The 144179-nt window shown below is 44.6% G+C and overlaps 3 protein-coding genes and 1 long non-coding RNA gene across 4 annotated transcripts; 3 read left to right on the forward strand and 1 right to left on the reverse strand.

Annotated features, from left to right (window-relative positions):
- The first annotated feature begins 47700 nt into the window (after positions 1-47700).
- On the forward strand, positions 47701-88837 carry ppm1ba (protein phosphatase, Mg2+/Mn2+ dependent, 1Ba). Its single transcript, XM_084141982.1, has 6 exons — positions 47701-48060; positions 77094-77951; positions 78167-78284; positions 82938-83049; positions 83268-83325; positions 88553-88837. Exons 2-6 carry the CDS (start codon positions 77109-77111, stop codon positions 88580-88582), a joined length of 1161 nt encoding a protein of 386 aa, XP_083998108.1. The 5' UTR covers positions 47701-48060; positions 77094-77108; the 3' UTR covers positions 88583-88837.
- A 3144-nt stretch (positions 88838-91981) lies between these two features.
- slc3a1 (solute carrier family 3 member 1) lies at positions 91982-103042 on the forward strand (the record flags this gene model as incomplete). The annotated part of the gene is made up of 10 exons (XM_084142080.1): positions 91982-92462; positions 94436-94615; positions 94724-94866; positions 94998-95123; positions 99354-99473; positions 100116-100240; positions 100477-100678; positions 100855-101037; positions 101322-101444; positions 102454-103042. The coding sequence occupies 10 exons, from the start codon at positions 91982-91984 to the stop codon at positions 102880-102882; spliced, it is 2112 nt and encodes a 703-aa protein (XP_083998206.1). The 3' UTR covers positions 102883-103042.
- Positions 103043-104890: 1848 nt separating this feature from the next.
- On the reverse strand, positions 104891-117629 carry prepl (prolyl endopeptidase like). The gene is made up of 14 exons (XM_084142079.1): positions 117251-117629; positions 116792-116917; positions 116630-116696; positions 116283-116504; positions 116015-116141; positions 115630-115846; positions 115250-115441; positions 114633-114839; positions 114193-114368; positions 113769-113985; positions 113368-113517; positions 113011-113137; positions 105654-105742; positions 104891-105267 (listed from the first exon to the last, which is right to left on the reverse strand). Exons 1-14 carry the CDS (start codon positions 117389-117391, stop codon positions 105193-105195), a joined length of 2133 nt encoding a protein of 710 aa, XP_083998205.1. The 5' UTR covers positions 117392-117629; the 3' UTR covers positions 104891-105192.
- Positions 117630-117799: 170 nt separating this feature from the next.
- On the forward strand, positions 117800-119152 carry LOC311101073. The gene is made up of 3 exons (XR_014609873.1): positions 117800-118109; positions 118796-118980; positions 119085-119152. It is a non-coding gene; the product is annotated as an uncharacterized lncRNA (long non-coding RNA).
- The last annotated feature ends 25027 nt before the right edge of the window (positions 119153-144179 follow it).

Here is a 144179-nt window from a genome sequence, read left to right on the forward strand (position 1 = left end):
CATTACTTTGCTGCGCTGTGAGGAGACGCCGCGTGCCATCGCGCTCCGCTGAAGACGCCCCTGACAGAATCAGTCCCCCCGCTCTGTGGCACTTATCAGTTAGAGTCTGTGTTCCCGGGGGGAGGGAGATTACTGTCGCGCTGCTTCTGCATTCTGCTGCGCTGTGAAAACAGGGCCCTGGGGGCATTTAGCGGCGGGCGTAGGGAGGATTGTGTTTTTAGGAGCTCACGGAGAGATACCTTTCTTTTTTGGAGGCCGAGGAGGCGAGGATGAAACCCATTGTTCTGTGATCTGGCTCATACATATCACCACATCTACATCTCCCGCTTCGCTATGATCAACAAATTGGCCCCAGAATAACCCTCATCATCACTGCACCCATCTCTCATGTACGTATAATCTTGGTTAACCCAGAAGTAAAATATCTAGGAATCACGCATGATCTGTCCTCGAGAGATGAATGTACGTATATTCCCATTTCTTTCTCTCTCTGTCAGATTGTTGCCCTTACTTTATACAATGTCCATCCCCTCTCAATTTCTTTGTCCATATTTATTTTTCAACATCTGTCAAATAGTTCCTCTGCCCTTGTTTTCTCCCCTCTCCGTTTCTCCCATCCACCTTCTCTTCCTCTATCTCTTCCTCTCAGACTTTGGAGTGTTCGCTGAATATCATTAGCTAGAGATTGAACCCTACTCATGTCGTCTGTCTCGTCTGTCAGAGTAGAGCACTCACTCCCTCACTCAGCCTCTCCTGAGGGACGTCTCAAACATAATCAGCACGCCTCTCGTCCTATTCTTCTCTTCCTCTTCCTGTGTTTCTCTTACAACTCTGAGCTGATTTACATTTGACCCTACAGCACAACACAGCAGACCTGTCCAAAATGGCCGCCGCCATCTACCCCATCCACCTGACCTTTGGTGCCTTGTCCAACCCTGTATCTGTCTGGCCTGTAGCCTCAAGTCAATCTCTCTGTCCCTCGCTCCTTTCATCCATCCATCCATCCATCCACCCATCCATCTATTCCTCCATCCCTCCATCCATGGGCCCAGTTGCCATGCAGATGTGTGAGGCCCCTGACAGGATGGCTTTCACTCAGGGTGTGGTGGGGGTGTGAAGGGAGCCGTCACGCTCTTTCAGGATCATATGCTGGGTGTCAGCCACATCGCAAGGAGACCCACACCCCCCTCTCATGACCCCTGCAGCATCATGTCCCCTATGCATACACACACACACGTGCGCACGCACGCACACACACACACACACACACACACACACACACACACACACACACACACACAAACACACACACAGGCTATACAACCCCTGACACATTCACACCGCCACACACACCCAGAGAAACCCTCACACCCCAGCGCCCTGAAGAAGAACTTTCACACTGATACTCCCCCGGTGGAGAAGCTGGGACAGTGGTTCACTCCATTACAGTGTGGGGGTGTGAATGATGGAACAGCGGTACACTCCATTACGGAGAGGGAGTGGGTCTGTGAATGATGGAACAGTGGTACACTCCACTACAGAGGGTAAGTGGATCTTGTTTTTGTCTCCAGTCTGTGAGGTCTCTCTCTAGAGACGGTCAATGTCCCTGGTCTCAGAAGTCTGGGTAAAGAATGCCAGAACGGATTCACACACCAGTGATCATGGCATCGATCCCTCTCCCTCATCAACACACGCCCACCTCCCCTGCCAACCAGCCAAACCGTACATCCCACGGGGGCTGTGTGTTTTATGACTGCACATCGACATTGAAGATATTGGAGGGTGGAGAGGGTTTAGTGTGTGTGCGTAGAGTTTTTTATAGATTGTTTTGTGTAGGGCGGGGGGGTGGGTTTAGTCCAGGGAGACAGACGAGATGGAGAGGTCCTCGTCAGACGGCCAGCTGTCGTTTCGGGTTAGCCTGGGTGAGAGGCGGACAGAGCAGAGGACAGAGCAGAGGATGAATAAGTAAAGAAGCAGCAGACTTGGCTCATGTTAAATGTAGAAGGGGTAACAGATCAGACTGCTGCCCAGGCTGGTGAGCCTGTCTCTGGGTGAGTATTAGAGAGTCAGGGGGCAGGTTGTGGTAGCGGTGGCCGGGGCCTGCTCTAGGAGCTCAGCGGGAGCAGTTCTGGCATAACGCAGCACAGAGTGCTCCAGCCTCCGCCCTCCGCACTGGGCCAGGACCCCAGAGAGTGCCCTCAAACCTGCCTGTCAGCTGCTGTTAGATCACAGCTATGATCGCAGCTATGCATCACCGCCGCCACACACACACACACACACACACACACACACACACACACACACACACACACACACACACACACACACACACACACACACACACACACACACACACATACACACACACACACACAGGTTAATTTAGACACATGGAAAACTCTATACCATTTGCATAACCCTCTGCTGAAATACCTGAACATGTTCACTCACCCATAAATGCACATATACATGTTGGCAAACTCACTAAGAGACATTACTCCCTCACAGAAACTCACTCATAGACATCCTTCCCTCACAGAAACTCACTCATAGACATCCTTCCCTCACAGAAACTCACTCATAGACATACTTCCCTCACAGAAACTCACTCATAGACTTCACTTCCTCACATAAACTCCCTCATAGACATCACTCCCTCAAAGAAACTCACTCATAGACATCATTCCCTTACAGAAACTCACTCATAGACTTCACTCCCTCACAGAAACTCGCTCATAGACATCACTCCCTCACAGAAACTCCCTCAGATCAACAAGTGTACAGTGACACAACCTGACTGCACCTTAAACAAACAAAGAACTACCGTATGTGAACAGTAATAACTTACAGTAATTCACAATGTTTTGTCAATTATAGAGTAATTATCATTGTGTTGGAGCAGAATTTATAAGAAGAAGTTTCAGTGTCTCTCATCCTCTCCTATTTCAGTTCTCACCTTTTTGGGAATGAGAAGGGAAGGAGTGCTAGTGACACAGCGGGTGAAACATGCTCTGCCGCCTTGCCTGTTTTGTCCTTGTGCATATTTAAATGACATCATCAATAATGGACAGGCCCTATCAGTGGCAGTGCAGGCTGAGATCAGAATGGGAAGGGTTCATCTCAGAACCCGCTCTATGTAGGTCAGACTGCAATCTGAATCTTTAATTAAATATACAGCTCATTAGGCCTTGTCTGCCTCACCAGCCATGGACCTCAGAGTAGTGCTCCAACTCACTCACTACTCTGGATTTAAGGGAGTTGTGACGCATGACAAGATGCCAACTCTTTGCATGTTTTATGCAATCATGAAGAATGCACAAAGAGAGCATGTGTGCATTTGCAATTCTGTCTGTATCTCTATCTCAAAAAAGACAGCACATATCTTATAACGTTAACTGAGATTACCTAAGGGATTACTATGAGAATAAATAGTGTGAATATTTTCTTCAGTTTTGCGCAAATATTTTACTACTTTCAACATTTCAAGAGCATAATTCAGCTTCACATAGTTTAATATACATTGTAAACTGTCCCTTTCCACCCACTGCTCCCCATTCCACCGAAGGGTCAATGTTACTGCTGCTCATTGCTATGAGGTGGATGAGAGAAGACAGACTCTGTAATAGTAGCTATTCCTTGGAGATCACTCTCTGTATCAGTCTTTGCCACCCCATTACTCCTGGTCCTCCCTGGATCTTTACTCCTCTCTCTGTCATCCCCCTCTCCGTCTCCAACGGCTCTCCTGAACTCTCCCCGGTTCTCCATCCCCATGCAGACAAACAAATCTGCCGTGTTTTCCTGTCCAGATCAATACACAGTGAAATGTCACAGTGAGACAGACAGAGGTGGCCCTGTGCATGCTTAGGGAAAAAGGCTGCCCTTGCTTTGTTAAATGATTTCTTCCGGCTGAACCATTCTCAGTCGGAGAGGCCTAGAGAGGTACAGGTTAGAGTCGTGGAGACCCTGAGTTCCCCAGGTCACCTTGGCATCCTACTCCTGCTCATCCCTTCACCTCCCTGTCCTTCCTGTCCTAGTCATCTCCTTCCATCAACCCTGTTCTGATAATACTCTTAAAACATCATTAGAACCGTTAAGTAACCGTTACACTACTGTACTTGCAGACATGGCAGTACTGCCTTGTGCCACTAGATGGTGCTGCCATGCTGCTGATAGATACTGTAAAACAGATTCTATTACAGCAGGTCAGACCAACGTTCAGCATGCCATTGCTGACTTATTGAGCACGCTTATGGACACAAATGTCCCACACTTTAGATAAATGTCTCCTTGTGTGAGTTATGTCTAGTAAGATTTACAATAAGTAAATACAGATACACTTTCCCATTTGGGTTTGTCTTTCAGGGTCTGGTTGGTTTAATTGAAATATCCACAACTGGATCAGTGGGAGTCACCATGACAATGACATTCAGTCAGATCATAGTGACACCATGACAGTGATTAGTGACATCCTCATTTTGTAAAGTTATTTTGATAGCTGTGGTGCTTATAGGAAAAACAGAGCTTATGGCACACTGATTGTGCAACATATATAGTCTATAGGTCACTCAATCTTTATCAACATTTCCCAGTTTATAACACACACATGTTATGAGAGTGGGTGTGTCAGAACATATGTCGGTGAATGTGATTTTTTGTGGGGAGCCCGTCCTTTCGGAGTAATCCTCTGGCGTTGGGCAGCTGTGCCCCTTCATATTCACCCCCATGGAACTTACCCAGGCCTGCTGATTATGGATCAAAAAGGTCCGGAAAGATCCTGGGAATGACACAGAGAGAGGTCCACTGCCATTTAACAAACAGCTGTTTAATGAGTGTAATCCCATTATGGAGGGGAAGCAGCTTGCTTTGATGTTATGGGGCTATTTTGCTTCCACTGTTCCTTGTGAAGGTCAACGGCATCATGAACTTTATCAAGTACCAGGGCATTTTAGCCAAAAACCTGGTTCCCTCTGCCAGAAGGCTGACACTTGGCTGCAAGTGGCTCTTCCAGCAAGACAATAACCCCAAGCACTAATCAAAATCCACAAAGAAATTGTTAATTGACCACAAAATCAACAAACAGCCTCTAGATTTGAACCCCATTGAAAACCTGTAGACAAAGAGCAGGCGAAGGATATCAAGGATCTGGAAAGATTCTGTATGCAGGAATGGTCTAAGATCCTTCCCGACGTGTTCTCCAATCTTATAAAACATTTTAGAAAAAGGCTGAGTGTCCTTATCCTTGGAAAGGGAGGGTGCTAGAGTATTGAAAACAAGGGCGCCAATAATGTTGAACCCTATCTTTTATAGGTTTTTTAAAATTAGTTTTTAAACAAAATCTCTTACTCTGAGCTATTGTATTAGTGTAAAATAATATAATAAATAAAAAAATTCTGCACACAATATAGCTCAGTATTTGTATACTTTATTTTAAACAGTGTTTTTTGTTCATCTTTATCAAGGGTGCCAATAATTATGCACCTGACTGTACATACATGTAAATAGTCTTCACCCTATATAGCTAATAAGAAACATTAAGCCTCAATTCGTCGGGGCATGGACTCTACAAGGTGTTGAAACCGTTCCACAGGGATGCTGGCCAATGCTGGCTCCAATGCTTCCCACAGTTGTGTCAAATTTGATGGATGTCCATTGGGTGGTGGACCATTCTTGATACACATGCGAAACTGTTGAGCGTGAAAAACCCAGCAGCGTTGTAGTTCTTGACACACTCAAACCAGTGCACCTGGCACTTACTACCATATCCCGTTCAAAGGCACTTAAGTCTTTTGTCTTGCCCATTTACCCTCTGAATGGCACACATACACAAAAAATCCTTCTTTAACCTGTCTTCTCCCCTTCATCTACACTGATTGAAGTGGATTTAACTGGTGACATCAATAAGGGATCATAGCTTTCACCTGGATTCACCTGGTCAGTCTATGCCATGGAAAGAGCAGGTGTTCTTAATGTTTTGTACACTCAGTGTAAAGCGTTTATATATAGTCTTGTGAGTGTGCATAGAGTCAGTACGAGATAGGGTCAATGCAGATAGTCCAGGCAATCATTTAATTAACTATTTAGCAGACTTATTAAGCAATCTTATGGCTTGGGGGTAGAAGCTTCCTTGCAGCCTGTTGGTCCGAGAGCCGATGCTCCGGTACCGTTTGCAGGACAGTAGCAGAGTGAACAGTCTTGGGTCGCTGAAGTCTTTCAGCCCTTTCTCTGATACCACCTGATATATAGGTCCTGGATGGCAGGAAGCTTGGCCCAGTGATGTATTGGGCCGTCCGCACCACTCTCTGTAGCGCTTTGCGGTCGAGAGTGGTGCATTTGCTATACCAAGTGGTGATGTAGCCAGTCAAGATGCTCTCTATGGTGCAGCTGTAGAACTTCTAGAGGATCCGAGGCCCTATGCCAAATATTTTCACCCTCCTGAGGGGGAAGAGGAGCTGTCGTGTCCTCTTCACGACTGTGTGGGTGTGTGTGGACCATGTTAAGTCTTTAGTGATGTGGACGCCAAGGAACCTGAAGCTCTCGACCTGCTCCACTACAGCCCTGTTGATGTGGATGATGGGGGTGTAACCTCCCCTTTTTCTCCTGTAGTCCACGATCAGCTCTGTGGTCTTACTGATGTTGAGGGAGAGGTTGTTGTCCTGGCACCACACTGCCAAGTTTCTGACCTCCACCCTGTAGGTAATCGATAATCGGGCCTACCACCGTCGTGTCATCAGCAAACTTGATGATGGTTTTGGAGTCGTGTGTGGCCACGCAGTCGTGAATGAGCAGAGAGTACAGGAGGGGACTAAGCATGCACCCCTGAGGGGCTGCCGTGTTGAGGGTCAGTGTGGCGGAGGTGTTGTTGCCTACCTTCACCACCTGGCGCCAGCCCGTCAGGATGTCCAGGATGCAATTGCAGAGAGAGGTGTTCAGTGCTTCTATAATGTAAATAGCAGTCATTCAATGTTTGTAATCAATTTAACATAATTATGCTTGTATGACAAAAACGTGAATCTCCAAAGGCATTCACATTAATCTGAATCTCTGGCAATAGAATGACAATGAAATAACTCAAACAGACTTTTGAAACATCCTCCCAACCTGAAGCAAAATCAGGTCTCTCAAGTGCTCTTATGTTTTGGAGTGTTGTGCATGATTGCTTTTGTATTGTAGTTTCAAAATGGATTTCCTTGGGCATTGAATTGGCTATGCCTCCTCCCTGTAAGTAGGCTGTGTATATCCCCAACCCCAGCATTGGTTCCAAGGCAACTTGTCAATTGTCAAGCTCTTGATTGTGCATGTATTGTATGGCTAAGTGAAGGAGCAGGTATGAAGGGGAAGGGACAGATAATGTGGATTGAACCCTTACGCTCTCATTCCATAGGAAAATAGGTCTCAATATAGTATGTATGCCTGTCTCTCTTGTATGGTGCTCTCCACTTTCCTCCTTCTACAGCTAGATGGACAGCGTACACTGTGGGGTCCATTAGCAACTGCCATTAAACAGACATTGCTATGGAGACCATGGAGTGAGAGCCTTTCATTACCATGGAAACTGTGAAATTCTGTCTCTAGATCTTTATTTTTCACAAAACCCTCTACTCTCCACTGCGTCCTAAGGTCTGTAGCTCTGACTGCCTGTCCCTCCTCATGCATACTATTCTTTCAGATAGAAGTTCTTATTTCTCAGAATTTTGCAGGAAATCAGTGCATGAAAATGTGAACACAGTAGGGAGAGTGGGGTAAGTTGGTCATAAAGTCAGTCTCATCTAAAACTGAGTTTGGAGCCTCACTCCGTCACAAAGAGTGAATAAAGATTGGGTTTGAATTACAATTACAGTATGTCAACAAATCCTGCCCCCTTTTTCCAAGCTCCACGTGCAAATCGCCCCTCCGCCCACTTCGCTTCCCAGCATTGAGTGGGGGTCGGTTGTTTCATCGCCCCCAAGCAGTGCGTTCAAAGGATAAGGCCATTTGAGCCTGAAAAGCCCTATACGGATTGACCATGCAATCCATGCATCCAACAGGTTGCACGGCCAACAACTATAGTTTGCATGCCCTGCCGAAGGACCCTACTATAGGTGGTTGGAACCTGTTGGTCCCCAGTAGTAGTGAGTATACCGGTAGCTAGACCATAGACTGCTGGTTATGTATCTGGTTATGTATATTTTGATCATCATTATCACTATCATCGCTAGCATAGCTGACATTAGCTAGCTAGCTACCAACTAGCCAGCTAGCTAGCTGTCAACCAAACTAGCTAGCTACCTTGCTAGCTAGCTGGCTAACGTTAGCCTACCTCAATATAATTTGGATTTGGCTTGGAAACACGACAACATTTCAAAAGAAAGCAAATAACAACAGTGTACTGACTAGCAGCAACAAACTCAAACAAACCCAGGGCCATAGCGAAACATGTCACAGTTGATTGATTGTGTAACGGCGTCACCGGCCTGAATTTAATCAAATCTGGAGCTACAATGCCTTGCAAAAGTATTCAACCCCCTTGCCGTTTTTCCTATTTTGTTGCATTACAACCTGTAATTTAATTCTATTTGGATTTCATGTAATGGACATACACAAAATAGTCCAAATTGGTGAAGTGAAATGAAAAAAATAACTTCTTTCAAAAAATTCAAAAAAATAAATAATGGAAAAGTGGTGAATGCACATGTATTCACCCCCTTTGCTATGAAGCCCCTAAATAAGATCTGGTGCAACCAATTACCTTCAGAAGTCACATAATTAGTTAAATAAAGTCCACCTGTGTGCAATCTAAGTGTGACATGATCTGTCACATGATCAAATCAAATCAAATTTTATTGGTCACATGCGCCGAATACAACAGGTGCAGACATTACAGTGAAATGCTTACTTACAGCCCTTAACCAACAGTGCATTTATTTTAAACAAAAAAAGTAAGAATAAAACAACAACAAAAAAAGTGTTGAGAAAAAAAGAGCAGAAGTAAAATAAAGTGACAGTAGGGAGGCTATATATACAGGGGGGTACCGTTGCAGAGTCAATGTGCGGGGGCACCGGCTAGTTGAGGTAGTTGAGGTAATATGTACATGTGGGTAGAGTTAAAGTGACTATGCATAAATACTTAACAGAGTAGCAGCAGCGTAAAAAGGATGGGGTGGGGGGGCAGTGCAAATAGTCCGGGTAGCCATGATTAGCTGTTCAGGAGTCTTATGGCTTGGGGGTAGAAGCTGTTGAGAAGTCTTTTGGACCTAGACTTGGCACTCCGGTACCGCTTGCCGTGCGGTAGCAGAGAGAACAGTCTATGACTAGGGTGGCTGGAGTCTTTGACAATTTTGAGGGCCTTCCTCTGACACCGCCTGGTATAGAGGTCCTGGATGGCAGGAAGCTTTGCCCCAGTGATGTACTGGGCCGTACATGATCACATGATACACCTGTTCTGAAAGGCCCCAGAGTCTGCAACACCACTAAGCAAGGGGCACCACCAAGCAAGCAGCACCATGAAGACCAAGGAGCTCTCCAAACAAGTCAGGGACAAAGTTGTGGAGATGTACAGATCAGGGTTGGGTTCTAAAAAAATATCAGAAACTTTGAACATCTCACAGAGCACCATTAAATCCATTATTAAAAAATGGAAAGAATATGGCACCACAACAAACCTGCCAAGAGAGGGCCGCTCACCAAAACTCACGGATCAGGCAAGGAGGCCATTAATCAGAGAGGCAACAAAGAGACCAAAGATAACACTGAAGGAGCTGCAAAGCTCCACAGCGGAGATTGGAGTATCTGTCCATAGGACCAGAAAAAGAGTGGCCAGAAAAAAGCCATTGCTTAAAGAAAAAAATTACCAAACACGTTTGATGTTCGCCAAAAGGCATGTGGGAGACTCCCCAAACATATGGAAGAAGGTACTCTGGTCAGATGAGACTAAAATTGAGCTTTTTGGCCATCAAGGAAAACACTATGTCTGGCGCAAACCCAACACCTCTCATCACCCTGAGAACACCATCCCCACAGTGAAGCATGGTGGTGGCAGCATCATGTTGTGGGGATGTTTTTCATCGGCAGGGACTGGGAAACTGGTTAGAATTGAAGGAATGATGGATGGCGCTAAATACAGGGAAATTCTTGAGGGAAACCTATTTCAGTCTTCCAGAGATTTGAGACTGGGACGGAGGTTCACCTTCCAGCAGGACAATGACCCTAAGCATACTGCTAAAGCAACACTCAAGTGGTTTAAGGGGAAACATTTAAATGTCTTGGAATGGCCTAGTCAAAGCCCAGACCTCAATCCAATTGAGAATCAGTGGTATGACTTAAAGATTGCTGTACACCAGCGGAACCCATCCAACTTGAAGGAACTGGAGCAGTTTTGCCTTGAAGAATGGGCAAAAATCCCAGTGGCTAGATGTGCCAAGCTTATAGAGACAAACCCCAAGAGACTTGCAGCCTTAATTGCTGCAAAAGGTGGCTCTACAAAGTATTGACTTTAGGGGGGGTGAATAGTTATGTACGCTCAAGTTTTCAGTTTTTTTGTCATATTTCTGGTTTGTTTCACAAGAAAAAATATTTTGCATCTTCAAAATGGTAGGCATGTTGTGTAAATCAAATGATACAAACCCCCCAAAAATCAATTTTAATTCCAGGTTGTAAGGCAACAAAATAGGAAAAATGCCAAGGGGAGTGAATACTTTCGCAAGCCACAGTATTCAGTCTGTAAAGCATAGAATTAGTTTCCAAACGATTACATTATTGCTTGAGCTATGTTTATAATTGAGGGATGATGACAATCGTTGACCCTGTTTTTCTTTTAGACAAAGTGCACAGTTTGGTGCCAGACTGATCCCCTGGTCATGAACGGATGCCGGGATCTACCAGAAGGAGCAAAGGTGGGTATCATAACATGTTCAGCAATGTGATTGTTCAGTGACCTCCAAAAATATTTTAATTTCACAGCTTGTCAGGCAAGACCTCAGAATAAAAGTGTGTCTTAAGACACAAGTACCCTTGTGACACCTCCTCCGTTGTTGCCAAAGTCTCCCTCGACTCCTATGAAAAGGACACGCCATCATGAGGCCTTGTGATAGTGACCAGAGTTACTGCCCTGATGACATAGATAGCTTCATCAACAACGAAAGGTTATGCGTGTTATTTGAAAAGTTGTTTAAAAAATACCAGGCTTGATAAAATAGTAGGCTAATTCCCCAGACAGATACAGATACAACACTAGAGTCATTAGCAAAAAGCTTTGTCCTTTCTTTAGAACAAAATGCAATTTACCACTTTGCTCTGTAACAGTGGTTCCCAAACTTTTTTGGGTACTGTACCCCTAAAACACTTTGACCTGGCTAAAGTTCCCCCTCTTGCTCGTGTGACTGGCGAGATTCCTAGATTAGGTGTAAATTGGACTAAATTAGGTTTAATATCAATATTATTTGTCTGTCATTTAACTGTGAATAATGATAATGTATTACTATAATAATACTAATGTACTCTTAACATCAGTTTAATATTTATTATAGGATTTTTTCACATCTTCAAGTGTCCAGACAAATTATACAAAAACAAAAATATCAAATTTTACACACATACTCCCAATACATGTAACCCATATTTCTAGACCTGTGTATGACACATGAGGACTCACCAATCAATGAGAAACTTGACCCTGTCTTTCACTCATAAGATTTGTCAATCTTGGGAGCAGTGTGGCAACAGCAGTGATCAGGCTTTTCTCCAAGTCAAGTATGTTCCTGTGCTTGGTCTTGATTAAGGTCATGGATGAAAATGTAGATCCAAAGGGCAGCAGTTAATTCAGTGCATGTTTCCCCAGGATATGTATCCTCAGGATATTCCTTCTCCACATCACACCAGAACAGTGACAGTCTTGTTTCTGAGTACCTCATCTTCAGGCAACACATCCAGAAGATTTTCATGCAGTCCGGTAGGAATGTTGTTGTTGGTACTGTCAGTCATGAAAGGATTACACACCCAGTCAAGTTTGGCAGACTTGTTTTCAATGTCAGGGAAGTAGGAGTTAAACTCACTATTGAGTTTGGATAAATATGAGCTCACTATTTGCACCATAGGAGCTCTGTGAACATCACCTGTAGAAAGGTAGGTGTCAAGTTGCTGGAAACAACTTACAGTGCCTTCGGAAAGTATTCAGACCCTTTGACTTTTTCCACATTTTGTTGCTTTACAGCCTTATTCTAAAATGTATGAAATCAAAAATGTTCCTCAGCAATCTACACACAATACCCCATAATGTCAAAGTGAAAACAGGTTTGTAGAACATTTTGCAAATGTATTAAAAATAAAAAACAGAAATACCTTATTTACATAAGTATTCAGACCCTTTGCTATGCGACTCGAAATTGAGCTCAGGTGCATCCTGTTTCCATTTATCATCCTTCAGATGTTTCTACAACTTGATTGCAGTCCACCTGTGCTACATTCAATTGATTGGACATGATTTGGAAAGGCACACACCTGTCTATATAAGGTCCCAAGGTTGACAGTGCATGTCAAAGCAAATACCAAACCATGAGGTCGAAGGAATTGTCCGTAGAGCTCCGTTACAGAATTGTGTCAAGGTACAGATCTGTGGAAGGGTACCAAAAAAGGTCTGCAGCATTGAAGGTCCCCAAGAACACAGTGGACTCTTCCTAGAGCTGGCCACCTGGCCAAACTGAGCAATCGGGGAAGAAGGGGCCTTGGTCAGGGAGGTGACCAAGAACCCGATGGTCACTCTGACAGAGCTCCAGGGTTCCTCTGGAGACGGGAGAACCTCCCAGAAGGCCAACCATCTCTGCAGCACTCCATCAATCAGGCCTTTATGGTAGAGTGGCCTGACGGAAGCCACTCCTCAGTAAAAGGCACATGACAGCCCACTTGGAGTTTGCCAAAAGGCACCTAAAGACTCTCAGACTGTGAGAAACAAGATTCTCTGGTCTGATGAAACCAAGATTGAACTCTTTGGCCTGAATGCCAAGCGTCACGTCTGGAGGAAACCTGGCACCATCCCTGTGGTGAAGCTCGGTGGTGGCAGCATCATGCTGTGGGGACGTCTTTCAGCGGCAGGGACTGGGAGACTAGTCAGGATCGAGGGAAAGATGAACGGTGCAAAGAACATAGAGTTCCTTGATGAAAACTTGCTCCAGAGCACTCAGGACCTCAGAGTGGGGTGAAGGTTCACCTTCCAACAGGACAACGACCCTAAGCACACAGCCAAGACAATGCAGGAGTGGCTTCGGGACAAGTCTCTGAATGTTCTTGAGTGGCCCAGCCAGAGCCCGGACTTGAACCCGATCGAACATCTCTGGAGACACCTGAAAATAGCTGTGCAGCAACGCTCCCCATCCAACCTGACAGAGCTTGAGAGGATCTGCAGAGAAGAATGGGAGGAACTCCCCAAATACAGGTGTGCCAAGCTTGTAGCGTCATACCCAAGAAGACTCAAGGCTGTAATCGCTGCCAAAGGTGCTTCAACATACTGAGTAAAGGGTCTGAATACTTATGTAGATGTGATACCTCCGTTTAATTTTTTTAATAAATTAGCTAAAATTTCTTTAACATTTTTGTTGCTTTGTCATTATGGGGTATTGTGTGTAGATTGATGGGGGGGGGGGAATCAATTTAATCAATTTTAGAATAAGGCTGTAACGTAACAAAATGTGCAAAAAGTCAAGAAGTCTGAATACTTTCCGAATGCATTGTATATCCCCATCTTCACATCCTCTCCCACAGTTTGATCTTCTTCATGAATCCACACACTTTGTCATACATGTTTAGAATGTGTGTGTCTTTACCTTGCAGAGTTAGATTCAGGTTGTTCAGCTTACTGAACACATCAGCAAGATAGGCAAGGCGGGCTCCCCAGTCTGTGTCCTCCAACACAGCCACAAGGGGGTGAGAGTGCTCAGCAGTGGCGACGCGTCATTCAGGGCAGGTTGTCTCTTTTTTGCTTTCTTGAGTAAGGCAGCTCCAAAATGCAAGTGTTTCAGCCTAGCTCAGTGCTTTCTGTGGTTTTGGGGCAGCCAGCGGAAAATACAGAGCATAGGGGTTGGTAATGTTGTCTAGTTGCGCCTTGATTGGCTCAGTGTTCTGTTACTCATGGGGACACTACATCACTGCAAAATCTAAGTGTAGAGCTTGAAAATTCAAGCCCCTTGGGTGCTGCCATAGACTTACATTAGAAGTGCCCATCCAAGAAGGCTCAAGGTCATTGCCCACAGATAAAATGACGTCAAATCACGTTATATCTACAGTAGCTTTGATTGGACTGATCATGTCAACGTCATACTTTCAAAATCTTAGCTAGTAAGCTAGACAGGCAGTCATCATCATGAATCAAGTCGACAATCTACTGGCAAATCCTTTTCAATCCTTGTCATATAAAGATAAATTATAGATAAAACGTGTCAGTGCTCATTGGACATAAACATTACACAACAAGTTGGAAATCGCAAATTCAATAATGAGTGCTGAGGCGCCACTACAGCCTCGGGTTCGATCCCAGGCTGTGTCACAGCTGGCCGTGACCGGGAGACCAATGGGACGGCGCACAATTGGCCCAGGATCGTCCGGGTGAGGGGAGGGTTTGTCCGGCCGTGATTTCTTTGTCTCATCGTGCTCTAGCGACTCCTTGTTCGACGGTATTTCCTCCGTCACATTGGTGCGGCTGGCTTCCGGGTTAAGCGAGCAGTGTGTCAAGAAGCAGTGCGGCTTGGCTCTCGACCTTCGCCAAGTCCATAGGGGAGTTGCAACTTCTGGCCCATGGCGTTGCATTTGAATGTTTCATCCAATATAGTTTCTCTCCCCAATTTCGTGATATCCAATTGGTAAAGTTTGAATACATTGGCCATGCTGTCAATCCAGCATGACTTCTGCCGCATTCAGAACAACTGGAAACTCGTAGCTCGGAAATCTCAGACTTCAGTGAGTTCAAGACAACTAGCTCCGACTGGGAAAATAGTGAAAATAATTTTGAACGGTCATCCAACTCTGAATTCCAAGTCGGGAACTCTGGCCTCTTTCTAGAGCCCACAAGAAGGATCGCCGCGCCACCTTCCTGTTCAAGTGAGCACAGCACAACAAGGTGAGTCCAAATACAGTGGGGGAAAAAGTATTTAGTCAGCCACCAATTGTGCAAGTTCTCCCACTTAAAAAGATGAGAGAGGCCTGTAATTTTCATCATAGGTACACGTCAATGTCACGATCGTCGGGAACAGAGGAGGACCAAGGCGCAGCGTTGAAGACGAACATACTCTTTATTTAGTGAATACACGACCAAAACGATAACGTGACAGTCCACGGTCTAACACAAACCAACTGGAACAAGATCCCACAACCACTGTGGGAAAACAGCTTGTCTAAATATGGTTCCCAATCAGAGACAACCAGCAACAGCTGACACTCGTTGCCTCTGATTGGGAACCACTCTGGCCAACATAGAACTACAACTACTAGACAAACAAATGAAACGCACACCCTGGCTCAACATACAAGTGTCCCCAGAGCCAGGGCGTGACAGTCAACTATGACAGACAAAATGAGAATTTTTTTCTCCAGAAAATCCCATTGTAGGATTTTTTATGAATTTATTTGCAAATTATGGTGGAAAATAAGTATTTGGTCACCTACAAACAAGCAAGATTTCTGGCTCTCACAGACCTGTAACTTCTTCTTTAAGAGAATCCTCTGTCCTCCACTCGTTACCTGTATTAATGGCACCTGTTTGAACTTGTTATCAGTATAAAATACACCTGTCCACAACCTCAAACAGTCACACTCCAAACTCCACTATGGCCAAGACCAAAGAGCTGTCAAAGGACACCAGAAACAAAATTGTAGACCTGCACCAGGCTGGGAAGACTGAATCTGCAATAGGTAAGCAGCTTGGTTTGAAGAAATCAACTGTGGGAGCAATTATTAGGAAATGGAAGACATACAAGACCACTGATAATCTCCCTCGATCTGGGGCTCCACGCAAGATCTCACCCCGTGGGGTCAAAATGATCACAAGAACGGTGAGCAAAAATCCCAGAACCACACGGGGGGACCTAGTGAATGACCTGCAGAGAGCTGGGACCAAAGTAACAAAGCCTACCATCAGTAACACACTACGCCGCCAGGGACTCAAATCCTGCAGTGCCAGACGTGTCCCCCTGCTTAAGCCAGTACATGTCCAGGCCCGTCTGAAGTTTGCTAGAGTGCATTTGGATGATCCAGAAGAGGATTGGGAGAATGTCATATGGTCAGATGAAACCAAAATAGAACTTTTTGGTAAAAACTCAACTTGTCGTGTTTGGAGGACAAAGAATGCTGAGTTGCATCCAAAGAACACCATACCTACTGTGAAGCATGGGGGTGGAAACATCATGCTTTGGGGCTGTTTTTCTGCAAAGGGACCAGGACGACTGATCCGTGTAAAGGAAAGAAAGAATGGGGCCATGTATCGTGAGATTTTGAGTGAAAACCTCCTTCCATCAGCAAGGGCATTGAAGATGAAACGTGGCTGGGTCTTTCAGCATGACAATGATCCCAAACACACCGCCCGGGCAACGAAGGAGTGGCTTCGTAAGAAGCATTTCAAGGTCCTGGAGTGGCCTAGCCAGTCTCCAGATCTCAACCCCCATAGAAAATCTTTGGAGGGAGTTGAAAGTCCGTGTTGCCCAGCGACAGCCCCAAAACATCACTGCTCTAGAGGAGATCTGCATGGAGGAATGGGCCAAAATACCAGCAACAGTGTGTGAAAACCTTGTGAAGACTTACAGAAAACGTTTGACCTGTGTCATTGCCAACAAAGGGTATATAACAAAGTATTGAGAAACTTTTGTTATTGACCAAATACTTATTTTCCACCATCATTTGCAAATAAATTCATAGAAAATCCTACAATGTGATTTTCTGGATTTTTATTTCTCATTTTGTCTGTCATAGTTGACGTGTACCTATGATGAAAATTACAGGCCTCTCTCATCTTTTTAAGTGGGAGAACTTGCACAATTGGTGGCTGACTAAATACTTTTTTTCCCCACTGTATGTCTTGTATGCTGCTGCATAAATGATGAAATATGCCAAGGAGATATGTATACTGTAGCCAAGAAATTAATACTAAGTGTATGTTGTGTAGTAAGCTATTAGTTGCCAATGTGCCTCACCCTAATAATTTGGTCCCTTTCCCCCCTCATAATTTTCCCTACTGTTCTGACTTGGTGGTGCACATGTAGCCTATAGCCTCTTTTAGAGAAATGTCATCATTGAATATTGTAAGAGCTTTCATTGTCTGCTTTATTTATCCTATGGTTCTGACTTGGTGTACAAGGAGAACTGTAAGAACGGCCCATGTTCTGAATTCTGTCGCTGTACATGTCAAAAGTGCTGAACAAATAGTTATATTGACTACGTCTGTCCTAGCTTGCTCATTAATGTCTTAATCGAAATTACAGATTGCCTCTTATCTGCTTGTAGATCCCAGCACTGCTGTTGGGACAGCTTTATGTAGGCCCTAACAGTTTGTGGACACCGTTTGTCACCGTTATAGTGAAATGAATGTATTGCTTAGTGTTATGTTGTGTAGTGGCTTTGCTGGCATGCATCAAAAAAATAAAATAATGGTTTGCCCCACCATGATTTACATGCTAATATCATCACTGGTGCTCAGACAGAAAATCACTTACTTCGGCATTCAGCTCAAAAAGCCTCTGTAGTGTTTTCCCTCCGGATAGCCAACGGATGTCGGTGTGAAGCAGTAGCTGACTGGTGCTCAGTCCCACTGTCATGACAGAGCCTTTCAAACAGTCGGAGATTCAGAGGCCGGGACTGGATAAAGTTAATCACTTTCACTGCGTCATTCAAAACATAATGTAACTCGGGACTCATTCTCTTGCTGGCCAATGTGTCTCTGTGAATGATACAGTGATTCCATTCAATGTTGGGATTTACCTTCTTTATGTGGACAATTAATCCTTTCACTCTCCCAGTCATGGATGCCACACCATCCGTGCACAAATGAACACAGGACTTCCAATCCAGATTGTGCTCTGAAAAAAAGCTGTCAATAACGTAAAACACATCCTCACCTGTAGTTCTCCCCGTTAGCTTTTTGCAGAACAGAATGTGCTCATTAATTTCCAACATGTCTCTGTATCGCACAAACGCAATCAACTGGGCTTCCCCACTGACATCAGTCAATTTGTCCAACTGCAGAGTAAATGGACCAGATTTTTTTTACTTTTCCACCAACAATATCAACGCCCATGTCATCGATCTTATGGCACACCATGTTATTTGACAATGGTACAGTCTTCAGTGCATCAGCTGCTGTCTTATCAATCATAGTTTCTGCTAAGATAATAGCAGCAGGCAAAATTAGCTCCTCAATTATAGTGAATGTCTTTTTTGACATAGCCACAAGTAGCGACACAGCATGTGAAGCCTCCAATGCTTTGGTTGACACTGCAGTCGCTTTCTTTAATTTCTCTTGACTTCCCTTAAATTCTGACAGCTTTCTATGGAAAAACTCTGCTGTCTTACCCACACAGGAGGAAAGATGCTAGGTACTGACGTGCCGTTGTAAATGGGCTGGTTTCATGCTATTATTTGAGAGCATGTCGCTGCAGAGGAAACACATTGGCTGAGGTGAAACCGAAGACATCATACTGTTCATGAAATTGACGGTACTTTGACTTGTCAACATTCTTTATTTTTTCGCGGGTTCACTTGAGCTGGTGCTAGCACTGCTACAGCTGCTTGGAACAATGCGTTTCAGCCATCGATCCATAGCTAGTTTCTACTCAAAGCTCGCTGTCAGCTGAAATGGTGAGCCACTCTAGCGCGTGGAGCAGAATATCATGTGCACTTGGCACGAGCAGAGGATCAACGGGCTGAGGCTACACGCACCGAAACTAAAGTAAGAAAGTTGGCCTATAAATATAAAATAAACTAAATATTTCACACCAGTACCTCAGTAAATGTTTTCCTGCCTATTAAGATAGAAATAACATGAACATATACTGTATATACAGTGAGGGAAAAAAGTATTTGATCCCCTGCTGATTTTGTACGTTTGCCCACTTACAAAGACATGATCAGTCTATAATTTTAATGGTAGGTTTATTTGAACAGTGAGAGACAGAATAACAACAAAAAAATACAGAAAAACGCATGTCAAAAATGTTATAAATTGATTTGCATTTTAATGAGGGAAATAAGTATTTGACCCCTCTGCAAAACATGACTTAGTACTTGGTGGCAAAACCCTTGTTGGCAATCACAGAGGTCAGACGTTTCTTGTAGTTGGCCACCAGGTTTGCACACATCTCAGGAGGGATTTTGTCCCACTCCTCTTTGCAGATCTTCTCCAAGTCTTTAATGTTTCGAGGCTGACGTTTGGCAACTCAAACCTTCAGCTCCCTCCACAGATTTTCTATGGGATTAAGGTCTGGAGACTGGCTAGGCCACTCCAGGACCTTAATGTGCTTCTTCTTGAGCCACTCCTTTGTTGCCTTGGCCGTGTGTTTTGGGTCATTGTCATGCTGGAATACCCATCCATGACCCATTTTCAATGCCCTGGCTGAGGGAAGGAGGTTCTCACCCAAGATTTGATGGTACATGGCCCCGTCCATCATCCCTTTGATGCGGTGAAGTTGTCCTGTCCCCTCAGCAGAAAAACACCCCCAAAGCATAATGTTTCCACCTCCATGTTTGACGGTGGGGATGTTGTTCTTGGGGTCATAGGCAGCATTCCTCCTCCTCCATACACGGCGAGTTGAGTTGATGCCAAAGAGCTCCATTTTGGTCTCATCTGACCACAACACTTTCACCCAGTTCTCCTCTGAATCATTCAGATGTTCATTGGCAAACTTCAGACGGGCCTGTATATGTGCTTTCTTGAGCAGGGGGACCTTGCGGGTGCTGCAGGATTTCAGTCCTTCACGACGTAGTGTGTTACCAATAGTTTTCTTGGTGACTATGGTCCCAGCTGCCTTGAGATTATTGACAAGATCCTCCCGTGTAGTTCTGGGCTGATTCCTCACCGTTCTCATGATCATTGCAACTCCACGAGGTGAGATCTTGCATGGAGCCCCAGGCCGAGGGAGATTGACAGTGCTTTTGTGTTTCTTCCATTTGCGAATAATCTCACCAACTGTTGTCACCTTCTCACCGAGCTGCTTGGCGATGGTCTTGTAGCCCATTCCAGCCTTGTGTAGGTCTACAATCTTGTCCTTGACATCCTTGGAGAGCTCTTTGGTCTTGGCCATGGTGGAGAGTTTGGAATCTGATTGATTGATTGCTTCTGTGGACAGGTGTCTTTTATACAGGTAACAAGCTGAGATTAGGAGCACTCCCTTTAAGAGTGTGCTCCTAATCTCAGCTCGTTACCTGTATAAAAGACACCTGGGAGCCAGAAATCTTTCTGATTGAGAGGGGGTCAAATACTTATTTCCCTCATTAAAATACAAATCAATTTATAACATTTTTTACATGCGTTTTTCTGGATTTTGTTGTTGTTATTCTGTCTCTCACTGTTCAAATAAACCTACCATTAAAATGGTAGACTGATCATTTCTTTGTCAGTGGGCAAAAGTACAAAATCAGCAGGGGATCAAATACTTTTTTCCCTCACTGTATATTTATATTTTTTCAATTTTTTAAAAATCTTCCCATGTACCCCCTGGGGACTGCCCACATACCCCTAGGGGTTTGCATACTCCCGGTTGGGAAACACTGGTCTATTATATCACCCTGTCACAGGCTCTCACAGTGAACACCACCTCATAAGACTGCTTGCTGCTGCAGTTGTTCGAGAGATTTCCATTTTGCAGCCCAATATGCAGCATAGAGAAGACCAGCAAGGTGAGCAAATGTGAGCATTCCTAAGAATGGAACAGACAGCCACATGTTGGCAAGTATCTGGCAACCTGTCAGTGGCAACAGCTTTCACAGGCTCATCATTTGTACAAATACAGAAGGTAACCCACTTCATTAATTTGATACATTTGATAACCCAATTGTGAATCATAATCTATGTAGTCTGACATTATTTGTTGCTTATTTTGTACTTCTTAGATGCATATCATGTCCAGGGCATAACCTAGCCTGGTGGAATCAGCCTGTGTTCACCATTCTATTCCACTTCACATTTTATGATATCTGAAGTGAAATAGAAAGGTGAACGCAACGATCAGGTTGGTTCCACCAGGCTAATCATAACCACCATTGATAATGTAAGCAGTGTTCTGCATGTGTTTGTGTGTGTGTGTGTGTGTGTGTGAGACTGACCAGTATCTTTGATGAGGGGCCAGGAGCTGATCTACGCTGCTATGCCCATCAATGGGGCGCTGGCAAAGACCTCACCTCCAGCCTCACCGCCTGCTCACCAACGATCGTTCATGGGGAGAACAGAATTAGGTAGGGTTAGTCTGACTTGTTCTTACTGCAACATAGTATAGGTTTGTGTGTCAGATATGAACTATCCTAACTGCCATTGGTAATAGAACAGTGACTATGTGTGTATGTGTTTACAGAAACATGTATGGAGCCAGCAAATGGAGACTTGCAAGATTATGTGATGAAGTCCAGACTGACAGAAGGGCTTGATACTGATGTCTTTGTATTGTCTTTCTTTTATTATTGAATTGGATGGTATCAGTCAACATCGGGAGGGAGAAACCCTGTGTATTCTGCACCAGGATCAGGGAGCTCCTGTTGTATCCGGGACACCACACAGGAAGGTATGACCTCTCTGACATGTTTGCCAAGGTACAGTGCCTTCAGAAAGTATTCACACCCCTTGACTTTTTTCACATTTTGTTGTATTACAACCTGAATTGAAAATTGATAAAATTAAGATTTTATTTGTCACTGGCCTACACACAATACCCCATAATGTCAAAGTGGAATTATGTTTTTCTAATTGTTTACAAATTAATAAAAAATGACAAGCTGAAATGTCTTTAGTCAATAAGTATTCAACCCCTTTGTTATGGCAAGCCTAAATAAGTAAACAGGAGTAAACCTTTGCTTAACAAGTCACATAATAAGTTGCATGGACTCACTCTGTGTGCAATAATAGTGTTTAACATGATTTCTGACTCTATTTTTGACTTCATCTCTATTACATTTACATTTACATTTTCGTCATTTAGCAGACACTCTTATCCAGAGCGACTTACAAATTGGCGACTCTATACCCCACATATACAATTATCTGTAAGGTCCCTCAGTCGAGCAGTGAATTTCAAACACAGATTCAACCACAATGACCAGGGACATTTTCCAATGCCTTGCAAAGAAGGACACCTTTTGGTAGATGGGTATTTAAAAAAAGCTGACATTGAATATCCCTTTGAGTATGGTGAAATTATAAATTACACTTTGGATGGTGTATCAATACACCCAGTCACTACAAAGATACAAGTGTCCTTCCTAACTCAGTTGCTGGAGAGGAAGGAAACCGCTCAGGGAATTCACCAAGAGTCCAATGGTGACTTTAAAACAGTTATAGAGTTTAATGGCTGTGATAGGAGAAAACTGAGGATGGACAACAACAATGAAGTTACTCCACAATACTAACCTAATTGACAGAGTGAAAAGAAGGAAGCCTGTACAGAATATAAATATTCCAAGGCATGCATCCTGTTTGCAACAAGGCACTAAAGTAATACCGTTAAAAATGTGGCAAAGAAATTAACTTCTTGTCTTGAATACAAAGTGTTATGCTCGGGGCAAATCCAATACAACACATTACTGAGTACCACTCTCCATATTGTTGTTCAGGATAAAATATTTACGGAATGGAGCTAAGCACAGCAAAATCCTAGTGGAAAACCTGGTTCAGTTTGCTTTCCAACAGACACTGGGAGATAAATTCACCTTTCAGCTGGACAATAACCTAAAACACAAGGCCAAATCTACGCTGGAGTTGATTACCAAGAACACAGTGAATGTTACTGAGTGGCCGAGTTACAGTTTTGACTTAAATCTGCTTGAAAATCTATGGCAAGACCTGAAAATGGTTGTCTAGCAATGATTAACAACCAATTTGACAGATCTTGAAGAATTTTGAAAAGAATAATGGGTAAATGTTGCACAATCCAGCTGTGGAAAGCTCTTAGAGATTTACCCAGAAATACTCACAGCTGTAATCCCTGCCAAAGGTGATTCTAACATGTATTGACTCAGGGGTTGAATACTAACTAATCAAGATATATGAGTCTTTTATTTGTCTTATTTTTTTTATTTTATTTTTTACAAATGTTAGAATTCTTCTTCCACTTTGACATTACAGAGTATTTTGTGTGGATCGTTGACAAAAAATGACAATTAAATCAATTTTAATCCCACTTTGTAACACAACAAAATGTGGAAAAGTCAAGGGGTGTGAATACTTTCTGAAGGCACTTTAGCCCCATTGCCGCCAGACCAAATGTCGATAGGCACAGTATCTGTATCGGCTGGGAATGACAATGAAAGATGAAAGGTGAACATTGTTATATTAGCAGAACACTGCTTCTGCGGGCAAGGTTCTGACAGATGGGTGTGTCTTGGTGGTGGCAAGGACACACCAAATAAACACTCACATCAAACCACACCCTCAAGCCAATTCACGTTTGGAATCTGTCATGACCTCTAGCATTTCTTGAGGAGCAAGCCAAAAACGAGGCCAAATCAGCGGTTGCAGTTCCCCTTTAAGATTGTCCTGTAAATCAGTCTAGTTCTCTATAAGCTTCAATATGAAGTTCTAAACCTAGCATGAAAGTGCATCCTTGTAGCTGTCTGGGCTAATATAGTCCAAATGTTTGCCTTGGGGTATTGTGAACCAATGGCCATGGGGTAAGTTGAGCCAATGGTTGAGCCAATGGCAAGTTGAGCAAATTGAAGTGTTTTCTTCCCAGGCATAACGCAAGGCAGTATTGCTGGTATATGAGGTAGCAACAATGTCTGACCTATGTTAAACGTGTTTAGAAAAGTACAAAGTGTTGTATGTTGTTAAGCCTTTGTTCAAAGATGCTTAAAGTTATTAAACGACAGAAAACGATTGTGATTGTGTTGCATTGTGTTTGGGAAATTTAGATAGACAGGGTTTTAAAAAAGGTAGTGGTAATATTTAATTTAGTACAGAAATGTGTAGGCGGCTTAACTTACCCTGTCCTGCAGCTCAACTTACTCCATACCCGGGATAAGTTGTACCAAGTGACTACTTTTTTTGGACAAGCTATGTTTTAAAAACTGTAATGTTTACATTAATTCTGATTATTTACAGGGATACACAACATCCTGAAATACAGTACCAGTCAAAAGTTTGGACACACCTAATTATTCCAGGGTTTTTCTTTATTTTTACAATTTTCTACATTGCAGAATAATAGTGAAGACATCAAAACTATGAAATAACACATATGGAATCATGTAGTAACCAAAAAAGTGTTAAACAAATCAAAATATATTTTATATTTGAGATTCTTCAAAAGTAGCATTCTCTCAACCAGCATCACCTGGAATGCTTTTCCAACAGTCTTGAAGGAGTTCCCACATATGCTGAGCACTTGATGGCTGCGTTTCCTTCACTCTGCGGTCCGACTCATCCCAAACCATCTCAATTGGGTTGAGGTCAGGTGATTTTGGAGGCCAGGTCATCTGATGCAGCACTCCATCACTCTCCTTCTTGGTCAAATAGCCCTTACACAGCCTGGAGGTGTGTTGGGTCAATTCTGTTTTTTCTGCCTTTCATTGCAATCAAGCAAGTTTATGGTCTCTACACAGCACTGCCCCCACGTGCAGCGCAAGGAATTGCATATAACAATTTGAGGGGCGCAAGAGTGCGTTGAATGTTATGTGAATACTACAAGGAGCCGGCCATTTTGCGACGAAAAATGTGCTGCGTTGCGTTTTGTTGCGTTCCGTGAACCTTTACGGCAGGGGTCTGCAACCTTTATGACTGGAAGAGAAAATGTTTCAACAACAAACAAAAAAGTGTTGAGAGAGCCGCACAAGAAATTCTAGCCATTTTCATGCGCAATAGAGGAAATATCTGACATTCAGCACCATAGATAGCGGTCCGATCAAATTACCACCAAATCTGACATTCAGGGTCACAGTGCAGTGGACCCAGCGACTGTCTGGTGAAGTTGCGGGGAGAATCGAATCTCGTGAACATGCAGTAAATATGCTATGTTACTTTTTGATTGAAAAACCTACCAACAAAGGAAATATTGTTCTCCAGTGATTCATTGACATACTTTTCATGGATTTTTGTCTCCATTTATCTTTGTTTCATCTGGCTGTGAACACATTGGACAATAGTGCAATAATGCATACAGAGTTTTTTAAGGAGACATACAAAACAGGTCTGCTGAAACTTTATATGCCTACTTGGATATACCTGGGCACCATACTCTGCACTGGGGCCTGGACTGCGGCATTATCTGAACAGACACCTGCCTACTGCTGCTTTCATCCTTCCACTTGACATTGTGCCTTGGATGCTTTTGGACTACTGCCTAACTTGAACTCCACTTGGTTTAGCTTGGATTTACTAATTTTTTACTCTCCCGTGGCCCGGTGTAGCACTTGCCACCCTCCCTTTTTGTATTGACTGATATTTGGATCTCTGGGGCCATTCTGGACTCTGATATTAATATTGAGGGTTATAATGTGTTCAGAGCTGATAGACAGGGTAGAAGTGGTGGAGTGGCCATTCTTATTAAAAATAATTTCTCTGTCTCTTTACTGAAATCCATTTCCCTTGCCAAAAAATGTGAGCTACTATCTTTAAGCCTTTGTTTTGGGAAAGATTTATCCATAACTGTCATTGGGGTCTACCGTCCTTGCTCGGCTAACCTTTGTGCACTCGAGGAGTTAACTAGTTTGTTGTCTTCTTTTACTAAATCAGAAGTTATTATCCTAGGTGACCTAAATTATGATTGGGAAATGTAGGCTTCAGACATTTTACATTTTTGTCATTTAGCAGACGCTCTTATCCAGAGCGACTTACAGTTTTAGTGAGTGCATACATGTTTTCATACTGGCCCTCCATAGGAATCGAACACACAACCCTGGCATTGCAAGCGCCATGCTCTACCAACTGAGCTACACGGGACAATCTAAAATAAATTTGTAATGATCTAAACCTAACCCAGCTGGTGACTTAGCCTACATGGCCCAACACTAAAGATCCTTCAAAGTCAACTCTGATTGGTCTTATTTGAATGAATACACCAGAGAGGGGGCTTATCATTGTGGCCCAGGTGGCACAAAATAATCAAAGGTCTGACTGCACGGAGATGCTTGGGGAAAATGGTTACAACGGGGGACCAGAGTGTTTGTGTCTCCGGTGAAGAGGGTGGATCTGATCTCTATCACCTAGGACTTGACATAGATTAAATATATTAATCAAATCTCACATTGTTGTCAATTTCAAAAATGTCCCAAGTTCTCTCACGTCACCCCGCTCCTCCGCACACTCCACTGGCTTCCAGTTGAAGCTCACATCTGCTACAAGACCATGGTGCTTGCCTACGGATCTGTGAGGGGAACGGCACCTCCGTACCTTCAGGTTCTGATCAGTCCCTACACCCAAATGAGGGCATTGCGTTCATCCACCTCTGGCCTGCTGGCCCCCCTACCTCTGCGGAAGCACAGTTCCCGCTCAGCCCAGTCAAAACTGTTCGCTGCTCTGGCATCCCAATGGTGGAACAAGCTCCCTCACGACGCCCGGACAGCGGAGTCACTCACCACCTTCCGGAGACACTTGAAACCCCACCTCTTTAAGAAATACCTGGGATAGGATAAAAGTAATCCTTCTACCCTCCCCCCCTTTATTTTTATTTTTTTTATATATATTGTAAAGTGGTTGTCCCACTGACTATCATAAGGTGAATGCACCAATTTGTAAGTCGTTCTGGATAAGAGCGTCTGCTAAATGACGTAAATGTAAATGTAAATTTCTGCTCAATCTTGCATGCTTTCTCAATCAGCTGTAACTGTACATGCATTCGTAAATCAGGTCCTATCTTGAGTTGGGCTCTGGGATGTAACAACTGTTGAGCATCTGATTTTATGGTTGATTGTGGAGGAAAGGGGTTGAGTGTGTTAGAGTATGTAAGTATGTGTGTGTGTGTTTATCCCATATCTGTTGCAAGGGGGTAAGGATGTTAGGGAGAATATAGGATGAACCACAATAATTGTTTGCTAAAATAATAATTGCTTGTCAAAAATGAAATGTAATACAATGGCAATCCGGGTTATATGTTAAAATCCTACGCATGAACTGCCGACATTATTATGCATATTAATTGATAATGATGGAAAATAAGATATGCAAGATATTTGAATAGATATATATTTTTAAATAGTTATATACAGTGGGGAGAACAAGTATTTGATACACTGCCGATTTTGCAGGTTTTCCTACTTACAAAGCATGTAGAGGTCTGTAATTTTTATCATAGGTACACTTCAACTGTGAGAGACGGAATCTAAAACAAAAATCCAGAACATCACATTGTATGATTTTTAAGTAATTAATTTGCATTTTATTGCATGACATAAGTATTTGATCACCTACCAATCAGTAAAAATTCCGGCTTTCACAGACCTGTTAGTTTTTCTTTAAGAAGCCCTCCTGTTCTCCACTCATTACCTGTATTAACTGCACCTGTTTGTACTCGTTACCTGTATAAAAGACACCTGTCCACACACTCAATCAAACAGACTCCAACCTCTCCACAATGGCCAAGACCAGAGAGCTGTGTAAGGACATCAGGGATAAAATTGTAGACCTGCACAAGGCTGGGATGGGCTACAGGACAATAGGCAAGCAGCTTGGTGAGAAGGCAACAACTGTTGGCGCAATTATTAGAAAATGGAAGAAGTTCAAGATGACGGTCAATCACCCTCGGTCTGGGGCTCCATGCAAGATCTCACCTCGTGGGGCATCAATGATCATGAGGAAGGTGAGGGATCAGCCCAGAACTACACGGCAGGACCTGGTCAATGACCTGAAGAGAGCTGGGACCACAGTCGCAAAGAAAACCATTAGTAACACACTACGCCGTCATGGATTAAAATCCTTCAGCTCACGCAAGGTCCCCCTGCTCAAGCCAGCGCATGTCCAGGCCCGTCTGAAGGTTGCCAATGACCATCTGGATGATCCAGAGAAGGAATGGGAGAAGGTCATGTGGTCTGATGAGACAAAAATATAGCTTTTTGGTCTAAACTCCACTCGCCGTGTTTGGAGGAAGAAGAAGGATGAGTACAACCCCAAGAACACCATCCCAACCGTGAAGCATGGAGGTGGAAACATCATTCTTTGGGGATGCTTTTCTGCAAAGGGGACAGGACGACTGCACCGTATTGAGGGGAGGGTGGATGGGGCCATGTTTGGCGAGATCTTGGCCAACAACCTCCTTCCCTCAGTAAGAGCATTGAAGATGGGTCGTGGCTGGGTCTTCCAGCATGACAACGACCCAAAACAGACAGCCAGGGCAACTAAGGAGTGGCTCCGTAAGAAGCATCTCAAGGTCCTGGAGTGGCCTAGCCAGTCTCCAGACCTGAACCCAATAGAAAATCTTTGGAGGGAGCTGAAAGTCCGTGTTGCCCAGCGACAGCCCCGAAACCTGAAGAATCTGGAGAAGGTCTGTATGGAGGAGTGGGCCAAAATCCCTGCTGCAGTGTGTGCAAACCTGGTCAAAACCTACAGGAAACGTATGATCTCTGTAATTGCAAACAATGCTTTCTGTACCAAATATTAAGTTCTGCTTTTCTGATGTATCAAATACTTATGTCATGCAATAAAATGCAAATGAATTACTTAAAAATCATACAATGTGATATTCTGGATTTTTGTTTTAGATTCCGTCTCTCACAGTTGAAGTGTACCTATGGTAAAAATTACATACCTCTACATGCTTTGTAAGTAGGAAAACCTGCAAAATCGGCAGTGTATCAAATACTTGTTCTCCCCACTGTATATATATATTGAGGTGACAGCATTGGAAATGCTTTTGGCGGTTAACCTGCTTCTGTTTTGTGGGTGGCACTGTGTGCTGTTTTCGATGGATGGGTCCTGGCCTCTCGGGGCCCTAGGGATCCGGAGGGACGGGGGTGGGATGCCGATCACTGGGATGACAGCTCAACTTGTGATGGGGAGGGGCTTTAGTGGGGGAATTAGTGGAGAACAATTGGAGAGTCACTTAGTAGCAATGCAAATATCATGGTACAGCTATATGGACACTCAATCATTACGGTATTTTTTTATTGGTAAATTTACAAACATATATAATAATAAATAGACTTGAAACGTGTATCTCATTATGGTGTATGGTGAAATAAGTATAGCCAGTTATAATTGTAATGGCTTAGCTGATAATAACAATAGAATAACAATATTTACATGGCTCAAAGAGAAGGAATATAATATCTGTCACGATCGTCTAAGGAAAAGGACCAAGGCGCAGCGTTGAATGTAAACATATTTATTTAATTTGATGATCACACGATCAAAACAACAAAAGGACGACGTGATAGTCAATGGTCATACACTAACCAAAATACGAACAAGAAACCACAAACACAAAGTGAAAGACAGACAGTTAAATATGGCTCCCAATCAGAGACAACCAGCTGACACTCGTTGCCTCTGATTGGGAGTCACTCAGGCCAACATAGAAATACAAACATAGAATTACACACCCTGGCTCAACATAACAGTGTCCCCAGAGCCAGGGCGTGACAGTACCCCCCCCTAAAGGCGCGGACTCCGACCGCGCCAACTAAATACCACAGGGGAGGGACCGGGTGGGCACTCCGCCTTGGCGGCGGATCCGGCTCCGGGCCTGATCCCCACTCCCTCTCCAACCCCCCAAAGTACCCCTGGTCCGGTCTGGCCCCGCTGACCGGAGCTGGACTGCACACTGATGGAGCGGATTGCTCTAGCTCCGGCGTAACGCATCTGACCGGTGCCGGACCAGGCACCAGTGGAACAGGCACGGGCCGTGCCGGACCGACGATGCACACCACTGGCTTGGTGTGGGGAACAGGCACGGGCCGTGCTGGACTGACGACGCACACCACTGGCTTCGTGTGGGGAGCAGGAGCGGGCCGGACAGGGCTGACGATACGCACCACAGACTTGGTGCGGGGAGCAGGAATGGGCCGGACTGGGCTGGCGACTCGCACCACAGACTTGGTGCGGAGAGCAGGAACGGGCCGGACTGGGCTGGCGACGCGCACCACAGACTTGGTGTGGGGAGCAGGAGCGGGCCGGACAGGGCTGACGATACGCACCACAGACTTGGTGCGGGGAGCAGGAATGGGCCGGACTGGGCTGGCGACGCGCACCACAGACTTGGTGCGGAGAGCAGGAACGGGCCGGACAGGGCTGACGAAACGCACCACTGACTTGGTGCGGGGAGCAGGAATGGGCCGGGCCGAGCTGGCGATGCGCACCGTAGACTTGGTGCGAGTGGCAGGAACAGGCCGGACCGTACTGGGAACACACACCACTGGCCCTACGTGGGGATCAGGAACAGGCCGGACCGGACTGTCAACACACGCCAGTACCTCTCGCCGTGCCTCTACATCTTCCACCCCCTCTTCGACCAGTGGCCCCCGTAAGCTGGCAGCCTCCTCTGCCAATCCGCTGGGCCGCTCTGCCGCGGTCTCCTGCTGGCCCGTCGTCCACGGCGTTAGCCCCCCACTAAAAATTCTGGGCTACACCTACCCGTGGCCAAGGTCTCCATGTCCCTCGCCAGCCTTTCGCCCTTCTGCCCCAACGTCAAGCCCTTCTCCTCCTCACTCGGCTTGACCCAGTCGAGGAGGCGAAGGAGAACTGTTAGGGATCTCCCTGGCGATGGCTCCTGGACACGCTGCTTGGTCACATCTTGGTGGTTTCTTCTGTCACGATCGTCTAAGGAAAAGGACCAAGGCGCAGCGTTGAATGTGAACATATTTATTTTATTTGATGATCACACGATCAAAACAACAAAAGGACGACGTGATAGTCAATGGTCATACACTAACCAAAATACGAACAAGAAACCACAAACACAAAGTGAAAGACAGACAGTTAAATATGGCTCCCAATCAGAGACAACCAGCTGACACTCGTTGCCTCTGATTGGGAGTCACTCAGGCCAACATAGAAATACAAACATAGAATTACACACCCTGGCTCAACATAACAGTGTCCCCAGAGCCAGGGCGTGACAATATCTATTGTTTACAGGAAACTCATTCAACAATTCTAGATGAAGTTGCGTGGGAAAAGGAATGGGGGGGGGGGGTGATGATTGCCCATGGAAGTCATCACCCCCCCCCCCCCCATGGGAGAAATATACTTCTCCCATGGGCAAAGAAACTAAAAAGGGGTGATGATATTAATTAATAGTAATTTCGATCCGAATGTGCAAATTGTCCAAATAGATACGCAAGGTAGATGGATTATTTAAAATATGTTATTGGACCATAAACAGATATGGCTTATTAACCTTTACGGACCAAATAATGATGATCCACACTTCTTTGACAATATATATAATAAATTATAAACCCTGCAAGCAATTCAAGACAATATTATTATGGTGGGGGATTATAATACTGTTTTAAATAGCTCAATGGACCGTAAAGGAAATCACACCACAAACAATCACCCTCATGCTCTTAAGGAAGTCGTGAATGTCATGGATACATTAGAACTAGTAGATATATGGAGGCTTAAATATCCTGATCTAGTGAGATATACATGACGGAGACTCAATCAAGCTAGTCGTCTTGACTTCTTTCTTATGTCATTCTCATTGGCACCAAAAGTTTAAAAAGTGTTGATAGGGGACAGAATGCGGTCGGACCCGTGTAGCTCAGTTGGTAGAGCATGGCGCTTGCAACGCCAGGGTTGTGGGTTCGATTCCCATGGGGGGCCAGTATGAAAAAATAAATATGCACTCATTAACTGTAAGTCGCTCTGGATAAGAGCGTCTGCTAAATTGTAAATAATTGGCATATACATTACTCTTACTGAATTTCCACGTGGGCGAGGATATTGGAAATTTAATCAAAGCCTATTGGATGATAATTTATTTTTAACTAGGACAAAGGAATTTATAACTGATTTTTTCCGACATAACATAGGTACAGCAAATCCCCTTATTGTATAGGACACCTTTAAATGTGCCTTTAGAGGCCATGCAATTCAGTACTCGAAAACAAAGCAATTTAAGTCAAGAGTTTATACTAACAAAGGAAATAGAAGGTCTAACAGAACAGATAGATGGCAATAAAAACTGTAACATAGAGGCTCAGAATAAATTAGAGGAAAAACAAAAAGAAATGGAGAAACTTATTCAAGAAAGATCAAGTGTAATATATTATAAAAATAAAGCAAACTGGATGGAATATGGGAAAAAATTCACCAAATTATTTTTTAATCTTCAACATAGGAATGCTACCAAAAATAATTTAATGAAACTGGTTACAATTGACGGAGTCACCCATGATTCACCAAATTATATTTTGAAGGAGGAAACAAAGTACTTTAAGCATATGTTTTCATTTCAGTCGCCTCCATCTCCTCTAACTGAAGCTAATTGTAGAGATTTTTTTCTATTGATAATGTAAAACTAACATCCATACAGAAAGACTCATGTGACTCATTTAGTTTTTGCTTATAAGCAAAGCTAATTTATTCTGAGCCTACTACAGAACAGCGCCGGAGAAGATGGCTGCCGTTTTACAGCCCTCTAACCAATTGTACTATTATGTGTGTTTTTCCGCGTTATTTGTAATTTATTTTGTACATAATGTTTCTTCCATCGTCTCTTATAACCAAAAAGAGCTTCTGGATATCAGGACAGCGATTACTCACCTCGTATTGGACGAAGATTTTTTCTTCAACGAGGCGGCCGCGAAGGATATCCTACACACACCCGACAAGGCCCAAATCCCCGTCATTCGCATGAGGAAGAGACGGAGATATCGTGGACGTAGGTCGGGGTGCCTTGTAAGGATCCGACGGCGAGCGAGTAAACTGCCGCTCCCATCAATCCTATTAGCCAGTCTTCAATCATTGAAGAACAAATTGGATGACCTAAGATTACGGTTATCCTACCAACGGGACATTAAAAACTGTAATATCTTATGTTTCACCGAGTCGTGGCTGAACGACGACATGGATAACATACAGCTAGCGGGCTATACGCTACATCGGCAGGATAGAACGGCTGACTCCGGTAAGACAAGGGGTGGCGGTCTGTGTATATTTGTAAACAACAGTTGGTGCACAAAATCAAATACTAAGGAAGTCTCGAGGTTTTGCTCGCCTGAGGTAGAGTATCTTATGATAAGCTGTAGCCCACACTATTTACCAAGAGAGTTTTCATCTATATTTTTCATAGATGTCTATTTACCACCACAAACCAATGCTGGCATTAAGATTGCACTGAATGAGCTGTATAAGGCCATAAGTCAACAGGAAAACGCTCATCCAGATGCAGCGCTCCTAGTGGCCGGGGACTTTAATGCAGGGAAACTTAAATCCGTTCTACCTAATTTCTACCAGCATGTTAAATGTGCAACCAAAGGAAAAAAAACTCTAGACCACCTTTACTCCACACACAGAGACGCATACAAAGCTCTCCCTCACCCTCCATTTGGCAAATCTGACCATAACTCTATCCCCCTGATTCCTGCTTATAAGCAAAAACTAAAGCAGGAAGCACCAGTGACTCGGTTAATAAAAAAGTGGTCAGATGATGCAGATGCTAAGCTACAGGACTGTTTTGCTAGCACAGACTGGAACATGTTCCGGGATTCTTCAGATAGCATTGAGGAGTACACCACATCAGTCACTGGCTTCATCAATAAGTGCATCGATGATGTTGTCCCCACAGTGACCGTACGTACATACCCCAACCAGAAGCCATGGATTACAGGAAACATCCGCACTGAGCTAAAGGGTAGAGCTGCCGCTTTCAAGGAGCGGGACTCTAACCCGGACGCTTATAAGAAATCCCGCTATACCCTCCGACGAATCATCAAACAGGCAAAGAGTCAATACAGGACTAAGATTGAATCGTACTACACTGGCTCTGACGCTCGTCGGATGTGGCAGGGCTTGAAAACTACTACAGACTACAAAGGGAAGCACAGCCGCGAGCTGCCCAGTGACACAAGACTTCCAGACGAGCTAAACCACTTCTATGCTCGCTTCGAGGCAAGCAACACTGAAGCATGCATGAGAGCACCAGCTGTTCCGGATGACTATGTGATCACGCTCTCCGTAGCCGATGTGAGTAAGACTTTCAAGCAGGTCAACATTCACAAGGCCGCAGGGCCAGACGGATTACCAGGACGTGTACTCCGAGCATGTGCTGACCAACTGGCAAGTGTCTTCACTGACATTTTCAACATGTCCCTGACTGAGTCTGTAATACCAACATGTTTCAAGCAGACCACCATAGTCCCTGTGCCCAAGGACTCTAAGATAACCTGCCTAAATGACTACCGACCCGTAGCACTGACGTCTGTAGCCATGACGTGCTTTGAAAGGCTGGTCATAGCTCACATCAACAGCATTATCCCAGAAACCCTAGACCCACTCCAATTTGCATACCGCCCCTTACAGATCCACAGATGATGCAATCTCTATTGCACTCCACACTGCCCTTTCACACCTGGACAAGAGGAACACCTACGTGAGAATGCTATTCATTCACTACAGCTCAGCATTCAACACCATAGTGCCCCCAAAGCTCATCACTAAGCTAAGGATCCTGGGACTAAACACCTCCCTCTGCAACTGGATCCTGGACTTCCTGACGGGCCGCCCTCAGGTGGTAAGGGTAGGTAACAACACATCTGCCACACTGATCCTCAACACGGGGGCCCCTCAGGGGTGCGTGCTCCGTCCCCTCCTGTACTCCCTGTTCACCCATGACTGCATGGCCAGGCACGACTCCAACACCATCATTAAGTTTGCTGACGACACAACAGTGGTAGGCCTGATCACCGACAACGATGAGACAGCCTATAGGGAGGAGGTCAGAGACCTGGCCGTGTGGTGCCAGGATAACAACCTCTCCCTCAACGTGACCAAGACAAAGGAGATGATTGTGGACTACAGGAAAAAAAAGAGGACTGAGCACGCCCCCATTCTCATCGACGGGGCTGTAGTGGAACAGGTTGAGAGCTTCAAGTTCCTTGGTGTCCACATCACCAACGAACTATCATGGTCCAAACACACCAAGACAGTCGTGAAGAGGGCACGACAAAGCCTATTCCCCCTCAGGAGACTGAAAAGATTTGGCATGGGTCCTCAGATCCTCAAAAAATTCTACAGCTGCACCATCGAGAGCATCCTGACTGGTTGCATCACCGCCTGGTATGGCAACTGCTTGGCCTCCGACCGCAAGGCACTACAGAGGGTAGTGCGTACGGCCCAGTACATCACTGGGGCCAAGCTTCCTGCCATCCAGGACCTCTATACCAGGCGGTGTCAGAGGAAGGCCCTCAAAATTGTCAAAGACTCCAGCCACCCTAGTCATAGACTGTTCTCTCTGCTACCGCATGGCAAGCGGTACCAGAGTGCCAAGTCTAGGTCCAAAAGACTTCTCAACAGCTTCTACCCCCAAGCCATAAGACTCCTGAACAGCTAATCATGGCTACCCGGACTATTTGCACTGCCCCCCCACCCCATCCTTTTACGCTGCTGCTACTCTGTTAATGATTTATGCATAGTCACTTTAACTCTACCCACATGTACATATTACTTCAACTACCTCAACTAGCCAGTGCCCCCGCACATTGACTCTGCACCGGTACCCCCCTGTATATATACCCTCCCTACTGTTATTTTATTTAACTTCTGCTCTTTTTTTCTCAACACTTACTTTTTTGTTAAAAAATAAATGCACTGTTGGTTAAGGGCTGTAAGTAAGCATTTCACTGTAATGTCTGTACCTGTTGTATTCGGCACATGTGGCCAATACAATTTGATTTGATTTGATTTGAAGGTGAAATTACAGAGGAGGAATTTATGGATGCAATTAAAGACTTTAAGTCCGGGAAAACTCCAGGATTGGATGGCATACCAGTCGAGGTGTACCAAACCTTTTTGATATACTAAGAGGACCGTTATTAGCATGTTTTAACCACTCCTATGTAAATGGTAGATTATCAGACACTCAAGAAGAAGATTTCATTATTACTGAAACAGGATCCAAGTGGAAAATATAAAGATCCAGTCCATTTAAAAAATTGGAGGCCCCTTACACTTCAGTGTTGTGATGCTAAAATTATAGCAAAATGTATAGCGCATAGAATTTAAAAGGTATTGTCGGACATTATTCATTCTAATCAGACAGGTTTTTTACATGGAAGATACATTGGAGATAATATAAGGCAAGTACTGGAAACAATAGAACACTATGGAAAATCTGGGAAACCAGGCCTGCTATTCATAGCAGACTTCGAAAAGGCATTTGATAAAGTACGACTGGGGTTTAAATATACATTTTGGCTATTTCTCCGAAAGTTTTAAACTGTCAAGAGGAGTGAAACAAGGTTGTCCACTATCGGCATATCTATTTATTATGGCCATCGAGATGTTAGCTAATAAAATCAGATCCAACAATAATATCAAGGGATTAGAAATCCAGGGCTTAAAAACAAAGGTGTCATTGTACGCTGATGATTCATGTTTTCTTTTAAATCCACAACTAGAATCCCTCCACAGCCTCATAGAGGATCTAGATACATTTTCTAACCTTTCTGGATTACAACCAAATTATGACAAATGTACTATATTACGTATTGGAACACTAAAAAATAAAAAATCTTATCAATAAAATGGTCTAATGGTGATGTGTATATACTCGGAATACATATCCCAAAGGAAATAAATGATCTCACTCCAATACATTTTAATAGAAAGTTAGCAAAAATAGATAAGATCTTGCTACCATGGAAAGGTAAATACAGTGAGGGAAAAAAGTATTTGATCCCCTGCTGATTTTGTACGTTTGCCCACTGACAAAGAAATGATCAGTCTATCATTTTAATGGTAGGTTTATTTGAACAGTGAGAGACAGAATAACAACAAGAAAATCCAGAAAAGCACATGTCAAAAATGTTATAAATTGATTTGCATTTTAATGAGGGAATTAAGTATTTGACCCGCTCTCAATCAGAAAGATTTCTGGCTCCCAGGTGTCTTTTATACAGGTAACGAGCTGCGAGTAGGAGCACACTCTTAAAGGGAGTGCTCCTAATCTCAGCTTGTTACCTGTATAAAAGACACCTGTCCACAGAAGCAATCAATCAATCAGATTCCAAACTCTCCACCATGGCCAAGACAAAAGAGCTCTCCAAGGATGTCAGGGACAAGATTGTAGACCTACGCAAGGCTGGAATGGGCTACAAGACCATCGCCAAGCGGCTTGGTGAGAAGGTGACAACAGTTGGTGCGATTATTCGCAAATGGAAGAAACACAAAATAACTGTCAATCTCCCTCGGCCTGGGGCTCCATGCAAGATCTCACCTCGTGGAGTTGCAATGATCATGAGAACAGTGAGGAATCAGCCCAGAACTACACGGGAGGATCTTGTCAATGATCTCAAGGCAGCTGGGACCATAGTCACCAAGAAAACTATTGGTAACACACTACACCGTGAAGAACTGAAATCCTGCAGCGCCCGCAAGGTCCCCCTGCTCAAGAAAGCACATATACATGCCCGTCTGAAGTTTGCCAATGAACATCTGAATGATTCAGAGGAGAACTGGGTGAAAGTGTTGTGGTCAGATGAGACCAAAATGGAGCTCTTTGGCATCAACTCAACTCGCCGTGTTTGGAGGAGGAGGAATGCTGCCTATGACCCCAAGAACAACATCCCCACCGTCAAACATGGAGGTGGAAACATTATGCTTTGGGGGTGTTTTTCTGCTAAGGGGACAGGACAACTTCACGGCATCAAAGGGACAATGGATGGGGCCATGTACCGTCAAATCTTGGGTGAGAGCCTCCTTCCCTCAGCCAGGGCATTGAAAATGGGTCGTGGATGGGTATTCCAGCATGACAATGACCCAAAACACACGGCCAAGGCAACAAAGGAGTGGCTCAAGAAGAAGCACATTAAGGTCCTGGAGTGGCCTAGCCAGTCTCCAGACCTTAATCCCATAGAAAATCTGTGGAGGGAGCTGAAGGTTCGAGTTGCCAAACGTCAGCATCGAAACCTAAATGACTTGGAGAAGATCTGCAAAAAAATCCCTCCTGAGATGTGTGCAAACCTGGTGGCCAACTACAAGAAACGTCTGACCTCTGTGATTGTCAACAAGGGTTTTGCCACCAAGTACTCGCTCATCAACTCATCCTTGACCGCTGGCCATGTCCCTTCCGTCTTCAAGAGAGCGAGAGTTGCACCCCTTCTCAAAAAATCTACACTCGATCCCTCCGATGTCAACAACTACAGACCGGTATCCCTTCTTTATTTTCTCTCCAAAACTCTTGAGTGTGCCGTCTCTAGCCAACTCTCCTGCTATCTCACTCAGAATGACCTTCTTGATCCAAACCAGTCAGGTTTCAAGACTGGTCATTCAACTGAGACTGCTCTTCTCTGTGTCACGGAGGCTCTCCGCACTGCTAAAGCTAACTCTCTCTCCCCTGATCTTATCATTCTAGACCTATCTGTTGCCTTTGATACTGTGAACCATCAGATCCTACTCTCCACCCTCTCCGATTTGGGCATCTCCGGCGTTGCTCACTCTTGGATTGCGTCCTACCTGACAGGTCGCTCCTACCAGGTGGCGTGGCGAGACTCTGTCCCCGCACCACGTGCTCTCACCACTGGTGTCCCCCAGGGCTCCGTTCTAGGCCCTCTCCTATTCTCTCTATACACCAAGTCACTTGGCTCTGTCATATCCTCACATGGTCTCTCCTATCATTGCTACGCAGACGACACACAATTAATTTTCTCCTTTCCCCCTTCTGATAACCAGGTGGCGAATCGCATCTCTGCATGTCTGGCAGACATATCAGTGTGGATGTCGGATCACCACCTCAAGCTGAACCTCGGCAAGACGGAGCTGCTCTTCCTCCCGGGGAAGGACTGCCCGCTCCATGATCTCGCCATCACGGTTGACAACTCCATTGTGTCCTCCTCCCAGAGTGCAAAGAACCTTGGCATGACCCTGGACAACACCCTGTCGTTCTCCGCTAACATCAAAGCGGTGACCCGATCCTGCAGGTTCATGCTCTACAACATTCGTAGAGTACGACCCTACCTTACACCGAAAGTGGCACAGGTCCTAATCCAGGCACTTCTCATCTCCCGTCTGGATTACTGCAACTCGCTGTTGGCTGGGCTTCCTGCCTGTGCCATTAAGCCCCTACAACTTATCCAGAACGCTGCAGCCCGTCTGGTGTTCAACCTTCCCAAGTTCTCTCATGTCACCCCACTCCTCCGCACACTCCACTGGCTTCCAGTTGAGGCTCGCATCTACTACAAGACCATGGTGTTTGCCTACGGAGCTGTGAGGGGAACGGCACCTCCTTACCTTAAGGCTCTGATCAGACCCTACACCCAAACGAGGGCACTACGTTCATCCACCTCTGGCCTGCTAGCCCCCCTACCTCTACGGAAGCACAGTTCCCGCACAGCCTAGTCAAAGCTATTCGCTGCTCTGGCACCCCAATGGTGGATCAAGCTCCCCCACGACACCAGGACAGCAGAGTAACTGACCACCTTCCGGAGACACTTGAAACCCTACCTCTTTAAGGAATACCTGGAATAGTATAAAAGTAATCCCTCTACCCCCTCCTCACCCACCCCCCCATAATTTTTTTTTAAAGTGGTTGTCCCACTGGCTATCATAAGTTGAATGCACCAATTTGTAAGTCGCTCTGGATAAGAGCGTCTGCTAAATTATGTAAATATAAGTGTACTAAGTCATGTTTTGCAAAGGGGTCAAATACTTATTTCCCCCATTAAAATGCAAATCAATTCATAACATTTTTGCATGCGTTTTTCAGGATTTTTTTGTTGTTATTCTGTCTCTCACTGTTCAAATAAACCTACCATTAAAAATTATAGACTTATCATGTCTTTGTCAGTGGGCAAATGTACAAAATCAGCAGGGGATCAAATACTTTTTTCCCTCACTGTACCTTTCAATTTGTGGAAAAATAACCCAGATTAACTCTTTAGTATTATCCCAGTTTCCCTATTTGCTTATGGTCTTGCCTACGTCTAGCGAACAGTTTTTTAAATGATATGAGAAAAAAATATTCAATATTTTTTGGAACCAGGCGCCAGGCAAAATTAAATGGGCCTATTTATATAATGAATATGAATTCGGAGGACAGACATTTTTAAATATTAAAGCATTAGACCTATCACTAAAAACTTCAGTTATACAAAAGTTATACTTAAATCCGAACTGGTTCTCTAGCAAATTAGTAAGATTGTCTCACCCAATGTTCAAGAATGGCCCTTTTCCCTTTATTCAGATTACAACCTCTCACTTTAAGTTATTTGAAAAGGAAATAATCTCCCAAATATCACTATTTCTAAAACAAGCCATAGAAAGTTAGTTGCAATTTCAATTTAATCCTCCAGAAACTACAAAAAAACTTTTTTTTTGACAAAATGTTTAACAAATGTATAATCTTCGTAGATTATATCAACGGTAGGACTGGTGGTGTTATGTCGCACATGCAGCTAACAAAAACATATGGAAATGTCTTCTCTACCCAAAATTACAACCAAATAATTGCAGCCTTACCGCAAAAATGGAAGAGGAAAGTGGAAGGGGGAGAAAGTAAGGAACTTGTCTGTCGGCCTTGCATTAAAGAACATAATTAGTTAAAGAAAACTGTGATAAATAAAAAGGTATTCCAGTTTCATTTAAGGACCAAAGGATTGGCAGCCGTCCCATATAGATTGCAAAATAGTTGGGAAGAGATTTTTGACGTACCGATCCCATGGCATTGTGTTTATGAACTGATACGCAAAACGACACCGGATTCAAAACTTAGAATCTTTCAATTTAAATTATTATATCAAATTCTTGCTACCAATAGAATGTTATTTATATCGGGGATACAATCTTCCCAACTCTGCAGATTTTGCTGCGAAGAGATAGAATCATTAGATCATTTGTTTTGGTACTATCCATTTGTAGCTTGTTTTTGGACACAGGTTCAGGAATGGTAAAGGATTGCAATATTTACCTGGAGCTAACCTTGCAGATAGCGTCACTGGGTGATCTGAAAAGTCATAGTCAATCGATCAATAATATAATAATACTTTTAGCAAAAATGTTTATTTTCAATTTACAATCTGTAGAAGCAATGAGAATAGAAAGGTTCAGAACTTTTGTAAAACATCACAGTACAGTTGAAAAATATATGGCAAATAGAAATCCTATATGGATGGTGTTAAGAGATAGATGGGTGGTGTTGAATGGAGTTGAAGGATGGGACTAATAACAACTAACAACAACTAATAACAAGATACAGTGGGGAAAAAAAGTATTTAGTCAGCCACCAATTGTGCAAGTTCTCCCACTTAAAAAGATGAGAGAGGCCTGTAACACGTCAACTATGACAGACAAAATGAGAATTTCTTTTCCAGAAAATCACATTGTAGGATTTTTAATGAATTTATTTGCAAATGATGGTGGAAAATAAGTATTTGGTCAATAACAAAAGTTTCTCAATACTTTGTTATATACCCTTTGTTGGCAATGACACAGGTCAAACGTTTTCTGTAAGTCTTCACAAGGTTTTCACACACTGTTGCTGGTATTTTGGCCCATTCCTCCATGCAGATCTCCTCTAGAGCAGTGATGTTTTGGGGCTGTCGCTGGGCAACACGGACTTTCAACTCCCTCCAAAGATTTTCTATGGGGTTGAGATCTGGAGACTGGCTAGTCCCCTCCAGGACCTTGAAATGCTTCTTACGAAGCCACTCCTTCGTTGCCCGGGCGGTGTGTTTGGGATCATTGTCATGCTGAAAGACCCAGCCACGTTTCATCTTCAATGCCCTTGCTGATGAAAGGAGGTTTTCACTCAAAATCTCACGATACATGGCCCCATTCATTCTTTCCTTTACACGGATCAGTCGTCCTGGTCCCTTTGCAGAAAAACAGTCCCAAAGCATGATGTTTCCACCCCCATGCTTCACAGTAGGTATGGTGTTCTTTGGATGCAACTCAGCATTCTTTGTCCTCCAAACACGACAAGTTGAGTTTTTACCAAAAAGTTATATTTTGGTTTCATCTGACCATATGACATTCTCCCAATCCTCTTCTGGATCATCCAAATGCACTCTAGCAAACTTCAGACAGGCCTGGACAGGTACTGGCTTAAGCAGGGGGACACGTCTGGCACTGCAGGATTTGAGTCCCTGGCGGCGTAGTGTGTTACTGATGGTAGGCTTTGTTACTTTGGTCCCAGCTCTCTGCAGGTCATTCACTAGGTCCCCCCGTGTGGTTCTGGGATTTTTGCTCACCGTTCTTGTGATCATTTTGACCCCACGGGGTGAGATCTTGCGTGGAGCCCCAGATCGAGGGAGATTATCAGTGGTCTTGTATGTCTTCCATTTCCTAATAATTGCTCCCACAGTTGATTTCTTCAAACCAAGCTGCTTACCTATTGCAGATTCAGTCTTCCCAGCCTGGTGCAGGTCTACAATTTTGTTTCTGGTGTCCTTTGACAGCTCTTTGGTCTTGGTCATAGTGGAGTTTGGAGTGTGACTGTTTGAGGTTGTGGACAGGTGTCTTTTATACTGATAACAAGTTCAAACAGGTGCCATTAATACAGGTAACGAGTGGAGGACAGAGGAGCCTCTTAAAGAAGAAGTTACAGGTCTGTGAGAGCCAGAAATCTTGCTTGTTTGTAGGTGACCAAATACTTATTTTCCACCATAATTTGCAAATAAATTCATTAAAAATCCTACAATGTGATTTTCTGGATTTTTTTTCTCATTTTGTCTGTCATAGTTGACGTGTACCTATGATGACAATTACAGGCCTCTCTCATCTTTTTAAGTGGGAGAACTTGCACAATTGGTGGCTGACTAAATACTTTTTTTCCCCCACTGTAACTAATAATGTAAGCATACTGTGTCCATAATAAGTATATAGGTTGTAGGTTGAGAGCTTTTGTGAAAGAGCACAGTTAGAAAGATATGGCATATAGAAGCAAACCGGATGGACATCATGAAAATGATCGGAGAGGTTGAGAGAAGAAGAAGAAGAAAACAAACAAAATATAATCATTGTAAAATTGACTGTGTCCATAAAATGTATATAGTAAGTAAAAGCTGGAAGTAGTGGCCTAAGCATTGTTGTTTACTAGTTTACTCCAATTAGGGAAAGGGTGGTGGGGTTGGAAAGTAATAAAGGGGAATATATATTTTTTAAAGGATATGTATGTGTATGTATGTATGTATATGTGTGTGTGTATGTGTGTATGTATGTATGTATGTATGTATGTATGTATGTATAATGTATGTATGTGTGTATAATGTATATGTGTATGTATATATGTATATGTATGTATACAGTGGGGAGAACAAGTATTTGATACAGTGCCGATTTTGCAGGTTTTCATACTTACAAAGCATGTAGAGGTCTGTAATTTTTATCATAGGTACACTTGTGAGACGGAATCTAAAACAAAAATCCAGAAAATCACATTGTATGATTTTTAAGTAATTTATTTGCATTTTATTGCATGTCATAAGTATTTGATACATCAGAAAAGCAGAACTTAATATTTGGTACAGAAACCTTTGTTTGCAATTACAGAGATCATACGTTTCCTGTAGGTCTTGACCAGGTTTGCACACACTGCAGCAGGGATTTTGGCCCACTCCTCCATACAGACCTTCTCCAGATCCTTCAGGTTTCTGGGCTGTCGCTGGGCAATACGGACTTTCAGCTCCCTCCAAAGATGTTCTATTGGGTTCAGGTCTGGAGACTGGCTAGGCCACTCCAGGACCTAGAGATGCTTCTTACGGAGCCACTCCTTAGTTGCCCTGGCTGTGTGTTTCGGGTCGTTGTCATGCTGGAAGGCCCAGCCACGACCCATCTTCAATGCTCTTACTGAGGGAAGGAGGTTGTTGGCCAAGATCTCGCGATACATGGCCCCATCCATCCTCCCCTCAATACGGTGCAGTCGTCCTGTCCCCTTTGCAGAAAAGCATCCCCAAAGAATGATGTTTCCACCTCAATGCTTCACGTTTGGGATGGTGTTCTTGGGGTTGTACTCATCCTTCTTCTTCCTCCAAACACAGCGAGTGGAGTTTAGACCAAAAAGCTCAATTTTTGTCTCATCAGACCACATGACCTTCTCCCATCCCTCCTCTGGATCATCCAGATCGTCATTGGGAAACTTCAGACGGGCCTGGACATGCGCTGGCTTGAGCAGGGGGACCTTGCGTGCGCTGCAGGATTTTAATCCATGACGGCGTAGTGTGTTACTAATGGTTTTCTTTGAGACTGTGGTCCCAGCTCTCTTCAGGTCATTGACCAGGTCCTGCCGTGTAGTTCTGGGCTGATCCCTCACCTTCCTCATGATCATTGATGCCCCACGAGGGGAGATCTTGCATGGAGCCCCAGACCGAGGGTGATTGACCGTCATCTTGAACTTCTTCCATTTTCTAATAATTGCGCCAACAGTTGTTGCCTTCTCACCAACCTGCTTGCCTATTGTCCTGTAGCCCATCCCAGCCTTGTGCAGGTCTACAATTTTATCCCTGATGTCTTTACACAGCTCTCTGGTCTTGGCCATTGTGGAGAGGTTGGAGTCTGTTTGATTGAGTGTGTGGACAGGTGTCTTTTATACAGGTAACGAGTTCAAACAGGTGCAGTTAATACAGGTAATGAGTGGAGAACAGGAGGGGTTCTTAAAGAAAAAATAAAACAGGTCTGTGAGAGCCGGAATTCTTACTGGTTGGTAGGTGATCAAATACTTATGTCATGCAGTAAAATGCAAATTAATTACTTAAAAATCATACAATGTGATTTTCTGGATTATAGTTTTAGATTCCGTCTCTCACAGTTGAAGTGTACCTATGATAAAAATTACAGACCTCTACATGCTTTGTAAGTAGAAAAACCTGCAAAATCGGCAGTGTATCAAATACTTGTTCTCCCCACTGTATATGTATATATATATATATAAAAACATGGGGGATTGGAAGTGATGCAGACAATTACATTGATGGAAGTTACAATCTATCTGCAATATTAAGCTGATCTACCCCCCCCAAAAAAAAAACTTTGTGCACTCGAGGAGTTAACTCGTTTGTTGTCTTTTTTTACTAAATCAGAAGTTATTATCCTAGGTGACCTAAATTATGATTGGGAAATGCAGGCTTCAGACATTTTACATTTAACAGACACTCTTTACCAGAGTGACTTACAGTTTTTGTGAGTGCATACATTTTTTCATACTGGCCCCCCGTGAGAATCGAACCCACAACCATGGCGTTGCAAGTGCCATGCTCTACCAATTGAGCTACACGGGACAATCTAAAATTCATTTGTAATGATCTAAACCTAACCCAGCTGGTGACTAAGCCTACATGGCCCAGCACTAAAGATCCTTCAAAGTCAACTCTGATTGGTCTTATTTGAATGAATACACCAGAGAAATATGTTTCTACTGGTGTCTTCACCCAAAATATTAGTTACCATTGCCCAGTTATTTGTGTATATACGCCAAAAATATACGCCTTGTGTCATCACAAAGAGGAACTTTAAAAACTTCAGTGAACAGGCTTTTTCTTTTACATGATCTTTATTTTAGTGACCTTGATTGTATTTCAGCAATCCTTGAACATCATTTAGCTTTCATCCTTTTTGCAGATGTCTTCAATACTATTTTGGATAAACATGCTCCCTTAACAAAATTAAGGGTTAAAGGTAGATCGAATGCCTGGAACATTCTGAAATTAACAGAAGTCATTCATAAAAGAGATGGTGCTTGGGTGAAAGCCAGGAACACAGGCTTAGGTCCAGATTCGCAAGCTTTTAAGCAACTTAGGAATCATTGTGTAAGACAAATCAGAAAGGCAAAATCTATTTCGGATTGTAATGGGAACCCGGCTAAATTCTGGAAAACTGTCAAATCCCTGAAGGGTTCTACTTCCTCCTCTCTGCCACAACAAAGTAATTCAGACAAGGGTCTCATTACAGAAAAAATTATATCATTGAAGCATTTCATCACCATTTTATTTCAGCGGGCTATCTCTTTGAAATAACTTCTAAGCCTATTCACAATGATATTGGGCTGGATGCTGATTAGGGAAACTAGCTGAATGATTAGAGAAATTATTGTCAAAGCATTTATTTTAGGCTATTTAAAGAAAATGTCCTGGATGCTTTGCTAGACATAGACAACAAGAAATCCACAGGGCCTTCCAATTGTTTTTCCACCATTCAGTTTTCCCATAAAGCATTTTAGAAACACTTAAAATGAGTGTAATAAGGGTTGTATTTCATGTAGGCTTACCCTGGCATGATGTTTTGATAACTGTGTAAATCTATCTAGGACAAGGTGGCTTTTATCAATATATTTTCCTGTATTTACCCCCCCAAAATGAAATGCTAATTAGTTGCTAATGTGGCTATCATAAAGAAATGCCATGATGATGTGGATGAGACTACCGAATCAAGGCAAAGGTAAGAATCTCTGGATTAACTATGTAATGTTACCTAAATTTAGAAATGAATACATTTGCTAAAGGTCATTAAATTGACAATTCTTTAAAGGTGTCAGCTAGAGATGACTTGCAGGAGCTTGCAGGGATTTGTAGTCTTACATGATGTCTACTTTGATGCTAATTAGCATGTTCGAATCTGAGAGTAAATAGAGCCTAATATATTGATAAAAGTCACGTTGTCTGAGAGATATTTACAGTACATGGTTATCAGAACGTCACGCCATGGTAACCCTACACAAAACACAGCCCTTATTTTAAGTGTTTCTAATATTCCCTGTGGGAAAAAATGAATGGTGGAAAAACGATTGGAACCACTTCCCTCTTTGACCACTAGGCTTCAAGGGTATTATGACACCTCCACTGTGGGGCTCTATAACCCACGTTTTTTATTTAACATTGTTATCAGGAAATATTCCAACATTTTGAAAATCAGCTATTGTGCTGCCACTCCATAAGGGTGGGGATATTAGTGATCTCAATAATTATCGGCTCATTTCAAGGCTTCCTTGTCTAGCTAAGATTCTTGAATCCTTGGTAAATGTACAACTTTGCTATTTTTTATGAGAAATGTATTTTGAATGTAAACCAGTCAGGGTTTAGGCCTGGGAATAGCATTATTACAGCAACCACTTTAGTTGTTAATGATCTTGTCAATGCTTTAGACACTAAAATTAAATGTGCTGCTTTGTTCGTGGACCTGTCAAAAGCTTTTGCTACTGTTGATCATGCTATTTTATTGAAAAAGTTGTCCTCGATAGGCCTTGGCTCTGACGCCTGTTCATGGTTTCTGACGCCTGTTCATGGTTTCAGATGTGGACAATATGAATCAATCAAACAATGTTTATACAATATTTTGCATCAGAGGGTAGGTCACAATTTAATTTGACTGACAAATATAAATACCAATCTTAGCTCAAATTTGTAGTAGACTTTGACCAATGACTGTAAAGAGTGGCGAGAATGTCCCTCCCCTTGAGCTGGACATCGAGCAGAAATCTTCTGTGCTTTGGCCTATCAATGGAGGAAAGAACGTCATCTGTTTCATACATTTAGCCAGCTGCCAAATCAGTTCAGTTCTTCCATAAACTAGTATTTTTGTTTTTATTTCCCAACACATTGTTTTCATAGCGCTGTCTCTTTTGTGTGCCAAATATGCATAAAAAAGACCACGGTCAGTGCCAAGAAATGTTGAAAGGGGATTTCGTGTAAAGCGCTAGCCTAGCTATCTTGGTTAGCTAGCTAAAATTCTGGTCAGCTAGCTAGTTCAAGAAAAATTATTAAAACCAAAAATTGATAGCCAAGTAAAATAATATTCCATTGCAACCAGAAGAGGGGCTATTCTCCGAAAACGTAAGTAGATAACTGTTTCAGGTTGATTGGCATTAGCCAATTTGCAAGCTAGCATGTTGCTAACTAGCTTAGCTAGTAACGTTAACTAGTCACATTGCAGTCACACTCAATCATGACTTTCAGCCTAATTATTTGCTAGCTATATGTGTAGTTAGTTATGGCTACCATAGTTAATTACATTATATAGCGAAAACAATAAATGGCCATTGATTGAAGTCGACCATTGCTTGTAAGTAACATACCGGTATTTGGCTAACTCTAGCTGGCTAGCTGTTGTTGTTGTTGACAACATAGAAAATGTCCCCCCACTACTTTAGTTAGCTAGTTAACTAGTTCATTGGCACAGGAGCCACACTGGTCCAGCATTTACTTGTTGTTGGCTTCAGCTAGCTAGCCAGCTAGAAATACACGCTAATTTGGTCGCAATCCATGTTGGACATAGAGGGGCTATAGACAGCCATCAAGCTAGATTTAATTGTGGTCATGCTATCTAACGTTACGCTAATTTACGCTGTATATAAGTGACATTATTTGGCAGTGTGCAATAACGTCACTCAAATCAACAACATTCGCTAACTACAAACATTGTTGGTCGACTGCAACTCTACTGGTAATTTAGCAGTCCACGCCCAAACTCTAATGAGGGGTTTAACCCCTAAATGTAACACTAAACCTCCGAGATTTAGCCTCTGACAAGTTGTTCAACAGCCATCGTGATTTTATTGTTCCTCATTAGCTATCCCAGGATCAACAGTGCCAGGCCAGGTGGATATAGCTAGCTAAGCTAGGACTACAACCATATGCAAACTGACATGGTGTGTTCTGTATCCTTGACTAACTTGTTGACCTTTGTAACTTGTGTGAAAGCAGTGGCCTTCAGTGAAACTCCTGTTGCCAGGTGTGTATTTATTCGTCAGACACTGTTGCAAAACGTTCTGCAACGGAAACTTTACCCTAATCTATTTGGTTCCTAGTGAATACACCCATTATGCAACACAATTGTGCACTGCACTTGTTGTCACACAGGTGTGGTCCATTCATTCCATCTCAGAGAGAAAGTATTCTTTCTAAAAAACAATTGGGTGCAGCTAAAGACAAATAGTTTAGGCTGTACTGGTAGTTATATATATATTGTATGACTATTAGGCTAAGTGCAAGTACTGGCAGGACCAGAAATGAATTGTAGGCTAACTCCTCTCCACCACGTGAGATCTGAACGGTCACACCTGCTTACATTATGGATGGATGCACCATATGGTTCCCCACTTCAGGTTTCAGTGGAGGTGACAATGACTTAATGTGTTGTTGGATGAAATTGCATCATCATTGACATGTTTATATTGACACTTTGGTGCAAAATGCTGCCCCTGTCCCACTGTAAACATAACTTCTCTCAGCCAGAGGGGAGGGGAAAGGGATGTTTGTTGGCCAGAAGCTCTCAACATCCTTGTGCTAGATGTAAACGTGACTGACCAGTGCCATATTGCCACTGTCAACACAACAACCAAGTAGAATTCTGTTTGGTCTGCCTGTGTCAACTGCTAAATGTGTTGATGTAGCCTGAACCTTTCCAAGACAAAAGCTGAGACATTGGCAGACTTTCAAACAAGTGTTTATGTGTGTCAGATGGGAGCTATTACATTGATTATTATTCTGTTGAATCCACTTGCCTTTACATGAGTCAATAAATAGGCCTAGTCTGTTGTAATATCCTTTATACAGAGGTCACTGACAAGAAGAGGGAGGAAAAGGAAAAGTAGCCCAAGTAGTTGCTGATAGTGACAAGTTAGTGATGCGATCATGGTCTGGAATGAAGAGAGAGAGAGAAGTCAGATGTTCATGTCAATGACATGTTTTGAAAGGTCTTTCTCTTGTAGACCATGAATATGTATATATTTGTATGTTAGTGTAGATGGGCCACACTCATGAGGACTGAGATTCTCCATAATAAAGTGAAAGTGATTAGGCCTTAATAGCCATGGGGCTTCAGATGACCTCAGGTGAGGTGGTGATGGGGTCAAAACAAACAGTGATGTCTACTTCCAAGAAAGAGCCTTTCACATTCTTGGAAGGAAGGTAGCTCTGTTTGTTTTGATCCTGTCACCTCAACTGCCATAGAGAATCAGTGGAAAGAGGATACCTAGTCAGTTGCACAATTGAATGCATTCAACCAAAATGGGTCTTCCGCATTTAACCCAACCCCTCTGAATCAGAGAGGTGCGGGGGGCTGCCTTAATCGGTGTCATCGGCGCCCGGGGAGAGGTTGTTGTTGTTGTTGGGGGTTAACTGCCTTGCTCAAGGGCAGAACGGCAGATTTTTCCACCTTGCCGGCTCAGGGATTGGAACGCTCTTAACCTCTAGGCTACCTGAGGCCTCAAGGTGTTGTAACGTCCTGTTATCCTTGGTCTCAGTAGTCCCTCATGAGGGGTGGAGGTGGGGCTGATAGCCCAAATAGAGAGGATGGGAAGTGGGAGATGAAAAAAGTTGTCTAATTAAGTATTTTTTTCCTGGGCTCTACTGATGGAGGAGAGGTTTATTGTTGATGTTCTTGACTCCTAGTCCTGGTTCTTTTTGGATACGATGAAGTAGGCTAGTAGGCCTAGGCTTGTTCTCTTTTCACTGTGCTTCAAAACATGTCATCTTTTTTTGTTGTTGCACAGAACTGAACACAACCCTTCAGCCTGTTATTCCCACTTAGCTGTAGAGCTGGTGTTTATGCTGGACGCGCACACATTTGGTCTTATTAATGGGATACGGAAAGCCAGCCTGTAGGTCTGACATGTTCATTGAACAGTATGGTCATTACTCTCTGCTTCTATTCTTTCATCAGTGGTGTAGCTTTTCTCACTGTAGGCTATCTCGTAATTGTTTTTATCTTCTGAGAAATCTAGGGATATGGATGCCAGTCTTACCAACTGGGTGGGTGTGGGTTTATGGGTGTGTGCGTAATGCAAAGAAAGTAATCAAATCACATTTATTTATAAAGCCCTTTTTACATCAGCAGATGTCACAAAGTGCTTATACAGAAACCCAACCTAAAACCCCAAAAAGCAAGCAATGCAGATGTAGAAGCATGGTGGCTAGGGAAAAACTCCCTGGAAAGGCAGGAGCCATGGAAGAAACCTAGAGAGGAACCAGGCACTGAGGGGTGGCCAGTCCTCTTCTGGCAGTACTAGCCTAATCAGTGATGTCTGTCTGTGTGTGTCACTAATTAAGTAATAGCGTGTTGAATTAGGCCCATGTCCTTGACAGTGTCACACAGACAGTCATTTGGAGTTGAGTTCATTCAGGCAGTCTGCAAATCCATTTTTGGTCGTGCCAAAAATATTACATTTGTTTATTGGATGGGTCACAAAAAAATATGAAAGGCTTCAGCGGTTCATGATGCAAAAATGTTTGGGAAACAATTACTAGTTGACGTGATCGTTGATGATGTCACCAACGGAAATGATGTCAACTGTGAGTAGCTCCACTCTGGCTGGCTCTCTATCCTATCCTCCGAGTCTGATAGACCCTGTCTCCTCTGCCCAGATGTGTCGGCACACTGAGTGTTGACTGGAGGGCTCAGAATAACTCCCAGATAAGTGTCAAGTGCTTGGTCACTTATAACGTTGAACAGGGTGTCTGTGTGTATAGAGTGTTGTGTGTGTATCTGTGGGGAAAGAGACAAACGGGTCAAGAGAGGTCAGATAATTGAACTCAAAATCAATGTAAAGTGAAGCCCTAACTTACCAACACATGCAGCATGTTCATTTGCTTTGAGGGTTGTACACCAGCTATGAGTATGTGTGTGTGTTGTATGTGCAATGCTGGGTGTTTTAGTGTGGAGAGCCTCGGGAGTCACTCTGAAATTCACACCATATCACAGTGAAGCCTCCAAGGACCCAGGCTTTCCCAAAGAGGATAATTATTTATCCTGGTACAAGTGTTGATTTAACTTTTTGCCCTCTGAAAAACATTCCATCCAGCCCTAATATTCAAGCCGGTTGAAGCGGTTCCAGCTTTCTATATGGGAGAGAGACTAGAGAGACCTGCTTCTGGCCCGGTCATTCCTGGGAACCCTTTTTACTGGACCATTGGGAGCAGTTCACTTAATAGTTTGTAAGAATGTGAAGTTTTCATGGGTTTGACTGTAGATTTGTTTGTGCGTGTGTATAGGCCTATATTTGGATGATGGCGTTAGGATTCGCTCTTCATCTAAGGCCAGACTGTGATTTCATGATAAGGCTAGTTAGTGCCCTGCTGCGGTGTTTGTTCTGAAGGAGTGATTCAGGATTTAGAAATGATGATGATTTCTACTCTGTTGGGGAAAAGGGCTGTGATTCACCTCAATTAGGCTAACGTTGACTACCGCTCAACATTCAACACCATAGTGCCTTGCAAGTTCATCACTTAGCTAAGGACCCTGGGACTGAACACCTCCCCCTGCAACTGGATCCTGGAGTTCCTGACGGGCTGCCCCAGGCTGTGAGGGTAGGCAACAACACATCTGCCACGATGACCATCAACACGAGGGCCCCTCAGGGGTGCGTGCTTAGTCCCCTCCTGTACTCCCTGTTCAACAATGACTGCGTGGCCACGCACAACTCCAACACCATCATTACGTTTTCTGATGACAGAACGGTGGTCGGCCTGATCACCGTCAACTATTAGACCGCCTATAGGGAGGAGGTCAGAGACCTGGCAGTGTGGTGCCAGCACAACAACCTCTCCCTCCAAGTCAGCAAGACAAAGGAGCTGATAGTGGACTACAGGAAACAGAGGCCCGAGCACGCCCCCATTCAAATCGACGGGGGTGTAGTGGAGTGGGTTGAGAGCTTCAAGGTCCTCGGTGTCCACATCACTAAGGATTTATCATGCTCCACACACCAACACAGTTGTGAAGAGGACACGACAAAGCCTCTTCCCCTTCAGGAGGCTGAAAAGATTTGGCATGGGCCCTCAGATCCTCAAAAAGATCTACAGGTGCACCATTGAGAATATCTTGACTGGCTGCATCACCTCTTGGTATGGCAACTGCTTGGCGTACGGCCCAGTACATCTCTGGGGCCGAGCTCCCTGCCATCCAGGACCTTTATACCAGACGTGTCAGAGGAAGGCCCTAAAAATTGTGAAAGACACCAGCCACCCAAGTCATACTGTTATCTCTGCTACCACACGGCAAGCGGTACCGATGCACCAAGTCTGGAACCAACAGCCATAAGACTGCTAAATAGTTAGTCCAGTCTATCTACATTGACTCTTTTTAGCACTAACTTTTTTGACTCATCACATACGCTGCTGCTACTGTTTTATCTGTCACTTAATTCCTAGTTATATGTACATATCTACCTCAATTACCTCGTACCCCTGCACATCGACTCGGTGCTGGTACCCCGTGTATACAGTGCATTCGGAAAGTATTCAGACCCCTTCCCCTTTTCCAGATTTTGTTACGTTACAGCCTTATTCTAAAATGGAGTAATAAAAAAATCCTCATCAATCTACACACTAAAATTTTTGCAAATGTATTAAAAATAAAAAACAGAAACCTTATTTACATAAGTATACAGACCCTTTGCTATGAGAGTCGAAATTGAGCTCAGGTGCATCCTGTTTCCATTGATCGTCCTTGAGAAGTTTCTACAATTTGATTGGAGTCCACCTGATTTGACGTGATTTAGAAAGGGCACACACCTGTCTTGAGGTCGAAGGAATTGTCCGTAGAGCTCCGAGACGGGATTGTGTCGAGGCATAGATCTGCGGAAGGGTACCAAAATATGTCTGCAGCATTGAAGGTCCCCAAGAACACAGTGGCCTCCATCATTCTTAAATGGAAGAAGTTTGGAACCACCAAGACTCTTCCTAGAGCTGGCCGCCCGACCAAACTGAGCAATTGGGGGAGAAGGGCCTTGGTCAGGGAGGTGACAAGAACCTGATGGTTACTCTGACAGTGCTCCAGAGTTCCTCTGTGGAGATGGGAGAATCTTCCAGAAGGACAACCATCTCTGCAGCACTCCACCAATCAGGCCTTTATGGTAGAGTGGCCAGACGGAAGCCACTCCTCAGTCAAAGGCACATGACAGCCCGCTTGGAGTTTGCCAAAATGCACCTAAAGGACTCTGACCATGAGAAACAATATTCTCTGGTCTGATGAAACCAAGATCGAACATCTCTGGAGAGACCTGAGAATAGCTGTGCAGCGACACTCCCCATCCAACCTGACAGAGCTTGAGAGGATCTGCAGAGAAGAATTGGAGAAACTCCCGAAATACAGGTGTGCCAAGCTTGTAGCGTCATACCCAAGAAGACTCGAGGCTGTATCGCTGCCAAAGATGCTTCAAAAAAGTACTGAGTAAAGGGTCTGAATGCTTATGTAAATGTGATATTTCAGTTTTTTATATTTTATAAATTAGCAAACATTTCTAAAAACCTGTTTTTGCTTTGTCATTATGGGGTATTGTGCGTAGATTGATGAGGACAAAAACAATTTAATACATTTTAGAACCACATAACATCAAAGTGTTTATCGCGCTGTCCGTGTTGCTGAAGCTGCAACATAATTACAGCCATTTATGACAGAAAAGTTAATTTACCGAAATCCCTCATTTGTTAAGGAAAAACATTCCCCATTCCCCATTCCCTCAACCTTTGCTCTCTTTATGTGACGCATAAGTGGGGAGAACAAGTATTTGACACACTGCCGATTTTGCAGGTTTTCCTACTTACAAAGCATGTAGAGGTCTGTAATTTTTTATCATAGGTACACTTCAACTGTGAGAGACGGAATCTAAAACAAAAATCCAGAAAATCACATTGTATGATTTTTAAGTAATTAATTTGCATTTTACTGCATGACATAAGTATTTGATACATCAGAAAAGCAGAACTTAATATTTGGTACAGAAACCTTTGTTTGCAATTACAGAGATCATATGTTTCCTGTAGGTCTTGACCAGGTTTGCACACACTGCAGCAGGGATTTTGGCCCACTCCTCCATACAGACCTTCTCCAGATCCTTCAGGTTTCGGGGCTGTCAGCTCCCTCCAAAGATTTTCTATTGGGTTCAGGTCTGGAGACTGGCTAGGCCACTCCAGGACCTTGAGATGCTTCTTACGGAGCCACTCCTTAGTTGCCCTGGCTGTGTGTTTCGGGTCGTTGTCATGCTGGAAGACCCAGCCACGACCCATCTTCAATGCTCTTACTGAGGGAAGGAGGTTGTTGGCTAAGATCTCATGATGCATGGCCCCATCCATCCTCCCCTCAATACGGTGCAGTCATCCTGTCCCCTTTGCAGAAAAGCATCCCCAAAGAATGATGTTTCCACCTCCATGCTTCACAGTTGGGATGGTGTTCTTGGGGTTGTACTCATCCTTCTTCCTCCAAACACGGCGAGTGGAGTTTAGACCAAAAAGCTCTATTTTTGTCTCATCAGACCACATGACCTTCTCCCATTCCTCCTCTGGATCATCCAGATGGTCATTGGCAAACTTCAGACGGCCCTGGACATGCGCTGGCTTGAGCAGGGGGACCTTGCGTGCGCTGCAGGATTTTAATCCATGACGGCGTAGTGTGTTACTAATGGTTTTCTTTGAGACTGTGGTCCCAGCTCTCTTCAGGTCATTGACCAGGTCCTGCCGTGTAGTTCTGGGCTGATCCCTCACCTTCCTCATGATCATTGATGCCCCACGAGGTGAGATCTTGCATGGAGCCCCAGACCGAGGGTGATTGACCGTCATCTTGAACTTCTTCCATTTTCTAATAATTGCGCCAACAGTTGTTGCCTTCTCACCAAGCTGCTTGCCTATTGTCCTGTAGCCCATCCCAGTCTTGTGCAGGTCTACAATTGTATCCCTGATGTCCTTACACAGCTCTCTGGTCTTGGCCATTGTGGAGAGGTTGGAGTCTGTCTGATTGAGTGTGTGGACAGGTGTCTTTTTATACAGGTAACGAGTTCAAACAAGTGCAGTTAATACAAGTAATGAGTGGAGAACAGGAGGGCTTCTTAAAGAAAAACTAACAGGTCTGTGAGAGCCGGAATTCTTACTGGTTGGTAGGTGATCAAATACTTATGTCATGCAATAAAATGCAAATTAATTACTTAAAAATCATACAATGTGATGTTCTGGATTTTTGTTTTAGATTCCGTCTCTCACAGTTGAAGTGTACCTATGATAAATATTACAGACCTCTACATGCTTTGTAAGTAGGAAAACCTGCAAAATCGGCAGTGTATAAAATACTTGTTCTCCCCACTGTATATGTCTGCACACCTGTAGATACAGGTCACAAACTAAAGGTTATGTTTGTCTAGGCTTTACTTCTCCTTAGTTTCTCTGCTTATATCCCTGGTCTTCTATGGTGGGTCTGATACTTCATGGGGCCAATCCTAAATCATATTTTTGTTAGGATAGTCTCCCATTGACCTCAATGCATGACTAAGAGAAATTTAAACTCAAGTCAAAGTTATGATTCGCTCCCCATGAGCGCTAGGGAAGAGCAGTGCCATCCATCCCTCCCTTTGGGCTGGCCGCTGTTCAGAGGCTAATTTGGCAATTCATGGATCCAATGAGTAGATTACCAAATCTAGTTACCTTGTTAAGACACTCTCTGAAGTCCCCCTGGCCAGTGTAGGACGGTCTGGAGATTTTGGCGAGGAAGTGGACATTTTAAACTGGTCCTTCTTATAGGTTCCTGGAGAACCAGAAAATGATCTCTTGACATGCCTGCCGTCAAGGTCACAAGGGTGTGTGTCTGTCTTTGTGTTTGCTGTGTGTCTTTTGTGTTGGCTGTGTGTGTGTGTGTGTGCGGCGCGCATCTGTGAATAGGACTGATTGGGAGAGATGGTGGATGATTTGAATGGCTCTGACAGGGAGTGTTGGCTGGGTGAGTTGGACAGACAGAGCAAGCAGGAAAACAACACAGACGTGATGGAACTGAAAGGAAATAGAGGGGAACTGAGCTGTCCCACATGCTGTGAATCCATGAATCCAGAATGTCTCTCAGTAGTTCAGCGAGAATCCATACTACTGACAGAAAGGGGATAAACAATTCCAGGTCTACGGTCTGTTCTAGGTCTATGGTCTAGTCTACTCCAGTCTACGGGCCGAGAGATGGGCCTGCACCAAGGACATGGACTGGAACTCTACTGCTTGGAGAGGGACCAAAACAAGACCAGAAAGTCAAGAACAATGGACCGCAACTCAAACAAAGTCTGAGATATCAACTTCAATTATATTTTTGTTGAAATTCTATACAGAGAAATGAAATGCGCTTGACTTATACCTCTATTTGAGGGACACGGACAATATCCGCAGCATTATGGACAATATCTACTGTGGAGACTACAATAAGCCAGTGAGTGGCATGAAGAAAGGAAAATAGCTGCGTAGTATGACGTAACTTGGGGGCATTGCTAATTATGAGTCACCTCTCCGTATCTTGGCACCCTTCGAGTGCCTGCCTTCCCCAGGGGAGTGGGTGTGGATGGGGGCTGGATGGCAGTCACTTGTGGGCCTGTCCTGTTGTGGGATGCTCTCACCGTCTCATCACATGGTGTTCATGGGACTGCTGGTCTGGATGATGCCATGCAAGCTTTAAAGAGGGGATCTCTCAGAGTAGCTTGGAAACACCACTGTTTATCTTATTTAGAATGGATTCCCCCTGGCATGGCCGTTTTAAAATGGTATAGAACCGAAGTCACCAGTGAGATTCTGTCTGGCTCCTAGCTAACGCTTAGATTGCCATGACCCTGGTGGGGATGTGATGAGCATATGAATGGGCTCGGATTAGATGGTTGTAATGGGAATAACAGGACCAAATCAACGTTTATGTGCAGAATAAAGCAGGTGTAAACCGTACAGCGTAATGCAGGGACAAATGCAGAGTTCAGTATCGCTGTGTATAGAAGAGGGATGTCTCTCCCTATACTGTGAGAGAATACTTATTTTGCATCATGACTTCATAATCCTATGAAGGGTCCTCTCAGCACCCAGACCCAGTCCAAATCCCTCAGCAGGTCCTCAGTTCTGGGTCTCCAGAGGGGACCCTGTGCTGTAGCCAGCCCCAGTCTGTCTCACCCTGCCACGGGCCAAGCCCCCTCTTCCCAGCTGCTCCAGCAATTAAATAATGAGCGTTTGTCTTTCATTTCTGCTTAAATAAAGAGCGGGGCGTGTGCACAAAGAGAACACAGCTCTGCTGAGCGGCAGCTGGGCCCGCTCTGCTCCCTCTGCCAAGATCTTGCCCTCACTGACTGACTGACTGACTGACTCGGACTGTATGACTGACTGACTGACTGACTGACTAGGAGATTAAATCTGATTCATGTAGCGGTCACACACAGCTCTCAAGATACACATATGATCATTAAATGTAATGATTTTCTCCCAAACGTTCAATGAATGATTGATCGTGAGAAAGTAGGAACACATTTTAATCATTGGTGATGAGTCTTGTATTACGAAACAGATGAAATTGTAGTCTTAATTGGCAGCACTCATCGCTATAGGAATTGGCCTAAGGAAAGAGGTATATCAGAATCTAAAACCCATCTTTGGCAATAAATCCCACCAAGCAGGCTATTCCTCATGTTCCTGGGAACATGTCTCTGAGCATGAGCTATGTCAATTTAATGTGCTCAGCAGTGCTATGATTAAATAAATGAAATGAAACAGTGCTGTAATTTTAAATGAATAGATATCCAGGTGACCCACTGAGAGCTGTGTAAGATGTTTGGGGGAGGTGGGACACGAATCTAAGCTGAGGGGTGTTAATACCTTACGCTTGTTGTTGTTCAAATACACTTGCTCACACTTAAACACAAGGATTCAGGGGGAAATAGGGTTCCAAGTTAGCGTAGCAGTGCGGTCGTGTTCTCTTGTGTGTCCATGTAAATAGCCTGTTTTTTTGTATTTCTTTTGTATTTTACGTATATATTTCCCTACCACACTTTTCAACCTTCTACTAAATATACTTTCCTGCAACCCGCCTCACTCAATGTGGAACAAATTCTATTATTTACTCACCTTTATCTAGAATCTCCAGTTGAAACTAGCCAGCCAGCCAGCTAACTAGCTACTTGCTATTAGCCGCCGTTAGCGGTTTTCACCCAGAACATCAGATTTTCTGCCGGAATAACTGAATCACAATACCATAACACCGGATCTAGCTAGCCGCAACCGAATGGATGTCGAATGGATGTTGCTGTAGGCTAATCACCACTGCCCCCGTAGCACCAGTTAGCCTTGAGCTAGCCCCGGCTATCTACCTCTCTGTCTACCGGACGGGAGTAACCAGCTAACTAGCTACTTGCTATTAGCCACCGTTAGCGGCTTTTCTCCATTGTCCGTGGCCTGCACTACCTACCAGCCAGCTCTAGCCTGGACTATTATCGGATTATCTGCCGGAATCACTGAATCACTGGACCATTAACACTGGATAATCGCAACTAGCTAGCTGCAACCAAATGAACGTTGTTGTTGGCTAATCAGCCTTGAGCTAGCCTTGAGTCAGGCACATCTTCCGTCTATCTACCTCTCTGTCAACCGGACGGGACCTCCTAGAGTCGAAACGGAGCCCTGCCGATCCATCACGACTGGTCTGCCGACGTAATCGTCTGTGGTTTCAACAGGCTTCCCGTTGCGACGACCACGAAGATCCATCTGCTAGCCCCGGCCCGCTAGCACACGCAAACTACAACCGTGCTTCCTGCTCGCTGTGCTGAAGCACCAATTTGAACTGCTCTCGGACTCACATATTGCTGTTCACTGGACCTTATGATCGCACAGCTGATGCCTGCTGGACTGTTCCTTTACACGGTACCCTGTCCTGTTTATTCTGTTTAGCCTCAGCCCAAACTTTATCGCCATTACCAGTTGTCTTAACTCTCTCTAATAACACCTGTGATTGCTTTATGCCTCTCTCCCTTGCCTATTGCTGTTCCAGTTAGTTCTTATTATACAATTTCACTGTAGAACCCCAAGTCCCTCTCAAACTGCCTCAAATAGTTCCTTTGTTCCACCCCCCATACACGCCGAGACCGGCTCAATCGGTGCCTCCAGTGATGCTATCTCTTTCATTGTTACCCAACGCTTAGGTTTACCTCCACTGTACTCATATCCTTCCATATCCTTGTCTGTACATAATGCCCTGAATCTTTTCTACAACGCCCGGAAATCTGCCCCCTTTATTCTCTGTACCCAACGCACTAGAATACCAGTTCTTAAAGCCTTTAGCCGTATCCTTATTCTAGTCCTCCTCTGTTCCTCTGGTGATGTAGAGGCTAACCCAGGCCCTGCAGCCCCCAGTATCACACCTACTCCCCAGGAGCTATCATTTGTTGACTTCTGTAAGCCTTGGTTTTCTGCACGTTAATATCAGAAGCCTCCTTCCTAAGTTTGAGTTATTCACTGCGTTAGCACACTCCGCCAACCCTGATGTTCTAGCAGTGTCTGAATCCTGGCTTAGGAAGGCCACCAAAAATTCTGAAATTTCCATCCCCAACTACAACATTTTCCGTCTAGATAGAACTGCCAAAGGGGGTGGAGTTGCAATCTACTGGAGCGATAGCCTGCAGAGCTCTATCATACTATCCAGGTCTGTGCCCAAACAGTTTGAGCTTCTACTTCTAAAAATCCACCTTTCCAGAAATAAGTCTCTCACTGTTGCCGCTTGCTACAGACCCCCCTCAGCCCCCAGCTGTGCCCTGGACACCATATGTGAATTGATTGCCCCCCATTTATCTTCAGAGTTCGTACTGTTTGGTGACCTAAATTGGGATATGCTTAACAACCCGGCCATCCTACAATCCAAACTAGATGCCCTCAATCTCACACAAATTATCAACGAACCTACCAGGTACAACCCTAAATCCGTAAACATGGGTACCCTCATAGATATCATCCTGATTAACTTACCCTCTAAATACACCTCCGCTGTCTTCAACCAGGATCTCAGCGATCACTGCCTTATTGCCTGCGTCCGTAACGGGTCCGCGGTCAAACGACCACCCCTCATCACTGTCAAACGCTCCCTAAAACACTTTAGCGAGCAGTCCTTCCTAATTGACCTGGCCCAGGTATCCTGGATGGATATAGATCTCATTCCGTCAGTAGAGGATGCCTGGTTGTTGTTTAAAAGTAATTTCCTCTCAATCTTAAATAAACATGCCCCATTCAAAAAAATACAGAACTAAGGACAGATATAGCCCCTGGTTCTCCTCAGACTTGACTGCCCTTGACCAGCACAAAAACATCCTGTGGCGTATTGCATTAGCATCAAATAGCCCCCGCGATATGCAACTTTTCAGGGAAGTTAGGAACCAATATACACAAGCAGTTAGGAAAGCAAAGGCTAACTTTTTCAAACAGAAATTTGCATCCTGTAGCACTAACTCCAAAAAGTTTTTGAACACTGTAAAGTCCATGGAGAATAAGAGCACATCCTCCCAGCTGCCCACTGCACTGAGGCTAGGAAACACTATCATCACCGATAAATCTACCATAATCGAGAATTTCAACAAGCATTTTGCTAATGCTGGCCATGCTTTCCACCTGGCTACCACTACCCCGGCCACCAGCTCTGCACCCTCCGCTGCAACTTGCCCATGCCCCCCCCCGCTTCTCCTTCACACAAATTCAGATAGCTGATGTCCTGAAAGAGCTGCAAAATCTGGACCCCTACAAATCATCTGGGCTAGACAATCAGGACCCTTTCTTTCTAAAACTAGCCGCCGAAATTGTCGCAACCCCTATTACTAGCCTGTTCAACCACTCTTCAAAGGGGGTGACACTCTAGATCCAAACTGTTACAGACCTATATCCATCCTGCCCTGCCTTTCGAAAGTTTTTGAAAGCCAAGTTAACAAACAGATCACCGACCATTTCGAATCCCACCGTACCTTCTCCGCTATGCAATCCGGTTTCCGAGCTGGTCATGGGTGAACCTCAGCCACGCTGAAGGTCCTAAACGATATTATAACCGCGATCGATAATAGACAGTACTGTGCAGCCGTCTTCATCGACCTGGCCAAGGCTTTCGACTGTCAACCACCGCATTCTTATTGGCAGACTAAATAGCCTTGGTTTCTCAAATGACTGCCTCGCCTGGTTCACCAACTACTTCTCAGAGTTCAATGTGTCAAATCGGAGGGCCTGTTGTCTGGACCTATGGCAGTCTCTATGAGGGTGCCACAGGGTTCAATTCTTGGGCCGACTCTTTTCTCCGTGTATATCAATGATGTTGCTCTTGCTGCTGGTGACTCTCAGATCCACCTCTACGCAGACGACACCATTTTGTATACATCTGGCCCTTCATTGGACACTGTGTTAACAAACCTCCAAACGAGCTTCAATGCCATACAACACTCCTTCAGTAGCCTCCAACTGCTCTTAAACACTAGTAAAACTAAATGCATGCTCTTCAATCGAACGCTGCTGGCACCCGCCCACCCGACTAGAATCACTACTCTCGACGGGTCTGACCTAGAGTATGTGGACAACTACAAATACCTAGGTGTCTGGTTAGACTGTAAACTCTCTTTCCAGACTCACATTAAGCATCTCCAATCCAAAGTTAAATCTAGAATCGGCTTCCTATTTCGCAACAAAGTCTCCTTCACTCATGCTGCCAAACATGCCCTCGTAAAACTGACTATCCTACCGATCCTTGACTTCGGCGATGTCATTTACAAAATAGCCTCCAACACTCTACTCAGCAAATTGGATGTAGTCTATCACAGTGCCATCTGTTTTGTCACCAAAGCCCCATATACTACCCACCACTGTGACCTGTACGCTCTTTTGTTGGCTGGTCCTCACTATATATTCGTTGCCAAACCCACTGGCTCCAGGCCATCTATAAATCACTGCTAGGCAAATCCCCGCCTTATCTTAGCTCATTGGTCACCATAGCAACACCCACCCGTAGTATGCGCTCCAGCAGGTATATCTCACTGGTCACCCCCAAAGCCAACACCTCCTTTGGCCGCCATTCCTTCCAGTTCTCTGCTGCCAATGACTGGAACGAATTGCAAAAATCTCTGAAGCTGGAGACTCTTATCTCCCTCATTAACTTTAAGCATCAGTTGTCAGAGCACCTTACCGATCACTGCACCTGTACACAGCCCATCTGAAATTAGCCCACCCAACTACCTCATCCCCATATTGTTATTTATTTTGCTAATTTGCACCCCAGTATCTCTAATTGCACATCATCTCTTGCACATCTATCATTCCAGTGTTAATACTAATTGTAATTATTTTGCACTATAGCCTATTTATTGCCTTACCTCCATAACTTGCTACATTTGCACACACTGTATATATATTTTCTGTTGTATTTTTTGACTTTATGTTTTGTTTTACCCCATATGTAACTCTGTGTTGTTTTTACCGCACTGCTTTGCTTTATCTTGGCCAGTTCGCAGTTGTAAATGAGAACTTGTTCTCAACTGGCTTACCTGGTTAAATAAAGGTGAAATATATATATTTTTTAAGTGACTGAAGTGTGTTGTGTTTATTTCCACAACACTACTGTCATTTCAGCGAAGGAACAGTCCATGGTCAGGGGTTTGCTATGCATTATTGCTGGAGCTCTCTGTCGAAACCACTTGGCTGCCACTCCAAGCCCTGTAACCATAGAGATGGAACGCATGACATCAGCCCCGGAGCTGGAGCAGTCCTGCGGTTACATTACTGCAGTGCCACCGACCTCAGCAAGGGTTTTCTCTAATATTGTGTGGGAGAGCGAGAGAAAGGGAACATATTGTAGTTTGGGAACAGCTTTCAATTCATACACCATTTTATATCAGATATGTTTAGCAAGATAGGAATAATTTAATCAGAACAGTATGATCTGCTTTTTGAGATGGTAGCCTATTCTTGTTTACCTATCTGATTTGAGCTAACATGTATCAAGGATGCCTTGCAGCAGGGCTCTATGCTGATCTTTTTTACAAGGAGCACGTGTGCGCCTAAGTTGAAAAATGTAGGTGCACACAAAGACATTTAGGAGCGCAATGCAAAATATTAAAAGTAATACAGCTAGAATCTGTATTTTTTTTTTGCCGCACTGGTGCTCTAAAATAAAAATTCCAGGTCGCACAGCAAAATATTTAGGCACACAAGCGAGTAAAATGGTCGCACTGTAGAGCGCTGCTTTCAGCCATTTACAATACTGTACAGCCTGTTTGTATTAGTGTTATAACTGTATCCAGTCTACCTGCTGTTCAAGCAAAGGCTGATTTGGAGAGTAATAGTAATCTATATGAGAGAGTCTATTATATCAGTGACCCTATTCACTGCTCTGACTCAACAGGGCTTGGGGCTTTGTTGTCATTGCCGTAACAACCAGGTACAAAACGAACAAGCTATAAATGGACAAACATGAGAGGATGAAAGTCAGAGTGGGTGTTTGCTGTGGAACAAAGCCCTGTGCTGCTGGCCCCGGACATCAGAGGTTTGTAAAGCCCAACCGTTTTGTCCCCGCTATGCCTGTCGTCAAAGAAACACACTTCAAACGGACAACGCCGTCGCTCACTTCCTCCCCTTGACATTGCCTGATTAAGTGGTGTGTGTTATGCGTGTTTGGTGTTTGTCACACACACACACACACATACACCTACTCATACACATGCGTGCACACACACACACACATCCATAAGCAATGAGCAGAGCTGGGTTATCAAATCAAATTTTATTCGTCACATGCTTTGTAAACAACAGGTGTAGACTAAGTGAAATGCTTACTTACGGGCCCTTTACAACAATGCAGAGACATTTTAAAATATATATATAATAGAAAAGTAATAACACGTAATAAAAATACACATTGAGTAACGATAACCTGGCTATATACACGGGGTACCATTACCGAGTCCATGTGCAAGGGTACAAGATAATTTAGGTACATAAAATTAGGAGTAAAGTGACTAGGCAACAGGGAAGATAAACAGTAGTAGCAGCGTATGTGATGAGTCAAAGTTGGTGCAAAAAAGGGTCAATGCAGATAGTTCAGGTAGCTATTTGGTTAACTATTTAGCAGTCTTATGGCTTAGAGGTAGAAGCTGTTCAGGATCCTGTTGGTTCCAGACTTGGTGCATCAGTATCGCTTGCCGTGTGGTAGCAGAGATAACAGTATGACTTGGGTGGCTGGTGTCTTTCACAATTTTTAGGGCCTTCCTCTGACATCGTCTGGTATAGAGATCCTGGATGGCAGGGAGCTCGGCCCTAGTGATGTACTGGGCCGTACGCACTACCCTCTGTAGCGCCTTGAAGGTCGGATGCCAAGCAGTCATGAGGTCCAGGATGCAGTTGTAGATGGAAGTGTTCAGTCCCAGGGTCCTTAGCTTAGTGATGAGCTTGCAGGGCACTATGGTGTTGAACGCTGAGCTGTATTCAATGAACAGCATTCTCACATACACTACCGGTCAAAAGTTTTAGAACACCTACTCATTCAAGGGTTTTACTTTATTTTTACTATTTTCTACATTATAAAATAATAGTGAAGACAAAAACTATTAAAAACACATATGGAATCATGTAACCAAAAAAGTGTTAAACAAATCAAAATATATTTTAGATTCTTCAAATAGCCACCCTTTACCTTGATGACAGCTTTGCACACTCTTGGCATTCTCTCAACCAGCTTCACCTGGAATGCTTTTCCAACCATTTTGAAGGAGTTCCCACATATGCTGAGCACTTGTTGGTCACTTTTCCTTCACTCTGCGGTCCGACTCATCCCAAACCATCTCAATTGGGTTAAGGTCGGGGGATTGTGGAGGCCAGGTCATCTGATGCAGCACTACATCACTCTCCTTCTTGGTCAAATAGTCCTTACAATGCCTGGAGGTGTGTTGGGTCATTGTCCTGTTGAAAAACAAATGGTAGTCCCACTAAGCCCAAACCAGATGGGATGGTGTGTCCCTGCAGAATGCTGTGGTAGCCATGTTGGTTAAGTGTTGCTTGAATTCTAAATAAATCACTGTCACCAGCAAAGCACCCCCATACCATAACACCACCTCCTCCATGCTTTACGGTGGGAACTACACATGCGGAGATCATCCATTCACCCACACCGCGTCTCACAAAGACACAGCGGTTGGAACCATAAATCTCAAATTTGGACTCCAGACCAAAGGACAGATTTCCACCGGTCTAATGTCCATTGCTCGTGTTTCTTGGCCCAAGCAAGTCTCTTCTTCTTATTGGTGTCCTTTAGTAGTGGTTTCTTTGCAGCAATTCGACCATGAAGGACTGATTCACACAGTCTCCTCTGAACAGTTGATGTTGAGATGTGTCTGTTACTTGAACTCTGTGAAGCATTTATTTGGGCTGCAATTTCTGAGGCTGGTAACTCTAATGAACTTATCCTCTGCAGCAGAGGTAACTCTGGGTCTTCCATTCCTGTGGTGGTCCTCATGAGAGCCAGTTTCATCATAGCGCTTGTTGGTTTTTGCGACTGCACTTGAAGAAACGTTCAAAGTTCTTGAAATGTTCTGTATTTACTGACCTTAATGTCTTAAAGTAATGATGGGCTGTCGTTTCTCTTTGCTTATTTGAGCTGTTCTTGCCATAATATGGTCTTGGTCTTTTACCAAATAGGGCTATCTTCTGTATATATACCCCCCCCCCCCCCCCCCACCTTGTCACAACACAACTGATTGGCTCAAACACATTAAGAAGGAAAGAAATTCCACAAATTAACTTTTAACAAGGCACTCCTGTTAATTGAAATGCATTCCAGGTGACTACCTCATGAAGCTGGATGAGAGAATGCCAAGAGTGTGCAAAGCTGTCATCAAGGCAAAGGGTGGCTATTTGAAGAATCTTAAATATAAAATATGTTTTGATTTGTTTAACACTTTTTTTGGTTACTACATGATTCCATATGTGTTATTTAATAGTGTTGATGTCTTCATTATTATTCTACAATGTAGAAAATAGTAAAAATAAAGAAAACCCTTGAATGAGTAGGTGTTCTAAAACTTTTTACCGGTAGTGTAGGTGTTCCTTTTTGTCCAGGTGGGAGAGGGCAGTGTACAATAGAGATTGTGGATCTGTTGGGGGTTATGCGAATTTGAGTGGGTCCAGGGTGTCTGCGATAGTGTTGTGACGCATGACCAGCCTTTAAAAGCATTTCATGGCTACAGATGTGCGTGCTACGGGGCGATAGTCATTTAGACAGGTTACCTTGGCGTTCTTGGAAGGCTGGTCATGCGTCACATCAACGCCAGGGACTATGGTGGTCTGCTTGAAACATGTAGCTGTTACAGACTGGGTCAGGGAGAGGTTGAAAGTGTCAGTGAAGACACTTACCAGCTGGTCAGCGCATGCTCTGAGTATGCGTCCTGGAAACCCGTCTGGCCCTTGCTTAAAGGTTTTACTCACTTCGTCTACGTAGAGTGTGATCGTCTGGAACAGTTGGTGCTCTCATGCATGGTTCAGTGTTGCTTGCCTCGAAATCGATCATAGAAGGCATTTAGCTCGTCTGGTAGGCTCGCGTCACTGGGCAGCTCGCGGCTGGGTTTCTCTTTGTAATCGTTGGAAGTCGTAGTGGGATTTATTATAAACGTCCTGATTAGTGTCCCGCTCCTTGAAAGCGGCAGCTCTAGCCTTTAGCTCATTGCGGATGTTGTCTGTAATCCATGGCTTCTCTTTGGGATATGTATGTACGGTCACTGTGGGGACGTCGTCGTCGAGGCACCTTTTAATGAAGCCGGTGACTGATGTGGTAAATTCGTCAATACCATCGGACGTACAGTTGAAGTCGGAAGTTTACATACACCTTAGCCAAATACATTTAAACTCAGTTTTTCACAATTCCTGACATTTAATCCTAGTAAAAATTCCCTGTCTTAGGTCAGTTAGGATCACCACTTTATTTTAAGAATGTGAAATGTCAGAATAATAGTAGAGAATTATTTATTTCAGCTTTTATTTATTTCATCACATTCCCAGTGGGTCAGAAGTTTATATACACTCAATTAGTATTTGGTAGCATTGCCTTTAAATTGTTTAACTTGGGTCAAACGTTTCGGGTAGCCTTCCACAAGCTTCCCACAATAAGTTGGGTGAATTTTGGCCCATTCATCCTGACAGAGCTGGTGTAACTGAGTCAGGTTTGTAGGCCTCCTTGCTCGCACACGCCTTTTCAGTTCTGCCCACACATTTTCTATAGGATTGAGGTCAGGGCTTTGTGATGGGCACTCCAATACGTTTACTTTGTTGTCCTTAAGCCATTTTGCCACAACTTTGGAAGACCCATTTGCGACCAAGCTTTAACTTCCTGACTGATGTCTTGAGATGTTGCTTCAATATATCCACATAATCTTCCTTCCTCATGATGCCATCTATTTTGTGAAGTGCACCAGTCCCTCCTGCAGAAAAGCACCACCACAGCATGATGCTGCCACCCCTGTGCTTCACGGTTGGGATGGTGTTCTTCGGCTTGCAAGCCACCCCCTTTTTCCTCCAAACATAACAATGGTCATTATGGCCAAACAGTTCTATTTTTGTTTCATCAGACCAGAGGACATTTCTCCAAAAAGTAAGATCTTTGTCCCCATGTGCAGTTGCAAACCGTACTCTGGATTCTTTATGGCAGTTTTGGAGAAGTGGCTTCTTCCTTGCTGAGCGGCCTTTCAGGTTATGTCGATATAGGACTCGTTTTACTGTGGATATATATACTTTTGTACCTGTTTCCTCCAGCATCTTCACAAGGTCCTTTGCTGTTGTTCTGGGATTGATTTGCACTTTTCGCACCAAAGTACGTTCATCTCTAGGAGACAGAGCGGTATGACGGCTGCGTGGTCCCATGGTGTTTATACTTGCATACTATTGTTTGTACAGATGAACGTGGTACCTTCAGGCGTTTGGAAATTGCTCCCAAGGATGAACCAGACTTGTGGAGGTCTACAATCTTTTTTCTGAGGTCTTGGCTGATTTCTTTTGATTTTCCCATGATGTCAAGCAAAGAGGCATTGAGTTTGAAGGTAGGCCTTGAAATACATCCACAGGTATACCTCCAATTGACTCAAATTATGTCAATTAGCCTAACAGAAGCTTCTAAAGCAATTACTTAATTTTCTGGAATTTTCCAAGCTGTTTAAAGGCACAGTCAACTTAGTGTATGTAAACTTCTGACCCACTGGAATTGTGATACAGTGAATTATAAGTGAAATAATCTGTAAACAATTGTTGGAAAAATTACTTGTGTCATGCACAAAGTAGATGTCCTAACCGACTTGCCAAACCTATAGTTTGTTAATAAGAAATGTGTGGAGTGGTTGAAAAACGAGTTTTAATGACTCCAACCTAACTGTATGTAAACTTACGACTTCAACTGTATCCTGGAACATATTCCAGTCTGTGCTTGCGAAACAGTCCTGTAGCTTAGCATCCGCTTCATCGGACCACTTCCGTATTGAGCACATCAATGGTACTTCTTGTATGAGTTTTTGCTTGTAAGCAGGAATCAGGAGGAGAGAGTTACGGTCAGATTTGCCAAATGGAGGGCGAGGGAGAGCTTTGTGTGTGGAGTAAAGGTGATCTAGAGTTTTGTCTCTAGTTGCACAGGTGACATGCTTTAGTGGGGTGGAGGGAATAGTGTTCTGTCATGCAGATGTCAGCATGGGATCAAAGCAGGCAGATGGAGTCAGGGACGAGGTGTTATTCTGTGAGACTGGATGAATAATTGGGAAAAGAGGTGTTGGACAAGCAGGCCATAGCTGCTATGCAAACAGAATACCTTAACCTTGAAATTGCCTCTTGCATGCGTCACCCCTCTTGAAGTTAGGTAATACAGGCTGAGGGAGGGCTCTTAGCTACCTTGAACATAACTGTTACTTTTTTTTAACCACAGTGTCAGTGATGTCATTTCTAAGCCAGTCACAGTCTCCTCCCTAGGTACCCCAGCGCCAGGATTAGTGTCTCTGCCTTGGCATACGGCTCTGCAGGGTGGACCGGAGAGGTTGCAGGAAGTGTCTTCCTCTGGTTGTCCCTGGGCCTGTCTGTCTGTCTGTACACTGGGTGAAAGGGACAGGACAGGAGTGTGGCATGTAACCCAAACCATGTGGTATTTATAGCCCGGTATTATTGAGGCGTTGTGGGCACAGACCGGCACGCTACTCCCTCTGTGACACCATAGGACAGACCACAGACAGGACAGGCTAGAATGGCTCAGCCTTGCCCACTCAACTCAACTAATACCCTTTTCACACTATCGTGCTGACCTGAACTGTACTCGCTCATATAGCCTATTTTCTTTTCACATTGTACTGCTTGGTATAAAACGGGCATAATAGTAAAGTAGGTGTGTTACTAGGGAGGTGTGTTACTAGGGAAACTAGTAGCCTAGCTTACGCTCGGTATGCAATGCCGTTTGTGAACATAGTGTTCTTCTGCCTGTGTGAATAGAATGACCGGTCTTCTGCAGCTGATGGCGAATGTTCATTTAAGCCTCAGACACACCAAGGATACTGACGAGCGTTGCATTCTTAAGCTATGTTTGACTTGTGCCTGCTTCCAAATGTGTAGCCATTGTTCGCTAACTAGCAAGCTGCGCTAATGTTTTTGCTAGCAAGCGAGAATTTGTAGTAAGCCCTTGTTTATACTAGGCAGATGGCCACAACTAGCAACATTATAATTCAATCACAATTGATTTGTTTTTTAATGAAGCTGCTGCCTGTAAGCTGCTGAGAGTCAGTGGAGTAGCTAGCTAGCTATGTTGTGCTAACTGGCAAATGGTGATACTAACAGTTTAGCTAACGTTAGCTAGCAAGCGTACTGGCACTGGCAGTATGGGATAATGGAGAGTGAATTACATGATTTATCATCTTGCTAGCTTGCTAAAGCATTTAGTGTTGTGTGCATTTTGTTGCACATCAAATGAAGTGAGTGTGACTGCCTGGCTCAGTTGGCAAGCTAATGTTAGCTAGCTAACTAATGAGCAAGTGCACATTATCAAACTTAACAAAAAATGCTTCTTTAAGCACAAAACTCCTTAGCTAGATGTAAAAGATGTAAAGACTTGTTCCAGAAAAATGTGTTATGCAGCTTTGTCTTAGTTAGAACAATTCTGAGGAAAAGGGGGTGAATTACACCGAGAAAAGTAGGCCCGTGACTGTGTCTCTGGATATCACTAGCTAACATGGAGAGGACCATATACTTTTACAACAATGGGTCTACACTTCACCATATTGCTGTACACTGCTGCTGTATGCCCACAGTAATGCAGGTCCAATCGAAGATGGACTACTCTCCTGACAGGCACAATGTCTGATGGTCTTCTGACCAGAACATTCAGGCAAGCTAAGATTGGAGGCACTGCTATGGTCCTCAAATTCAGATGTAAGGATTGAGATAGTTGGGCCTTGTTGCCCCTCCAACAACATTGTTGCCTCCGAAACAAAATTATAATCGAGATAAAGAGCACCACCAGCATAAGCATTATGTGCACAGACAATGGTATTGTCAAAAAAAAATGAAACTTCCCATGTGAAAAGGACTAGCCTAGATCGTAAGTGGGAAAAAATGGTCTGCTTCTTCCACTAATTCCTGGGAGCTGTCCATTGAATAGGCTATTCCCCATCCAGCCCTAGTTGGCTAACCGTTGTGGCGTCCTGCATTTTAGCCCAGCTGTAGTCAAAACACACCTCAATGTGACTTTGGCTGGACAGACCAACCGAGAGAGCAATATGGTGTGAGTGGACCTGGCAGGCCAGTGCTGGGTGACCTGCTTTCACCGCTGGACAACAGTGGTCGGACCGGACGTGTCCAGAACTTTACTCCTGGTTGTTCTGCTTTCAGCACGGGTATAAAAGGGGTTAGTGAGGGAGAGACCCGTATGCACTCAGCTGCCCCCTAACCTCTACAGCTGGAACTGGGCTCTAGCCAACAGGAATAGAAACTTACTAACTGTTAACTAAAATCCATAGTTAGATATCAGGGTATTTTTTTGATGATATCGTATCGTTTTGACAATATCGCAATATTATTTTTGCGCTACTTGGTTGTACCTGCACCAACACTCCAGTATTTTTCTCTTATAGCTTTGTCTCCATGTCCTCTGCAGCAGACATATGGTGAGCAAAATGTTTGGAACATCGAATCACAATATAATCACAGTTTCGCATCGCAATACATATAGAGTTGTGAGAATCGCAATACATATCATATTGGCACCTAAGTATCATGATAATATTGTGAGGTCCCTGGCAATTCCCAGCCCTATTAACTACCCAACTTCCCATTTAGCGAACTGCCTGCACTCAGTGTAGGCCTACACTGGACAGATGGTCAAATAAAAGTCAGATATTTGAGGTGCTCTTGATTTTAGGCTAGTTTACCAGGTACAGTGTTTGACACCGAATGGTTTGAAAATCACCTGGAACACCATCATTATGCCAGGTGATTGTTGTTGCAATTATGCTGGTTAGGGATTCCATCAACTCTGTTAGTAGTTGTCAAACCATATGTCAGTATTTGGTCTCTCAAAGCCAGGCAGCTCTGCCCACTCAAGCCCCAGGCTTCAGACATCCAGGGGCCAGCCCTTCTCGCAGGCTGCCTACCATCAAAACACTAAGGGAGACATTTTCGTAGTGCAAAAGCAATGTGGTAAGTACTCATTGTAATCTGGCAGTGCGATTTAATTTGAAAATGTGTGTGTTCCTAGCAGAGCTTTAAGAGCCAGGTTGTCTGAGTAGAGAAAATCCTGTCATCCCGCTGGGTGAGAGGTTTAATCTGTGTTACAGTAAAACCTACAATGGCTTCAGTGTCAGCTCCACTACCCCCCATCCATACTCACCCAGCCAACAGAACACCATACAGAATAGTTACTAACACTATGTAGGGTCATCTGCAGTTGGGGAGTTGAAAAGCAGAGAAGTTATTTTAGATTTCTACCCTGTGGCAATTAGATTTAATGCACTCTTCTCCCCCTCCCCTGTCTCCATCACTGTCTGGTGGGGTGCTTCTCTCTGAAATGTCTCTAATACTCTCAGAGCTACACTGAACAAAAATATAAACGCAACATGTAAAGTGTTAGTTTCATGAGCTGAAATAAAAGATAAACAAAGAGGTGTAATGGGTTCGCACTTAAAAAGATATCGCATAAAGCTTAATTATTTTATGATTTTAATTATTTTCACTGCATCAGGGACAGCGTACACAGATGTTTCGGCTTTACAGCCTTCAGTGTGTAGGTACAATTTTATTTGAATTCAAAACAGCATTTGTAAAGAACAACAGATGAGCAGCAGGTGCTTCTAATCAGGGTTGCCACTCATCTGCCAATCAGGGATGTGGCTTTTCTGGTCTACCTGTATACAAATTAGTCACAAAGAAATACAGAATTATAGCGTATGGGAGTGGGCACGAAGGGCAATTCAAGAATCAACCGCCCCAGGTGTCCGCTCACCGAAGTACATCATATCAATTCATGAGATAGCCCACCACAAAGGACATCAGGCAAAGCCATTCATAAACATGTGGGGCCAACCCATAAACGATATGTAAAATCTGATATGGACAGTTTCTTGTATAACAGTCTAAATTTGGCTTATAGGAAGGAGGTGAAATCTAGTTATTCGTTTAAATCGTGTGGAGATACAGAATTTAATTGAAATATCCCACATGGCTTATCTTTGAAGTCATTTGTTGTCATAGTCACCACTGTGGTGGATTAACTTTTTTGATACCGACGCAACGCAATTCATTAATATAATTATTTTGTTCTATAAAGTGTCTCGCAACAGGTGAGGTGATATCTTGACATCTAATAGTGGATTTATGTTCTCCAAGACGTACTTTCAAGGCGCAGGATGTTTTTCCAATATAAATCTTATTACAAGAACACTGTAACATATAAATAACTCCTTTAGTATTGCAAGTTATACATGACTTTACCTCATAGGTCCTAGAAGTCTGAGGGCATACAAAGTTAGAACATTTCCCTTATGGTTCTACAAGAGGTACAAGATCTACAGGGGAAGCATCCTTTATGAATGTCTCTTTACTCTCTTTGACCACATCTGATTATAGGTGAATAAAGGTGGATTCTGGAAGGCAGAATTTAAAGAGGAGTCAGATGATGTGCCAATATTTATTGACAATAGACTTGATGCCATTACGGCTATTATTGAAAGTATGTAGTTTACAGAGAACTGTTTCTTCTGTTCTTGTTGGGATTTATTAAGTAACTGGCTTCTGTTCAAGCTTTTAACTTGTTTTGGAGCTTTATCAAGCCAGGTATCGGGGTATCCTCAAGCGAAAATGCTCAAGGAGAGAGTTTGATAGTCTATGATAGACAATCTTCCTCTTTGTCACAGATGCGACGTAGTCTATGAAGTTGGCTGACTGGTAAACCTATTTTTAGGGGGAGAAGGTGATAACTATTAGCTGTCAATATAGTATTTTTATCTGTAGGTTTTCTGTAAACTTTAGTACTTAGAAATTGTCCCTTTTTGTAACAAGTACATCTAAGAAATGTATGGAGTTGGCCTCCTGAGTGCCGCAGCGGTCTAGAGGCGTCACTACAGACCCGGGTTCGATCCCAGGCTGTGTCGCAGCCGGCCGCGACCGGGAGACCCATGAGGCGGCGCACAATTGGCCCAGCGTCGTCCGGGTTAGGGGAGGGTTTGGCCGGCCGGGATGTCCTTGTCCCATCGCGCTCTAGCGACTCCTTGTGGTGGGCCGGGCGCATGCACGCTGACTTCGGTTGCCAGCTGTACGGTGTTTCCTCCGACACATTGGTGCGGCTGGCTTCTGGGTTAAGCGAGCAGTGTGTCAAGAAGCGGGGTCGTGTTCTGGAGGATGCATGGCTCTCGACCTTTGCCTCTCCCTAGTCCGTACGGGAGTTGCAGCAATGGGACAAGACTGTAACTACCAATTGGATATCACGAAATTGGGTAGAAAGTAAAAAAACAAAACAAAACATTGGGGAGTTCATGTTATTTTCCATATTGAAGGAAATTGATTGTACCTCTAGAGTTAATGTAGTTAAGAAATTCATTTTGGAACCCGTCCAGTTCACAAAGCAATCGTCTATATAGCGGGTCCAATATTTAACATTATCTTTGTAAGGATTATTTTCATAAATAAAATCCAAATCAAATTTCCCCATGAAGAGATTTGCATAGTTGGGAACTAATGGAGTACCCATTGCTGTTCCAAAATTCTGTGGATAGTAATATTTACCAAATAGAAAATAGTTTTTAGTAAGCACTAGTTGTGCAAGCTCAATTATATTATTTGTAGATCCCAGACATTTTCCATATGCACAAAAAGTATATTTCTCTCAAATGTTGTGCACAAATTTGTTTACATCCCTGTTGGTGAGCATTTATCCTTTGCCAAGATAATCCATCCACCTGAGAGGTGTCGCATATCAAGAAGCTAATTAACATCATGATCATTACACAGGTGTACCTTGTGCTGGGGAAAATAAAAGGCCACTCTAAAATGTGCAGTTTTGTCACACAACACAATGCCACAGATGTCTCAAGTTTTGAGGGAGTGTGCAGTTGGCATGCTGAATGTTCATTTCTCTACCATAAGCCACCTCCTCCAAAGTCATTTTAGAGACTTTGGCAGTACGTCCAACCGGCCTCACAACCGCAGACCATTTGTAACCACGCCAGCCCAGGACCTCCACATCCGGCTTCTTCATCTGCGGAATCGTCTGAGACCAGCCACCATGACAGCAGATAAAACTGTGGGTTTCACAACTGAAGAATTTCTGCACAAACTGTCAGAAACCGTCTCAGAGAAGCTTATCTGCCTGCTCGTTGTTCGGCATCGTAACAGACTTCAGTGGGCAAATGCTCACCTTCGATGGCCACTGGCACACTGGAGAAGTGTGCTCTTCACGGATGAATCCTGGTTTCAACTGTACTGGGCAGATGGCAGACAGCGTGTATGGCGTCGTGTGGGCGAGCGGTTTGCTGACGTCAACGTTTTGAACAGAGTGCCCCATGGTGGCGGTGGGGTTATGGTATGGGCAGGCATAAGCTACGGACAACAAACACAATTGCATTTTATCTATGGCAATTTGAATGCACAGAGTTACCTTGACGAGATCCTGAGGCCCATTGTTGTGCCATTCGTCCACCGTCAGCATGATAATGCACTGCCCCATGTCGCAAGGATCTGTACACAATTCCTGGAAGCTGAAAATGTCCCAGTTATTCCATGACCTGCATACTCACCAGACATGTAACCCATTGAGCATGTTTGGGATGCTCTGGATCGACGTGTACAACAGCGTGTTCCAGTTCCCGCCAATATCCAGCAACTTCGCACAGCCATTGAACAACATTCCAAAGGCCACAATCAACAGCCTGGTCAACTCTATGCAAAGGAGATGTTGCACTGCATGAGGCAAATGGTGGTCACACCAGATACTGACTGGTTTTCTGATCCAGTTCCCTACTTTTTTTTTAAGGTATCTGTGACAATCGAATGCATATCTGTATTCCCAGTCATGTGGAATCCATAGATTAGGGCGTAATGAATTTATTTAAAAGGACTGGTTTCCTTATATGACCTGTAACTCAGTAAAATCTTTGAAATTGTTTTATGTTACATTTATATTTTTGTTCAGTGTAGAAAGCAGATTTTCTACATAAGAGTACATTTCAGACTTCTCATTCATTTTCTGATTCAGTACTGAGAGCAACACTGAATGCAGTCTGGCATCTAAGCCTTATATCTCAATGTGTTTAATCTCATTGTGTGGGTTTAGTCGTTGGTTGCTATAAAGAAAAATGTTTTCTGTTCTGGATAGACATTCTCTGTAGACACCACAGCAGATGCAATGTGGGAGGCATCAGGAAACAAACCCTGTGTTAACTCCTATAGTGGTGCTTTAGTCTATTTCACTTACTATTGCCATTAACTTTTATCAACATGAATTGAATACAATCTGTGTTGTTTTCAGTTGCTCTGTTTGGATAGGCCCATCTCAGAAGTGCAATGAATGACATGTTTATATTTTTGCAAACTCTAACCAGTCTCATCATTCCCTCCTCCTTTCTCCTCTCTTCTCCTGTCTCCAGGTGGTGGCCTAAGCCATGGGGGCATTCCTGGACAAGCCCAAGACGGAGAAGCACAATGCCCACGGTGAGGGCAACGGCCTCCGTTATGGCCTGAGCAGCATGCAGGGCTGGCGGGTGGAGATGGAGGACGCCCACACCGCCACGGTGGGTTTACCCCAGGGCCTGCATGACTGGTCCTTCTTCGCTGTCTACGACGGCCACGCCGGCTCCCGCGTGGCTAACTACGCCTCTAAACACCTGCTGGGGCACATCATTGCCCACAGCATGGGTCCCCCGGGCCCCGAGGGTGTCACTCCAGCCCCCACCATGGATGCGGTCAAGACTGGGATCCGCACCGGCTTCCTGAAGATCGACGAGCACATGAGGAACTTCTCAGACCTGCGGAACGGCATGGACCGCAGCGGTTCGACGGCCGTTGCCGTGCTGCTCTCGCCAGAGCACCTCTACTTCATCAACTGTGGTGACTCACGGGCCGTGCTCTACCGCAACACGCACGTCTGCTTCTCCACGCTGGACCACAAGCCCTGCAACCCACGGGAAAAGGAGAGGATCCAGAACGCAGGCGGCTCAGTAATGATCCAGAGGGTGAATGGTTCCCTGGCCGTTTCCCGGGCTCTGGGAGACTACGACTACAAGTGTGTGGATGGGAAGGGTGCCACAGAGCAGCTGGTGTCCCCAGAGCCCGAGGTGTTTGAGATGGAGAGGTCCCCGGGGGATGAGTTTGTGGTGCTGGCCTGCGACGGTATCTGGGACGTGATGAGCAACGAGGAGCTGTGCGAGTTTGTCAAGTCCCGTCTGGAGGTGTCCCACGACCTGGAGAAGGTCTGCAACCAGGTGCTGGACACCTGCCTGCACAAGGTACAGTGAGGCTAATGTGTTTGTGTGTGTGGGTGTGTGTGTGTGTTTTAGCATGTGGAAATGTAAACTATTGTGGTGCGTGTTTTGTTGTACTTATTAAGGAAGCTCATTTGGAAGCTCTATTTCTCTCTTTGGCATCAGCGTTAACAGAGCCTAGCCCCCACACCTAATGATTCTCTCTCCATCCCTCTCCCCCCCCCCCTCCTCCGCCACAGGGAAGTCGGGATAACATGAGTGTTGTGTTGGTGTGTTTGCCAAACTGCCCTAAAGTGTCAGAGGAGGCGGTGAAGAAAGATACAGAGCTGGATAAGTTCCTGGAGTCTCGTGTGGAAGGTGAGAATGATTGACTCCCTTCCATTCCATCCTGTTGTCTTCATCCAGGCTGTCGTCCCATTCTCTAGTACCATTCTCTCCAAGTGTGCACTCGTTTCCTCCCCTTACGGCTTTAAAAAGCATTGACTTAGGACTGCAGGGAGTTTACAGCATATTTCAGACTTGCTTTTAAATCCATGTGGGGAAGTGAAGGAGTGAACATACTTAGAGGAGAAGGGTGGAGAATCGGACCGCAGCCCCAGTCTAAATGTATTACACTCCCATCTGGGACACACTTCCAATCAGTGTTGTAATCCGGTCTCGAGACCGCATATTGAGTGTCTCGGTCTTGTCTCAGTGTTGGATACATTTGTACTCGGTCTTGACTCGGTCTCGGACAATAAGGACTCATAATTTCTTCCTGAGACCAGCAATGTAAAAAACGCATAATTATCAGCTTCCATTCAGTCAGCGCGTAAAACCTCTTCGCAAGGCCAAATATATACACTCCTTTCTTGAAACATTAATATCTTAACAGTCTTTATCTATTATAGACATATTTGATCAGTGGCGAACCTATAGGCCTTCAGTGTGTGACAGGTTCGCGATTCTGAAAGGACAGCAACCGTAATACCAGCGCACTCATGTAGGAGAGTGCACTTTTTGTAAAACACAAAGGGCCAGTGGTGTAGTGGAGGCTATACGCAGGTATAAGCCATATACCCACTTGTTTTTCAGTTGAGCATTGCATATTCTCACTTCTTAATAATCCCTACTGATGCGTATCAAAGTAGTGTAGTGGAGCTATACGACTTATCAATGATGTAGTACAATAGACAAATCATGCACAAAGTAGCCTACACAATCGCAAAGCATGTGAAGTATATTAACATGCGCGCCGTACACAGCCTAGTTTCAGCGGAATATAATCTGCAGGCAGCAAGAGTTTGCAGCTCTCAACTGGTTTCGGCATGGAGCAGCTCACAGAAGAATGACATCTGTAGCCGGTAGGGTAGGAAAGACGTTTGAACTTATGATATCTACCAGTAAAATGCTAACTAAGGCAACAATGGGTATGCAAACTAGGTATTTAAAAAGTTTTGTCCGAAGTGTTGGTTAGTAGGCTACACAGCATGGTCACACAGCATGATGTTAAAGGATAAGCAGTCCATAAACTCAGACATAATAAGCCGGTAGGTCCCAATCATAAGAATACAAAAACACAACCATTAAGCATTTTCCAATCGACATGTACAACTATTATTTCCCAATGCAAAAAACATTTCACGTTTAGCACACAAAGTAACTGGTGACCTGAAGTTTAAAGTGAACTGACAGCGTTTTAACTACTTTGCAGATATGAAACAGACAATCATAATATAAGTCAAATATCACATTTCCAGTTTATGCTACAAAACAAACTTTATAAGAGGTTTTAAAAATAGGTTATATTTGACTCAACGTTCCATGACGTACACTAAGGCATTGTTGGCAGAATAGATGGATGCAGTTCAATGCATGATTAATATAATTCAGCAATACATTTCTTGGTAGTCCCAAAAATATTGCTATCAGGTTGTAAATCACAGCTGGCCTGGTACATTGTTTTCTGCCTCCATTCGGGATGCACTGTTTCAGTTTCAATGACTCAATATTCTGGACAAAAACTGACAAATATAACTAAGGCTGGGAATGTCAATACAATCAAACTATCAAGGGCAATGATCACAAGTCAGTCATAACGTGGCTAAAAGGCTAGCATATCTATTTATGTAGCAAGCTAAAAACACGGAGCCTAACATTAGCTGAATAGCTAGCTAGCTCCTAGGAGGATGTCATGCCATTGGAGGAGATGGTGAGTGACTGACTTTTTCCCCTGATGTAGTTTTTTGGTGGCTATACACAGCTAGAGATGCAGGTGTCATTTGGTTAGCTAGCAAGAACTTGAACAAGTGTTATCCAGTGTTATCCATATCTCTTGCGTTCGCAAATTTACTCTGGCTATCTACTCTGATTTCAGAGCACTCTCATCTGAGTGTGCCAGAGTGCAGAACAAATGATGAATTTACGAATGCGCAACACCCGCTGAATATGACCGGTGTCAGTAAACGTAGGCAAAACAATTGTTAGTCAAGAACGCTGTATCATAACATGTAAACAGCCTAACCATCTCTGCTACGCCGAGTAAAATGGTCAGAGTGAGGTGTTCTCTCATTTGTGTCTGGAAGTAGCTAGCAAGCTAGCCAACTTTAGCCAGTTAGCTAGGGGTGCTTGGTTGGGACAAGCGTGCATTGGCAGGCAAGCTGCAGAAGGACGAGGAGGCTACAATTCCCCATCGTTTATCAGTGCAATTTTGACGGCCAACTAGCTGAAAAGGTTTGAGAGGGTTTATGTAATGTTTCTTTGTTAGATTTTAGCTCACATTAGTTGTTGTTGTTGTTGATGTGCATAACTGAGGGCGAGAGAGCCTACCTTTTTCATGGTTGTTTGATCAATAGGACTGTAAAGTTCCCAAATGTAAGAGGACTCCCGTGGTGTTTACATATTTGTAGAAATCCATTTAGGTGTATTTTGTGGCTCTTGGCGAATGCGTTCTAATGATCTAAAGTCGCGCTGTTGTAACTGCCTGTAAACACACAGTCCAGTTCAAAGTGCATGATGGCAGGCCCGTGTGGGAAATGGCTTGTTTGTATAAAGGCCTACTGTAGCTCTGATTGACTATAGTGCACCGGTCTGTGTAGACTCCGGTCCTGGACACCGTAGGGATGCTACCAGGTTTCCTTGCAAATATGATGCTTGGCAATTAGGCCAAAGAGTTCAGTCTTGTTTCATCAGACCAGAGAATCTTGTTTCTCATGGTCAGAGTCTCCTTTAGGTGCCTTTTGGCAAACTCCAAGCGGGCTGTCATGTGCCTTTTACTGAGGAGTGGCTTCCATCTGCAAAGCTGTCATCAAGGCAAAGGGTGGCTATTTGAAGAATCTCAAATATAAAAATCTATTTTGATTTGTTTTAACACTTCTTTGGTTACTACATGATTCCATATGTGTTTTTTCATAGTTTTGATGTCTTCTCTATTATTATACAATGTAGAAAATAGTAAAAATACAGAAAAACCCTTGAATGAGTAGGTGTTCTAAAACTTTTGACCAGTAGTGTAATTATTATTTAGTAAATCCTTAGCCCTTCTCTGAAGGCGTAGAAGGCCCATTGTTCCCCACCGTGTTTGGGTTAGTAAAAATGTGTAGAGTGCCTCTATTTCCCTCAGCATGCATTTTTTCACTATTCTGAATGTCTAAAGAATCCATATGTTGTTATGAAATGTTATTGTGGTGGTCATTTGACAAAATTACAATCATGGTCTGGAATTTAGTCTCGCATTTTTCTGGTCTCGGTCTTCACTCGGTCTTGGACCCCTTGTCCCCCTCCCAGTCTCGGTCTTGACCTCCGGTCTTGACTCGGACTCTATTTGCTCCAGTCTCGGTCTGGAATCTGTCTCGCTTTAGGTGGTCTCGAACACAACACTGCCTCCAATCCATCACACACACTTTATAAACCTCAACCCACCTAGTTCCAGAGACACAGCCAGGTAGACAGACTGACTGACTGGCTGGCTGACTTGGGTGTTAGCTTGAGCTCCAGCTGGCCTATCAACTCCCACTGAAGCACGTTAATGTCCTGACCCCCTTTCCCACTCCACATTCCCTCTCTTCCGCTCCTTCACCCGCTGCTTTTCTTCCAACAGTCTCCCTCTCCCTTCTCCTCCTGTCTCCGTCACACATCTCTTTACCCCGTTTTAGATTACTCTCTCTTTGTCTCTCTCTCTCTCTCTTTGTCTCGCTCGCTTTCTCTTGCAGTCTTGACAAATGACCCTACCAACACTGTTTCTCTCCTATCCTCTTTTTTGGCTGTCTCTTTCGGACATTTGACATACTCTGGCAAGCAGGCAAGAGTTTTCTAAAGTCTTCGGGGGTTATTTAAACTCTTCCCCCTGGAGTTGGCCCAGAGCGTTGTTTAGCTGGGAGTGCCGGTGGGAGCTGCTGCATAGCAGAGAGGAATGCTCTGGCGGAACATCTAACTGGCACCTGGCCTAACCAGTCCAACTGGGCTGCAAGGGTTTCCTTCTCCCTCATCTTCTTTCCTCTTGTCTGCCTCTCTCTCTCGCTCTCTCTCTCTGACCTTCGTTCCTTTCTCTGTCACACACACACACACACACACACACACACTAAACATTCTCAAACTCTCTCGTCTCACAGCAGTTGTGGTTTTATGTAGCAATCTTTAACATTTGAATGTTCAATTCTCACCCCCCTCTTCCATATCTCTCTGCCTCTCTCTCTCTGCCTCTCTCTCTCTCTGCCTCTCTCTCTCTCTGCCTCTCTCTCTCTCTGCCTCTCTTTCACTCTCTCCCCCTCTCTTCCCCCCTCTCTCCCCCTCTCTTTCTCTCTTTCTGTCTCCCCCTCTCTTTCCCTCTCTTTCCCTCTCTTTCTCTCTCTTTCTCTCTCTTTCTCTCTCTGTCTCTGTCTCTGTCTCTGTCTCTGTCTCTGTCTCTCTCTTTCTCTCTCTGTCTCTGTCTCTGTCTCTGTCTCTGTCTCTGTCTCTGTCTCTGTCTCTGTCTCTGTCTCTGTCTCTGTCTCTGTCTCTCTCTCTCTCTCTCTCTCTGTCTCCCCCTCTCAGAGATCATAGAGAAGGCAGGAGAGGAGGGTATTCCAGACCTGGTGACGGTCATGAGAAACCTGTCCTCAGAGAGCATCCCCAACCTGCCACCAGGGGGAGGCCTCGCCAGCAAGTAAGAGCCCTGCCCCTCACTCTACTCTACTCTCTCTGCCTTCCCAGTAAAACATAAAAGTTACAGAAAGGACATATGGGCCATGTAAGAGAGGGATTGATTTGATGGCACTAGGTGGATTTATTAGGTTAGTCCTAAACCTGTCACCCGTGTGAATTACTTCTTGACTTGTAGAGGGTGTGTTTACTTCTCTCACTGTGTGTGTGTTTACCCCTCAGACGCAGTGTTATTGAAGTAGTGTACAACCGGCTGAACCCACACAGGGAAGTGGACGGGGTGAGTATCAGGACGCTCTTTTCTTATTTTCTCAAATGTATTCTATAACTTATATTCCACTAATATATGTCTATATACATATTTGAACCTCTTTCATACCCCTGTCTTTCCTACAGTCCGTTTTCCCCTCTCATCAGACTGGCTTAGCCCTACACTGGGCCTGGCCTCGCTGGATACTCCACTATTTACTCATTTTGTCACTGAGTTTTGTTTTGTCTAGCAGTCCCTTTTTCATTTTTATTTCATAGAGCTACACACAAAATACTTATCCATTCTGGAGAACGGGGATGGCACAGCCACAGAACTAGAATGATCACTAGTTCATTCTAGACATGTGCTGGCACTTAAATTTGGAAAACACGTTTGTTATAGAATAATATTTGTAATAGTGTTGCACCATTTCTCTAGCACAATATAGGCTAACCTTATACAATGTAACCGTTAAACTTCCTTTGAACGCCCAGCAATGTTATTTGTCATTTATTTGCTTCAACCACCAGCTTTTATTAGAGACTGGTGTTTATTTTCTAAAATGTGGAACAATGTTTTCTTATAACATGATAAAGGCATTAGAAAGTTGTTGCCTGGTTGTTGTGGCCAAATAATAACATATTCTGTAGATTAGAACCAGCAGGGCAGAAACGGGACAATCAACGAAAGCAAGCAAGACACATCGGGGACAGGTTTTTTTCTTCTGCTTATATCTTTATATAGTCTAAGATGAAGTTGTCCCTACACAGACTGAGAATCAATCAATCAAATGTATTTTATAAAGCCCTTTTTACATCAGCAGTTGTGCTTGAAAGATACATTTTTACATTTGAGTCATTTTAGCAGACGCTCTTATCCAGAGCGACTTACAGTTAGTGAGTGCATACATTTTCATACTGGGCCAACGTGGGAAACGAACCCACAACCCTGGCGTTGCAAGCGCCATGCTCTACCAACTGAGCTACACAGGGCCTTAGATACCCAGCCTAAATACCCAAAGAGCAAGCAATGCAGAGGCAGAAGCACAGTGGCTAGGAAAAACAATCCTCCAGTGATGATTTAGGGGCAACGTTATTCTACATCCATAAACTCCTAAGAACCATATATTTCTATGGGAATCTGTTACCACCCCATGTCCAAACCCAAACCTCTTCATATAAGCATTTCCCCCATGCATGCAATGCTGTGATACTAACACACAGTAGCAGTCCTGTCTATGGATGACACCCATTCCCATCAATTAACACCTAACATCTATAACCCATTATCCTATGCACGACTAGTAGATTCTGTCCAGCTGCCAAAATGCTACTGGCTGTGTTGTGTGCAGATGTTTAACTCATGATGATGATGTCATGTCCTCTGATGGTTTGGTTGATATAGAGCAGCTGCATGGTGGTGGGGACGGTGCATGACACGTTGCAGCCTTGCTGTATAACAGTCTGACCATATCATGGATTCTGGCACACTGAGACCCCTAGGACCTTGTATGGGCTAAGGCTATGATGGGGATGCCTGTGTGATGACATGAACTGGATACAGAACTATTGAGTCGCGTGTGTGTTGGAGTTTGACAACTAATCCAGGGTTTGGGTTCTGAAACGGGACCCTCCAGATCGTGTGTGTGTGTTTCTGTGTGTATCCTGTTGGATAGTGTGCTGTATTAGGTGCATGGGTTTGGCCCTTTGACTCTCCTTTGATATGTTGTGATGTCTTGGTTTGTCTTGTGTAAAGAGAGCTTGTGGTCTTTGCGCACCCTTAGCAAAGAATGGGTGTTTGTGTGTCTGTTTAAATCTTACACACACACAACTGCTCTCCCTCTCCTCCTTGTTGCCCCTGCTTCTTTCTCTGATACTGACATCATAGAAAACAACATAAGACTTCTCTGTGTAACGTAGTATAACGTCTACACAGGCACTGTTTACATGGATGCACACACATTCAAAAACACAGGTGTGCGCATGTCCTCGGATAATCTCATACATTACACACTCTAGATCAGGGGTGTCAAACGTCCGGCCCGCGGGCCGGATCAGGCCCGCAAATGGGTTTAAACCGGCCCGCGAGATGATTTTGTAAAGTACAAAAATGCGCTGCAATTTTTCAATAAAATAAACTGCTGTTCCAATTGCGTCCACTGGATGGCGCAATAGCAATTGTGTTAAGCAAGCAAACTGTTTATACCGGGGCAGAGCAAGTAGGTCAAGCACGTGCAGCCAATCCGGATGAGCTACTTTGTTTTGCCCGCAATATTTATTACGACTTTTAACATTATGTGCTTTGGCACCCTCATTGCCCCAATATGTCTGTCAAAAAAGAGAAAAGTGGACGCAGAGTGCAGAGTGTTCCAAGAAAAATGGTCATCCTCCTATTTATTCACGGAATTGAATGGGAAAGCTGTATGTTTGGTGTGTTCACAGCATGTTGCAGTGCTGAAAGAATATAACCTTCGTCGCCACTATGTGAGTCTTCATGCCGACAAATATGACAACTTTCAAGGACAGCGGAGAAGAGAGAAGGTGAATGAACTGTTGGCGGGTCTGAAGAAACAGCAGTCTGTGTTTACTCACAGCCGAGACATCAGTTTACGCTGCAGTGAAAGCTAGCTACCTCATTGCTAATGAAATCGCAGTGGCTTCAAAACCATTTAGTGAGGGTGAATTTGTAAAAACATGCATGATGAAGGCAGCGGAGATTGTGTGCCCTGAAAAGCGTCAGGCTTTTGTAAATATCAGCCTGACAAGAAACACAGTTGCAGACAGGATTTCCGATCTTTCAGTGGATTTGGACAGCCAGTTGAAGCAAAAAGTAAAGTCATTTATTGCGTTTTCGGTTGCAATTGATGAAAGCACGGACATTACAGATGTTGCACAACTGGCCATTTTCATCCGCGGAGTTGATGACACATTGACCGTCACCGAGGAGTTCGTGGAGTTGGTGCCGATGACAGATACAACGACCGCAGCTGATATTTTTACCGCACTCGTCGGCGCGCTGTACAGGGTCGGAGTGAACTGGTCCCGCGCTGTCAGCCTGGCTACAGATGGTGCGCCCTCAATGATCGGGAAAAAAGTAGGCGTTGTGACAAAGTTCAGAGAGAAAGTGCAATCTGCAAATGGAGGACGTGATATTTTTACTTTTCACTGTATTTTGCACCAGGAGGCTTTGTGTTGCAAGTCATTAAAGATGGATAATGTCATGAAGGTGGTCATCCAAACTGTTAATTTCATCCGATCCAGAAGCCTGAATCACCGTCAGTTTGACAGCCTTCTCAGAGAGAAAGACCACATCTATGGCCTGCCATACCACACTGAGGTAAGATGGTTAAGCCGAGGTGCTGTGCTGAGGCGTTTCTTTGATTTACGAGAAGAAATTGAACAGTTCATGGAAGAAAAGGGCAAACCAGTGTTAGAATTTCATTCCGCAGGACCTTGTATTTATGGTGGATGTTACAGAGCACCTGAATAACTTGAACAAACAGCTGCAAGGGCGCAACAAAGTTGTCACGCAGTATTATGACAGCATACGTTCTTTCAAGTTGAAGCTGTCGTTGTGGGAGACGCAACTCGCCGGTGGTGATGCAGCTCACTTCCCCTGTCTGAAAAATGTGTGCGCGACCCAACATGTGGCAGACATGAAGCGGTTCAAGGATAAAATAACGGGACTGTTACGGGAGTTTGAGCAACGCTTTCAGATTTTTGGTGAACTGGAGAAAGACTTCAAAGTTTTTTGCTCGCCATTCACTGTGAATCCCTCTGATCTGCCCATCAGCATCCAACTTGAAATAATAGACTTGCAGTGTGACTCGGATTTGAAGGGCAAATTTGCCGCAGCTGGCTTGGACACATTTTATCAGAATCTCTTGCCAGGTTACCCCAACTTGACAGCCCTCGCTGCAAAACTGTTGTGCAAGTTTTCTCTGTAATGAGCATAAATAAAACAAAGCTGCGCTCAAGGCTCACGCACAAGCACTTGAATCACATCCTGAAATTGGCTGCCACTCAGGATGTGACGCCTGATATTGATGCGCTGGTGAAAGCTAAAAGATGCCAGGTATCAGGAGTCAAATAAACTATGCAACCCCACTTAAAGTGCTGCATGAGACACCCTGATATAGTTCTGTGATCTGTGATATACTTCTGTGAATCACTGAGGCATTGTGTGTTTGTGTGTTCTTTGTCCTCAGAACTTTCAAATAACTTGAGGTGTTTTATGATTAATAGTGATGTTGTGCTTTTGGACACACTGTCCTCAGGCTCCAGCTTTATGTTTTTATGTTGATGTGCTATTGTTTTTAATTGTTTTTATTTTATTTGTATATTTAACCTATTCTTGACTCTGTGGTTCTTGCACTTGTTTGGGGAACAGGATTTCATTATTTTTATCTACATTTCTGCCTGAGAAATGACACCCTGATATAGTTCTGTTACCTGTGAAACAGTTCTGTTAATCACTGAGGCATTGTGTGTTTGTGTGTTCTTTTTCTTTAGAATTTTCAAATAAACTTGACGTGTTTTATGATTAATAGTGATGTTGTGGTTGTACTATTTTGGACACACTGTCCTCAGGCTCCAGCTTTATGTTTTATGTTGATCGTATTAAAAAAAAGAAAACAATCTGAAGTTGTTGTTTTTAAGTTATATATACCATGATTTTTCCGGTCCGGCCCACTTGGGAATAGATTTTCCTCCATGTGGCCCCTGAGCTAAAATGAGTTTGACACCCCTGCTCTAGATAGACACTGAGGGTTTGCTGGTGCAGACTTGTAGATCTAACTGTGTGTTCACTCTGATTAATGCAGCCCTCCTGTATCATTTGGTAAGTTCACACATACAAATACATTCCTACAGTGCTCATGCCCCCCTTACCCTTAGAACTCTTTGCTCAGTAGTGTTGCCTTCAGGTAAAGTGTTCAAATTGGCACATTCTTGATCTGACTTGTTTTATAGGCTGCCTCCTTTGGGGATGTACCAGAGGTGATTGTCGCACTTCAGGAGAGGTGCTTATCTCTGAGATCTGGGGAGCGATCCCTGCTTGTCTCCTTGGAGTGGAGTTGGTTTTGTTGTGTAGGGGGGCCATTTTGGATTGGTGTGATGTAAACAAGCCAGGACTGTCTGAGTCTATGTCATTAGGTATTATGGATTTACTAGTCATGCCGTTTCTCACAAAGTATTTTCTGTTCTCTCACTTTGCCTCTCCTCTACTCCATCTCTCTCTCTCTCTCTCCGTCCCACAGACTGGAGCAGACCTTGAGGACCCCTGGTAACTGCCCAGCAGAACTGCCTGTTCCTACACCAGGACTCCTTTTATACACAAGACATCTTTACTCACTTTTTTCCTTTTTATTTTTCCTACGATACCAAGAGATCGATTGGACCATAAATGCAGATTTTTTTTAAAAACTGTTAAAACACACAACACAAAGGATTGCAAACCATTTTTGATTAAAAAAGGGGGTTCAAAATTCAAAAGGCACTCTCACATCTGAGCTATCTTTGCTGCAGGTGCATGCTAACAATTGAATAACATGAGAAAAAATAAGAAACCCGCACACGTCAGAGCTTTGACGAAGGCCATAAAGGCCGATACGTAAAGCTTAATAAAGAGCAGCGATACTAGCAAGAGCAGTGTGGGGGTTTCTTCTTTTTTCTCATGTTAGAACAGGGGGGAAAGAAGGACTGCGAAGGTAGTATAAAACATGTACACAAAATATAAATACTAGAGAAATTAAGACTTCTGTTGTTTTTTCCTTTTTATTGCTTTTTTGTGGTTGTTTTTCTTTTTGTGCTGATGAAGAGACACTAGGGCTGTAGTTGGGACATTTTGTGGCCCATCCCTGTACACTCTGTGGTGCCTTTTTCCCTATCGCTGAGGATGAAGGAGCTAGCAGCCAGACGTTAACTGACCAGGCCCTAAGGCCCTGCTTCCAGACACAAGGGGCCCAACAGAGGACCACCACTGGGTCAGGGACTCACTGGCATGTGTCTTCCTGGCTGGACATTGCTACTGGGACTTCAGATAGACAAACCAAATGTGTGGACAGGACAGGAGTGACTGGCTGCATTGTACGGCATTACTTGTGTGGAAGGGTTTGGAGACTGACCACTTTTTGCACCTTTTTCCCTCACCTTTTCTCTCCAACCAACAAAAAAACTATGGGTAACCAGCTAATGTTTGCATTGACAGACACTGCCTCAACTTGCAAGCATTTCACTTCCATAAGCTTTCTAGCCTGCTGTTGATCAAGAAAATTTTTAAATATATATAAAATCCATATATTTTTGATTTACGTAACAAAAAAACAGAAAATGGTGTCAGATGTGGCTTACAGTGTGTGTGTAAAGATGAGGAAGTTGCTGGTCTGTTGACTTTAGGAGTGAAACAGAGCTCTTGTTTGACACATGAGGAGATGTCTGTTATGATGTGATATCTACACGTGTGTGTACAAACCAGCCACCCAAGGACTCTGGGTTTTTGGGCTAAAGGGATTCTAACTGCCCACCAAAGCCTCACTACTCATTTCTCCTTGCACTTCTCTCTCTTTCATATTAGTTTATCCTATTTTCTGTCTTTCTTTCCTCACCCTCTCCTTAAAATGCAGAAACGGACTCTTGTTACAACTTGCCTTTTATTTAATTTTACTCCGACAATATTGTAAAGTGTCATTTTTTTCATTAAGCAAATTGACATTTCTAGGCAATGATGACGAGTTCACCTTTAATTTCTTTTTCAAATGCAGTGTTAATAGTGTAATATGGTTGTTCCATTGCATTCTCTAAATTTCAATAGAAATTGGTTGTATGAAAAAACTAAACAGATTAAATGTGTTAAAAGGAGAAGTCAAGCACGATTTAGTGTGCCAGAGAGGGGTGAGGTCGATCTGGGCCCAGGTTTCTGGCTTGGCTATGATCTGGTACACAAGCCTTGGGTGCCGTATGACTAAGGTACTTGAATGTTGGGTGGTTCTATTTTTGCAATAACATAGATTTTCATGAGATATTTTTTTTTGGGGGGGGGGTTTAATTATTTTTTAGCTGTGCTTGTATTGTGTTGGAGGAATGCGTGGGGTGGGATGGTGGTCAGACGGGCGGGGCGGGGGTGATGGTTCCAGTTAATGGGTATGTTTAAGCTATAGCAGACACTGGGTTAAGAAGGTGTGGGGCTGCTTTGAATGTAATTCACCTTCAAACGAGACTACACTGCACAGGCTGAGCGGAGGCCATAGACGCTTTCCTCCCCCTGGTCATTTGATGACCGAACTTACCCTGGCATTCAGTTTTCATTGTGTTTCATTGGAATATATAGGCTATAGAGTTATATTAATAAGATCTTTATTCTCCCTCAACTTCCTCCCTAACTGTAGCAATTTGCTGGGCCCGCCCCCTAATACTAACTGTAATGATTGAAAAATGAGAATGTTTGTGATGTTTTGGGGGCTGGAAATGAACTTGGTGATTTAGTGCCCATGTCATTCATCCTGATTTTCCTTTTAACTTTTTTTTGTGTATCTACAAGTATTGATATAAAGAATGGTGATGATTTCCACATTTTATTTATTCCTGATTTTAGCCTTTTAAATGAGAGGTGCTGTATTTGAAAATGGTATGAGGTTATGATATGTGTAGGCGTGGCAGGGTGTACCCCGCCCACTCTGCAGGGTCACCTTAGTGATGAGGGTAGCGAGGGGTTCAGGGGTCGATCGTGGGTTTTCACCATACCTCCTTGTACTGATAGTTCCCAGTATAACATTGTGATGTTTCAGACCATACCGTGAGCATAATCTTCAATAAAGGATGGGTACATTTAGATGAAATTATTATGCTCTCTGTGTTAACTTTCAGTCCTGCATGGGTGTACACACACACATTTACATTTACATTTACGTCATTTAGCAGACGCTCTTATCCAGAGCGATTTACAGTTAGTGCATACATTATTCTTTTTTATTTTCATACTGGCCCCCCGTGGGATTCAAACCCACAACCCTGGCGTTGCAAACGCCATGCTCTACCAACTGAGCTACCTCCCTGCCGGCCATTCCCTCCCCTACCCTGGACGACGCTGGGCCAATTATGCGCCGCCCCATTGGTCTCCCGGTTGCGGCCGGCTACAGCAGAGCCTGGATACGAACCAGGATCTCTAGTGGCACAGCTAGCACTGCGATGCAGTGCCTTAGACCACTGCGCCACTCGGGAGACCACACACACACAATGTAGAGTTGGGATATGGGGTGGTCTGTTCTCAAACTGATAATAATAATAATATGCCATTTAGCAGACGCTTTTATCCAAAGCGACTTACAGTCATGCGTGCATACATTTTTTTTGTGATAAGATGGTGACTTTATATGAATGACAAATCTGTTTTGTTTTATCATAGTGTTTGTGGTACATCTTGTGCCAGAAGAAATTGCACATAAATCATCATCTAAAAATGTATAATTCACAATTATAATCTTCTGATTCTAGGGAAATGTGGCTGCATTCAGTCTTCAAATGTTAACTCAATGTATTCAAGGCCATTGCATTCAAACCAACAAATAGAGCAAGAGGATAATCTCTGACCACACGTTTACAACGCTCCAATTTCCCACATTCCGAAGAGTGGGGGTTGTACTATGGACCCTGTGACTAATACTACCTTTTATAGAGTGCTGTTTGAACAAATGATTACAACGAGTCAGTTTCTCTCAACAAATGATTTAGAAGTAGACAGGCACAAGTTCCTAGACATGAGCTCAGGTACAGCCAACGGCAGCAGTATGGAACTGGGGGAGTGCATCCGAAACACGGGCTTCCATGAGGATGACAAGACGGAGGATGCTGTTGGTGGCGATGAAGAGAACAGGACTTCGACGGTCAGGATGTCCCCGGGCGGAGAGGAGGATACCTATACCCAAATCAAACCTTACGCGGGAATGCCCAAAGAGGTCCTGCTTTTATATTCAGGCCAAGCTCGCTACCGGCTGCCCCGGGAGATCCTGTTCTGGCTGACCGTTGCGAGCACCTTGGCGCTGGTCGCACTGACCATCACGGTGGTCGTTCTGTCGCCCCGTTGCCTCAGCTGGTGGCAGTCCTCTCCTGTGTACCAGATATACCCGCGCTCCTTCAAGGACTCAGACAGCGATGGCATCGGAGACCTCAAAGGTAGTATATTCAAATTCTTTAGAGTAGCCTATTTTCTCATAACCTACTTGGTGTTCGTATTAATTCATTGTCATAATTCATAAAACGTTGGTGTAGCACGGTGAGCACTATCCAACTCCAATGAATTATGGCGCATGTTAGTAGAACTATGGCTATACCATTATGTTTGATGAGTCTATTTAAGAGCATGATGAGCGCTTACCTGGAGTCATTACCGCCGGGTGTTGAAGTCAGAGGATTGTTGTTCGTGCTTTAAATTGCACTTGTTTTACGCATCACTCGTTTTATGGTCATAAACATCAGTCTCCAAACATCCCCACATATTTCCCAGAATCAAGGAGACATAACATCCTGAGCAACAAACCCGTTACAGACTTAATACTCTTACTGTACCCTTCCTCTAGTAGAACTACCACAGCTCCAGCTAAGAGGTCTGGACCTTTATGGTACAGTAGATATTGGCTTGCCCTTTAGCCGGAGAGTTAATGGTTCAAGCCCAACCTTGACTATTGCACAATAACTTGATAATAGATAACGATATAGATAATAAGATGGTTGACAATCAGATAAATATACACTACCGTTCAAAAGTCTGGGGTCACTTACAAATGTCCTTGTTTTCGAAAGAAAAGCATTTTTTTTGTCCATTAAAATAACATCAAATTGATCAGAAATACAGTGTAGACATTGTTAATGTTGTAAATGGCTATTGTAGCTAGAAACAGCTTTAATGGAATATCTACATAGGCGTACAGAGGCCCATTATCAGCAACCATCAGTCCTGTGTTCCAATGGCACATTGTGTTTGTTAATCCAAGTTTATCATTTTAAAAGGCTAATTGATCATTAGAAAACCCTTTTGCAATGATGTTAGCACAGCTGAAAACTGCTGTGCTGATTAAAGAAGCAATAAAACGGGCCTTGAGACTAGTTGAGTATCTGGAGCATCAGCAATTGTGGGTTCGATTACAGGGTCAAAATGGCCATGCAAGAAATTGCCAAGAAACTGAAGATCTCGTACAATGCTGTATACTACTCCCTTCACAGAACAGCGCAAACCGACTCTAACCAGAATAGAAAGAGGAGTGGGAGGCCCCGGTGCACAACTGAGCAAGAGGACAAATACATTAGTGTCTAGTTTGAGAAACAGGCACCTCACAGGTCCTCAACTGGCAGCTTCATTAAATAGCACCCACAAAACACCAGTCTCAACGTCAACAGTGAAGAGGCGACTTCTAATCTTTTCTTTTTATTGGCCAGTCTGAGATATGTATTTTTCTTTGCAACTCTGCCTAGAAGGTCAGCATCCCGGAGTTGCCTCTTCACTGTTGACGTTGAGACTGGTGTTTTGCGGGTACTATTTCATGTTCTGTGAAGGGAGTAGTACACAGCGTTGTACGAGATCTTCAGTTTCTTGGCAATTTCTCGCATGGAATAGCCTTCATTTCTCAGAACAAGAATAGACTGATGAGTTTCAGAAGAAAGTTATTTGTTTCTGGCCATTTTGAGCCTGTAATCGAACCCACAATTGCTGACGCTCCAGATACTTAATCAGCACGACAGTTTTCAGCTGTGCTAACATCATTGCAAAAGGGTTTTCTAATGATCAATTAGCCTTTTAAAATGATAAACTTGGATTAGCAAACACAACGTGCCATTGGAACACAGGACTGATGGTTGCTGATAATGGGCATCTGTACGCCTATGTAGATATTCCATTAAAGCTTTTTCTGATCAATTTGATGTTATTTTAATGGACAAAAAAATTGCTTTTCTTTCAAAAACAAGGAAATGTCTAAGTGACCCCAAACTTTTGAACGGTAGTGTATATATATTTATTTCATACACTAACATTATTTAGAATCATCCTCCGTAGTGTCAAAAATCAGAAAGCAATGGTCAGAGTTCTAAGGTTCATGCACGGTCACTTAGTTTTGCCACTGTGGTTTAACGTTGCTGCACCGTATGTTCAGGCATCGTGGATAAATTGGATCACTTTCAGTACCTGAACATCAAGGCCATCTGGATCAGTCCGTTCTACAAGTCCCCCATGAAGGACTTTGGCTATGATGTGGAAGACTTTAGAGACATCGATCCACTCTTTGGCTCCATGCAAGACTTTGATGACCTCCTCGCTGCCATGCATGACAAAGGTGAGCAATTTTCACAATATATGTATATTTTAACAACCATAGTAGTACAATTCCTCACTGCTTTTCCACCACTCTCCTAAGTGTCACCTTTGACCTTTCTGCCCTCAGGGTTGAAGTTGATCATGGATTTTATCCCTAACCATACCAGTGACACGCACAAGTGGTTCAACCTCAGCAGTAGTGGACATCCGCAGTACAAAGACTACTACATCTGGACCAACTGCAATACTACCCACGCCCCCAACAACTGGGTGAGGATAATTTTCACTCTGTCATTGGTTGTTATCATAATTTAAGTTATATTTTGTAGAGGGATGACCAGTCCAGAGAATTAACCAAATAACTGTACTCCCCTGTGTGTGTGTGTGGGTCTTCTCCCCAGGTGAGTGTGTTTGGGAACTCCTCCTGGACATATGTTGAGGAGAGGCAGCAGTGTTACTACCACCAGTTCCTCAAGGAGCAGCCCGACCTCAACTTCCGCAACCCACATGTCCGAAGAGAGATGACTGTAAGATATTGCTCATGCACATACACACAATTTGTGGCCGATTAAAGACATGCTCCGGAACTTTGGCGACTAGTAAGTATTTTTGAAACCTCCCGCTTTGGGCTGGATGTGTCAATGTGTAGTTCATACATGCATAATCAATGAGCAGAATTACCGTGTTACCTCAATTAGCCACGAAATCCCTAGTTTGTAAGTGACTCGTTTTCTGGAAGCTGTGCTACGCTATTTTCCCCACATTTTCCCCCACGTGGGCCAGCCCTAGAACCCGAGCAATTTGAATTCTGGACAATGAGCTTCAACCCTTCACCATTTCAGTGACAGCTAGCAAGATGCACACACAGCAGAGTGAGAGCAGTGACGTGGTGCACTGATCTGCACATACAGTATGTGACGTAGTACCCATTTTCGGGGACCACTTTCTGCTTGTGAGCGCCACTTTCAGAACGACTGGCTCAAAAGTATAGAAAAGTATCGGAGATTTTCTTTAATCAAATAATTATACATTTGTCATGCTATATACAGTTTAAGTCGGAAGTTTACATACACCTTAGCCAAATACATAAAAAATGTTCTGTCTTAGGTCAGTCAGGATCGCCACTTTATTTTAAGAATGTGAAATGTCAGAATAATATTAGAGAGATTTCTTTCAGCTTTTATTTCTTTCATCACATTCCCAGTGGGTCAGAAGTTTACATACACTCAATTAGTATTTGGTAGCATTGCCTTTAAATTGTTTATCTTGGGTCAAATGTTTCGGTTAGCCTCCCACAAGCTTCCCACAGTAAGTTGGGTGAATTTTGGCCCATTCCTCCTGACAGAGCTGGTGTAACTGAGTCAGGTTTGTAGGCCTCCTTGCTCGCCCACACTTTTTCAGTTCTGCCCACACATTTTCTATAGGATTGAGGTCAGGGCTTTGTAATGGGCACTCCAATACGTTGACTTTGTTGTCCTTAACTAAACTTTGGAAGTATGTTTGGGTTCATTGTCCATTTGGAAGACCCATTTGCGACCAAGCTTTAACTTCCTGACTGATGTCTTGAGATGTTGCTTCAATATATCCACATAATTTTCCTTCCTCATGATGCCATCTATTTTGTGAAGTGCACCAGTCCCTCCTGCAGCAAAGCACCCCCACAGCATGATGCTGCCACCCCCGTGCTTCACGGTTGGGATGGTGTTCTTCGGCTTGCAAGCTACTCCCCTTTTCCTCCAAACATATCAATGGTCATTATGGCCAAACAGTTCTATTTTTGTTTCATCAGACCAGAGGATATTTCTCCAAAAAGTACGACCTTTGTCCCCATGTGCAGTTGCAAACCGTAGTCTGGCTTTTTTATGGCGGTTTTGGAGCAGTGGCTTCTTCCTTGCTGAGCGGCCTTTCAAGTTATGTCGATATAGGACTCGTTTTACTGTGGATATAGATACTTTTGTACCTGTTTCCTCCAGCATCTTCACAAGGTCCTTTGCTGTTGTTCTGGGATTGATTTGCACTTTTCGCACCAAAGTACGTTCATCTCTAGGAGACAGAACGTGTCTCCTTCCTGAGCGGTATGACGGCTGCGTGGTCCCATGGTGTTTATACTTGCGTACTATTGTTTGTACAGATGAATGTGGTACCTTCAGGCGTTTGGAAATTGCTCCCAAGGATGAACCAGACTTGTGGAGGTCTACAATTGTTTTTCTGAGGTCTTGGCTGATTTCTTTTGATTTTCCCATGATGTCAAGCAAAGAGGCACAGTTTGAAGGTAAGCCTTGAAATACATCCACAGGTACACCTCCAATTGACTCAAATTATGTCATTTAGCCTATCCGAAGCTTCTAAAGCCATGACATAATTTTCTGGAATTTTCCAAGCTGTTTAAAGGGACAGTCAACTTAGTGTATGTAAACTTCTGACCCACTGGAATTGTGATACAATGAATTATAAATGAAATAATCTGTCTGTAAACAATTGTTGGAAAAATTACTTGTGTCATGCACAAAGTAGATGTCCTAACCGACTTGCCAAACTATAGTTTGTTAACAAGAAACTTGTGAAGTGGTTGAAAAATGAGTTTTAATGACTCCAACCTAAGTGTATGTAAACTTCCGACTTCAACTGTACATAATTTATTTCCCAGCAATAAGACCCAGTTTCCCAGGAATGGTAAAGAGTGAGAGGGGAGGGCTGAGTGATGAATGAGAGTGAGAGTAGCCCTGCTCTAGGTGATGATTGCTGTGCACTGTACTGTGTGAATGAGGGAGAGAGAGAGGAGTTGTTTCCGCCCCATTCAGCTCCTCCAGTCTGTTCTCACGTGAGTCCACCTAGGTGGGGGTTAAGAGAGAGTCTGGTGCCCCACTCATGTCACAGAGAAGCCTTTATACTCAGTTAGCTGGCATAGTACGGCTTACCTGGGCTCTCTGCCCACAGAGAGAGAGTATATAGAACACCTCTCAAACTCTTCAAAAATAATCCAGGCCTTCTCCTATGGTCACCTGTGCAAGTAAACAACAGTGGGGTCTCGGCAGCCTTCACCAATGTGTTGCTACAGTTGCCGTGGTTATTGATTGATGTTTTCTCCTCTGATTTAGTGGCCAGGTTACTCATTATCTCTGAGTAGTTACTATGGTTTTTACAACTGGACACAGTCAGAGAGCCCAAAGTGCAGGAGAGGGACAGGGACCATGTGTAACCAGTGGATGTGTGTCTGTGTGTTTTATCTATTGATGAGTGACTAGGTGTGTAAAATGACATCTGTGGTCCTTTATGAGAACAAGCAGACATTATACTGGACATGACTTGAGTTACATTCAATACATTCATGTTGAAATAACTAACATATGTACACCGAACAAAATGATAAACGCAACATGCAACAATTTTTGCAACAGATTTGACTGAGTTACAGTTCCTATAAGGAAATGAGTCAATTGAAATAAACGCCATACACGCTGTCTGCCATCTGCATGGTACAGTTGAAACCGGAATTAATACGTGAAGAGCACACTTCTCCAGTGTGCCGGTGAGCATTTGCCCACTGAAGTCGGTTACGACGCCGAACTGCAGTCAGGTCAAGACCCTGGTGAGGACGATGAGCATGCAGATGAGCTTCCCTGAGACCGTTTCTGACAGTTTGTGCAGAAATTCTTTGGTTGTGCAAACCCACAGTTTCATCAGCTGTCTGGGTGGCTGGTCTCAGATGATCACGCAGGTGAAGAAGCCAGATGTTGAGGTCCTGGGCTGGCGTGGTTACACGTGGTCTGCGGTTGTGAGGCCGGTTGGACGTACTGCCAAATTCTCTAAAACGATGTTGGAGGCGGCTTATGGTAGAGAAATTAACATTACATTATTTGGCAACAGCTCTGGTGGACATTCCTGCAGTCAGCATGCCAATTGCACCCACCCTCAAAACTTGAGACATCTATGGCATTGTGTTGTGTGACAAAACTGCACATTTTAGAGTGGCCTTTTATTGTCCCCAGCACAAGGTGCACCTATGTAATGATAATTCTGTTTAATCAGCTTCTTGATATGCCACACCTGTCAGGTGGATGGATTATCTTGGCAAAGGTTGACTAACAGGGATTTACACAAATTTGTGCACAACATTTTAGAGAAAAGCTTTTTGTGCGTATGGAAAATGTCTGGGATCTTTTATTTCAGCTCATGAAACTTGGGACCAACACTTTACATGTTGGGTTTATATTTTTGTTCAGTATACTTTAAAATGACTAAAACCAAATCGAAACTGTGTAGAAATGATAATGGCCCTACATTTATACAGTTTCCTGACTCTGTCCAGCTCACTAATAATCACCTAAATTAAAATTCCAAAAGCAATGGATACAGGACTAGTTTTGCTTATTTTGACGTTGAGGAAATAACATTTTCAGTCCAGCCCCCCGGACCTCAGAGAAGACCGAATGCAGCCCCCAGGGAAAAGTGAGTTTGACACCCCTGATCTACAGTGACAGTCATGAAATTAGAAGGGTGAAAACTGCAAATAAGTTGTTTCATCTGCACAACCTTTTAGCGAAATAAGCTTTTTGTGCATATTAAACATTTCTGGGATGTTTTACATGAAACATGGGACCAACACTTTACATGTTGCGTTTATATTTTTGTTCAGTATATAATTTATATAGAGAGCCCTACTCTCTTCACCCTGCAGATTTTCTATGTGACCATTTCTATGTGATTTTAAAAGCCATAGGCCCTGTGTAACTGCTTCCTTTCAACTCTCTCTTCAGGAGATTGTTCGTTTCTGGCTGGAGAAGGGAGTGGACGGGTTCCGTATGGACGCTGTGAAGCACATTCTAGAGGCCAAGCACCTGAGGGATGAGCCCCAGGTGGACCCACAACAAGATCCTGTGAGCCTCTCCTCATTTCAGCCCATACACCTCTCTGATCCTGGGGAAGACTGTACCAGATTTCCCCCTGATTACTTTTGTGAATTAGATACTGAGAAAATGCCTAAGGAAGGCACTCAAAGGCCTGACAAAATTAGTGTTTTAATGTAAAGTAACACCTAACAACAACATTACTTTATCACAGATTAATAGCATGGGCATACTCTAATGGGCTGCCAGATTGTTCAGCATAGGGGAATTAACTTTCCCCTTGAGAGAACGAGAGGCCGGTCTACATTCTCACAGGGAAGGGATTACTAGGAGCATATTTCTCTGGATTTGTGAGTCACCGTTATTTTCCTAATCTGGCACAATTACACCAAGCCTCGGCGGTTCCATCTGTGGCAGCACAGTAACTAGAGAAGGAGAGTCGAGGAAGTAACCTACACTGATACCATCCCCCCCCCCCCCTGGTTTCCTCCCCTCTGGCCCTGATTTTCCTCTTTCCCCCCCTCTGGCCCTGGTTTTCCTCTCCCCCCCCCTCTGGCCCTGGTTTTCCTCTCCCCCCCCCTCTGGCCCTGGTTTTCCTCTTTCCTCCCCTCTCACCCCCCCCCCTCTGGTCCTGGTTTTTTCCTCTTTCCTCTGCTCTCTCCCCACTTTCAGGATACGATTGACACAGAGTTTGAGCTCCACCATGACTACACCACCACCCAGTTAGGGCTGCATGATATCCTGCAGGACTGGAGGGGAGAAATGGATGTCTACAGTAGAGAGCCAGGCCGATACAGGTATCCCACTGTCCTTTTCCCCCCTCAATGATTTGTCAGTAACACTTTACATGAAGTTGCTTTATACATGTGTAATAACACTTATTACTCCAGTAACAACATTGTTATAAACATGTTGTACATCATACTACCCAGGTATAATGGAAACTTAATATAAAGTGCTACCAATTGTCATATTCTGACTCACCTTCAAGTAAGTGGTATATTTCAATTTGTGTTGTCCTAACTTCCAACAGGTTCATGGTAGCTGAGTCCTATGACTATGAGGAGACTGAGAAGACCATGATGTACTATGGGACACCCTACGTCAAAGAGAGCGACTTCCCTTTCAACTTCTATCTGATGGACCTGCCAACTAATCTGACTGGAACTGGGGCTCAAGGCCTGGTCAATCTGTGGATGGCCAACATGCCAGTGGGGAAATGGCCAAACTGGGTGGTAAGTGAGTGGTTAGAAAAACAGAACTTGTCAACATCAGACATGTAAAAATGCAGTGTAACATTATGAGATAGCAGATATAAAGCTGTATTGATAAGAATTTCACATGAAAAACAGCATTTCCCCTGGATGAATAGTGGTCTTGATAGAGCCCTGTTCCATTCTCTTGTCTTTAGGTTGGGAACCACGATAAGCCTCGTATCTCCTCCAGTGTTGGCCAGGACTACATTAAAGTGATCAACATGCTACTGCTCACCCTGCCCGGCACACCCACCACTTACTACGGAGAGGAGATAGGCATGGTGAACATCAATGTGACCATCGACGAGATCCAGGACCCCTTTGGAAAGTTTAACCCTGTAAGTGTACCGAACCTGGGATGCATTCACTGAAGTAAAATGTTTTGAATGTTGATAGAAATTTCATGGCGGACATGATTGCATATTCTACATGACAGACCATTGTAGCTCTTTCTACACAATATATTTATAGCTGAACATTCTGTAACGTTGCATTTTATTGAACAAGCCCTTGGTCTACATTAGGCTCAGCTCTCAACTTCTACCTGTTCTGGGCCTGCTTGTACAACAGTCAACATCCAGGACTCTCTAATGCTGACAATTGTTCCTGTTCCCTCCTGTAGAATGCCAGTCGTGACCCTCAGAGGTCCCCCATGCAGTGGAGTGATGGGCCGAATGCTGGCTTCAGTGATGCCAATCATACCTGGCTGCCTATGCACCCACACCACACAACAGTCAATGTGGAGGTAGAGTACACTGCTCTCTTAGTGAGGAGATCTGTGTTACAGTCCTCAGTGAAACAGTAATGAGCGCAGTGTAACATTGAAACAACAGTCTCTCCAGGATTCCGTGTTCGCAATCTTTTTGTGCAAAATCAACAATTCCCTGCATATTATTAACATTTTATATTTTAGTCATTTAGACAGGGTTTCCCAAAGTCGGTCCTGGGGCCTCACCTGGGTGCACGTTTTGGCTTTTGCCCTAGCACTAAACAGCCGATTCAAAAAACCAACTCATCATCAAGCTTTGATTATTTGAATCAGCTGTGTAATGCTAGGGTTAAAACAAAAACGTGCACCCGGGGGGGGGGGGGGGGCAGGACCGACTTTGCTAGGGTTAAAACAAAAACGTGCACCCGGGGGGGGGGGGGGGGGGGACCGACTTTGGGAAACCTTGATTTAGTAGACTTATCCAGAGCGACTTACCGGAGCAGTTAGTTAAGTGCCTTACTCAAGGGCACAGACAGATTTTTCACCTAATTGGCTCGGGGCTTCGAACCAGCAACCTTTCGGTTATTGGCCCAACGCTCTTAATCGCTAGGCTACCTGCCTCCCCTATTATGAAAGGGCTTGCTAATTTGATCAATCACCGCACCATTTCTGCGTTAAACAGGCAAATCGTCGCAATATTATTGCATACAACTGACCCATCACCGCAGTACAAAAAGAGGCCTTGCAATTTCAACCAATCATCGCACATTTACCGCATCATTTGGTTCAATCAAGCCACACGTCAACAAACTTTTTCCCTCGTCAGCACATTTGTGACAAATTGGACAAAATCATTGCATATCACCATGCAAAATGTCAGAATTGCTGCAGCAAAATCAAGCAGCTTTGTCCACATACAGTATCACAAAAACTCCCACGAAAACCTGGTGGGACTGAAAAGAACAGTATTATGAGGTTGTGTGTATAGTTGTTCACTGTCATCGGATTGATACTATCAATTCTCTATTCTCCATGCCCTCCCAAGGCTCAGCAGAAAGACAGCGGGTCAGTTCTGTCTCAGTACCGTGCCCTGAGTCTCCTGCGACAGGCCCAGCTGCCTCTCCATCGGGGGTGGATGTGTTACGTCTGGAGCGACGCGGACGTCTTTGCCTTTCTGAGGGAGATAGACGGCCTGGACAAGGCCTTCCTCGTGGTGCTCAACTTTGGAGCGGACTCTGTTATAAACCTCTCAGCCATAACAGAGCTGCCGGAGCAGCTAACACTTCATATGAGCACCAAGCAGGAAAACTATGGGATGCCGGTGATTAAATCTTCAATTTCCACGGCGCGAGGGGAGGGGCTGCTACTTGAGTACTACACCCACGTGCGGTTCAACCCTGGCCACGCCTCCCAGTGTTTTGTCTCAGAGAAGGCCTGCTACCTGGGAGTCTTGGACATTCTGTATAAGTGCTGAGTACTGCAGCCTCAGAGTGGGAGGAGAAATCACCATGTCCTCGACAATCAAATGTGTTATGATGAGACTGGCTGTGATTGAGTCAGTGTATGTTCAAATAAGTTGACTGTTTGTTCAAAATGGTTGTTATTTGTTGTCATTAAAAACAGCAATAATGTTCCAAACGTCATTCTCTTCTCACCACAAATATGCAGATGAAACAACTTATTTGCAGTTTTCACCCTTCTAATTTCATGACTGTCACTGTAGATCAGGGGTGTCAAACTCACTTTTCCCTGGGGGCTGCATTCGGTCTTCTCTGAGGTCCGGGGGGCTGGACTGAAAATGTTATTTCCTCAACGTCAAAATAAGCAAAACTAGTCCTGTATCCATTGCTTTTGGAATTTTAATTTAGGTGATTATTAGTGAGCTGGACAGAGTCAGGAAACTGTATAAATGTAGGGCCATTATCATTTCTACACAGTTTCGATTTGGTTTTAGTCATTTTAAAGTATACTGAACAAAAATATAAACCCAACATGTAAAGTGTTGGTCCCAAGTTTCATGAGCTGAAATAAAAGATCCCAGACATTTTCCATACGCACAAAAAGCTTTTCTCTAAAATGTTGTGCACAAATTTGTGTAAATCCCTGTTAGTCAACCTTTGCCAAGATAATCCATCCACCTGACAGGTGTGGCATATCAAGAAGCTGATTAAACAGAATTATCATTACACAGGTGCACCTTGTGCTGGGGAAAATAAACGGGCACTCTAAATTGTGCAGTTTTGTCACACAACACAATGCCACAAATGTCTCAAGTTTTGAGGGTGGGTGCAATTGGCATGCTGACTGCAGGAATGTCCACCAGAGCTGTTGCCAAAGAATTGAATGTTAATTTCTCTACCATAAGCCGCCTCCAATTTGGCAGTACGTTCAAACCGGCCTCAAAACCGCAGACCACGTGTAACCACGCCAGCCCAGGACCTCAACATCTGGTCCTCTGTAGCTCAATTGGTAGAGCATGGCGCTTGTAACGCCAAGGTAGTGGGTTCGATCCCCGGGACCACCCATACGTAAAAATGTATGCGCACATGACTAAGTCGCTTTGGATAAAAGCGTCTGCTAAATGGCATATTATTATTATTATTAATCTGCGGGATTGTCTGAGACCAGCCACCCGGACAGCTGATGAAACTGTGGGTTTGCACAACCAAATAATTTTTGCACAAACTTTCAGAAACCGTCTCAGGGAAGCTCATCTGCATGCTCGTCGTCCTCACCAGGGTCTTGACCTGACTGCAGTTCGGTGACGTAACCGACTTCAGTGGGCAAATGCTCACCTTCGAAGGCCACTGGCACGCTGGAGAAGTGTGCTCTTCACGGATGAATCCCGGTTTCAACTGTACTGGGCAGATGACAGACAATGTATGGCATTGTGTGGGCGAGTGGTTTGCTGATGTCAACGTTGTGAACATAGTGCCCCATGGTGGGGTTATGGTATGGGCAGGCATAAGCTATGGACAACGAACACAATTGTATTTTATCGATGGCAATTTGAATGCACAGAGATATTGTGACGAGATCCTGAGGCCCATTGTGCCATTCGTCCACCGTCATCACCTCGTTTCAGCATGATAATGCACGGCCCCATGTCGCAAGGATCTGTACACAATTCCTGGAAGCTGAAAATGTCACAGTTCTTCCATGGCCTGCATACTCACCAGACATGTCACCCATTGAGCATGTTTGGGATGCTCTGGATCGACGCGTACGACAGCATGTTCCAGTACCCGTCAATATCCAGTAACTTTGCACAGCAATTGAAAAGGAGTGGGACAACATTCCACAGGCCACAATCAACAGCCTAATCAACTCTATTTGAAGGAGATGTGTCACGCTGCATGAGACAAATGGTGGTCACACCAGATACGGACTGGTTTTCTGATACACGACCCTAGTTTTTTTTAAAGGTATCTGTGACCAACAGATGCATATCTGTATTCCCAGTCATGTGAAATCCATAGATTAGGGCCTAATTCATTTATTTCAATTGACTAATTTCCTTCTATGAACTGTAACTCAGTCAAATCTTTGAAATTGTTGCATGTTGCTTTTATATTTTTAGTTCGTACCTCCCCAAAAAATTGTTTTTGCTTTTACCCAAACCACCCGTGGGCCGGATTGGACCCCTTCGCTGGCTGGATCTGGCCCGTGGGTCGTTTGAGTAAAAACAAAAACATAATTTTGGGGGCCGTGTGTTTGACACCCCTGCTGTAGATCATACATGTATCTCTATATGGCTCTGATGAGTTCTCCTCCCCACTTCCTTCTACCTCCGCCTGTTTTTGGTCTTCTGCTGGTTCAGACGCAGCTCTGTGTGGAGAAAAGCCAGCTGTCGAGCACTCTGAGTGGGGGAGGGAGAGAGACAGGAGTGAGCTGTCAGGTCAGCCTGAGAACACCACTATATAATACTGTAATCCTGTTACCTGAGTCCCATAACTCCATTTCAACACTGCCAACGTGTTTATAACTCAACAACCTTGGTTGGCAGGTTAGAGTGACTCTTATTACAGTTTATGTATTTATGATTATGGAGTATAAGGCTTCTTCATGGGTGTGTACAAAATAGCACCCTATTTTATATGTAGTGTTCAACAATCTACACTGCACTATATATGGAATAGGGTGCCACTCAGATTTGCCCAGACTGTTTATGGATCAGAGAATGATCAGTTTATATAGTTGTGGACTCTATAAAATAAGGGATATAATGAGAGAGCCCATAGATACCTCAGTCAGAGACAGTTCAAAGTCCCCTGGGCCAAAGTGGTCTGCTCCTGGTTGAAGGTCCAGAATGACACTGGGTGTGGGCTCAGATTCTGGAGACAGAGATGACAACACACAAACAACAAATTAGCAAACAAACCAGCATTGTTTATCATGTCCAATACAAGTGGCCGATCTCTGTCAACATGACCTCATCAGAGGTTGTCATTGTCAGGGATGAAGGGTTTACATTTACATTTACATTTTAGTCATTTAGCAGACGCTCTTATCCAGAGCGACTTACAGTTAGTGAATACATTTTTTTAATTTTTTTATACTGGCCCCCCCTGGGAATCGAACCCACAACCCTGGCGTTGCAAACGCCATGCTCTATCAACTGAGCTACATCCCTGCCGCCCATTCCCTCCCTTTCCCTGGACAACGCTGGGCCAATTGTGCGCCGCCCATGAGTCTCCCGGTCGCGGCCGGCTGCGACAGAGCCTGGATACGAACCAGGATCTCTAGTGGCACAGTTAGCACTGCGATGCAGTGCCTTAGACCACTGCGCCACTCAGGAGGCTCGGAGGTTTACTGGATGTAGGGTTCTGATCGGAATGTGCCATCAGCGGCTGCAGTCTGGCTGGGTGCAACAATATCCAGTCCCTCTAGTACCAAAAATGGTCATTTGAAACCAATAGAAGCTAAGATCTTTTAGGCTGGGTGCAACAGCAATAGGTGTTTCCCCTATAATGTAGTGAGTGGCTGGTGTGTTCTGTAGTGTTTCCTCCTGTGATCAAAGCTTAATGAGAAGAGCAGAGGAAACGAGGAGCTACAATCTAAACTCAATGTCCTCAATCTCACACAAATTATCAAGGAACCTACCAGATACAACCCTAAATCCGTAAACATGGGCACCCTCATAGATATCATCCTGACTAATTTACCCTCTAAATACACCTCCGCTGTCTTCAACCAGGATCTCAGCGATCACTGCCTCATTGCCTGCGTCCGTAATGGGTCCGCGGTCAAACGACCACCCCTCATCACTGTCAAATGCTCCCTAAAACACTTCAGCGAGCAGGCCTTTCTAATTGACCTGGCCTGGGTATCCTGAATGGACCTCATTCCGTCAGTAGAGGATGCCTGGTTGTTCTTTAAAAGTGCTTTCCTCTCCATCTTAAATAAGCATGCCCCATTCAAAAAATTCAGAACTGAGAACAGATATAGCCCCTGGTTCACCCCAGACTTGACTGCCCTTGACCAGCACAAAAACATCCTGTGGCGTACTGCATTAGCATCGAACAGCCCCCGCGATATGCAACTTTTCAGGGAAGTCAGGAACCAATATACACAATCAGTTAGGAAAGCAAAGGCTAACTGTTTCAAACAGAAATTTGCATCCTGTAGCACTAACTCCAAAAAGTTTTGGGACACTGTAAAGTCCATGGAGAATAAGAGCACCTCCTCCCAGCTGCCCACTGCGCTGAGGCTAGGAAACACTGTCACTACCGATAAATCTACGATAATCGAAAATTTCAACTAGCATTTTGCTACGGCTGGCCATGCATTCCACCTGGCTACCCCTACCCCGGCCACCAGCTCTGCACCCTCCGCTGCAACTTGCCCATGCCCACCCCGCTTCTCCTTCACCCAAATTCAGATAGCTGATATTCTGAAAGAGCTGCAAAATCTGGACCCCTACAAATCAGCTGGGCTAGACAATCTGGACCCTTTCTTTCTAAAATTAGCCGCCGAAATTGTCGCAACCCCTATTACCAGCCTGTTCAACCTCTCTTTCGTATCGTCTGAGATCCCCAGAGATTGGAAAGCTGCCGCTGTCATCCCCCTCTTCAAAGGGGGTGACACTCTAGATCCAAACTGTTACAGACCTACAGTGGGGAAAAAAAGTATTTAGTCAGCCACCAATTGTGCAAGTTCTCCCACTTAAAAAGATGAGGCCTGTAATTTTCATCATAGGTACACGTCAACTATGACAGACAAATTGAGAAAAAAATTCCAGAAAATCACATTGTAGGATTTTTTATGAATTTATTTGCAAGTTATGGTGGAAAATAAGTATTTGGTCACCTACAAACAAGCAAGATTTCTGTCTCTCACAGACCTGTAACTTCTTCTTTAAGAGGCTCCTCTGTCCTCCACTCGTTACCTGTATTAATGGCACCTGTTTGAACTTGTTATCAGTATAAAAGACACCTGTCCACAACCTCAAACAGTCACACTCCAAACTCCACTATGGCCAAGACCAAAGAGCTGTCAAAGGACACCAGAAACAAAATTGTAGACCTGCACCAGGCTTGGAAGACTGAATCTGCAATAGGTAAGCAGCTTGGTTTGAAGAAATCAACTGTGGGAGCAATTATTAGGAAATGGAAGACATACAAGACCACTGATAATCTCCCTCGATCTGGGGCTCCACGCAAGATCTCACCCCGTGGGGTCAAAATGATCACAAGAACGGTGAGCAAAAATCCCAGAACCACACGGGGGGACCTAGTGAATGACCTGCAGAGAGCTGGGACCAAAGTAACAAAGCCTACCATCAGTAACACACTACGCCGCCAGGGACTCAAATCCTGCAGTGCAAGACGTGTCCCCCTGCTTAAGCCAGTACATGTCCAGGCCCGTCTGAAGTTTGCTAGAGTGCATTTGGATGATCCAGAAGAGGATTGGGAGAATGTCATATGGTCAGATGAAACCAAAATATAACTTTTTGGTAAAAACTCAACTCGTCGTGTTTGGAGGACAAAGAATGCTGAGTTGCATCCAAAGAACACCATACCTACTGTGAAGCATGGGGGTGGAAACATCATGCTTTGGGGCTGTTTTTCTGCAAAGGGACCAGGACGACTGATCTGTGTAAAGGAAAGAATGAATGGGGCCATGTATCATGAGATTTTGAGTGAAAACCTCCTTCCATCAGCAAGGGCATTGAAGATGAAACGTGGCTGGGTCATTCAGCATGACAATGATCCCAAACACACCGCCCGGGCAACGAAGGAGTGGCTTCGTAAGAAGCATTTCAAGGTCCTGGAGTGGCCTAGCCAGTCTCCAGATCTCAACCCCATAGAAAATCTTTGGAGGGAGTTGAAAGTCTGTGTTGCCCAGCGACAGCCCCAAAACATCACTGCTCTAGAAGAGATCTGCATGGAGGAATGGGCCAAAATACCAGCAACAGTCTGTGAAAACCTTGTGAAGACTTACAGAAAACGTTTGACCTGTGTCATTGCCAACAAAGGGTATATAACAAAGTATTGAGAAACTTTTGTTATTGACCAAATACTTATTTCCCACCATAATTTGCAAATAAATTCATAAAAAATCCTACAACGTGATTTTCTGGATTTTTTTCTCTCATTTTGTCTGTCATAGTTGATGTGTACCTATGATGCAAATTACAGGCCTCGCTCATCTTTTTAAGTGGGAGAACTTGCACAATTGGTGGCTGACTAAATACTTTTTTCCCCCACTGTATATCCATCCTGCCCTGCCTTTTGAAAGTATTTGAAAGCCAAGTTAATAAACAGATCACCGACCATTTCGAATCCCACCATACCTTCTCCGCTATGCAATCTGGTTTCCGAGCTGGTCATGGGTGTACCTCAGCCACGCTCAAGGTCCTAAACAATATAATAACCGCGATCGATAAAAGACAGTACTGTGCAGCCGTCTTCATTGACCTGGCCAAGGCTTTTGACTCTGTCAATAACCGCATTCTTATTGGCAGACTAAATAGCCTTGGTTTCTCAAATGACTGCCTCGCCTGGTTCACCAACTACTTCTCAGATAGAGTTCAATGTGTCAAATCGGAGGGCCTGTTGTCTGGACCTCTGGCAGTCTCTATGGGGGTGCCACAGGGTTCAATTCTCGGGCCGACTCTATTCTCTGTGTATATCAATGATGTCGCTCTTGCTGCTGGTGACTCTCAGATCCACCTCTATGCAGACGACACCATTTTGTATACAACTGGCCCTTCATTGGACACTGTATTAACAAACCTCCAAACGAGCTTCAATGCCATACAACACTCCTTCCGTGGCCTCCAACTGCTCTTAAACGCTAATAAAACTAAATGCATGCTCTTCAATCAAATGCTGCTTGCACCTGCCTGCCCGACTAGAATCACTACTCTCGGCGGGTCTGACTTAGAATATGTGGACAACTACAAATACCTAGGTGTCTGGTTAGACCGTAAACTCTCCTTCCAGACTCACATTAAGCATCTCTAATCCAAAGTTAAATCTAGAATCGGCTTCCTATTTTGCAACAAAGCCTCCTTCACTCATGCTGCTAAACATGCCCTCGTAAAACTGACTATGCTACCGATCCTTGACTTCGACGATGTCATTTACAAAATAGCTTCCAACACTCTACTCAGCAAATTGGATGTAGTCTATCACAGTGCCATCTGTTTTGTCACCAAAGCCCCATATACTACCCACCATTGTGACCTGTACGCTCTCGTTGGCTGGCCCTCACTACATATTTGTCGCCAAACCCACTGGCTCCAGGTCATCTATAAATCACTTCTAGGCAAATCCCCGCCTTATCTTAGCTCATTGGTCACCATAGCAACACCCACCCGTAGTATGCATTCCAGCAGGTATATTTCACTGGTCATCCCCAAAGCCAACACCTCCTTTGGTCGCCATTCCTTCCAGTTCTCTGCTGCAAATGACTGGAACGAACTGCAAAAATCTCTGAAGCTGGAGACACTTATCTCCCTCACTATCTTTAAGCATCAGTTGTCAGAGCAGCTTACCGATCACTGTACCTGTACACAGCCCATCTGTAATTAGCCCACCCAACTACCTCATCCCCATATTGTTATTTATTTTGCTAATTTGCACCCCAGTATCTCTATTTGCACATCATCTTCTGCACATCTATCACTCCAGTGTTAATACTAAATTATAATTATTTTGCACTATGGCCTATTTATTGCCTTACCTCTATAACTTACTACATTTGCACACACTGTATATAGATTTTCTATTGTGTTATTGACTTTGTTTTGTTTACCCCATATGTAACTCTGTTGTTGTTTTTACCGCACTGCTTTGCTTTATCTTGGCCAGGTCGCAGTTGTAAATGAGAACTTGTTCTCAACTGGCTTACCTGGTTAAATAAAGGTTAAATAAATTAAAATAAAATAAATAATCATGAAAAGTCCTCAGTCATCTCTCTCTAATCTGACTGCTGCTGGCTTACTGCTCTCCTCCTCAAAATTGGGTTTGTTTTCGAATTCTTTGTGGATCTGTGTAATCTGAGGGAAATACAGTAGGGGAAAAAAGTATTTAGTGCAAGTTCTCCCACTTAAAAAGATCAGAGAGGCCTGTGATATTCATCATAGGTACACGTCAACTATGACAGACAAAATGGGAGAAAAAAATTCCAGAAAATCACATTGTAGGATTTTTAATGAATTTATTTGCAAATTATGGTGGGAAATAAGTATTTGGTCAATAACAAAAGTTTCTCAATACTTTGTTATATACCCTTTGTTGGCAATGACACAGGTCAAACGTTTTCTGTAAGTCTTCACAAGGTTTTCACACACTGTTGCTGGTATTTTGGCCCATTCCTCCATGCAGATCTCCTCTAGAGCAGTGATGTTTTGGGGCTGTCGCTGGGCAACACGGACTTTCAACTCCCTCCAAAGATGTTCTATGGGGTTGAGATCTGGAGACTGACTAGGCCACTTCAGGACCTTGAAATGCTTCTTATGCACTCTAGCAAACTTCAGACGGGCCTGGACATGTACTGGCTTAAGCAGGGGGACACGTCTTGCACTGCAGGATTTGAGTCCCTGGCGGCGTAGTGTGTTACTGATGGTAGGCTTTGTTACTTTGGTCCCAGCTCTCTGCAGGTCATTCACTAGGTCCCCCCGTGTGGTTCTGGGATTTTTGCTCACCGTTCTTGTGATCATTTTAACCCCACGGGGTGAGATCTTGCATGGAGCCCCAGATCGAGGGAGATTATCAGTGGTCTTGTATGTCTTCCATTTCCTAATAATTGCTCCCACAGTTGATTTCTTCAAACCAAGCTGCTTACCTATTGCAGATTCAGTCTTCCCAGCCTGGTGCAGGTCTACAATTTTGTTTCTGGTGTCCTTTGACAGCTCTTTGGTCTTGGCCATAGTGGAGTTTGGAGTGTGACTGTTTGAGGTTGTGGACAGGTGTCTTTTATACTGATAACAAGTTCAAACAGGTGCCATTAATAAAGGTAACGAGTGGAGGACAGAGGAGCCTCTTAAAGAAGAAGTTACAGGTCTGTGAGAGACAGAAATCTTGCTTGTTTGTAGGTGACCAAACACTTATTTTCCACCATAATTTGCAAAATAAATTCATTAAAAATCCTACAATGTGATTTTCTAGATTTTTCTTTTCTCAATTTGTCTGTCATAGTTGACGTGTACCTATTATGAAAATTACAGGCCTCTCTCATGTTTTTAAGTGGGAGAACTTGCACAATTGGTGGCTGACTAAATACTTTTTTTCCCCACTGTATGTGTCTCTAATATGGTCATACATTTGGCAGGAGGTTAGGAAGTGCAGCTCAGTTTCCACCCCATTTTGTGGGCAGTGTGCACATAGTCTGTCTTCTCTTGAGAGCCAGGTCTCCCTATGGCGGCCTTTCTCAATAGCAAGGCTATGCTCACTGAGTCTGTACATAGTCAAAGCTTTCCTTAAGTTTCGGTCAGTCACAGTGGTCAGGTATTCTCTCTCTCTCCCTCCATGTGCTGTATTTCACAAGCCGCCTCCTGACCTTGCCAGAGCCCAGTGTATTGTTCCTTATCTCTCCTGCTGATACACTATCTCATAAACATGCTAATGAGCCCGGCTGTGGGTATGCGATCAGCACTTCATCAATGACAGAGGAGAGGGGTAGAGATTAGGGAGAGACCCTCTCTGCCTGTGTATGTCTGTGAGAGAGAGAGAAAATTAGACATATAATGTGTGTATATGTGACAGAATGAATGTGTGTGTGAGAAACAGAGTAGGAGACAGTGTGTGGTAGAGAGAGAGAGATGTGTGAAATTATTAAGGAGCGGTAAAGAGCTAGAGTAAGTCCCTCACTGGGGGAATTAGTATGATTTGATGACGCTGATTCACATAGAGCTGCTGTGCTACAAGGTGACCTCTGCTCTGTACTGGATATAAACTCTTACACTTCTAGCTATGATCCATTACAGCAGTCTCCTGAGGAACACGGACTCCTCTAGTGGGACCCGAACCTGACCACACTGCTGCTCTTTCAGGAAGAACAAAACTCTAAACAAAACTGTGGACAATTCAGGGATAATGAGCCTTCATTGGATTGTGCTTTAGGTAGAGGAACTGTTTCATGTCTATCTACTCACCAGATACAGGGTGGCCATTGAGGTGTGTGTGGATTGCTTCCTGAAGTCTCTCCACGTACTTGTGTACTCCGGCTACAGGCACTCTGTTGTCTTCTATGTAGGCTGTGAGCAGCATGGAGGGGTAGTGCTGTTGAATACACACACACAAAAACGCTCATGTATTTTATGAAGCCCTTTTTACCTCAGCAGTTGTCACAAAGTGCTATACAGAGACGCAGCCTAAAACCCCAAAGAGCAAGCAATGAAGAAGCACAGTGGCTAGAACCCCCACACAGTTTAAAACTTGTTTGGGCAATGTTTGCATATTATTTGATGGTATTGTATTGTTGATGTGTACAGTAAGGTTTATAAGCTCACCTGAAGTGTAATGTTATGACAGGGGCAGTAGGAGGCGATAGTGTCTCTTTGGTAGGGGTCTGACATGGGGTCCCCCCATTCTCCCCTCTCCTCCAGCGTCAGGGGCAGACTTGGCTCCTGCATAGTGCCCAGCACATCAAGGAAAGGAGCCTGGAGACAGAAGAGATCACCTAACCAGTGACTTGTGCAGGTGAGGGCCTAATCCTTACTCAAGATAAGTGGCCCTACTGTAACTTGAACTTTCCCACTAATTATGCATTGATGTCAATGGGGTATTTGTGTGGAAAGTCAAGTTACACACACTTCTCAGAAGTTAGGATTCAGGCCGGAGAGAGCAGAGAAAATAGGGGTTGAAATGTGTGTGTTTCTGAAGGCTGCAGGTAGGGTCTGGGTGGTTTTACCTGTAGTGTGACAGCTCGTATGAGGTGGGGGTGTAGGTTACAGAGCGCTCCCACCAGTACGGCCCCGGCGCTGCGAGCAGTGAGGGCGGTCAGAGAGGGTCTGGACACCCCCAGGTCATAGAGCCTGTGGATACAGGCAGCCAGGTCCTCCACTCCTCTTGGTTTCCCTTCCATACGACCCTGTCTATGCCAGCCCAGGCCACGCTCACCTCCACCCCTACAACCACACGTAGTCAGAGTGGTAAAACATTCAGAAGCACTGCAAACTAATTTTTTTACAAGACAGATAATCATATCTGTTCTACACAAAACATTACAATGAGAGCACTAACAATTAATATAGCCGCCCACAACAACAGACTTTATCCTGTATGAACATCCAGTTTTTCTGTGGTGCAAAGGCTTCTGGGAGTTGTAGCGCTACCTGACGTGGCAGTAGGCCAGAGCCCAGCCATCCTCAAGCAGCAGTCTTCTGTCTGGGCTGAAGTCCATGTTAAGGTCAATGCCATAGGCCCCGTACACATGCACCAGCAATGGAGCACCCCTCAGCTCCTCCAACATAGGTCTGTGGAAGAGAGTCAGTGGCACCATGGTACCGTCCTATAGGCCAAGAGAGAGAGAGAAAGTACAGTAATCACTATAGACACACAAAATATTACATACTCTGTATTCACAAAAAAAAAACCTGTGTTTGTGTGTGAGAGCTCCTAGATTAGGGTGTTTCATGAGCCTCTGGTGAACCCTTACTGCAGGCTGGTAGGTCATCAGTGGATTACCAAAATACACTTCACACCCACCATTTCGGCATTGTATTCTTGAGGCTTTCCTCTCTGAGTGTGTGTGTATGATTCAGATCCAGTCTACCTGGCTGGGGGCCTCTAGTCGGGTGGTGTGATACTCCTGGGGGGTTCTGTGCTCCTCTGTGTCCTCCTGTAAGAGGAGCCTGTCCTCCCTGGGGGAGTAGCGGTACAGGACAGGGGGGTGGACTGGAGACGACAGGAGGAACTCCAACCAGCCACTGTCTGTCAGCCCAGCCCTCTTGGTCTCTATGGCACAGGCCCACGGTGGCAGCTGAGAGATGGAGAACAGTTCTGGTTAAAGGGATACTGCAAGATTTTAGTAATTAAGTTGTGGATGTCATTTTTATGTCTCTGCGTGCAGTATGAAGGAAGTTAGAGGTCGTTTCATGGCTTTGCTGGAATCTCACAGTATTCCTTTAAGGCCTAGCTTTCGTGGTACAGTCCACTACCAGTACACCTGGCTAGGCAGTGCAGTGTTAAACATGGTCATGACCATCAGAATGATCATCAACTGCCTCAGCAGGAGGAGACATAGAGTAGCCTGTTACAATGGAAACAAGTCTCTTGACTTTATGTATGTATCCTCTGTATATGGTGTAACATTTTATGTATTTTAAAATTGTGGAATAAAAATGTTCAAATCAAATCAGAGTGATGTCTTCATATAGCTATTCCTGTCACCTGCAGGGTGGTTGTGGTGGCTGGCTGGGATAGTGGGACCACCTGGAGTCCTAGCAGGCCTAAGGGGTCCCTGGTGGCCAACACACAGTGGTCCTGGAGCACCTCCATGTCCTTCACAGCTGTCCCAGGACCAGGGCTACACACTGGGACCCAATGTTCGATGGCCGGGGATGAGAGAGGTGCCCTCAACACCTGGGACAGCATAGAATAGAATCATAGATTATATTGATAACACATGCATTTATCAAGTCATGTACACATACAAACACAGTGTGCAACTGTGCATGCAGTTTGGGTTTGCATGCAGATCTACTGAATTGTCCATAGAGATCAATGCTTTTCTTTCAATGTCTATGGGGTTGTCTGAGGCAGTAGGCTACCTGGTACTCTTGTCCAGGGCCAGTGTTGGCCAGGATGTACAGCTGGCCGTGGGAGTGCTCTACATGGTACAGTAGCTCAGGGAGGCGGGCCTGGACCAGGGTGGGCTTCATAAGGGGCTTGGTGCTGTCAATCAGCCACACCTCAGAGCTTCTCTTACTGCTGCAGTTGACCAGCACCAGCCTCCTGTCTCTGGAGAGACTCACCTCCACAAACACACTGTGGACAAAATAACACTTAAGAAAGCAGAGCACTTTAACATATGTTCTCTGTGTTTCCATGGCTTGTGTCCTAACATGGCCTCTTCCAAACATTACAGTACATGATGTACAGTCACGCACACACACACACACCGGTGTGACAAAGGGAGGTGTGTGTAAGCCTTACTCAGGCTGCTGTTCCTGGTACACCAGGGTGCTTCCGGTCCCAGTGGCAGTCAGGTCCAGACGGAACACACGGTGACACTGGAGGTTCTGCTGACTGCTGTAGAACAGGATGTCATCTGTAGCCCACTCTACACACACACACACACACAGGACAATCTTCATACATCTAATTGTCTGTCTAGAAGTGTCCACATGATGGCTGTCTTAACAACATAATTAAATATAACCACTACATTGTTTATCTCTATGGTATTAACCCTCTCCCGCACCGAAGCTGAAGACCTTGTCGATGGTGAGTAGAGGTTTAGGTGGGTCCAGGGTGGGTTCTCTATCTCCTAGCTTGACCAGGACACACCTGGCCTCCTCTCTGTGGGGGGTCTTCACTGTGGCAGCCAGGGCCTGCTCACTGGGGGAGAGACGCACCCTCTGGAGGCTCCAATCTCCCTTCCCCACAGAGTCCAGACACAACACCTCTTCTGGCTCTGGGTCACCTGCAGCCAGTCAAGTCACAAACACACACCTTACATTGTTTTATGTAATTTAGTTCTCTTCAGCTCTAGACGGTAGTAGAAAGTGGTGTGATTAGGGAAATGTCTGTCCAGAAAATGGTGCTTACCCTGCCTGGTATCCATTCTATAGATGCCATCCCCTTCCATGAAGTACACATGGTTACACCCCTGGATCTGGAGAGACAGCTGTTTGTCAGTATAATGACTACTTTATTAAACCAGTGTTAGTTGTTTAGATACCTTTACCAAAATATCAAGCCCAACTTTACCGTTGTATTGTCTGGGACTCCGGAGAACCTCTGGTGTATGGCCCTTAATCTTCTCTCGAAAGACCTCTCCAGGCTCCTGTACTTCTTATTTTGAGAGTTGAATTCCACAGTGGAGCTGGAAGGGTCCTGAAGGTCACAATAACATATTAGGTGAACTGTATGCACAAATTCTCACAGTGTGACTGTCATCTGAATATCTGTAGCTTTGTACATTTGGATTGACTGTTTGAGAGTCCATTTCCTACAACAAAACAAAACCCCACTGCCTATCAGATTCTAACAACAGGATCAGTTTCTCTACAATTTCCACTTCTTCATCTTTGGTTACTACAAGGCTAGCAGGTTTGTAAGCAACAGATCCCTAGAAACAGTCCTAAATATTAGATGAGGACAGTAATCAGAGGTAAAGGTCTGCTGTGTAACTAGCACCAATGGTTGCTTGAGAGCGAGTTACAGCACCTTTCCCACTGTGTAACGACGTGTAGCCGTTAGGTAGATCCATCCTCTAGGTTTGCAGGTGGAAAGGCTCCAGACTTGATTCAATTTACCTCCCCGAATCAGAGGACACAGCCACGAATGCAGACTGGTCATGGAACACATACTCGCTGCCACTGTAACTGACTGACCAAGCTGTCATTTCATGTCAATCATTGTTTTGAAAGTGATACCCCCAAGTTTGAACACATTTTTCTTTGAAAAGATACAGTATCAAGTATGTCCTCTTGTGTCGCTTTAATAGTCGATAGTTAGTTACTGTAATTAAATGTAGTTTGCTTGCCTTCGCATTTGGGCAACGTACAGGATGCTAGCAGAACATTTTCAAAACATTGATTTGAGCGCTGTTTGATGGCGTACAAGCTAGGCAAAACTAATCAATCCCAGACGGCATACAATTTGTAACTCAATATTGCGTTCGATGATGCTGGTAATACATTGCTATGGCTTGCTGTCATTAGTGTACGGAAATAGCATGCTTTCTCCAGCAACACCGGAGCAGTGAGCGTTTTACCGGTTGATGACCCGCTACCACTGTACTACTTGTCCTATTCTGTGAACAAACAGAGCCATACTCGCTTTATTATACCGTGTGCTTCACACTGTGAAACATTGTAGATTTGTATTTATTTTTGCCCAAAACACTAAAGACAGGATGGACGGGAAGTTGACAGGTGAACCAGAAAAATGTAAACATCACGAATCAGCGTTGCCATCCTTGCCAGAAAATAAAGAAAAAAAGCTCATTACGAACCACCAATCCAATCGAGACCCTAACTGTGGAACCGACGTAGCTCGTGCAAGATGGACTCTCCTACGACAGGTAAAACAAGCGTCACATTTGCAATGGGTTTGTTATCAACTGACAGAATCAATGTTGCATTGCGCCTAACGTTAGCTAGCTAGCTAGCTAATATCATTGCACCATTCGCTAGCTAGATATACTGGCTTTAGCTAAGCTAAATGTATCATCGATTTACCATTCATAGACGTGTATCTGTTTTTAAAGTAACATGTGTAACTGAGGTTATATACAGCTCTCCAGTCCTCTGTCCCAGTTGGGCTGTAACCTAACCATAACGGTGTGAGGGCATGACCTGAGAGGGAGGTTTTGTCCTTACATGGGCATTTCACTGATACACAAAATGCTTCCAGAAATATCCTCTTGCGTTTCAAATACTGTATAGTATTATAAAACCACACATTTCACCATTTGATCAAAGAAATGAACATCATTCATGCATATTGCACTGACAAGGGCTAAGTAATCAACTAAAGGTGTCCCGTGACAAGATAATGACTACACTACTACAGGAACTGTGGGGATCAGTTTCAAGGATAAACAATAGAGCCTGGAGCCATATCAGATCTTCATCACTAGGCTAGATAGAATGTTCTAATACCTCCATGTCACTCTAATTTGGTCAGTAATTGTGTTTTTAGGTGGTGTTTTTAAATCAGGTCAGGTTGTGTTGTTTGACAGGTACTACACCTCCATCTCCCTCTCAGGTGCTGAGGCAGAAACAGCTGGACAGTGCAGACTCAGAGGTCAAGCAGGTGTCTGTCCGGAGATTCTCCTCCTTCAACCTGTTCAACAAAACCAGTGTCACGCACCAAGAGACAGATGACCCCTCCGAAGGCCAGTGGGTGGAATACACAAGTGCTTCCTTCCCAGAGTTCAGTGCCTTTCTCAGGTGGGTTTGAGATGCTTGTTGTCCTCTGAGTAAGCCAAGCATCTTGCAGTTTACACACACACACACACACACTGTAATCATATTTCTCTCTCATTCTTTTCCAGGGATAACCTCGGGCCCATCAGAGTGAACGAGGTTCTCAACAGTTTTGACAATACAGGGAATGTCTGTGAGTACATCCTCCATATACATTTTTAAGAGTGTGCGTTATTTTAACCTCCCTATGATGATCTCCTGTTACACACTGTTTTCCCACATACATTGATTGCACTTCTGGTAAGTCACTCAGCCTGTTGGAAAGAGAGAGTGAGAAAAGGCTATTTTTACCATCATCGCTGAGGGCAGATTGAGGATCACCTTTTGTAAGGATTTAACACAGTCTCATGCAATACAAATGATCTGATGTTAAGCTGTGGAAGCTAATCAAATCAGCATCCCAAGGAGATGATGATGATGATGATGATGAGGATAGGTGAGAAGGTCATGCAGCTGTTTTGCCATGGTAATGGAAACATTGTGTTCTGTTCTGTTGCCATGGTGACAGCCGTCCTGTATCGTCTTATATAAGGCTGAGTAACAGTTTGGTCAGTAAATCAGAGAGGTTGGTTGTAGAAGAGGGAACCCCCTCAGGGAAGGCTGCATCTCTCTGTACTCCCACTAGCAGGCAGCACTGATCAGCAGTATTCACACAGCAGAGCCAGAGAGAGCCTGGGAGCTGAGCTGCCTCTCACTTTCTATGCCTGCCTGACAGCCAGGTCATGTGATCATGTGATCCCCACCAGCCTGGCCTTTAGCAGGCCCACATACCTGCTACCCGGTGGAGTGAGCATTCCACAAATGTGATGATAGGAACAGATTGGCTAAAGACGTTATCTGTGTTCTAGCTCCCTCTCAAATGAGCCCAAACTCGGGTGTTGTGTTATTAGAGCTGTGGATTGTGGTGGAACAAGACTGGTGGTCTGTACTTTTCATTCTGTGTTCGTGTGTGTTAACTTTTCCTCTTGCAGAAAATGGGTTAACCAACAAAATCTGTCACCCAGGATATACACTGAGTATAAAAAACATTAGGTACACTTTCCTAATATTGAGTTGCACCCCCTTTTGCCCTCAGAACAGCCTCAATTCATTGGGGCATGGACTCTACTAGGTGTCGAAAGCGTTCCACAGGGATGCTGGCCCATGTTGACTCCAATGCTTCCCACAGTTGTGTCAAGTTGGCTGGATGTCCTTTGGGTGCTGGACCATTCTTGATACACACGGGAAACTGTTGAGCATGAAAACCCCAGCAGCGTTGCAGTTCTTGACACACTCAAACCGGTGCGCCTGGCACCTAATACCATACCCCGCTCAAAGGCACTTAAATCTTGTCTTGCCCATTTACCCTCTGAATGGCCACACACAATCCATGTCTCAATTGTCTCAAGGCTTTAAAATCCTTCTTTAACCTGTCTCCTCCCCTTCATCTGTACTGATTTGAAGTGGATTTAACAAGTGACATCAAAAAGGGATCATAACTTTCACCTGGATTCACCTGGTCAGTCTGTCATGGAAAGAGCAGGTGTTCCTAATGTGTGCTACACTCAGTGTATGTTGTGATGTAACAGTACACATGGGGGCCAGTATGAAAAAATGTATGCACTCACTAGCTGTAAGTCAATCTGGATAAGAGCGTCTGCTAAATGACTAAAATGTCAAATGTAATGGTAGTCATTGTAAGTAGCTATGTAGACCTATGCATAGATGGATCCTGATTGAATCCATGAGATTGTGTTTGATTGGATTTCTTAGCACCCCATAGTGTATGTCAAGCCTTCTTTACAGTCACCTGATTGGTTCTGGGTATTCCTGTGTCTTCATAGCTATGGGGGTCAGAGGGTCATCAGTGAGCCAGATGGCTACATAGGGGTCAAGGGTCTAGGGTCGTGGTAGAGGTCAAAACTGGGGCTCAGTCTTCCCACATTATCAGGTCACACAGCACAGCAGACACCATCATCTCAGCTAATCCTGATGGAGCTGAAAGCATCCAGAAATCAGAAGAAGTGGGTCCCCTTGCTCTTATTAGGGTATCTGGGTTACATGTAGGCCTAGCTGGTGTAGACTAGGGGTCATAGGTAATACTACATTTTACATTTTAGTCATTTAGCAGACGCGCTTATCCAGAGCAACTTACAGTTAGTGAGTGCATACATGTTATTTTTTTTTCATACTGGCCGCCCGTGGGAAACAAATCCACAACCCTGGCGTTGCAAGCGCCATGCTCTACCAACTGAGCTACACGGGGCTTTGGTACTAAAATGCACCCTGACCCTTCAGTATAATAGTGTAATTATTAAGATGTATTGTGGCATTATACCAAGCAACTTCTGAAAGATCTTTACCTCTAAGTATTAGAGGTTCTACAGAATTCTGTCTGCATAGAGATTGATGTGCTATGAAATAGACAGCTGTAGGCTAGATGTTGTTGTTGTTGTTTGTCAGGAGAGCTGATGATCCTACCTGCTTAACCTTGTCTGACCTTCTTTGGTACCTGCAGCTAATCTGGTGCCCAGTTGGTTGACTGAGGGATGAGAGAGGTGACCCTATCACCAGGACCAGGGTCTCGGGTTAAGAGGGTACAAGAGAACCCCTCTGGTAGGAATGTGGAGCTTCCAGCTCTGTTCGTTCCCCTCAGTGACCACAGCAGGATGCTCATCTTCTCCACCTCCCTCGTACCATCCCAGCTGGAGGAGCTATTCACTGGCTCAGATAGATAGATATCTGGCTCCTTGACCCACGTCTGGTCTGGATTTTCGTGGGGAGGTGGGGGGAGAGGGAGGTGGAGGTAGAGATTCTAGAGGTAGGGGGCCCTGGGTCCTCACCGCCAGGCAGGGCCTTTCAAACCCTCCTCTCAACCACTCCTAATTGATCTCACGCATTGCTAGGCCCAAACATCTAACCCCAAAAACCCCTGTCAGAAAGGCTGGAGGGGGAGCTCAGGAGCTCATTGTCTGAAGAGGGGGTGCCCCTTGCTCCTGTGTTAGCTGCCCCCCGGCCCCCTCCACCCTCCCCTCGCACATCCCTAAATCCTCCCCTGAGGAGAGTACAAGCCACAATCCTTGGGCTCCTTCTCTTCCTGAATGGGAGTCCAAAACGCTGGGGGTGGATTAGTCCTGCAAATGTGTGCTTAGGTGCTCTATGCTGCATTGGCCATAGGAGTAGGGCTTGTAGGGGGGCTTGTTTTGGGGTTTAACTGGCCTTGTTTCCTGTGAGGACCAAGTTTTCCAGGCACAATGGCTCCTCTTTGGGGATAGGTGGGGCTGAAGAGGTTTTAGCTGTGGACATGAGAGCCTTGTTGACACAGGGTTTGGACTGGAGAGGAGCGGCTGGTTTGGGGGGGTGTATGCTAGGCTAGGTCACACGTTGGGTTCAGATAGTCATGTGTCTTAGAGAGCTCCTCCATTGTAGGTTTCACTCTGTGCTGTCATAAGGCTCTACAGGGAGGTGTTGTAAGGCATGTTGTGGGATGAGCTGGGTGAATCAGGGTTACAGGGGCCATCCATATGCTGTGTGATGAGCTGGGTGAATCAGGGTTACAGGGGCCATCCATTCAGACCTCTGTTCGGACACAGCAGGTCTCTGGAAATAGGCAGGCTTTACAATGTGGCTCCTTTATAAAACCACTCATTGTCACTTTGGTTACAACTCTTTTTAGTCTCCTAATCGTCCTCATTACCCAGTGACACGACCCCTCCTGCTGTCTCGTAGGCCGAGAGCTTACATACACCACTGTGTGTGTGTGTGTGTCTTTGTGTGTGTTCAGATACCATAGCTCTATAATGGATCATCCTGCCTTAATGCAGAAAGTGTACGAGCATGAATATGTACGCCTGTGTGAGTGTGTGTGTACAATTGTGTATGTGTGAGTGTACTGTATACTGTGTGGGCTTTAAGAGGTTCCCCCTGTGGCCCTCCCTTGTGCCAACCCTTTAGCAGCCCCTGTTTGCATAATTATGCTAATTCACTCTGCCAGAATGCTATCTAATTATATCCCGTTAGACAATGGCGGAGGGCTGGGGCCCTGGGTACTACATGCAGGTCTGGGGGCTGGAACTCTGACACACTCTGACACTGCAACTCTTAACTCTTGTGTTGGTGACAGTTAATTAGTGCTCCCCTGTGTGTGTTTACAGGCCAGGCTCTGTGACGAGCCTATGTCCCCCTAACACTATACTGGTGGAGCTACCAGCGCTGCTACACACAACCACTGTTACAGTGGATTCATTGGCTTAGTTAGAGAGCATGGTGCTGCTAGCACCACTAGGGTTGTGGGTTAGATTCCTGCTTGGGCCACATTTATGCTACTGGGTACGTCACTATGAATCCTAAGTTGCTTTGGATAAAGGTGTCTGCTACTACCTGACAACTGCATTTATTTACCCAATTATATTATATTTACAGTCTCGAGTTAATCTAGTAAATTGTAGTAAAAGCAAAGTAAATGGTTTGTGAGTGTAGTGTGATGTGAGTGTACCCCTGGGCCTGTCTGTTTGCTAGGGGGAGGTGTTGGCTGTGATGATTAGCTTTTGGGCCCCGTGTGGCTCAGGGGATGAGAAGTGGGGAAGAGTTGCCAGTTGACTTAATTTAAGGTAATTGGTTTGGTCCCATATCTTGAGGAAATGGCTTTGCCTTCTACAAGGGTTAGGCTGTTAAGAGCTCAGGGGTTAGTGTCCAAGGCAGGCAACTGTCCTAGCCCTGTATAGAATAAAAAACATTCTCAGAGAAAAACACACACACACAAACAAACAATAGACGTACCCCTGTGGTAAATAGCCAATGAATACAATGGCTAGTGAAATAAAGCCCCTGGTGTAGTTTATGGTTGGTCGGGTATTGGTCAGTATAGGTGGAAGGAGATGGAGGTGGTGAAACCTGAGCGTTGCCAATGAGCAGGAGGATTAGAGAGGAAATGAAGGTGACCCAGTCAGAGCTGCCCAGCGCCCTGCATTGTTACACCAGTAATACTGTGGTAATTACAAAGACTACATACTTTAGCAGCCAGCTCTCTCTCTCCAGTCCTCTTTTCTTCTGTTGCAAAGGTATTAGAGGGAAAATGAAAGAGGTAGAATGAAAGAGTAATACCACCCCTCCTAAAAGCACACACCCCAGAATGGCACAATTATTGGATTTTTCACCACTTTAGTCACCCTCCCCAGAAGCCAACCGTCCCTCCCTCCCTCCTTCCCTTATCCTCCTCCTCCCCTTATCCTCCTCCTCCCCTCCTTCTAATCAGGTTTTTAATTCCAACCTGGCCTGGTGTGTTAACCTACACCTAAAACACTCTGTGAACCCTACGCTTCCGATTCTATGGAGATCCATAGTAAGTAGAATTATTTGCTAAGTCCACTATATGCCAAACATGAATGGAATGAAATTGTGGATAGGTGCAGAGCTGTTCTCCCTATTAAACGTGATGCCTGCAAATGTCTGCCTGCACATTGTGTTTGTAATGTGTATATGCACATTGTGTGTGTGAGTGTCCTCCCATTAGAGAGATAAGTGATTAGTGCATGGTGGTTAATTAGTGGCTGTTCGCTCTGCGTCCGTGGAGTGCCATGCCGCACCATCCTATTGGTCCGTTTCCTTCCACCCTTTTCACCTCACAGAACCCTTCGCCGCTGTTTGCCTAGCAACGGGTACACGGCTGGTGAGCAGTCCTCCGGGCCTAATGTAGGCTACTTGATGATGTTTTAAAACAAATAGATGATTATCTGATTAGCGTCTTGTTTGAGAGTGCAGTTTATATATGGCCACCCTGCAGCATGCTTTAAACATCCCTCCAAAACCAGTATCAGGAGAAAGGGACTGCTAATCATGTGTTTGTGTAAATAATGTTTGTGTACTTGTTTCATGTGTTCTTTTTGTGTTAGTTACATTGCTTTGTACGTGTAGATTAATTATTACAGTGCACTTGGTGTTGTGTGTTCTTTAGATTGTGTGTTTTATGATTTATTTATGTCTGTTTTATGTGCTGTAAATATTCGTGTAAATTCATGAAAAATTCAAACTGTTCATAAAAATGCATGTCACACAGAGAAATCCATGCCATCAGCATACTTTCCCCTTTTTGTGTATCTGCGCTCTACATTTGAGTGATGGAGAAAAAGCTAAATGATTTTTGACATCAGTTTATTACCTTGTCTTTGACGTTGTTGATGTGTTTGTCAGTGAGGTACGTGACCATTAGCTAGCATCCAAACCCCATTCCCTTACTTTAGTGTGGTTGTGTTCACACTTGCACTCTCCTGAGCCCACAAACCTCAGAGCGGCCCTGTCAGTCAGTCACTGTTGTGACGCTAATGGAGATGCTAACGCTAATGTAGCTAGCGCAGGCCCTAATCAAGCCTAAAGTTGCGGATGTCTTTAAGTGGCCCTCCGAGGGGGCTGTGCTACTGGAGGATCCCTGGGCTCTGGGCCTGCAGGGACCATTTTCCTGTGACTTTAGTGGCAGCCAGGGGAGCCAGTCACTCTGTCAACCCCAGGAGAACACACTCATAGCCTGGTAAGTGACAGAAGGCACAGTGGCGCTGTTCGTTTAGTGACTGACTTGTTGTGTGTGGATGGTAAGTGGGCCCTTTAGGACTGTTTGTTTTTGTCAGGGAAACGTAGAAATGTGCTGCTGGCTGACAACAATTAACCTAGTCTTTTTTTTTGTCTCTCTCTTTTCATTTAGTCTTTCTCTCGCTCTGTCTGTCTCTCAGTCTCAGTGTATTTGTCTCTGTCTGTCTGTCCTTCTCCCCCTCTCTCCTTCTCTCTATCTCTCCATCTCTCTCTCACTGCAATAGCTTGGCCAGGCTGAGTGCAGGCTGCGGGGCCCCTGCAGCAGTGTTTTAAGGTCATAGCGCTCTCACTCAATAGTGCTGACTGGGCCAGTGTCTCACTGACAGCTGATCCAACAGCCCTAGCAGGCTGGAGACAGTCCATTTCTCACCCTCCTCCTCCTCCCTTACTCCTCCTCCTGTTCTCTCTCTCCACAGCGGGTGATGGCTGGGCCAGCCTTTGTGTTTGGCCAGTCAGGCCTAAACCCGGGCCCCGGGGGCTGCTCGCCGGGAGAGCCCAGGCCGCAGAAAGGGAGAGAAGAAAAGGAGAGAAGTAATTATGTTCAGTCATTGAGTTCTGAAGATCCCTGTGTTAATTACGGGGCCGCTCGCTACAAAACACCACCAATTCAAGTGAAAAAACAGGAATGTTTGCAAGGGCAGATTGGAACATGACACCTCTGGGCTCCAGCCTCGCCATGAGAAGCCAGATTAAGATGGCCGAGCCCCCTGTCCTCCCTCCCTCCTCCCTCGCCCTCCCTCCTTCCCTCGCTCTTTTCTTTTGTGACGGAGAGATTACGCACACGGGGTCCGGTTACAGAGCCGGGTCCATTGTCCCGCTCACTGTTTCATATGTGCTGATGCGGCTCCGCATCACTGGCTTTTCAGGACAGGGGCCCTCTCTCGCTTTGGTCCTCTCTCCCTCTTCCTCTCTCCTTTGCTCTCTAACTCCTTCCCCACCTTATTAATCTCTCTCTGCCTCTTTCTCTCTCCTTCACTGTCTAACTCCTTCCCCACCTTATTCATCTCTCTCTGCCTCTGTCGCTTGCTCTTTCTCTGTAACCATTCGCTCGTATTTCCCCTCTTCCTTCCTCCCTCTCCTACTCTCCTACAACCTTTTCTATGTCTGTCTTTTACTCTCAGCCCCTCACTTTCTCCATCTTATTCCCCCTCTGATTTCCTTCACAAGTATCTCCAGTGGATCAGCTTTGATGTTGCTTTGTCTGGTATAGTATAGTTAGTGACTTAGTTCTATGGGGTAGCAACCGGTTTGTGGTGTGGTGTGGTGTGGTCTGGTCTGGTCTGGTGGGTGTGGTCTGGTCTTGTGTGGTGTGGTCTGGTGGGTGTGGTCTGGTGGGTGTGGTCTGGTCTGGTCTGGTGTGTTTTCCAGCCCCACCTGTTCCCTGGCTCTGTGGACAGAGGGGTAGACAGAGGGGTAGACAGAGGGGTAGACAGAGGGGTGGACAGAGGGGTGGACAGAGGGGTGGACAGAGGGGTGGACACACAGAGGGGTAGACACACAGAGGGGTAGACACACAGAGGGGTAGACACACAGAGGGGTAGACACACAGAGGGGTGGACAGAGGGGTGGACAGAGGGGTAGACAGAGGGGTAGACAAGGGGGGGGGGGGACAGAGGACATTGTGGCCGGCTCCTTGCTGGGGCCGGAGGACCCCCTCTCTCCCTGCCTCTCTTCTCTCTCTATGTCTCCCAGTGTGATGACAGGTCTGTTCCTGCTCCATTGTGGCAGTAATGATGGGGAGTCATCTGGGCCGTTAAAAAGTAGAGGTGTGTGTGTGTGTGTGTGTGTGTGTGTGTGTGTGTGTGTGTGTGTGTGTGTGTGTGTGTGTGTGTGTAGTGGGGATTACAAGAACATTGCTGTGTAACCAGGTTTGGGCAGAACGTACCCCACCCTCCCTAGGCCACCCCACTGAGTCTTTCATCAGGTGTGTGTGTAGTGTGTGTGTTGTACAGACCCAGGTTAGGGGCCTTAGACAGGGGCGTATCCGGGCGCCAGAAGGCCACAGGGAAGGAGGCTCCCAGATGGAGACATTTTGTTTGCAGGGTTTCTATAATAATACTGTTCTCCCCTCCCTCCCTCCCTCCCTCCCTCCCTCCCTCCCTCCCTCCCTCCCTCCCTCCCCACTACTACACACTACCCCACCCCCCACAACCAACACTAGTCTACCACCCCCCACAACCAACACTAGTCTACCACCCCCCACAACCAATATTAGTCTACCACCCCCCCACAACCAACACTAGTCTACCACCCCCCACAAACAATATTAGTCTACCACCCCCCCACAACCAACATTAGTCTACCACCCCCCACAACCAACATTAGTCTACCACCCCCCACAACCAACACTAGTCTACCACCCCCCCACAACCAACATTAGTCTACCACCCCCCCACAACCAACACTAGTCTACCACCCCCCACAACCAATATTAGTCTACCACCCCCCCACAACCAACATTAGTCTACCACCCCCCACAACCAACACTAGTCTACCACCCCCCACAACCAATATTAGTCTACCACCCCCCCCACAACCAACACTAGTCTACCACCCCCCACAACCAATATTAGTCTACCACCCCCCCACAACCAACATTAGTCTACCACCCCCCACAACCAACACTAGTCTACCACCCCCCACAACCAATATTAGTCTACCACCCCCCCCCAAAACCAACACTAGTCTACCACCCCCCCACAACCAACACTAGTCTACCACCCCCCACAACCAATATTAGTCTACCACCCCCCCACAACCAACACTAGTCTACCACCCCCCACAACCAACACTAGTCTACCACCCCCCCACAACCAACACTAGTCTACCACCCCCCACAACCAATATTAGTCTACCACCCCCCCACAACCAACACTAGTCTACCACCCCCCACAACCAACACTAGTCTACCACCCCCCAAAACCAACACTAGTCTACCACCCCCCACAACCAACACTAGTCTACCACCCCCCACAACCAACACTAGTCTACCACCCCCCACAACCAATATTAGTCTACCACCCCCCCACAACCAACACTAGTCTACCACCCCCCCACAACCAACATTAGTCTACCACCCCCCACAACCAACACTAGTCTACCACCCCCCCACAACCAACACTAGTCTACCACCCCCCACAACCAACACTAGTCTACCACCCCCCACAACCAACACTAGTCTACCACCCCCCCACAACCAACATTAGTCTACCACCCCCCACAACCAACACTAGTCTACCACCCCCCACAACCAACACTAGTCTACCACCCCCCACAACCAACACTAGTCTACCACCCCCCACAACCAACACTAGTCTACCACCCCCCACAACCAACACTAGTCTACCACCCCCCCACAACCAACATTAGTCTACCACCCCCCACAACCAACACTAGTCTACCACCCCCCACAACCAACATTAGTCTACCACCCCCCACAACCAACACTAGTCTACCACCCCCCCACAACCAACATTAGTCTACCACCCCCCCACAACCAACATTAGTCTACCACCCCCCCACAACCAACACTAGTCTACCACCCCCCCACAACCAACATTAGTCTACCACCCCCCCACAACCAACATTAGTCTACCACCCCCCCACAACCAATATTAGTCTACCACCCCCCCACAACCAACATTAGTCTACCACCCCCCACAACCAACATTAGTCTACCACCCCCCACAACCAATATTAGTCTACCACCCCCCACAACCAATATTAGTCTACCACCCCCCCACAACCAACACTAGTCTACCACCCCCACAACCAACATTAGTCTACCACCCCCCACAACCAACATTAGTCTACCACCCCCCACAACCAACATTAGTCTACCACCCCCACAACCAATATTAGTCTACTACCCCCCACAACCAATATTAGTCTACCACCCCCCACAACCAATATTAGTCTACCACCCCCCCACAACCAACATTAGTCTACCACCCCCCACAACCAATATTAGTCTACCACCCCCCACAACCAATATTAGTCTACCACCCCCCACAACCAATATTAGTCTACCACCCCCCACAACCAACATTAGTCTACCACCCCCCACAACCAATATTAGTCTACCACCCCCCACAACCAATATTAGTCTACCACCCCCCCACAACCAACACTAGTTTACCACCCCCCACAACCAACATTAGTCTACCACCCCCCCACAACCAACACTAGTCTACCACCCCCCACAACCAATATTAGTCTACCACCCCCCACAACCAATATTAGTCTACCACCCCCCACAACCAACACTAGTCTACCACCCCCCCACAACCAACACTAGTCTACCACCCCCCACAACCAACACTAGTCTACCACCCCCCACAACCAACACTAGTCTACCACCCCCCACAACCAACATTAGTCTACCACCCCCCACAACCAACATTAGTCTACCACCCCCCCACAACCAATATTAGTCTACCACCCCCCCACAACCAATATTAGTCTACCACCCCCCACAACCAACATTAGTCTACCACCCCCCACAACCAATATTAGTCTACCACCCCCCCACAACCAATATTAGTCTACCACCCCCCACAACCAACACTAGTCTACCACCCCCCACAACCAATATTAGTCTACCACCCCCCACAACCAATATTAGTCTACCACCCCCCACAACCAACACTAGTCTACCACCCCCCCACAACCAACATTAGTCTACCACCCCCCACAACCAATATTAGTCTACCACCCCCCACAACCAACATTAGTCTACCACCCCCCACAACCAACATTAGTCTACCACCCCCCCACAACCAACATTAGTCTACCACCCCCCCACAACCAACATTAGTCTACCACCCCCCCACAACCAACATTAGTCTACCACCCCCCCACAACCAACATGAGTCTACCACCCCCCACAACCAACACTAGTCTACCACCCCCCACAACCAACACTAGTCTACCACCCCCCCACAACCAACACTAGTCTACCACCCCCCCCCACAACCAATATTAGTCTACCACCCCCCACAACCAATATTAGTCTACCACCCCCCACAACCAACATTAGTCTACCACCCCCCACAACCAACATTAGTCTACCACCCCCCCACAACCAACATTAGTCTACCACCCCCCACAACCAATATTAGTCTACCACCCCCCACAACCAATATTAGTCTACCACCCCCCCACAACCAATATTAGTCTACCACCCCCCCACAACCAATATTAGTCTACCACCCCCCACAACCAACATTAGTCTACCACCCCCCACAACCAACACTAGTCTACCACCCCCCACAACCAATATTAGTCTACCACCCCCCACAACCAACACTAGTCAACCACCCCCCACAACCAATATTAGTCTACCACCCCCCCACAACCAACATTAGTCTACCACCATCATAGATAGACCTGACTGTGTGCCAATGTGGCGCTGCTGCTGCCAACACTCACCCAACAGCTACACACACACACACACACACACACACACACACACACACAGAGGGAGGCAGCACACACCCCCGTGTACCCTGAGAACTATACAGCAGCTTTTCCAAGTGGCTTTTTACACAATGAGGACACTAATGTCTTTTTATTTGGAGAGCTGGTTAATTGATCTGGCGTAACGTCCTAATTGCATCTCTCTTACTGGAAGGCTCCAAACCCCCGGTGCGTACATTTCACATCACCTTTGTTTTGACACTGTGTGGAAAACATTTACTCTAAATACAAATATGAGTGTGTGAACAGTGCCTGTGTCTAGTTGTCTGTAAACATGTTTGAGAGATATAAGAGGACCATTCACTATGAGGTGGTGGTAGTAGGCATTCGAAATCACCTCTGCTGCTTTCAATGGAAATATGTTTATAAAACCGTATTGCACAGATATTAATTTCTTTACGAAAATTGTTTTTGTTATTTGTTAGGGCTTGTTTCTTTGTGTGTGTATCAAGTACAGTATGTCTACACAGTACAGTATGTCTACACAGTACAATATGTCTACACAGTGCAGTGCAGTATGTCTACACAGTACAATATGTCTACACAGTGCAGTGCAGTATGTCTACACAGTACAGTACAGCATGTCTACACAGTACAGTACAGTATGTCTACACAGTACAGTACAGTATGTCTACACAGTACAGTATGTCTACACAGTACAGCATGTCTACACAGTACAGTATGTCTACACAGTACAGTACAGTATGTCTACACAGTACCGTATGTCTACACAGTACAGTACAGCATGTCTACACAGTACAGTATGTCTACACAGTACAGCATTTATACACAGTACAGCATGTCTACACAGTACAGTATGTCTACACAGTACAGTACAGTATGTCTACACAGTACAGTATGTCTACACAGTACAGCATGTCTACACAGTACAGTATGTCTACACAGTACAGTACAGCATGTCTACACAGTACAGTACAGTATGTCTACACAGTACAGTACAGCATGTCTACACAGTACAGTATGTCTACACAGTACAGTACAGCATGTCTACACAGTACAGTACAGTATGTCTACACAGTACAGTATGTCTACACAGTACAGTATGTCTACACAGTACAGTACAGCATGTCTACACAGTACAGTACAGTATGTCTACACAGTACAGTACAGCATGTCTACACAGTACAGTATGTCTACACAGTACAGTACAGCATGTCTACACAGTACAGTACGTCTACACAGTACAGTATGTCTACACAGTACAGCATGTCTACACAGTACAGTATGTCTACACAGTACAGCATGTCTACATAGTACAGTACAGTATGTCTACACAGTACAGTACAGCATGTCTACACAGTACAGTACAGTATGTCTACACAGTACAGTACAGCATGTCTACACAGTACAGTATGTCTACACAGTACAGTATAGTATGTCTACACAGTACAGTACAGCATGTCTACACAGTACAGTATGTCTACACAGTACAGTACAGTATGTCTACACAGTACAGTACAGTATGTCTACACACACAGTACAGTATGTCTACACAGTACAGTACAGCATGTCTACACAGTACAGTATGTCTACACAGTACAGTATGTCTACACAGTACAGTACAGTATGTCTACACAGTACAGTATGTCTACACAGTACAGTATAGTATGTCTACACAGTACAGTGTGTCTACACAGTACAGTACAGTATGTCTACACAGTACAGTACAGCATGTCTACACAGTACAGTACAGCATGTCTACACAGTACAGTATGTCTACACAGTACAGTACAGCATGTCTACACAGTACAGTATGTCTACACAGTACAGTACAGCATGTCTACACAGTACAGTATGTCTACACAGTACAGTACAGTATGTCTACACAGTACAGTACAGCATGTCTACACAGTACAGTACAGCATGTCTACACAGTACAGTATGTCTACACAGTACAGTACAGCATGTCTACACAGTACAGTATGTCTACACAGTACAGTACAGCATGTCTACACAGTACAGTATTTCTACATAGTACAGTACAGCATGTATACACAGCACAGTACAGTATGTCTACACAGTACAGTATGTCTACACAGTACAGTACAGCATGTCTACACAGTACAGTATGTCTACACAGTACAGTACAGTATGTCTACACAGTACTGTATGTCTACACAGTACAGTATGGTATGCCTACACAGTACAGTACAGCATGTCTACACAGTACAGTACAGTATGTCTACACAGTACAGTATGTCTACACAGTACCGTACAGCATGTCTACACAGTACAGTATGTCTACACAGTACCGTATGTCTACACAGTACAGTACAGCATGTCTACACAGTACAGTATGTCTACACAGTACTGTATGTCTACACAGTACAGTACAGTATGTCTACACAGTACAGTATGGTATGCCTACACAGTACAGTACAGTATGTCTACACAGTACAGTATAGTATGTCTACACAGTACAGTACAGCATGTCTACACAGTACAGTATGTCTGCACAGTACAGTACAGCATGTCTACACAGTACAGTATAGTATGTCTACACAGTACAGTATGTCTGCACAGTACAGTACAGTATGTCTACACAGTACAGTATAGTATGTCTACACAGTACAGTACAGCATGTCTACACAGTACAGTATGTCTACACAGTACAGTACAGCATGTCTACACAGTACAGTATAGTATGTCTACACAGTACAGTACAGCATGTCTACACAGTACAGTATGTCTACACAGTACAGTATGTCTACACAGTACAGTATGTCTACACAGTACCGTACAGCATGTCTACACAGTACCGTATGTCTACACAGTACAGTACAGCATGTCTACACAGTACAGTGTGTCTACACAGTACAGTATGTCTACACAGTACAGTACAGTATGTCAGTACAGTATGTCTACACAGTACAGTGTGTCTACACAGTATAGTATGTCTACACAGTACAGTACAGTACAGTATGTCAGTACAGTACAGTATGTCTACACAGTACAGTACAGTATGTCTACACAGTACAGTATGTCTACACAGTACCGTATGTCTACACAGTACAGTACAGTATGTCAGTACAGTATGTCTACACAGTACCGTATGTCTACACAGTACAGTATGTCTACACAGTACAGTACCATATTTCTACACAGTACAGTACAATATGTCTACACAGTACAGTACAGTATGTCTACACAGTACAGTACCATATGTCTACACAGTACAGTACAATATGTCTACACAGTACAGTACAGCATGTCTACACAGCACAGTACAGTATGTCTACACAGCACAGTATGTCTACACAGTACAGTATGTCTACACAGTACAGTATGTCTACACAGTACAGCATGTCTACACAGTACAGCATGTCTACACAGTACAGTACAGCATGTCTACACAGTACAGTACAGCATGTCTACACAGTGCAGTACGTCTACACAGTACAGCATGTCTACACAGTACAGCATGTCTACACAGTACAGTACAGCATGTCTACACAGTACAGCATGTCTACACAGTACAGTACAGTATGTCTACACAGTACAGCATGTCTACACAGTACCGTATGTCTACACAGTACAGTACAGCATGTCTACACAGTACAGTGTGTCTACACAGTACCGTATGTCTACACAGTACAGCATGTCTACACAGTACCGTATGTCTACACAGTACAGTACAGCATGTCTACACAGTACAGTGTGTCTACACAGTACAGCATGTCTACACAGTACAGTATGTCTACACAGTACAGCATGTCTACACAGTACAGTACAGTATGTCTACACAGTACAGTATGTCTACACAGTACAGCATGTCTACACAGTACCGTATGTCTACACAGTACAGTACAGCATGTCTACACAGTACCGTATGTCTACACAGTACAGTACAGCATGTCTACACAGTACAGTGTGTCTACACAGTACAGCATGTCTACACAGTACAGTGTGTCTACACAGTACCGTATGTCTACACAGTACAGCATGTCTACACAGTACCGTATGTCTACACAGTACAGTACAGCATGTCTACACAGTACAGTGTGTCTACACAGTACAGTATGTCTACACAGTACCGTATGTCTACACAGTACAGCATGTCTACACAGTACCGTATGTCTACACAGTACAGTACAGCATGTCTACACAGTACCGTATGTCTACACAGTACCGTATGTCTACACAGTACAGTATGTCTACACAGTACAGTATGTCTACACAGTACCGTATGTCTACACAGTGCAGTACGTCTACACAGTACCGTATGTCTACACAGTACCGTATGTATACACAGTACCGTATGTCTACACAGTACCGTATGTCTACACAGTACAGTATGTCTACACAGTACAGCATGTCTACACAGTACCGTATGTCTACACAGTACAGTACAGCATGTCTACACAGTACAGTACCGTATGTCTACACAATACAGTACAGTATGTCTACACAGTACAGTATGTCTACACAGTACAGTATAGTATGTCTACACAGTACAGTACAGCATGTCTACACAGTACTGTATGTCTACACAGTACTGTACCATATGTCTACACAGTACAGTACCATATGTCTACACAGTACAGTACCATATGTCTACACAGTACGGTACAGTATGTCTACACAGTACCATATGTCTACACAGTACAGTACAGCATGTCTACACAGTACTGTATGTCTACACAGTACAGTACCATATGTCTACACAGTACAGTACCATATGTCTACACAGTACAGGACCGTATGTCTACACAGTACCGTATGTCTGCACAGTACCATATGTCTACACAGTACAGTACAGCATGTCTACACAGTACAGCATGTCTACACAGTGTATTTACAAATATGACTGAATGTTTGTGTCTGCCTTGGCGTGTGAGTATGTTTGTGTGACGTGTGTGTCCGTAAAATGGTGCACAGTGTTTTACATTGATTTTAAATGATTGTGGCACTCCTGCATCACACACACAACCTCCTACTGTCGGACATTAGTGACAGGTGAAAGTGTATGTGACACAGGTGTTCATCCTCCATCCTTTCTCTGCTGGCCTGTGTGTGACGGGCGGCAGGTAGCCTAGCGGTTAAGGGCGTTGGCCCAGTAACGGTCGCTGGTTCAAATCCCTTAGCCGGCAAGGTGGGAAAATCTGCCGTTCTGCCCTTGAGCAAGGCAGTTAACCCCCACCACAACTGCTTCCCGGGTGCCGATGACGTCGATTAAGGCAGCCCCCCGCACCTCTCTGATTCAGAGGGGTTGGGTTAAATGCAGAAGACACATTTCGGTTCAATGCGTTCAATTGAGCAACTGACTAGGAATCCCCTTTCCCTTTCCTTTCCCTGTTGTTCACCAGCTGGGGGTGCTGTCATCCCTTGTAAAACAACAACAGGTCAACTCCACTTTGGCTCACTGATCAGCTCCTTTCCTCCACCTCAACTTTACATTTAGATATTAACCTCATTCCTATTAGCTTTCTCAATTATGGGGAATTTTGTGATGAAAATACCTTTCCAAGGCTAATACCTTTCCAATCTGCTGAGATTGCATTATTAGATGGTTATTTAAAGGGACAATATGCATTTCAAACAGTAACAAAGTGGTCACCCTGCCACAGCTAAGGGATGGGGCTGGAGAAATCTAACCACTCTCAAATTCATAGACCGAGCTATGGATGCAAGGACTTACCATCCATGATATAAAAGTATAGTTTTAACCATGTTTTGAGGCTATAAAGTTTTGGTTTACAATGACATTGTTTACTAACAATTGAGTAAAACAAGGTTATATGTTAGGTTCTGATGTGGTATGACGACAGTTGAACTAATCTCATGAGGCATTTATAAGTTATATTCTTCATGAATCAATGCATATATATAATTAATTTTGAAGTCAAAAAATGTGTGTAGCAATCGCAGTTTCCCCCTTTAACTGCTATGCCAGATGACATAGGTAGGCTATATGAGGTGGGTTATAGAGTGAATACCAATAGACTATTGGAGAGTTACAGTAGTGTACTGTTGGATATTAGATTGTAGTGTAGTGCTATGTTAATAACAGTGATTATTAGATGGTTATGCCAGGTGAGGTGTGTTATAGAGTGAATGCCAGTAGACTATTGGCGGGTTACAGTAGTTTAGTGTTTCACTGTGGTAGTGGGTGGAAGTAACCTAATAGGTTAGATCTACCACATTATCTAGCAGGTTAGATCTACTACATTATCTAGCAGGTTAGATCTACTACATTATCTAGCAGGTTATATCTACTACATTATCTAGCAGGTTAGATCTACTACATTATCTAGCAGGTTAGATATACCACATTATCTAGCAGGTTAGATATAACACATTATCTAGCAGGTTAGATATAACACATTATCTAGCAGGTTAGATATAACACATTATCTAGCAGGTTAGATATACCACATTATCTAGCAGGTTAGATATACCACATTATCTAGCAGGTTAGATATACCACATTATCTAGCAGGTTAGATATAACACATTATCTAGCAGGTTAGATATAACACATTATCTAGCAGGTTAGATATAACACATTATCTAGCAGGTTAGATATAACACATTATCTAGCAGGTTAGATATAACACATTATCTAGCTCCACCTGCTGAAACTGAATACTGGAAGTGTACAACTACACAGTATGGAGACCTCCCTCTTCATCCCTCCATCTCTTTCTCTGTTATGATATGTTCTGTACTCTCTCACTCTCTCTGTCTCTGCATCTGTCTAGCCTCTGTGAGTTCACATGGCGTGATCCAAAGTGGGCCATCGCTAATCAATGGGAGTCATTTAAGCCCATTCTCTCCCCCCACACAAACCCCAGCGTTTTGCTAATCAATTGAAAATAAGTGTAATTCTCTTTTCCAGTCTGTAGAGAAGGGACAGAGCAATGGATTGGCGTGTGTCTTTTTTTGTATGAGAGTGTTGTTGTTGTTGGCCTGTGTGTGTGTGTGTTGGGGCGGGGAGAGTGGTTGTGTGTGTGTGTGTGTGTGTGTGTGTGTGTGTGTGTGTGTGTCTGTGTCTGTGTCTGTGTGTGTGTGTGTGTGTGTGGGTGTGAGACTATGCATTTTTGGCTATATAAGAGGTATGCACTCCGCTCCATCCAGCCCTATTCAGGCTTTGTGTGGACCTTGCTCAGGCAGGGAGCAGGGTCAGCCATCTAAATGGGGGATATATTATTAGTAACCTTTCTAGGAACAGGCCCCAGTACTCCTCCAGTCCTCCAGCAAGGCAATCAGATCACTTAAGTGCCTCCTTGCCTCTGTGGCCTGCACTAGGAGACCAGGCGTAGAGAAAGGGCTCTCTCTCTCTCACACACACTCACACACACACACACCTTCACGGAGGGAAAAGGACAAGGTCGCTCAGAAAAAAATTATTCTGTTCAAGTGAACCATCTCATTTAGACATTAGCCCCGGGCGGCCATAGAGAATGCTTCCAATCCCAGCAGATAATGCACATTGCCCAATTGTGTATGTGCATTATTTAGGTTCCGTTAATGCGCTGCTTTGACAGCCTATTACAGAGGATAGTCAAGAGCTGTCTCACTCTCTCTCTGGCCAGGAGATATGGCCACTGACAGACAGACCAACTCAGAGACATAGCTAGTGGCATAAAGTGAGACCCTACTTACTTACACACCAACAGTACCTGTGTGAGTGTGTGTGTGACGTCCTCATCAAAGGGTGCTATTTCTTTCAGGCTCTTTGTAAGGATATACAAGATCAGACCTCAGTGCTAAATGAACCATAGCCTTATGAAACAGGCCAGGTCATTTCCATGACTCAATCACCAAACAGGACTTTGAATTCTGAGAGTTTTATAGTGAAACTCAGTATGATGTGTACATACGTGTAAAGGTGGAACATAGGGGGTACCTAAGTAGAAGTTTAGAGGAGAATTGAAGGCAGGGTGGTGTGTGTGTGTGTGTGTGTGTGTGTGTGTGTGTGTGTGTGGGTGTGTGGGTGGGTGGGTGGTGCAATGCAGGGCCAGTGGAACAGCAAGGGGACATGGGAGACGGACACAGACTGACACAGACATAAAGTGAGCGAGAGATAGACCGGGACAGAGGGATGTCTCTGCAGCTGTAGCTCCAGCCGAGCAGTAATGGAGGGTGTGGGTGTATTACTGTCTCCAGTCAGAGTGTTAAGTGCTGTCCTGGTGTCTGAGAGATCGATGACAGCCGACCCGCCACTGAGAGCCCCGCTCTGACCAACAGCCTAGGGTCAGGGGTCACGCACACACACACACACAGAGGCAGTCCCAGTCCTAGGCAGGGTGTTCAGTGGTCACAGTGGGGTGGGAGGGTCTGCCCTGAGGGGGGTGGCAGTGCCACGGCATCACATCGATACCCAGGCAGAGCCATGGAGCACTAATGCCTAATGTTCCGCTGATGGAGCACAGCCCTGGCCCCAGGGACCATCACACACACACTGGGAGAGGGTTCTGGACACACACACACACATGCACATGCACACACACACACGCGCATGCCTACATACAGTATATAGCAGACATGCACCTAATTGTGGCTCAGATATACATTGAGGCAAGTACAGATATATAATTATTCATGGTTCACCCTCTCTCCCCTTTCACACACATAGCATAGAGGGTACTCCAGTCTAGTGAGCATGATCAATTAGTCACAATACAACCACTTAGCCAGTCATTTTAGGGCACTAATGTAAATGTGTGTAGGGATAGGACACGTCTACCCAATGCCTTTTCAGTCCCTATTCCCCCTTTTCCCTTGTTGTGTTCAGCCTAGCTTACACCATCTTTCCTACTGTTAACAAACCAAATGTGTTTTTCTTCTTCTTGATTTAGGCTAACTGAGTCTTGGAGAGGGGTGGTGGGAATTGCATAGGCAGTTAGCAGAGAGTGTGGCCTAAATGGAGTTCTACTGGCTATTAACACCATTTTCAATACCCTTCTCTTGGTGTTGCAATTTGGACTGTACACAGTACAAATTCATGTTCCCCTTCTACGGCTCCTCAACATTCATAAACACATACACACTCAAATTCACATTATCACACAGATTGTGTCCAAATACCCATACTAGCGTACTACATACTTAAACTGCATACGATGTACTCGTCATCGCAGCCTATTTAGCACGTACGGTTTAATAAAAAGTATGCAGCAACACAGTAACGGCTCCAGACTGGCTGAGTAGGTGGGGCGGGGCCGACGTTGGGTGGATTTTTACAAATTCAACAGACATGCATTGCATTAACCAGCCTGATAATAGCTAATTTCCCAATTCGATTAATTTATCTAAACAGAATAGAATAGGAATGGAGTTATAGGCCTACTCAGGCTGGTTATTGGCAGACTATCACATTAAACATATACCATATAGGCCATATATCCTATTTACTCCTGAGTGGCGCAGTGGTCTAAGGCACTGCATCGCAGTGCTAACTGTGCCACTAGAGATCCTGGTTCGAATCCAGGCTCTGTAGCAGCCGGCCGCGACTGGGAGACTCATGGGCGGCGCACAATTGGCCCAGCGTCGTCCAGGGTAGGGGAGGGAATGGCCGGCAGGGATGTAGCTCAGTTGATAGAGCATGGCGTTTGCAACGCCAGGGTTGTGGGTTTGATTCCCACGGGGGGCCAGTATAAAAAAAAAAAATGTATTCACTAACTGTAAGTCGCTCTGGATAAGAGCGTCTGCTAAATGACGTAAATGTAAATGTAAAAATGACTTAAGACAGAAACAGATCATTTGGTTTCATTTCAACATATTTATTAGTGAAACCAAAGTGCTGTAACATATATAAATTAAATCAAATAGCCTAGTACACACACCAAAACTTTTCAAATGTTCATATCAAAAGGCTATTGAACAGAAAAATGTGGACAGTCTGATGCGTCGCAAATTCAGAACCGCTGGACAGCAACATAATAAACTAAAGCGCTGATCATTGGCAACGAGATTAGAATGACTGCTAAGGCTTGATCCATACATTTAATAATTAAATAGGGAGCCTACAAAACTAAAACAATCCATATGTTCAAATCAAAAGGCCTGATTAACATGACATCAATAACGCAGCCACATCACGAGTCCCCAGTGCCAACACATTTAGATACAATAGGCTACTCGTGATCATTTTAAGGAGAACAAAAACTACTTAGCCTACATTTGAACACCACCGCAGAAGCATCGCTATTTTCCCAATTAAGTAGCCTAGTTTTTGTTGTTTGGCTACTTGAAGAGAACTAGGGTCTATCACTTGCAGCCCAACTCTTCCAATGCATTGTGGAAAAGTGTGCATCAAATTCTACTAGATGAAGGGCCAAAATGAGTATAATAACTTCCTGGCATTTAAACCATACTCGATATTCGAAAATTCACATACTATAAAACATTCTATTTTCGCATACTTAGAATGCGTTATGCGCGATTGCGTTGTTTCCCGCTATTCGTTGATTTCAGTAGCGCATCGCCATATCTGATTATCAGCTGTTGTCAAAGCCGAAATTAGTATGACATCCGGGCATGTAAAGTATACTAGATTTTGGAAATGTCGCATACTATTAAACATTATTTTATCACATACTCAAACGGCCTACTATTTAGGACGCAAGTGTGGGGCACGGCCACACTCTCTCACATACACACACCTTTTTCTTTCAAATTCAGTTGATTGTGAGTTTACCAAAGCATTCTGAATTGCTGTGTGTGTGAGCAAGAGAGAGAGAGATAGAACGAGACTGTGTGTGTTTGCTGGGCAGCTAGGCAGCGTCATGTTGGTTGAGAGAGTTGAACAGCAGCTGAGAGAGCTGAACAAGGGTCCACCTGAATTCACCATCTCAGAAACAAATAGCACAGCCACTACACACCACTTCAGATTACAGGGAAAACAAGACAAGTCCTTCACCCCTGCACACTTCAATTGGACTGTCTCTATCCTATCCCCTACTAAATGTGAGAGGAGGAGGTGTGTGTGTGTGTGTGCGTGCGTGTGTTTGTATTGGTGCACTCAGTACAGTATGGCACTGTGTGTATAATAATAATACATCATTTGGTGCGTGCTTATTTGTCCTGTTTCAAGTGTGGAAATGTGTTTCGCCTATCCCAACTCCCCCTGAGACACCCTCGGAGAGCGGGGTCACGGCCAGGGTTTGCACATGAGTTCAAGAGTATGTTTGTGTGTCTGTTCTCATTGTGTTCATTGTTCTATCCTCTCCCGGACGGTACTCTATAGGCTTATGTTTAGAGGTGTTTTGTCCCCGGTGGTGTTGTGTTGTCCTGGCTGGTTGGACTGTAGCAGTAGCTACAGCGTTCCTGCCTGCCTGCCTGCCTGCCTGCCTGCCTCCCTGCCTGCCTGCCTGCCTGCCTGCCTGCCTGCCTCCCTGCCTGCCTGCCTGCCTGCCTGCCTCCCTCCCTGCCTGCCTCCCTGCCTGCCTCCCTCCCTCCCTGCCTCCCTGCCTGCCTCCCTCCCTCCCTGCCTCCCTGCCTGCCTCCCTCCCTCCCTCCCTGCCCCCCTGCCTCCCTCCCTGCCCAGTTGGCTGCCTGGGGAATAGCAGGGGGTCCACCCATACTCCGGCTGTAGTATCATTCCTGATTTGCATACTAATTACCAAAATTATCGAGTGTGTGTCATATGGCAAATAAAACCATTGTTCGGGAGCGCTCTTGAAAATGCGACCATAATCTCCCCCAACAGAGGCCTGTGCAACACAGTGTTTTGCTGCGGAGAAGAAAAGGCAATATACAAACTTCCCATCAGGCCTATTTTTGATTTCCTGCTCCATTTCCATATGAAGTAGTAATCAGGGTTGGTGTGGGTCAGGGCCTGATAGGGATCTGTAGCGTGTGGAGTTGTTGGCACGTCTTAAAGGTGCTGTGCCGCCCTGTGTACTACCTTGTAACACTGTGTACGGGACGGCACGGGGAGCACAGTCAATGTGAGCTACTGAGATATAGGCTACAGCCTGTACAGCCCAGCTAGCTAAATCTCACCACCACCCTTCATTTCGCTGTCCCTCCCTCCCTCCATACCCTCCCTCTACACTATTTTCCTAGTTTTTCTCCGTCTTTCACTCTCTCCCTCTATTCTACAGACATGAGTACTCCTGCTACTTTCTTACTCTTGAAGAACCACCTTGGAGGAGTACAGTGAAGTCATCAATGGTATTTCAGTGTTCTCAATGTTCATGTTCCAGTGAATAGTATAGTGTGTAATATATTATATATATACAGTCCCCCCACTCATAGTACCTCAGCCTTGTCCTCCTCCCCTCAGCCTTGCCCTCCTCCCCTCAGCCTTGCCCTCCTCCCCTCAGCCTTGTCCTCCTCCCCTCAGCCTTGTCCTCCTCCCCTCAGCCTTGCCCTCCTCCCCTCAGCCTTGCCCTCCTCCCCTCAGCCTTGTCCTCCTCCCCTCAGCCTTGCCCTCCTCCCCTCAGCCTTGTCCTCCACACCTCAGTCTTGCCCTCCTCCCCTCAGCCTTGCCCTCCTCCCCTCAGCCTTGCCCTCCTCCCCTCAGCCGTGTCCTCCTCCCCTCAGCCTTGTCCTCCTCCCCTCAGCCTTGCCCTCCTCCCCTCAGCCTTGCCCTCCTCCCCTCAGCCTTGTCCTCCTCCCCTCAGCCTTGTCCTCCTCCCCTCAGCCTTGCCCTCCTCCCCTCAGCCTTGTCCTCCTCCCCTCAGCCTTGCCCTCCTCCCCTCAGCCTTGTCCTCCTCCCCTCAGCCTTGTCCTCCTCCCCTCAGCCTTGCCCTCCTCCCCTCAGCCTTGTCCTCCTCCCCTCAGCCTTGTCCTCCTCCCCTCAGCCTTGTCCTCCTCCCCTCCATTCACCTATACTTCACTATCAGTAGCAGAGATTGGAGAGGGAGAACAAGAAAGAGAATGATAGACCTACTGTACATACAGAGGGGGCAGGGAGACAGAGGGCACTCATAGCAGTAACCTCAGCTTTGACTCCTCTTTTCACTTCACTTATTCTTCACTCTCAGTAGCAGAGATGGAGAGAAAGAAAGATGGGCTTACAGTACAGAGAGGGAGAGAGAGAGAGTGTGAGAGAGAGAACCTTGGCTGATTCCTTCCCACTTTGTGCTGCTAACACAAACAAACAAAGGGAGATGGTTCCTGACAGAAGGCAGGACTGTCATCGCGCTGTCTGC

This window comes from Coregonus lavaretus (genome assembly GCF_964263955.1).
Source record: "Coregonus lavaretus genome assembly, chromosome: 25".
NCBI lineage: Eukaryota > Metazoa > Chordata > Actinopteri > Salmoniformes > Salmonidae > Coregonus > Coregonus lavaretus.

Bases quoted from the DNA above. Each gene is read 5' to 3' on its own strand.
- prepl (XM_084142079.1), bottom strand. From the start codon at position 117,391: ATGTGTTCCATGACCAGTCTGCATTCGTGGCTGTGTCCTCTGATTCGG. The intron at 116,142-116,282 runs GTGCGGGAGAGG...GTGTGTGTGTAG, and splicing joins CGACAAGGTCTTCAGCTTCG to AGTGGGCTACAGATGACATC. The intron at 113,518-113,768 runs GTAAAACCACCC...TTCTGTCTCCAG, and splicing joins TACGAGCTGTCACACTACAG to GCTCCTTTCCTTGATGTGCT.
- ppm1ba (XM_084141982.1), top strand. From the start codon at position 77,109: ATGGGGGCATTCCTGGACAAGCCCAAGACGGAGAAGCACAATGCCCAC. The intron at 77,952-78,166 runs GTACAGTGAGGC...CCTCCGCCACAG, and splicing joins TGGACACCTGCCTGCACAAG to GGAAGTCGGGATAACATGAG. The intron at 78,285-82,937 runs GTGAGAATGATT...TCCCCCTCTCAG, and splicing joins CCTGGAGTCTCGTGTGGAAG to AGATCATAGAGAAGGCAGGA.